The sequence below is a fragment of the Nycticebus coucang genome, chromosome 11 (genome assembly GCF_027406575.1).
Source record: "Nycticebus coucang isolate mNycCou1 chromosome 11, mNycCou1.pri, whole genome shotgun sequence".
NCBI classification, from domain to species: Eukaryota; Metazoa; Chordata; class Mammalia; order Primates; family Lorisidae; genus Nycticebus; species Nycticebus coucang.
In genome coordinates, this window is record NC_069790.1 from 105692747 (window position 1) to 105833385 (window position 140639).

At 45.1% G+C, this 140639-nt stretch overlaps 1 protein-coding gene across 1 annotated transcript; it reads left to right on the forward strand.

Moving 5' to 3' along the window:
• The first annotated feature begins 21053 nt into the window (after positions 1-21053).
• LOC128598383 (plexin-A4-like) lies at positions 21054-100351 on the forward strand. Its single transcript, XM_053608726.1, has 18 exons — positions 21054-21225; positions 21976-22032; positions 22186-22331; positions 34563-34684; positions 37073-37190; positions 44112-44248; positions 45452-45616; positions 48623-48716; positions 49205-49444; positions 50078-50227; positions 51052-51286; positions 54564-54706; positions 66773-67038; positions 78738-78804; positions 79601-79747; positions 94259-94418; positions 99874-100115; positions 100259-100351. Exons 1-18 carry the CDS (start codon positions 21054-21056, stop codon positions 100349-100351), a joined length of 2754 nt encoding a protein of 917 aa, XP_053464701.1.
• The last annotated feature ends 40288 nt before the right edge of the window (positions 100352-140639 follow it).

Below are 140639 nucleotides of genomic sequence, written 5' to 3' on the forward strand. Positions count from 1 at the left end.
CATAGGATAGGGGCAGAAAAATGTTTAAAGAAATGATAGGCAAATATTTTCCAAATATGATAAAAATGGCCAACCCATAGAATCCAGGAGCTCAATGAATCCAAACCACAAGAAACATGAAGACAAGGACACCAAGATACATCTTAGTGATAAATTTTTTTTAAAACATACGGATGCAGAAGAAGATACCTTACACACATAAGAAGCAAAGATAAAGATGACAACAAATTTCTCATTGGAAACAATGCAAGCAAGAAGACCATGGAAAACATCTTAAAGCACTGAAAGAAAAGAAACTATCAACCTAGCTCCTATTTGGAGAAAAAAAGCTTTTAAAAATGAAGGCAAAATAAATATTTTTTTTGAGATGTGAAAACTGAAGAAAACTAATAACCAGTACACGTGGCAATAAAAGAAATGTTAAGGAATATCTTTCAGGCAGAAGGAAAATAACACCAGTTGATAATATAAATAAACACAAAGGAATATAGTATACCAAAAATGATAACTATATATGTAAATAGTTACAATTTTTATCTCATTATTTAGTTACCTTAAAAGATAGCAGTTTACATATAAATAATAAAGTATAAAAATAAACCTATGACATAAACTTCACAAAAGACAAGAATAGACAAATATAGGTATGCTATTATAAATGTAAAGCAATAAATATATTCCTTGAAGATAGACTGTGACTGGTTAACAATGATACTATGTGTCCTAAATCAACCACCATAAAACAAAACAGTGATTAATAATCTAATGAAGCAGATAGAACGAAACCATGAAAGACACTTAGTTAATCTAAAATACACAGAAAAAGAGAACAAATAACAGATAGGACAAATAGAAAACAAATGGCAGGTCTGGTCGTGACAAATTCCCTGGATGTTTGCTTGCATGAGAAAGTCTATTTCTCCCTCATATAAGAAACTTAGCTTTTCAGGATACAAAATTCTAGGCTGGCCCTCATTCTGTTTGAGAAGACTGAGAATGGGGCCTCAGTCTCTTCTGGCTGGTATATATAAGGTTTCAGTTGGTAAGTCTGCAGTTAGTCTGATGGGTTTTCCTTTGTACATTACCTGATGGTTTCACCTTATTGTTTGTAGGAGTTCCTTTTTGTGTTAACTTTAGCCCATTTGATGACTATATGTCAGGGTGATTGCCTCTTGGAGATGAATATCCCCGGTCTGTTGTGCTTCTAATCCCTGCATGTCTATATTTCTAGCAACACCTTGGAAATTTTCCCCAAGTAGTTCCTCAAATAGGTTTCCAGCTCTTGTGTACTTTCTTTTTCACCCTCAGGGATGCCTGCGATTCTCATGTTTGGCCTTTATATATAGCCTAATATTTCTCATAAGCTTTTCTTGTTCCTCTTATTTCTCTGTTCTTTCTCTTTGACTAAGGTGTTTAATTAAAAGGTGTTGTTTTCTAGCCCTAAGATTCTTCTGGCTGCTCTTGTCTGCTCTGTTTTCTATATCCTTGAATAAAATTTTCATTTATTGAAGTTCGGTCTGATTTTTCTTTAGTAATTCAATTTCTTTATTCCTTTCCTGAATTTTTTTGTAGTTTCTATGCTTTGGCTTTTTGTTTTCTCTTGTATTTCATTGAGATTTCTTACAACCCATATTAGAAATTCCTTGTCAGTCATTTCAATATTCTCATTTTGGTCGGTTTTCATTGTTATGGAGTTTTTTTCTTTTGGGGTGTTTCTTCATTCTGATTTTTCATGTATCTGGAAATCTTTTGTTGATTTCTTCTCATCTGGGGAAGCCTTTGCATCTTACTTTCAGATTTTCTTTTGATTAGATTTGATGTGTGTGTGTGTGTGTGTGTGTGTGTGTGTGTGTGTGTCTAGAGATTGGGTGTTGCCCTTGCTCAAGCTGGTCTTGAATTCCTGACCTCAAGCCATCTTCTTGACTTGGCCTCCCAGAGTGTCAAGGGTGTGTCACCATGCTTCAGTTGGTGGGGTCTCTATCTTTAGTATATAGTGTTATCTTTCTGTGAAATGTGTTTCCTTATTGGAACTCACAAACTTCATTAATGAGATTCCTATGTACTTGTATTAAACGCTCTAGTTCTCATCATTATGTTTACTCCATGCAATGATGGTTGGGTACCTGAGGTTAGGTAGGGTGGACAATTCATCCCAAATTTATCAGATCTGCACTGATGTAAAATGAAAGGTCCTATGATCCTGAAACCTCTTCAACCTCAAGCAAACAGGGATGGCAGATCACCCTAATAAAAGTTAGTCCAGGCAAGTGATCCTATCCTGTTTACTCAAGAATATTAAGCTCACCTCTCCTTGGATACTTCCTGTCATTTGTTTTCTTCATTGTATCCAATTTTACTGGTATCTCCATAAACTTTCCTCTTCGTTTAAAATCCATTATGGTTGGAAGGAAATTTAGATAATATCTGGAGAAACTCCCTGATCTGTAGTTGATCAAACTGAGGCCTAGAAAGAAGTAATCAGCCAAATTTACTCTTCAATCCAGAAGTGGTTATACCGTACACTAATCATATCTGTAACAGTAACAGTTGACTAATATGTCCATGTCCCCAAGTCTTCCTGCTTGCTAGAGACAACTTGTCCTTTAATGTTAGGTAAACGTTTCCTCATATTCAGGTCCCACCTATGACAAGTAACTGGCTTTTTGTCCCAACATCTCTAGAGTTCTCACAGTTCTCATAATTCTACTTGATACCTCTGGCTCCAGTACCCAGGCTCTGCTGATTTTCTGTAGCCTTTTGCAGGTGCTCCTGTCCAAGAACATTTTTGGAGGTCCACTGATTGGGACCTTGGCAGGTACAGGGCTCATTTTCCTTTCGATACCTCTCTTTCCAAAGTTGTCATCACGATGGTTAAGTAGGTCACTGGACTCAACAATGCCCTCTTCCTACAATTGCTAACAATTTTTAAAATTAATTTATTTTAATTTGGTTTTTATTCAAATTAACATGAGGGTAAAAATTTTTAAGTTACATTGTTCTCACTTCCAGGGTAAAGTTCCATTTGTAAAACGAACTGCTCAGCCAGGGAGCACGTTATACACCCTCATATTGTGCACATTAGGTGAAATCCCACCTCATGCCCTCCCTACTTCTGCCAATCATCCTCCCCCCCACCTCCTTCTACCCCCATACTAGACTATATTTCTGTTTTATTATTCATATGAGCAGATAATTGTTTATGTATTGGTTTCATATTAGCATGGAGTACATTGATATTTATTTTTTCCATTCTTGTGATACTTTACTAAGAAGAATGTATTTCAACTCCATCTAGGTAAATGTAAAAGATGTAAAATCTTCATCTTTTTTAATGGCTGAATAGTATTCCATAGTATACATATACCACAGTTTGTTAATCCATTCATGGGTTGATAGTCACTTAGGTTGCTTTCATGACTTGGCAATTATGAATTGAGCTGCAATAAAAATTCTGGTGCAAATGTCTTTGTTGTAAAATGATTTTGGTTCTTATGGGTAGATACCTAGTAATGGAATTGCAGGATCAAATGGAAAGTCTACTTTTAGATCTTTGAGGATTCTCCATACTTCTCTCCAAACAGGCTGCATTAGTTTGCAATCCTACCACATTACTAACAATCTTTTTATTGGATCATAAGCTGTGTGGACTTACACTCAATTGTTTCTTAAAACTATTTTCCTTTAGCTCATCCTTCAATGTCATACAGGTACTTCTCTTCTAAAACTTGGAATTAGTGGAGGATCACTTGACAAGCCCTATAGAGGATCTCCTCCTGAATCAGGGTCATAGGACCTTTCATTTTACATCAAGCAAACAGGGATGGCAGATCAGCCTAACAAAAGTTAGTCTACATCAGTGCAGATCTGATAAATTTGGTATGAATTGGCCACCCTACCTAACCTACCTTGTCCTGGCAAGTGATCCTATCCTGTTTACTCAAGAATATTAAGCTCACCTCTCCTTGGATACTTCCTGTCATCTGTTTTCTTCATTGTATCCAATTTTACTGGTATCTCCATAAACTTTCCTCTTCGTTTAAAATCCATTATGTTTGCATTCCTGAGCTCTAACACAAGTTGCTTCTACTGCAAGAAAATTCCCTGTCCACTCCACATTTTGCACAAGAAAAGAGCAGTCCATCCCAGCCTTCTTTTCCTTTTTATAGCTGGGTCAGAAGACTTTGTTTGGAAATGGCTTGTCCAGGACATGGGTAGTCCGCCATGCAAAGAGGTCACTGAGACTCCCCAGAATTTACCTGGGTCCCCAAATGTGTATATTATACCTTCTCAGGATCCTCAGTATTTTTAATTATCAGTGATACATATAAATATGTATAATAATTTGCAAGAGCCTATGTTAGTTACACTGATACAATTTTCACACTATTAGTAAGAAGATAGAGTGATTTCTACCGCAAGCTGTGTTCATATGCTTTTTGTGATATGAATATAAAGACATGCTATAATTATAAAAATATGTGCTGCAAAGATGATTTGCTTATTCTTTAAAGGAGAAAGAATGAGTTACTCTTTATTTTGCAATAAAAACATGATTGTTTTGATTTTGGTCTCCTATTTTTCTATTAACTTCTGTCAATTTTCAGAGAATAAGAAATTCTATGTTCAACCTTCTTATACTGGACCTACTCTGACCAATTAGCAGCCTCCTGGGAAGCTACAATGACCACCTTGTTGGAGAATATTTCATGCGCTGATGAAAAGAACGTGTACTCTGTAGATGTAAGATGAAATGTTTTGTAAATGTCTCTTAGGTCCATTTGGTCTATAGTTCAGTTTAAATCTGATGTTCTTTGCTGACTTTTTGTCTCAGGGGAGTACAATTTGTGGCCCACTGGCTGCATGCAGCTATTTTTTTAGGCCTGTTTTAGTTATTTGTGGTGTCAGATACTGTGAAAATTATGAACGGACTTTTTTTTTTTTTTTTTGCTCATCAGTTTTCGTTGGTGTTTGTGTTTTCAATGTGTGGCCTAAGACAACTCTTTCTTCCAATGTGAGACAGGAAAATAATGGTTGGGCACTGCACGTAGATAATTTGGTCAAGCTGAGAGTAACGTGAAGCCTCTATTATTGTTTTGTGGTATATCTCCACATTTATGTCTAACAATATTTGTTTTATATATCTGTGTGTTCCAGTGTTAGGCGCATATATATTTACAACTGTTATACATGTATTCTCTTGCTGAATTTACCCCATTATTATTATATAATATTATTCTTTGTTTCTTCCGACTCTTTTCCCTGGAAGTATGTTTTGTCTAACATAACAGTGACACCAGCTCACTTTAATTTTAACTGTGTGGAATATCTTTCTCCAATACTTTATTTTCCATTTGTGTATCTTTATAGGTGAAGTGAGTTTGTTGTAGGCAGCATATACTTGGGCCTTGTTCTTTTATGTGTCAGCCAGTCTATGTCTTTAAAATGGAGAATTTAATCTGCTTACATTCAGGGTTATTATTGATTGGTACAGACTTATTTCTGTTATTTTACTGATTGTTTTCTGGTTGTTTTGTATAGTCTTAAGTTTCTTATTTCCTGTCTCATTTCTTATAGTTAAATGGTTTCATGTTGTGATAAAGTTTGACTTCTTTTTCTTTCTCCTTGGTATATGAATGCAACCAGTGAATTTTATAATTTTACGTATTTTTGTGATTGTGTTTATCTTCCTTTTCACTTCCAGATATAAGACTTCTTTGTGCTTTTTGTGTGTGTGTGATGCCAGTCTAGTATGATGATTTTTCTTAGTTTTACTTATCTGTGAAAAAGCTTATTTCTCCTTCACTTCTTTTTTAATTGTTTTTATTAAATCATAGCTTTGTACATTAATGCAATTATGGGATACAGTGTGCTGGTTTTATATATAATTTGAAATACTTTAATCAAACTGGTTAACATAGCCTTCACCGCATTTTCTTAGTTATTGTGTTAAGATATTTACATCCTACCCTTAGTAGATTTAACATGTACCCTTGTCTCCTTCATTTCTGAAGTATAATATTCTTAACCAGAAGTTCTTTTCCTTTCAGTTATTGAAATATATCATATCATTTTCTCCTGGCCTGTATGGTTTCTGCTGAGAAATATGCTGTTAATCTAATGGAAATTCTTTAATGATTTGAAACCTTTCTCTTGCTCTTATTAGAATTTTTTCTTTGTCTTTGCCTTTTGACAACTTGACTATAATGTTCCTTGGATAGATCTCTTTAGTTTCAATCCATTTAGAGTTCTTTGCGTTTTCTGGGTCTCAATGTTTATTTGTCTTCCCTCATTTTCAGGTATAATTTCATTAAGTATTTTTGTACACATTTCCCTTTCCCTTCTCCTTCAAGATCATGCAAATATATGTTCACTTCATTGCATAACATACACAGTTCTTCATTATTTGGTCTTTTTTCTTCTTTCTTTTGGTCTGCTCTGTGTGCTTAACTTTGGAAATTCTTCTTCTTGGTCTAGTCTGTCATTGAAGGTCTCAGTTGTATTTTTATTTCCTTCAATTAATTGCACAGCTCTAGTATTTGTGTTTGGTTCCTTTTAATGTTATCTGTCTCCTTGCTGAATTTCTCATTTATGCCATTAGTTATTTTTCTGGTTAAACTGTCTATCTGTATTCTTTGGTGTCTTGCTGAATTTCATTAAGATTACTATTTGGAAGTCATTTTCCAGCATTTGATGTATTTCCTCATGACTGAATTATCGTGTTTATTTGGAGGTCACCTTATCCTGCCATCCTGTCTCTTGGAGGTGTCATGTTTACTTGCTTTTTCATGTTTGATGTGTCTCTATGTTGATTTCTATGGCTTTGATGGAACAGTTATCTCTTCCAATTTTATGGAGTAGTTTTCATAGGGAAAGACTTACTCATGTAAATGGATCTTTGAGTATTGATTCAGTGGGTGCCTTGGCTTCATTTTTCTGGTGCATGGAGTATATAGTTTCTGTGCTTTCTTCAACTGGAATCCATGCTGATAGCATTTTTTGAGTGTCTTGGTGGTCTCGGCTGAGAAAGTTTGTAGCCATGGTGGTATGGCCAGCAGCATGTCTATAGGGGAAGTGGTAAGTGCCACTGGACTGTTTTTTGGGTCCTGAGGATAGGGATATAGTTGCACTGCCAACCTGGGGCATATTAGCTGCTCAGTTTCTCAAGGAACTATCCCACTCCAAGGATAGTGCATAGTGGTTTCACCAGCTTACGGGTATGTTTGCTCTGAGCAAGATTGCCAAACTATTCCTCCAGCTGGCTGTATGTGGCATGAGAGGTGGTTTTTCTATTGTCAGCATCAGAGTAATAGCCAGTCCTGGGCCCTGGTTCTGTGCAGCTGGCACTGCAGCATTTAGCTATCCATACGGGCCTGTTTGCCTGAAGCTGGATCCCTTGTGCTAGAAAAGTGCTGTGGTTCCTGGACCTCACAGCAAGACACATTCCAGAGATGGCTCTGGTTTCAAGATGGTGCTATATTGCAACTTGACTCATTGTGGTGTATAGTGGATGGGGAGTGTACACCTTGTGCTCCTAGTCTGCAGCAATGAAACTGTGTGACTTCTCAGAAGCTCTCCGTGAGGTTTGTGGAGCCTCCATTAGTAAGGACTGTAGGCATTTGTTGTGGCTGTGGGGGCTTATAGTGTTCTTCTGCTTCCCTGTTTCCTGCATGGTGGTGTTCCTCTTGCCTTTGGGTCTTATTCATCTGGTAGGTAACATTGGATTACAGAGGCCAGGTGCCTCCACACTGTTCTCCTAGGCTTCTAATCACCACATGTGCCTCCTTACTTCCCTACTCACTCCTGCCAAAATGTAGATGATTATTCATTGCCTTGGTCTGTTTGTGTATGTATGTGCGTCAGGAGCCACAAGTACCAAGCATCTCTAGACATCCATCTTGCTGATATCACTCTCCTATTTCATCAAGGTTGAGTGTGGCCCAAGTGCCTTCAAAAACAAAAACCCAAAGACCTAAGGGAAACTTTCTATTTTTATGCTGAGATTGATAAAGAATGAATAGCTGTGTAGAAATGTCTTTAGATAATGTTAATAGACTGAAGCAGGGAGGGAGGGCCATGCCCAGTACAATCTGTCTGTTTAGAATCTTCTTGGCCTCTCCGTGTAGCATTCCTTCCTCCTAAAGTATACAGCATGAGCCTTGGAATGAAGGCATTTTGACCTCCTATCAGACAAAGCAGGTCAAAGAATTTCTTTATGGCCTGCTCCTACACAGAAAGGTGAGAAAATCTTAGAGCCATATTTCTAGTTTTAAGGTTGGCTTTAGGGGAAAATAATTATAATTTCTATGTCCTGCCTTGGGGAGAGGTGTTCTGTTTTCTTTGACTCACTTTAGGAGAGAAAGAGGGGCAAGAGACAGGATGCCAGGAGGTGACAGACAACTGGTTTCTGAGGCTTCTTCTGAGGCCTCCCAATCTCCTGTAGTTCAATGTAGCATCTTTTAGGGTTGCGTTTTCTAAGCCCTTAGCAATCTCCTTGGAGCATGTCTTGCCCCAGTGATCCCTTGCTGTTACCGAAAGACAGCTACACCGGGTGGTTGAAAAATATTATGAAGTCACTGAGTCACCTACAGAGAATATCTAAGATCTGCCCAACTGAGGCCACCCTAGATGCTCTCCTTTTGCAAAGGTTGAAACCTGTGGTTTTGTAGGGTGCATTGGTGGGGGGTGAGGTTGGCACAGGGAGCAGGGTAGGTTTCTGTGTGGGATGTTTACATATGGAATGGGAGGCTACATTATGGCACAAATTTCAGTGTGAATAGGAATCACCTGGGAATCTTGTGAAGCTTCAAAGTTTGAATCAGTGGGTCAAGGGAGGGTCTGAAATTCTGCATTTCTGACAAACTCCTAGATGATGCCAATGCTACCAGTCCCCTATCCATACTTTGGGAAGAGAAGGAAGGACAGGAAATGGTGAGAATTCAAAGACAAAATTCTGTGGTGCCTGAAAATTGCCTCAGTCTACTTTTGGACCTGTGCTTGAGTTCTAGATTTTGTTCCAAATGCCTTTTAATTTTATATGCCCAAGTAGATTTTGTTAAACTTTGTTCCCTTTTCTCAGAATGCATTACCTCAGGGGAAAGTTTTAATTGCTGCTCTAGAAAGCCTGGTATGTAGGCATGTGCTGCCCTCTGCTGGTTGGAGTACAACATACACACAATCCGCCCCAACCTGGACTTGGTCTTCCTGCATGAGGTTTTCATAGCACCCCTGAAATTGCTGGGGGCGTTCTAGGCCAGGAAAGGGCCTAGATGAGATTCACTCCTCCAACCTTGTAAGTTTGTTTTATACTAAATCTTTAGATACCCACATATTTTCCGAGCTTTCCCACAGCTTCCTATTACTGCAGAGCCAGTTCTTCAAATCATGGGTTAGATCTTTCACAATCACTTATCATTGGGTCGTGAGTGCTTCAGAAATACTTCAAAGCTTTTTTCAAAAGAGAAAAGAATGTCTGCTGAAAAAGCATCCCAAGCCACTCTGGTATGCAGTCCCTTCTCTACTGGGGTACATCACAGCAGCATGATTTTACCCTTGAAAATAACCGAGGCTTCTCCCATTCTGAGGGCTGTTTGCTTGCTTTACTTACTGTGTTCTTGGCTGTGCAGAAGCTTTTTAGTTTGATCAAGTCCCAATAGTGTATTTTTGAAGCAGCTTCAGGAGAAGATATTTGCAGGTTATGTCTCCGACAAAGATTTAATAACCAGAATCCACAGAGAACTCAAACGCATCAGCAAGAAAAGAACAAGGGATCCCATCGCAGGCTGGGCAAGGGATTTGAAGAGAAACTTCTCTGAAGAAGACAGGCGCATGGCCTTCAGACATTGAAAAAATGCTCATCATCTTTAATCATCAGAGAAATGCAAATCAAAACTACTTTGAGATATCATCTAACTCCAGTGAGACTAGCCTATATCACAAAATCCCAAGACCAGAGATGTTGGCGTGGATGTGGAGAAAAGGGAACACTTTTGCACTGCTGGTGGGAATGCAAATTAATACATTCCTTTTGGAAAGAGATATGGAGAACACTTAGAGATCTAAAAATAGATCTGCCATTCAATCCTGTAATCCCCCTACTGGGCATATACCCAGAAGACCAAAAATCACACCATAACAAAGATATTTGTATCAGAATATTTATTGCAGCCCTATTCATAATTGCTAAGTCATGGAAAAAGCCCAAGTGCCCATCGATCCACGAATGGATCAATAAATTGTGGTATATGTACACCATGGAATATTATGCAGCCTTAAGGAAAGATGGAGACTTTAACTCTTTCATGTTTACATGGATGGAGCTGGAACATATTTTTCTTAGTAAAGTGTCTCAAGAATGGAAGAAAAAGTGCCCAATGTACTCACCCTTATTATGAAACTAATGTAGGACCTTCACATGAAAGCTATATCCCAGTTATAACCTAAGAATAGGGAGAAAGGGGAAAGGGAGGGGAAGGAGGGGGGAGGGAGGGGGAAGGAGGGGGATTAATGGGATTATACCTGTGGTGCATCTTACAAGGGTATATGTGAATCCTAGTAAATGTGGAATGTAAAGGTCTTAGCAAAATAACTAAGAAAATGCTACAAAAGCTATGTTAACTAATGTGATGAAAATGTGTCAAACGATCTATGAACCAAGTGTATGGTGCCCCACGATCATACTAATGTACACAGCTATGGTTTAATAAAAATAAATAAATAAAAAAAAAAAGAAAATAACCGAGGCTCAGAGAGCATCCAAGATAGGTCCCAATGATAGTGGATAAGCTGTCAGTGGGACCTAAGTCATGGCACACACTACCAAGGGGACTCCTGGGTCATGACCAATGCTGCCTCACTTTGTGTGAGAATGTGGATTTTCTTCAAGATTAGAGTTTTACTACCTTCCTCTCTTGCCCCATAAGTCAGTTTGGCAAAGGTAGCTTCCTTGGTTGGACAAAGAAGAGAGGGGGTAGCAGGGCAGCCTCCAGATTTTTTTGTTTTTGAGATGGAGTCTACTTTGTCACTCTCAGTGGAGTCCTGTGGCATCATAGCTCACAGAAACCTCAAACTCTTGGATTCAAGTGATTGATTCTCTTGCCTCAGCCTCCTGAGTAACTTGGACTACAGGCGCCTGCCAAAAAACCTGGCTGTTTTTAGAGATAGGGTCTCACTCTGGCTCATGATTGTCTGGAATCTCTGAGCTCAAGAAATCTACTGGTCTCGGTCTCCCAGAGTGCTAGGAGTACAGGCGTGAGCCCCTGTGCCCGGCCCTCCACTGATAATTTTTAATGTGGCCCTCTCCAGCCTTAGTTTGCCAAGGATGATGGTGCTAGTGACCCCAAAGAAACCCTAGAGTAGAAATTTAGGCCCCAAGACTCTTGTTTAAAAATGAGTATTGCAGACAGATGGAAGGGATACTGGATAGTGCCATGCCTGTCCCCGTGGGAAATAGTAAAAGCAATATCCTTCCTGCTTCTTTCTTACAATGCAGGGTGACTCCAGGTGTGATTTCTTGTTTTTGTTTTTGTTTTGTTTTGTTTTGAGACAGGGTCTTGGTCAGCTGCACAGGCTGAAGTGCAGTTGCATCATCATAGCGCCCTGCAACCTCCAACTCCTGGGCTTAAGCCATCCTCCCTGCCTCAACCTCCCTCGTTAGCCTGTAGCTGAGACTACAGGCTAATTTCCTTATTTCTCATTTCTTGTGGATATCAGGTCTTGCTATATTGTTAGGGAGGTCTCAAATTCCTGGCGTCAAGCAATCCTCCTGCCTCAACCTTCCAAAGCACTGTTATTTCAGGAATGAGCCATTGTACTTGGCCTATAATTATCTATGTCTCCCATGTTAAGCAAACAGTGGTACTCTGTACTCAGAACATGATTACAGTATTCATCAGATATAATTACAGTATAATCATTTTGTCATGTATCAGTATCCTACTCCTGTAAATTTAGTAGCTAACAACACTGTAAATGTGTTATCTTACAGTTCTACAGATCACACGTCTAATATGGTTCTCCTCAGCTAAAAGGGCTGCATTCTTTACTGAAGGCTCCTCTAGGAGAGATTCTGGGCCTTTGCCTTTCCCAGTTTCTGGAGGCCACCCACCTACATTCCCAAGCTCCTGGCCCCCTTCCTCCATCTTCAAAGGCAACAGTGTTGGCATGAGTCCTAGTCATGCACCATCTTCTGACTCTGTTCTATCTCCCTTTTCCACTTGTAAGGATCCATATGATTACACTGAGCCCTCCTGAATGATCCAAGATAATCTTCTCATCTCAAGGCCAGAAGATTAACAGCCTCAAGTCTATCTGCAGCCTTAATTCTCCTTCACCATGTAACCCAACATATTCACAGGTGCCAGGGATTAGGCCTTGAATATCCGTGGGAGACATTATTTTGCCTACCTCCCCCTATAATTATTTCTCACGAGATGTGAGGCCATATCTCCGTTATCTGTTATTAAAAGTGTCTTCAGTATACAGCCAAGTTCCTTTACACTGAGTATATGAGTTAAAGCAGGGGACCTCAAATTGTGGCCGGCGGGCCACATGAGGTGGTGTGATTGTATTTGTTCCCGTTTTGTTTTTTTACTTCAAAACAAGTTATGTACGGTGTGCATAGGAATTTGTTCATAGTTTTTTTTTTCAAAACTATAGTCCGGCCCTCCAACGGTCTGAGGGACAGTGAACTGGCCCCCTGTTTAAAAAGTTTGAGGACCCCTGACTTAAAGCAAACCTACAATGTTCATTCAAGAGATTATTGATCAGCATTGTCTAGATCTGACTGAGGAAATATTCCCTCAGAAAGATGAATCAGCCGGATGAATTACAGAGTACCAGTCACCTCTAGCTTGTTGTATCAATTGAGGAGTCTGAGCCACATTGGGCACAGGCGAGGCTGTTTTATTGTTTTTCTCTCTGTCCAACAGTTAGTTGCTATGAGCTATCAGCCTTCCTGACTAACCACCTGAGCATAGTACAGTACGTTTATGAATACACATGCATCCAATATCTTCATGATTAGAACTATAGTGTCTTATTAGTCTTCCCTATTCCTAGTCTTTTCAAATTTACTATTTAAGTTTTGTTAGGCAACTCTGAAGGCTTACATTTTACATGTCAATACTGAGGGAACACCCCCAAATCTGCAAGTTAATTTTTTTCATTTTACCCACTAGAGGGAGGAATTGCCATTCAGAGATTATATCTATGCTGATTATATAGTCAGATGACAGATATTATACCAACATACGATTTTTTTTTCTTAGAGAACTGGTTTCACTCTTTCTCTTGGGCTGGAATGCAGTGGTTCAATCATAGCTCACTGCAGCCTCCACGTCCTGAGTTCCCATGGCAGTCTCCCAATTACCTACAGGTGTGTGCCCCTACACCTAGCTAATTTTGTAATTTTTTATAGAGATAGAGTCTTTCTGTGTTGTCCAGGCTTGTCTCAAACTTCTGGCCCCAAGCAATCCTCCCACTTCAGCCTCCTACTCTGCTGGGATTACAAACATGAGCCACTACACCTGGCTTCACTGTATGCATTTTTTTATTATACACTCCAATTTTAACCAGAGTTTAATTTTTATTTCTTCTACAGTACCATATCCATGTCCCCCTAAGTTTATCTGACCACCTCATCAGCTAGTTCCTAGTCCTAGATAATACACGTGTACTGTGTGCTCTTTCATCTGGTATAAGTAAAAGAGTTTTTCCTCCACTCACTAGCTACCTTTACATTCATAAAAAGTCTTGGGTACCGATAGCTAGATGAGACTCAAATACTAAATAAGACTCACAGGATCCAAGATGGCAATGCTTACAAATCTACAGGTTATTATAAGAACAGGATACAATATGAAAAGGGAATTAACATAAGAATATACATCACAGTCAAAGGCTATCTCCAACAAAAGGTCTGCAGTGGCTGGCCTGAGCTCCAATTTCTCTCCCTTTGTAAGTGTTGTGCCACTCTTGGCTATTTTTAGAAACCACTAATGTATGTATAAAATCCCTCGGAACTAAAGGTCCGAAATGGAATTTCAGACACCGTTTCTTATGCCTTCCAGGCTACATCTATGTTTTCTTGCTACATAATCTGCAATGACGCAATCACGGCAGAGACCTGGGAGAGTGCAAATCATGAATTTTATTATTACCACCCAAAAAAGCTAGTACAAGCTGTTCCTTGGCTCCTCATAACCAAAGTCACAAAACAACATTATTAACCATTACGTTTCATGCCTGTGTCAAACGAATGTATTTATTATCATTATTTTTACTTTTTTTTTTTTGTAGAGACAGAGTCTCACTGTACCGCCCTCGGTAGAGTGCCGGGGCGTCACACAGCTCACAGCAACCTCTAACTCTTGGGCTTACGTGATTCTCTTGCCTCAGCCTCCCGAGCAGCTGGGACTACAGGCGCCCGCCACAACGCCCAGATATTTTTTTGTTGCGGTTTGGCCGGGGCTGGGTTTGAACCCGCCACCCTCGGCATATGGGGCCGGCACCCTACTCACTGAGCCACAGGCACCGCCATATTATTTTTACTTTTTAAAAAACTTTTTGTAGAGTGGGATCTAACTATTATAATATTTGGCCAGGCTGCTCTTGAACTTCTATGCCAAGTGATCCTCACACCTGGGCCTCCCAGAATGCTGGGATTATAAGTGAGAGAAAATAAATCATACTAGTTCCAGGACTACTGGACTTAACTCTCACAGCACACATGAATATATAAACCATTTTTATTTCTTTTTCTTCTTTTTTTTTTTTTTTTTGAGACAGAGTCTCACTTTGTCACCCTCAGTAGAGTGCTGTGACGTCACAGCTCAGCAACCTCCAACTCCTGGGCTTAGGTGATTCTCTTGCCTCAGCCTCCAAAGTTGCTGGGACTACAGGCATCTACCACAGTGCCCGGCTATTTTCTTTTTTGTTGTTGCAGTTTGGCCGGGGCTGGGTTTGAACCCACCACCCTCCGTATATGGGGCTGGCGCCCTACCCATTGAGCCACAGGTACTGCCCTAAACCAATTTTTAAATACTCTCTATTTATCTAACATAAAGATGCATTTCCAGTGAAATTTTACAGATGTTTAATGGTTTATCAAAAATGTAATATTTCTGGGGTGGCACCTGTGGCTCAAGGAGTAGGGCACTGGCCCCAGAGGTGGCAGGTTCAAACCCCACCCTGGCCAAAAACTGCAACAACAACAACAACAAAAACTAGTATTTCTGTTTAAAAATCACTTTAGTATTAATATTAATTTTGATGAGGACTTGATTCAGGACTTCTGATTCTTAGAACTTTATGATCATAGGAAATAAAAAGTAAAATTTTCAATGTATATACATTTTTGGTGCAGGAAAACATGATAGCATAAACAACTTCAAGCATCAGAATATAATACATAGGGCAAAATTCCCTGAGGTTAATAAGATGAAATTAAAAGATGAAGAAAAAGGAAATAAGGTGAAGCATCTAAATGCTTAAGAAAAATCCTCAACTTGGAAGTGATCTTTTTATCTTCATATATCAATATTTATAATATGCTGGACTTACATCCTTTGCAATTATTAAAAAATTATATAATTTGCAATCTTTACTCTGATTAAAATATTAGATAACAACATAAGGGTGTGGGAAGATATATAGCTTTTCCAAATTATTTGGGGCAACTGAATAAAAATTTTAAAGACATGGCCTAAATAAATTTAATTACATTTTAATTAGGAGACACGTCACAGTAGCATTTTCAAAATACCAAAAAAAAAAAAAATTAAAAAGCGTAAACAACCTAAATGTCTATTGACAGGTATAACCCTTGGCATGAGCAAATCTTGTATAAAAGAGAAGGTTGAACATAGGAGCTGCACGTTGGCAAACTACAGCTCAGGTCTAAATCTGATCGCCACCTGTTCTACAAACAGAATTGTGCTGAAACTCCATAATGAATTCACATATTGTTTATGACTGCTTTCACGCTCTCCGGTTATTTGTTTGTCAAGGAAATTGCAGTACCGGGCCTAGGGGCTGAGCAGGGGACCCAGGGGGAAACATACAAGCTGGGTGCTGCAGATGCCCTTGGTGCTAGGAAGAGGACGGGTGGTCCTTCAAGGACAAGACATCAAAGAGTTGTGAGCTTGGGAGGGAGTCTCTGAGGACACTGGGACCCTTCTGATCCTTCTTCATGGTTACTGGGTCTCATGTGTCCATCCGTTAACTCACTAAACAGCTATTAAGCAATGGGTGTTCATGGAGCTGTTTGGGGGGATATGGGAGGGCAGCTGTGCCCTGCTACGTTATCCTCATCCTCACAGATTTCATCATCTTCGGACTAACTGTGGATACCTCCCTATTCAGCAGCTACAAGTCACAGGCACGTGCATTTAGTGCTAGGGTCTGCCAGGGCTGGACCAGAAGTCTGATGATAGCCTCACAGCTCCTCTGAGCTTGGTGTCTTTAAGCCAAGGATGCTAGCAAATCTGACAAGTCCTGCCTGAGGTTGCAGGCATCAGTAACAGGAGAACTCAGGAGTTGAGCTTGGCTCTCTGCCTCAGAGTGAAGCTCTCTGCCTCAGACCTGGCCTCAAGATGTTGACAGCAATGGTTCGTAGCTAAAGCAAAACTCAATGGAAGCATGAGGAGAAAGAATGACGGGCTTCCAGCAGAGCCCAAGCGGGCGACGGCTCTGAGGGCTGACCGTGTGGCTCTTGCTCTCTACCTGTGGCTTGATCAAGCCATGGGCATGAATCTGCTCTCATCTTCCTCCTCAAAGTTGCCATCTTTCTGAGTCACTTCCTACCAGACTCAGAGTTTCCTGGATAATTCCTGCAGCTTCAGGACCATTGTGGGAAGGTTCTGGGTCCATGCGCGTAGAATGCCAATCCACACAACCCGTCCACGGCACTGACTCTGTTGTGCCTGTGTCTCTGCCCTCTGTCCACTTCAGATAGCCCAGAAATGAATGATCGGTCCTCTTCTCTCCTTCTGGCCCTACGGTGACCTTGTCTGCGGGCCACATCGTCTAACCTCTCTTTCTACAGCACACAGAGTTGTACTCCCAGCTGGCACGGTTGAAAACTGTAGAAATCCATCCATATGAATAGTCATAATTGCTAGTATTTATTGAAACTTAACTGTTACTAAGTATTTTATACACTTGGGACATTCTCATACTCACACAATAACAACAAAGCACTTATTATTATTATTATTTCTGGTTTTTGTATGAGAAAAGTGACACTTAGACAAGTTTAGTGGACTCCCACTGTTTGCCCCAGGTTAATCACTTGCCTGCTGCTATGCACCCCAGCTCAGGACTTTGGTCTTCCGTAACACAGGTCAGCATGGTCCATCTGCCAGGCATCAGGAGGAGCCGATGCATGTAAAGTTCATGGCATGGTTTCTGGTACATGGCAGGTGGCAAATTAACCATCTATTCAGATGACTTTTTTTGTTTGTTTGTTTGTTTTGAGGTAGTCTCGTTATATCACCCTCGGTAGAGTGTCGGGGCATCACAGATCACAGCAACCTCAAACTCTTGGGCTTAAGCAATTCTCTTGCCTCAGCCTCCCAAGTAGCTTTTTTTTCTAGAATTGAGAGCAGTCTGCCCTTTCTGGCCAGTGGGACACAGGAAAAGGCCAACTGAGGTTGGAAGTGGCTCAGGAACACGAGAGGCTGAACCTGCCAAGATCTCAAACCCTGAATTTCGACACACAGTGCTTGTGGATGAATGTCTTGGAAATCTGCAACAGAAGCTGTTTGAGAACATTCTGCATTAGGAATATGCTGCTTTGAGCCTCTTTCTGGCTCTTCCTTTGTATCAGCAGCCTTGACCTTCCTTGGTATTTCTTCAGCATCTTTTTCTTCTGGAGTTGTAGCTTATTTTCCGTGTCACCACACAAGCAGGAGAGGGTGGCTCTGGGGCCTTGTCCTGGACACCTTAGATTGGGACTTTGCAGGGCAAGAATCCTCACAGAAGCCTAGAAATCATTATTTGGCTTTGTGAAAGAGTGTAATGGGAGACCCAAAAGAGGCCGACTGTCTGGTGGTGTTTGGTAACACGGCGCAGGCTCCTGCACACACAGGGTGTCTAATTATTACTGTTTACACTCCCGCAGTTCCCTTCCCATCCTCTTTCTCCTGCCTGGAATCAGGAAATCAGAACAAAGTGCCTTCCTTGTGCTATTCTGGGGCAATATAAGCAGCGTGGATAAGAAGGGGTGGCCACACCTGCCTTCCAAGCCCTGCAGCCCCAGGCAGGTAGGCGTGGATGTGAGGTGGCCTGAAGTAGAGTCCACTCTACTGGCGAGACAGGGCACCCCGGGCCTCTTGGGTCCCGCAGGGTAGTTCTGGCTCTGCCCCAGCCACCGGATCTCCCAGTGAGAACCTCCCAGCTGTTTGACCCCTGGCTGTAAAGTAGGGGAGGTCTACATACTCAGCACAAGTGAAGGTGCGGTGAGAACTTTGGGTGTTCTCGTATACTTTTGTCCATTCTCTTATCAAGAGAGACTTATTAAGCACCTATTTTATGGCATGGTTCAAGGGTTTGAGATACGGCTCTTGGTAAAGATTTATGCTCTTATGGAATTTACATATTTTTTACATTTCAAACTATCAAAGAGGTACAAATGTTTTTGTTATACGAATCACTTTCGTAATGCTTGAATCATGGCTGTTAAGTGTGTCCATCACCCGAATAGTGTTCATTGTACCTGTTAGGTAGGTTTCTGTTCTAGCAAGAGGGGCAGACAATGGCCATAATAAATGGACACATGACATAGTGTGTTGGAAGGTGACAGGTGCTACAGAAATGAGCAAAGGCAGAACAAAGAAAGGGGATTAGAAATCCAGGGAGAAGGAATGGAATGAATTTAAAACACAAGCCCTGGGGATGACGCAAGGTGTCACGATGAGTCTGTTTTGTTCTCAGGTGTCCTTGGTGGGGGCTGTAGGGATTGCTGGCAGGAAGTGACAGCATGGGGCAAGAGGCCGCTACCCCCTCCGCCTTGGCAGGGGGATGGACTCGCAGCCCCTCGGAGACTGATGGGGACTTAGAGGTCTTCAGGGCACTACCTACAGCTGAGGCAGTTTTCTCACAGGGATATGGAGAGGAAGGGCCCCCTGTCCCAAGACGCTAACCCCATAACCAGACAGTTGCCAAGACGCTCAGGCCTTGGGCCCATATTTCTGTCTGTCTCCATGCCAACCTGCCCCACTCTCCCAGCTCCTCTTTGTCCCAATAGGAGTTAAATCACCTCTCCTCCATCACTTTTCATAGAATTAGAAAAGGAAAGTTATAGATGCTGTATTTGAGCCCATCTTTGGGGCCAGACAGAGAGCAGATGGATACATGGGGGTGTGCAAGTTCATCCTAGTGGACATGTGTGTGTGTGTTAGGGTGTGTGTGTGTCTCATGGCTCCAACTAGGGTCACTCAGACCCAGAATTGAGTGCTCAGATCATTCATTCATTCAACAAATGAGTCCCTTCTATGCACCTGATTCTGGCACTCTGTGAGTAATTCTTCCTTAAACCTGCTCTTCAGCCTGAAAAATCCTTGAGTGACAGTGACCAGAGATATTTATTTACAGCCTTTGGGGGCCAATTGAATAGACTTCACACCTTAGATTCCAAGGCCAGGACGGAGAACAGGACAGCTAGGAGAGCTGAAATCAAGTGCTCAAAGCTTCCGAGAGGAGCCAAACCTGGATCTCTTCCCTCCCTAGTGGTGGCATCCCATCTGTCCCTGTCTGCCCCTACGAGGTTTCTATTTCACAGGTTCTGGGCACCTCAAGGCCTGTCTCCAGCTCTGGTACAGATCAAATACAGGGTGGTCTATCCACAAATGCCATCATCCCTGGCCCTGTGAGGGAGGCCTGACCAGATACAGTAGAACCTTCATAGATGACCACCTCCCTACACTGACCACCTCCTAAAGTTGACCTAAGGTTCACAGACCAGACATGCACCACGTGTTGGCTGCTTCCCTATGCTGACCCATCTGTTACAGTCCCTTGGATGGTCAGCTCACAGAGGTTCTACTATATTCCCATACCAGCTACCAGCTGGTTTGCCCCGTGTCAATGTGTTTGAGGTCCAAGGGCCTAGGTGGAGAATTCAGAGTGGCTCTGAGACGTCTGCCTCCAGTTGTGATGTGCTCCCCCAGTCTCTAGGTCCAGCTCCATTTCCCTGCCTGCCAAACTAGACCCCCACCCCACCTTCTTATATGTGGGCCCAGCCCAGAAATCTCCCAAGTGTGGGCCTTGGCCCGGAAGTTTGAGGAGGATGTGAGGGGAGAGAGGGAAGGGGGAATGTGGAGTAGCCGCGTCTTCAGAGATGAATAGCACTGTTTGCTCAGTAGGGAGATTGCTCCAAGCAAGACGGCAGCCAGAACGCTGTAGTGTAAGGATCTGTCTGCTACTGGGAGACGATATTTATTGTTCAATCCTTCAACGGATGTAAACAAACAGCCCGGCCCAGATAACGTTCCAGTAAACAAACAAGCAGCTGCCAGGAGCTCCCTGGACGGCTGACCTTTGTGGAGGCCACGCTGCTGATGTTTTAATAGCAGTCTGCCTGGCAGTGTGGAGACTCACCGTGCCAGGGATGGGGACAGGAGGCAACACTCACTGGTGGATGGGGTGGGATCAGGGGCTGGAGGAGAGAGGCCAGCTACCTCAGGAGATCCCAGGCTACAGGCTGAGCTCTGGGGATGGCGGGCAGGTAGGGATATCTGGACCCCCCAGGGCAGTGGTAAGCCACATGTGGGCAGGAACACAGTGCACACCGAATGCCTCAAGGGAGGTTCCTGTGTGGCACAGGCAGGGATGGTGCTAGGTGGTTAAGGCCTCGCCAGCTGTTAATACTGAAATGCCTCCGTGTGATTGGTGGCTAGCTGCTATCCCACCACTGCTTTCCCCCCATCAGTATGACCTGGCACAGGTGATAGCCTCCCAGAACCTGCTTCTACAGCAACCACTCTGACTGGTTGGTCCTCCCCGTGAGCAGTCATTGAGTATTTTGACCATTGCCCAGGTGCCAGGGTCCTGCCGTGATGGTGGTGAGCCCAGAGCGTGGAAGGAGAAGGCACAAGTATGTCAAACGAGCCTGCCGAGCGAGCGCTAGCTTGGCTCAGAACCAGGCCCTCACAGCTGAGAACCCGCATTCAGTTGGGCTGAGCGGGACCATGCAACAGCCGGAGCTTATAGCCTGCGAACTCCAAAGAAGTGAGGCCAGTGGGCACACTGCACCATGCTGTAGGTTGAATGTCCCTGGAAGATGCAAATGTGCTGTGGCAAGAGAGGGACACGGGCAAAACCTCAACTGAGGGCCCCCAAGGAGGAGAGTCACCAAGCATTGTGCGGTAATGCAGCACTGAACAGTCTAGAACTGGGCTGTCCAACATGGTCGCCACGGGCCACCTGCTGAGCACCGGAGATGCAGATGGTCCAAATGGAGATGTGCTGCAAGTGTGAAATACACCTCGGGGTTCAAAGATTTAGTATGAGAAAAAGAATTTAAAATAGCTCATCAATAATTTTTATACTTACATACATGTTAGCATGATTATACTTGCAGCATGTTGGGTAGATAAAATACATTATGAAAATTAATTTTACCTGTTTTTTTTTTTAATGTGCCCACTGCTAGGAAATTTTAAATGACATGTGTGGCCCACATTTGAGCTTGTATTGTATTTTTGTTGTTCAGTGGTGTTCTAGAACATTCCACTGGGACGGAAGGAAGACCTATGGGGCACCAGTCCCTGTCACGGAGAGGGTATTGGTGGCTAGCAACTGGTTTGCTCCATTCTCTATGTCTCCTCGGGACCAAATGCTTCTCCTCTGACTCCCTTTCTCCTGTTTTTACCTTACCTTCCTGTCAGCATGTTACGTCTTTACAAACTCTGTTAGTACTGCTGATTTTGCTGCTTCAGATCAGTCTTTCTACTGACCTAGGGGATTTTGTCTCCTCAGGTGGCTTTTGGGTGAACCTGATGTTACCTGCTGGGTTTTACCAGTCCGCCTCTCGTGGTCCGTGGTGTTGTGTCGGTAGCCCTTTGGTGCAAGGCTAATCAGCCTTTCTGGGGGCCGGGCTGATCATCCCCGGCTAAACTCCCGTGAACCGGATCTCTCTGGAGATCTCACTGGAAGAACAGATAGAGGCCTCTGAATGCCCTCTGCCAGTGGGCCTTATTTGTGTGAAATCTGGGCCCTTCCGGAGACAGGCCTCCTGGAAGCCAGGGCTGCGACTGACCACCTTTCTCTCCAGAAGGCAGCTTCGAGCCTGGGAACGAGAAAGGTCAATGAATGCACAGTGCGTGGTGGGCGAGGTGTGTCACTCCCTCAAGGGACACACAGGCTTGGGACGTGGCTTCTTCCTCAGAGATTGGCATCTTCCAAAAAGTCAAATTGACATTCATGGGGCAGTGCCTGTGGCTTAAAGGAGTAGGCCGCTGGCCCCATGTACAGGAGGTGGTGGGTTCAAACCAAGCCCTGGCCAAAAACTGCAACAATAAAAAATTACATTCATGACCCACAATTGTTCTCTTTACATTTTCTATCTTTAAAACTTTTTTTTCTGTTTTCATTCTTTCTTACTGCTTAGGTGATTTACAAGTATTGTCTCCACTGTGTGGAATGAAAATCCTACCTGTTTAGGTTGTCACCTCACAAGCTGTGGGGAGACTCTGCACTGCTAACTGAATCGTAGCCACTGCTCAGTGTATCTCCTTGTGCTCCCCTTTTCTGGCAGCCTGGCTTGTCTTTTCTAGAACATTCCTGAATTGTAGGCATCTGGACTCTATTTCTCCCTTATAAGAGGTGGACTGAATGTGACATTCTATGTTCAAAGGAACGTGGGCAGGATGATGGCTTCTATTTATCTGTTTTTCCTCCCGGAGTGGATCCTGAAGGTTCCAGCATGTCATCACTGAGAACTTCTTCCCAGTCAAGGCAGAACATCTCCATCTTACCACGCAGAGCCAGAGGGACCCAGAAAGGAGCGATGACTTCCCTCCCTGGTTTCCTGCAGTCAGTAGGGGCTGGCAGCCTGGACTTTCTGTTGGATCCTAAAACCTTGGGCCTGGAAAGCCCTCCGGGAGTATCTGGCGCGATAGTCTCCTGACAGTCTCCTGCTGCCCTTTCCCTCCTACGACTGGTGTGTAAGCTGAAGCCCAGAGAAGTGCTCAGTGTGCCCAGAGTCACACAGCAAGCTGGGAGAGGGCTCAGCCCCTCCAGCAACCCCTCCCCAGCCCTCACCTGCAGTAAGGAATATGGGGTTGTCTGTGGGAACAAGATACACTAGCCATTTTTTGTGCTCACAGCAGGAAATTTACACACCCCACTTGCAATGCTAGACCAGCCCTAGAAGGCAGAGGAGAGGAATGGAGCAGTGCAGGTGTGGCCAGAACTCAGAATGCCCCTCGGCCCCGTGAAGGAGGTCCTTGGATTTAGCCTTCCTCAGTTCCAGCCTGATGCAAGTTAGGACAAGAGCCCTTTTACGGTACCTAGGGCATCTTAGGTATGCAGAGCTCCAGGCAGCACCAGTCTCGCCTCACAGAGGAAGTAGGCAAAGAAGAAGCCACCAACCCTCTGTCCTTTCCCAGCAGATGTGCTTTTGTGTGGCTACTCCTGTAGGCAGAAAAGCCTCTGACCTCTGATCGTTATCACAATAGCAGCCTGCCCGTGCTCAGACAGACCATCAGGGTGACTAGAGGCAGGGGGTACGCAGGATGGAGACCATGGGGTGGGCATAACTAGACTGTGAACTTGGCTTTTCATCCTGACCTTCAGTACTCACCAGCTCTGCCACCCAACCAACTCACTCAAGTAGTTTGTGCTTTGGATTCTTCATGTATAAAATGCAAATGGTAATAACTACCTTTCAGAGCTTTCAAAATTAAAGTTAATGTATGTAAAGTGCCTGGCGCATGGTTGGTGCTTAGAGAGCTCTGATGGTGTCGCTGTCATCATTATCATTACTCTTATTACTGCGAGGCGAGGTATTGTGTTCAGGGTAGGGGTGCCTGGACAATCGACTGCTTGGTGGCTAAAGGCCAGTTCAGCCCCAGGCACCAGCCACGAGGGACTCCCTGCCTCCCCCACCTGTTCTGAAGCCCCTGGGTAAACACTAAGGTAGAGACTCCCTTCATACTGACGAGCCCTGCCTTCTAGGGCTTGGAGGGGCCAGGAGGTGCTCTCCCATCTGCTCAGGGACAGCTGTCACCTTGACAGGGCTCTGTGGGGTTTCGTTTGTAATTCCACTTCCACGGTGGGGAAGGAACTTGAACCACTGGAGTCTAGCCCCATGGAATACTTGAAGTTAGCCGAGACTGGACAGCTGAAAAGGCTTCTGGCACCACACCTTCAGGGGAAAATGGCAATGGTGTGTTCCCTTCTCTCTGTCCCAGCCAGAGAAGAAGAGCCAGTATGTGCCGGCAGAGCAGGGGTGGGCGAGGGAGGGGCTGGAGTGGGAGCAAAGATGGGAAATCCAAGGGCCGCTGTTTAGGGACAGCTGTGGCCTTGCTCTAATCCTCAACTCGATTAAGCATCTGTCTCCAGGAATTGCCCCGACAGTCACCGTGTCTTCTCTGAGCTTAGCACCAATGTCCTGGTACTTTTGTAGCTCTAAGGGCCATTTTTAAAGACACCATGTGTAATATTCTACTTAGCAGCAAGGAGGAGATGCCATAGGGTGGACAGACAAGAACAGAGGCTGCCCCTCTGCCCCATGTCAGCTCCCTCTCCTACTATGCTGTGTCTACGTATTAAGAGCCCCCTGTATGCCCAGCGCAGGGCTAGGTATTGTGCAGAATAAGAAGGGCAGAGGGAAGGCCCTGCTCTGGAAGCTAAGGGGAAAGAAAACTCTAGCTTGATGGGCATGGAAATGAGTGTGGTCCTTCCTTCCTCATGGATGCCTTTCTTGTGGAAAGGGGAAAAAAAGATGTCAGCTCGAAAGGCACATTCTCCCCATGCCTTTGGGTGGGTTATTACAATACAAGGACTCTGGTCTAGAGGCCAGAGCTTTTAGGATGCTTCCCAAGACTACCCCTAATCCTCAGGTTCCTCAGTGGTGGGGAGCTCTTGTCTGCCTCACCCTTCTCACAGAGGCTGGGCGTTGGTGGAGGCTCTCAACCCCAGCCCCACTCCCCTGTCCGCTAGTAAGGTATCTGAAAGGAAGTGATTAAATTCCACGAGGACTGCTTCACTTGCACTTGAGTTCTGTACAAAAGAGACTGGAAATATTGATACTTAAGTAAACTGTGTACTCAGTTTGAATATTAATGGGACATTTTCCGAAGTAAATAGATGCACACTAATGTACACCATTGTTCAAGATGACTCGTCGGCATGAGTGGTATCCCATGACTTTACCAAATGCAGTATAAGTATAAAAGGAGAAATTACAGATGGCATTTATTCACGTGATTCTTAGAAGGCCACTGCATTTCAAACGTCACAAGAAGACAATGGAGACATGAATTTGAAACTGACTCAGAGATGTGTGCCAGGGGTTCAAGGGGATGCATAAGGGTTGAGGGAGACTCTCTAGATACTTATTTAGAGAAGGTTCAGTGAAACAATGAAGAGTGAGGAAACAGGTTCCAAGGACGTCCTCCTCCAGAAGAACTTGGGCTGGTGCTGAAGGCTTCCCAGTTAGATGCTGATGACCTGAAGGGCAGAGTCCGAGCTGGAGCCAGTGGCCCTGCGCCCTGGTTCTGGCTCTGCCACTTGCCCTTGGGCAGGTTATTTAACCTCTGGGTAATTCAGTTTCCTCATGAGAGAGTGGGAGTGTGCTGGTGCATGTTGACTGAGTAGGACGATGAGTAAATTAGAAAAGTGCGTGGAATTCTGAGCGCAGTGCCTGGCATGTAATGAGAGCTCAGAAAGCCTTAGCTTTCATCTCCAGGGTTTTCAGAATGCTCACAACTATTGTAAGAGTGTCTATATTTTATTGAAAAATTATCCACCTATAATATTTTTCTTCCATCATTCATAAACTCTCTTATAGCTTCTGGGGCATATTAGGCCCCCAGTGTTTTGGTTCCAAGAGTGAGAGAGAGCAGACCATGAGGCCTTCATCAGCCGCACAGGTACTGAGGTCCCTCAGAGGTCCCCGTGGACTGACAATGTCCCATTCATTTCCTGGAGACTGTACTGTGGGTGGAGTGCCTCATGCCTGAGGTTACCTTCAGAGAAAGAGAAAGGCCCTTCTAGAGAAAAGTCAACACCCCCAAGCTCCTTTTAATCCACAAGACTAAAGAATAAACAGCCACTCTCAGTAAGGTGGGAGAATCTCCCTCCCACCCTAGTGCAGGCTTAACCATTGCTTAGTCCAGCATTGCCCAAATTTTATTTCTCAGAGCCAAAGTTCTGAGAGTTTAGTTAATGGTATTTTACCAATGCTGATTTCCTGGTTTTAATCATAGAACATGGTTAACTGTGCTCTTAACATCAGTGAAATCTAGGTGAAGGTAATATGTATACTATTTTTGCAACTTTTTTGTTAGTCTAAAAAAGTTCAAAATAAATTTGCCTTAAAGTTGAAAAAATATGCAATACTGCAATTATTATAAAAATCTTTCTGTCACTGAAAAAGCTCTTTTGTGCTTTCTTGCAATTGGTCTTCTGTCCTTATCTCCAGCCCCTGGAAATCACTGACCTGTAGTCTGTCACCATAGTTTTGCCTTTTCTAGGATTTCATGAAAATGGAATTATATGCTGCACAGCCTTTTGTGTCTTACTTCTATTATTCAACACAGTGCTTTTAAGAGCCATGAATGTTGATGCTCCTTTTCGTTGTTGAGTAGAAGTCTATGATATGGGCACCCATTTGCCCATTCACCAACTAAATGATATTTGGGGTATTTCTACTTTTGGATGAGTGTAAATACAGCTCCTCTAAATATACTTGTATGAGTTTTTCCATGACCATAAGTCTCCATTTCCTCAGGTGGGACTTCTAGACTCTAATGCTGCTTTAAGTCTCCTCCGTCCTGTAAGGTCGGGAGCCTGCGTCTTCCCATGTTGGGCCTTTGTAGGCAGGTGAGAGCTGCAGTTACAGAGTTCTCCCATTTTATACATGTGGGAAGGCCAGCCAATGTCTCATAGCAAGTCTCAGAGAGCACCGTGGCCATCAGCTTCCCTAATCACACATTCTCTCTGCTGTTTGCCTCTAAGCCTGAATTTCTATGCAGCATGACACTCCACCAACAGCTAACTCAGTTTTATTCATCAACATAGCTCTCTTTGTATCCCAGAGCCAAAGTAAGAAGAAAAATTGAGAAGTACATATTTGAGTTCAGTTAGCAAAGCTGGGTGCAATTGTCAAGGCTGAAATAGCACATGATGTGATCATACTGGCAACAAGGTGACAAGAGTTGTATTTCTGTGTGTGAATGTATGTGCTCAAAATCAATGAGGGATAAATTTTCATTTGTGAGCTTACTGTATTATATTTTCCTCCAATTTTAGGTTCTAATACTTCTCTGTTGAATAATTCCAAAAACACAGACATCACAGTTCATGAAGATGAGAACTATGTTGATCTTACTCCCTTTTGCCCTTTACACAGCCTGAATATCACTCGATGCAGACAAATACATTCATTAAGTCATTCATTTGATGAGCACCTACCAGGTACTAGATACCAATATAGGCAAGAGAGTTACAGAGTTAAATAACACTTAGCTCTTCCTTCAGTGCATTCAGGATTGGTGAAAGTTGGCATGCAAAGACATGGTGACAATTTCATGACTTGAGTGGGACAATGTAAGTGAATACAGGGTAGAGATATGGATGAGTGATGAAGAAAATTCTGAAAGAAGCCACATATGAGTTGGGTTTGAAGGATAAATAGGAGTTTGCTGAGAGAACCAGAAAAAAAAAAAAGACATTTCAGGCAGAAGGAACAGCAGGCAAAGTCACAGAAGACTGAAACGTTATTATGTCTTAAGGGAAGCCATAAGGAGTTCAATGTTGTTGCCATATAAATTAAGACAGAAAATTGGTGAAGACCGAAGGGTTGGGCAAAGATCATATCATGCTGTGTCCTGATCACTGTTCTAACACAAACAGACCTTGGATTTTACTCCATAAACAACAGAGAGATGTGAACTTTATTTTTTATCTTTCATTATTTTTATTTTTTTACAGTTTCTAGCCAGGGCTGGGTTTGAACCTTCCACCTCCAGCACATGGGGCCAGCGCCCTACTTCTTTGAGCCACAGGCACCGCCCAAGATGTGGACTTCTTAAAGTAGGCGTGAAGCAGTGAAAGATTTGATATCCAACAGATCTAATGGCAAAAGAGTAAAAAGATGAAAAATGGGAAACCCAGAGCTAGGGAGACTAAGTAAGAAGTTTTTGTGGTCATTGTTCCAGGACTTATTTATTCTTCACAGCAGTGCTAAAAAGTAGTTAATCATAATTCACTTGAGGTCACCGTGATTTTGATAGCTCCATCAGGTGAGGCTGGAGGAAATAAAGAGGTTGAGATGATTCCTGGAATTCTTGGCCATTAGAAATTAGTTGTATGGTGATGACACTGACTCAAATATGAAATGTAGAAGGAAGGTCTTTCTAAATCCTCATGTGTTTCCCCCTCTTTGTAACAAATATTTCTACCTGCACTATGATTCTACCACTTCCAAGATACAAGGGAGTTTCTGTCCATATTTTTTAATCTTCTATTTCTCTCTGTCATCTGGTTTTTTTACCTCCATCTTCAATCAAATTCAAGGTTTTTTTTTTTTTCTTTTAAACTACAGCCCTGTTTCTTCCTTTTACCATCAAATACTTCGAGTCTGTGGTTTAGATGTTCTACTTTCAATTTTTGACCTCTAACTTTTCCCTAAACCCTCTGCAATCTGGTTTCTCCAATGAAACTAAGCTGTTAAAAAGGTAACCTGTGACCTCCTTTAACCAAATTCCATGGTCTCTGTTTACTTCTCATCCTCTTTGACCTCTGTCTGATGGTTACATCCACCACATCATGGCAGTGATATTGACCATTTTTAAAGCGAGTACAGCAATAGATATCTGTACCAAAAATTCACCTTAGCCTCTGGATACATTGCTTTCCTAGATTTCCCAATTAACTGATATACAAGCCATCACTGCAGGGAACATTATCTAGTATGTTTCTTTTTTTTTTTCTTCCAACTAAATAAAATTTTCTTGTTTCTCTGTATGTTTATTTGGTATCATCTTTGACAGCAGCACAAGATTTTAGTGTGATGGTCTCATTTTTTAGATACCAAAGTGAGTGAACTGGTGTTATCAAGTAAGATGGGCCATTATAGAATAGGATAAGTTTCAAACTTTCAGGAATACATAATATTTTATTCTCATTCACTTCAATTTTACTATAGGTTTATCTGATATTCATGGAGGATCCTTTCCAAATGAGAACCTGTGGATTTATTCTGATTCCCTTTTGCTGCATGGGAAAGAGAGAGCTGAATCACACAAAGGACTGACTCTTAAGTCCTTTGGTGCAGCAGCTAAATATATCACTTCTTCTCACATACCATTGGCCAGAACTAGTAATATGGCTTCACATAACTGCAAGGGGGTGGGCATTTCAGTTTCTATGTGCTTAGGAAGAATACAAGAGCTAGATATGAGCAAGTGCGACTCATCTCCATTGTACTGGAAATGTTCAGAAAACATTTTCCTTTAATTCCCTAGTGATGGGGGAAGAGCTCTTTTATCTGTACATTGGTCATAGATGGTTGAGCAGCAATTCTACCTACAACCAGGAGAAAACATTGATTCATATTGTGGAGGCACTTTATATGGTAAAATTCTTTGGTTCTGTATTTCAGCACCAGAAGTTGAGGACAGCTCCCCCGCATTATAAATATTGTACCTCTGCCTGGAGGTCAGGTTTACCGACTTCCTGAATTTTCGTACAGGTATAGATATGTATACAGTATCAAATATTGCAGTTAAAATTATTTTCACTCCCATTTATCCATCCCACAGATTTGAGCAATGTCTTTAACGAGCAGATATGAAACGTCAAAATGCCACCCTTTCTAAGTGTTTGGTTGATGTGTCCACCTAAATTCTAAGGAACAACCTTTACTCTCCCCACTCACAAGACTGAACTTCCTTTCACTGTAATGAAACTACCATGTAATTTTGGAATATGGGGGAAAGTCTGTCTCTCGCCCCCAGAGGATATATTGAGTAATTTGTTTCTTGCTAACCTCCGTTGGTCTATAATTTTTAGATTTTCTCATCTATCATCTGTGAATGTGTCCCTCTCTCCTGGTTCTTATTTGGAAACCTTTCCCATGGTACATGTAACTTAAGGAGTCACAGGCACAAAAAATTACTGATAACAGAAATTCACATGTGGCAGCTCATTCCATGTGCGGTATAGAAATTAATAGGCATTTATTTTGTGTCAAGATAAAAAATAAAGCTGCAAGTAGGGATATGTTTTGGTTTCTCTGTATACAGATATCTCTTTACATACAGTGTTTTCTCTCCAAATAAGTGTTTAGAAAGATGAGTTCACCTCTTAGAAACCTGAGGGTGAACAGAATGGATTCTGAGCTTGCTGGTGTTCTCGATTATTCTCATCAACCCCTCAAGCACATTTCTTTGTGATTTCCCATGAACAGCGAGGGGCCTCAGCACTGACTCTCCCTAGTGTGTTAAAGCAGCTCCTTCTACCGTCAGCAGGACTCCCATTGGCCTCATTCCTTTCTCTTCCCTCCAGCCACAGAAATATCAGACATCCCAGCAGTGTCTCCCTGTCCACACAAACCTGGCAGCCTCTCAGGGAAAAGAACAACAAAATACAGCCACTCTCTCAGAGTAAAAAAACCACCGGAGGGACACGCTTTTGGACAGGCAACAGTTGGCAAGAAAAATGTCATTTTCCGGCAGAAAGAAAAATAAATGTATCGGAGCCACATCACTGGGTCAGCTTTTTGTTATTTCTACAGTAGAACTGAATCTGCACCTTCAGATCTTTCTGGCTTTTTCAGACACGCCTAGCCTGTCATCAGGACACTACCCAGTTCTGAAACAGAGCTGACGGAGTGTTCCATTGTGCTCCACATGACGAGCAGAATTCTTCAACTCTCTTCCCTTCTTACTGTTCGCTCCCCAGTACTGGGCAGCACATCTGGACACATTCCCAAAATTAAGACTATAAGCCAGGGGTCCTCAAACTATGGCCCAGGGGCCACATGCGGTAGTGTGATTATATTTGTTCCCATTTTGTTTTTTTACTTCAAAATAAGATATGTGCAGTGTGCATAGGAATTTGTTCATAGTTGTTTTTTTTGTTTGTTTGTTTTTAACTATAGTCCGGCCCTCCAACAGTCTGAGGGACAGTGAACTGGCTCCCTGTTTAAAAAGTTTGCGGCCCCCGCTATAAGCTAATAGAATAATAATACCTTGTATTTATAGCCCTGTCCTTAAAGGTACTCCAAGTGCTTTGCCAACTGAGACTCCCACCAGCCCTAAATGAAGGCTGCCCCCTCCCACTATAAGCAGGACAGTTGAGACATCAATAAAGTGCCTCAGTGGTAACATAATGTTCATTTCCCACCATCACATATTCACTGGGAAGCCCAGAAGCTAACATGCCAGAAACATACTTCAGTTGACTGAGGAAGCAACAGATGACATTCAAGAGAAGAGGGCTGAGATCTGTCCTCCCTGGAGTCCTGCAACCTGCCTCCATCTGGAGGCACCAGCTGTCCGAGATCTCGAGTGGGAGGAGATTACTCCATAGACACCTGTGCTGTTCATTTGAGGCCAAAGCATGAGACAGTTAGCTCTTTCTTTTAGCAGCCATGGGGTGATTCCCTCAGCTCCTAGGTAAATGAGTCCCATGTCCCTCCTGCAAGCTACACTTCAACTAGCCTTGCTTCAAGTCATTTTTCATAAGAATTTTGTGATCAGATAAGTGAACCAAACATAGTTGCCAACTCATGATGAAGCTGGATGAGGAGGAAAAAACCTACAGAGAGTGGGCTGGGAGCTTGTATCCCATTTGAGACTGAAGGAAGTGAGGCAGAGAGGGAGACTCACGGTGGGTTCTTGGGGCTGTACGTTTCCCTCTCTGGTACTTTGCGTAGGAGCTAGGGGCAAGCAGGAAGTAGTTTTACCCATAAAGATAGACCATCCAATGTATTTTCCTGCATAATAAATTTCTTTCCCAAGAGACCAAAGCAATCAGACAGGCTAAGGAGCTCCATGCCAGCCTTGGTGTATCTCAAGGCCCTGCAAACCATGGAGTGGCACTAGAGGCTGGCAAGTTCATAAATTACCCTCCCAGTCGATTGCATTTTTAATCAGGGTGTGCACCATAATCACTAATGGCACTTGCTTACAGGATGAAGCCCCAGTATTTATCTTGTTTTAATTATATTAGAAAGCAGTGATATTCAATTAACCAACTAATCAAGCAAGCCAATCAATACGGGTCCTGGCGGGATTCTCCATTGCCCGGCTCCTTGTTCTGGGTGGCAGTCCAAGCATTAGAGTGAGACAGAGGTAACTCTCGGTCGCCGGGCCCTGCTGTGGAGAAGTCAGCAGGAGCAAGGAAGCCAGAATTCAGTTTTCCGACGTGGGCAGAAACCCCATGTGTTCTTTCCTTTGCCGTATTAAGGTGGTGATTTGCAGCAGCCTCCTTGTGGGTTAAGGTGTTATTTGTTCGACGATGTATATTTGTTTTCCAAGTGCATATAAAGAGCCATTTTCCCCATTCCGAGGACTGGAGGGCTGAGAACCCTAACCATATAACAAGCCAGTGGCAGAGCTCTAAATATTGAGCAGACCTGACCATGAGATATTGGCATGATGGTCCCAAGGACTGTCAGGCGGTTCCTTCCTCCATCAAGTAGCTTAGCAGCAGAGGGATCACCCTGCAAAGCCTCCTCCACCAGGGACATCTTGGACATATGGTGTATGTCTAGTATTATAAACAGCTGGGACACATCTGGGTCAAGGCCAGAGCTGCTCTTGGGGTGAGGGCTCTGTGAGACAGGCACACCTCTTGCCGCATTCACATGTGTCAAGGGACACCTGCCTTTGAAACTGTGTCATTGATTGTCTGAGGCTGAGGAGCAGTTGGTGGCCAGGGAGGAGCATGTCCCCCTGGGGCTGTGCTCACTATCCCCTCATCTTCATCAGACTCTTCCCATAAACTCACCTGGACATAAACACTCACGTAGCAACCCCATTTCCCAAGGTGAACTGATAATGAAAGTTGCTCAGGGTTGCCAGCTTATCTGGTTATTTTCCTCACTTATGAGGCAAGAGCCAGTGTGGAACTGGCTCCAGTGTGCTCCTTGCCTGGATAGTTACCTTGTTCATCAGACCCCCAAGTGGTGTGATGGTTTCAGGAATTCTCATCCTTCACAAGGCTGCAGATCTCAACTGGAACCTTTGCAGATAGTCTTCTAGATGCAGATGGCCTTGAAAAAGGAGAAAATATCCAGAGAAGATGGGATTCCAGGATGCCAAGCTCATTAGCTCACAATTGCCTAGTGGGCAGCATGGCCCATACATGAACATAATTCCTTGGAAGCGAAGTTGGGTTGTTGCAAAGGGGAAGTAAGTCTATTTGATGATTACAGATTGCACCCTATTAATGTCTTTTCAAATGCATCAAAGTCTTCAAGGCATCCTTGGAAGGAAAGCAGAGATCACTTGATGGAGCCTAAAGGTTGATGCTTATGCAGGAGGTCAGCAAGCATGTTACTGATAGGAGGAACCACCTAAGTCCTCAAGTCCCTGCCCTCCTGTCAGCAGCTGACTCCCTGTGACTTCAGATGAGCAAAGAATCAAAACCTGTTTGCTGGGATGTCGCCAACAAAAAAGTGAGACACTTCTCACAGAGATATATAAAAAAGAGAGGAATCGTTAAGACTGCTATCATTTCCAGACATTTGATGAGTTTCAATTCATTAAGAGCTTTTTAGGCTTGTTAATTTAATTAGAGCAAATGGGCCCCTGATGTCAGACAACAATCAGTCATTTGAAGGGGACAAAAAAGATTTAGAAGTGAAACAATCATTACCTGGCACAATGTTTAATCAAGAGACCCTAGGAACTTTCAACTTCACAGTAACGTTTTAAAAGGTTAGAGATTTCATTTGTGTGCAGTCTTTGACTCTACCAGGCAGACTGGAAAAATGGACGTAGTTGTGATCATTGATTGTAATGGATTTTAAAAGTTTAACTCCCCACTCCAGTGCATACACACAGACATAACGCATACACACTCACCCCAAACTTTCTCTCTTTCCCTCGAGCTAGACTCAGTTTGGGTCCAGTCCAGTGGATACAGGAAAACAAGGCTTTATCATGCATGTGATGTCTGCTGAGTCCCACCTTGACACTGAGTCCAGTTAATCTTGGCTTGGAGCCATGTGAGACCTCCTCTTTTCTAATGGTTCCTCCCTATTCTCACCTCATCCCTTCCCATGCTAAGGTCGGGGACTTTGTGTGGCCCATGTACCCCACTCTTTAGTGTAGTCCAGGTTTCCAAGCCCTGGGGGTCCCCTGTCCTGCTCTGGCTCTGGCTTCTAGATGACTGCCCAGTGTGTGAGTGCCCAGGAGTGGGCTGGCAGCGTCAGGGTGCACAGCACCTACAGCTGTGCCCTGCCCTCACTCTGTGGGGACCTCTCAGGCTCGCGTTCCTCACTGCCAGGGTCTGTGTGCACTTGCCTCCACCACGCAGGGTGTTCACGTTGGGAGCCGAGGATCCACAAATGCCTGGGAAGGATCCCACGATCTCAGCTGCCATATTCCAGGCTCAGATCTTTGCCCAGGACTGGACATTACCCCAATCCTGGCTTTTTCCTCTTTTCCCGTCATCTGATCCTTTCTACATAACACCCTGCATGCTGCTACCCAATTTTTAATTGTTCGATTCATAAGGCAAATTGGCCATTGAAGAATGGATGAAGGTTCTAAAGGCCTCTGTTTGACTTTTAAACTGGCTGTTGCCTGACCTGACTGATATAGCTTAGTCCTTGGCCTAGCATAGACAGCCAACAAATGCTTGATGACTGAGAAGCAAAACATTACATTTTAAAGCCTGGAACCAGCCTGTCAGTTCTGATCCAGATGCTTTAGAATGGTTTGATCTCTGGATGGTCAGGTCAGGATGAATCAGGTGGTAGGTACCCACCTGACCCAAGGCACGATTCAGAATTAACATTAACAGAATCTAGTATATGGTGTGGCTGGGACTCAAACTTTCAGTTTCACAGGAAGTCTCTCCAGACCTCCTCCACTCTACCAAACTGCCTCTCACTGCCCGCCATTGCTTGTTGCATTTGTTGGGGTTTAAAATCTTGTGATTTAATGATAAAAAAAAAAAAACATAAACTATAAAAAATTAATTAAATAAATAAATAATCTTGCTGTTTTGTTTACTTCTAATTGTTTCTTGGGCATCAGAAAAAGACAGCTGGGTATTTATTACACCCAAGAGCAGGTGGGATAGCCCAGGGGCGTGAGGACCCTCACCTGGCTGAAGGTTTATAAACCCAGACCCTTTTGTGCATAGCAGAAGTAGTATCCTACAAATCAGGATAATTACTGTTTATCCGTAGAAGGATGGTTATTCATAAATGACGGGTCAGTCATATTGTGAAATACCAGGAGCTGCTAAAGACAGTAAACTAAAGCTGGGTCTCCGTGACATGAGGAAAGTCCGTGCTATAGTGTGAGTAAAAACGGGCATTTACAACAGTAGGTTTATTAGGTTTTGCTTTATCTTAAAAAGGATCTATATCTTTCTCTCCTTACATGCGTGTTTGTACGTAATTGTATGTATGTGTGTAACATTTATGTTTAAGTGTGTGTGTGCATATAAAACATAACCATACAGGTACATGTGTATGCACGCAAATACATGTACTTGGGCAAGTTGCTTAACTTTCTGTGCCTCAGTTTCTTTATTTGTAAAATGGGGAAACACAAGGTCTAACAATTAAGTTTGAGACCTCATCCTGAATATCATTATGATCACCTTTGAAGTCCTCCCCTTGGGAAGCCACCCACCAACACGGGTGCCTAGTCCACCTTTGGAAGCTATTTTGGAACTCATTTTCCAGCATAACCATCAGAGCTGTCATCGTATGGCACACAAAAACATGCAATGACAATAATGAACGTCACTCAGCAAGACACCACCAGACACTGACACAAACGCAGCTGTGAGACTCTGATATACCAAAGTGATGAAACTTAGTTGTCACACCTTGGAGGATGGCAGCTCCGATGGGCATTCCAGAAAAAGAGTTCCAAAATTGCTTTGCAGGGGGGACGAGGTGCTGGTGATGGTGTGCAGCTTCCCACACACCTTCCCAAGGGGAGGACTTCCAAGGTGACAGTGGTGGTGTTCAGCAATGCGGTCTGTAGCCCTTTTTCTAGGATGAGCTCACGGACTTGTCAGACCTCGCATATGTGTCTATGTCTGCAAGACTATAAATACCAAATTTTCGAGTAGCTGGGGGGGAAGAAAAAGGCACCCCCTCCTTACTGCCACGCTTCTGTATTGTTTGTTTTTAAAGGGTATGAACATTTTTGAAATTAAAGCAATCAAAGTTTTTAAAAGGGGAAAGTTTTAAACACACACATGTATTTCCTCAGCCAGCCTGGAAGCTGGAGCTGGCTGGGCGCAGAGGAGCACTTCACTGAGGCACCCCAAGCCTTGAGAGGTCTAGGTGAGGACCCCAAAGAGCTTAGGTCAGCTCCAAGTTTTATGCTTGACTTGCTTGGAGCCTTGGGTAGGTCACTTTACCTCTCCGGGCTCTGCCAGCTCTATTCCCTGAGCTGTGGCCAAATCCTCCCATCTAGTTAACAATTGAGAGGATAATCATGAATTAGGGACCAAGCGACTGAGGTCAAAACATAGGACCCCCACTTCTAGGGTCCCTCAACATTTCCTCCTGCAGGGAACAATCAGGTTATAACTTTACCACCTTCTCCCTGCAATTCCTGAGATGTTACGGCAGGGTCGGTGCTATGAGGCACAGGGTCGTACCTGGGAGTCCTGTGACCCACAGGGTCCCCTCTCCTCCCTGCAGGATCGTGTGTGAGATGGGGGAAGCCAAGCCCAGCCAGCATGCAGGCTTTGTGGAGATCTGCGTGGCCGTGTGTCGGCCCGAGTTCATGGCCCGGTCCTCACAGCTCTACTACTTCATGGTGAGTCCTGGCCACCCACAGCCTGCCAGGGTGCTGCTCACAAACCTCATGACCATGATTGCCAGGTCCCTGCAGACCACTGTGGGCCAATCCAGGGCAAGAAACCCCAGGAAAGGCCCCTTAAATTCATGGGAGTCCTGGAATCAAATCCAGCCCTCTCTGTGCCTCACTGTGTGGCTACAGGTAAGTTGCTGAGGCTCTCGGGCCCAGGGTCCCCATGTGGCTGGGTGGCACAGCAGGCAGGGAGAACATGGAGTGGAGCCTGGGCTCTGCCACTTCCTCCCTGGGTGGACTCGGGCAACTTACTCGATATTTCATGCCTCAGCATCTTCATTTTGTAAAATGGGGATAATACAAACATCTACCCCACGATCTTGTGAAAATTACATAGAATGTGTTTTTCACACACACTTCTAGTATCGTTTCCTTTTATTATTTCTATGATTGCCAACATCACTTCTGCTCCCTGGCCTATCCCTGGTGCTCATGGCCCATCATCCCATCACCCTCACTCCCCCATTCACCCCAACGTCTCAGTCCATTTTCTGCTTCTGTAGCAGATTACCTGGGACTGAGTGATTTATAAAGAAAAGACGTTTATTTGGCTCATGGTCCCAGAGGCCGGGAAGTCCAGGAATGAGGATGTGCATCTGGGGAGGGCCCTCTGGCTGAGCCATCTCATTCACAGTAGAAGGGGGAAGGGCAAGAGAGTCGTCAGAAAGACAGGGCCAGACTCACTTTTAGAACAAGCCCACTCTCATGGTAATGGACCGACTCCTGTGGTGGGGACGTCAATCGCCTCTCAAAGGTCGTGCACCACAGCACTGTTGCATTGGGGATTAAGCTTCCAACACATGGGTGGGGGGCACATTCAAAGCACCTATTCACTCACCATCATCCCATCCCATGGCCTCCTTACCCCTCCCCACATCTCATTCCCCCAGCCGGCCACCTGCCACCTCCTTCCACCCACCTCTCAGTCACCAGCCCTTCCCCATCCCAGCGCCCACCCCCGGGATCTCACCCCAATCCTCACATTCACTCCGGCTGGGCCCCTCCCATCCCTGGAAGCCCTGCCTGGCAGATGGTTCTGGGAGACAGGGCTTTGGGACCTTCTCAGCCTGTGATTACGGGATGGTGGAGACTTGAACACCTTCTCTGCCACTCATGGCCCTGAGCTGCTTTCAGAAGCTGGACGCCTGAAGTAATGGGTTTTCTGCCTGGGCAGGAAGCACCCTGGAACATGTCAGGGAAGTCCAGCTGCACCCTCTCTCTCCCTCCCTTCTTCACCAGTCTTCCCTTCCTCCTTCCTTCTCTCAGCTGCCCTCCTTCCATTTATCACCTTGCACGACACCTCTCACCAGGTCACTTGATACACTCTTGTTTGAGGTGAATCTTCTTTGAGTTGATGGCTCTGGCTCAGCCTACAGTCTAGGAGGGGAGACAAGGCCCACCAGGCGTGAGAGCTTGAACACAGACTTGATGGGGTCAGGGTCGGGGCCACACCTCAGAGAGCTGGGAGTCTGCAGCTCATCTCCCCACCTCTGGACAGGGCTGGCTGTCACTGAGCACACACAGGAAGTCGTATAAGGAAAACAACATTTGTATATGGTGGGTTCACAGAGGTGTCTTTTAAACAAACGTATTTGTTTAGGATTCAGACCCCCACTTTCTTCTGAAAGCACAGAAGTTATTTCTAGGCTAGACCCAATATACATTAAGATAACTTGTGATGAACATATGTATGTTTATACATAAGGCATGTATATATTTTGTATATTACATATACATAGAAAGAAAGAGAGATTGAGACCAGAGGTGACACTTGCCAGGTATTTGCTGGCTGGTATCAGCCATGAAATCTGGCTCTGAAATGACCTGGCAGCTGAGGCAAAATGGGGGGAAATGGCCACATGCCCACAGCAGGCCCTGAGCTTCCTCGGCCGGTCGACTGCCCAGAAGAGTTTTCTACCCTCTGGTCTTTGGCAGTGGCCCTGGATGAAGCCACTAGGGCGCTCTGACCTCATTAAGCTTTGAGCCTCAGCTGCCTCCATCTTGGGCTTCCAGACAGGTCTCTGCCTCTGCGGCCACATCAGGCCACAGCTGCCCGGGTGTCCCACCACCATCTCCATGGGGCCCACCTGGGCTGTCAGCTCTTTTAGACAATGCATCCTCCTCTCGTGGCCACCCCCTCAGTGGCCTGTCCCCTAGGCCTGCAGTGCTGGTGGGCTGTGGCTCAGCTTCCTTTAATTCCTGACATCAACCCAGCAGCATGTTCTGGAATCTTCCTTTTCCCATTCTCTTTGCCACCACAAGGGCCTCCTTACATTTTTTCCTTGCCTTTCTCTCTGAACCCCTTGTAGTCCGTCTCCCACTGCAGAAATGCCATTAGGAAGAGCTGAGGCTCTCATAGCCTATGAGATGTTGTCCAGGCTCCTGGCCTGGCCGCCCGCCATCCGGTCCCACTTCTCCAGCCTCTGCCTCCCCTGCTGGCCTCCCTTCCCCATCTTCTTCCCCTGGCTGACCAACCAGGGCCTCATTTCTCAGAGCCCTGAACATGCAGACCTGAGGTGCAGGTGCCCACGGCCCCTGAGACTCAGCCCTCACAGGGCCTCCATGGGTCCTCGCTGTGCCCTACTCCTCTTGCCAGAGTGGACCCCTCCCCCACTCCTGCAGAGACTAATTAAATCAACCTCCTCAGCATCTCCCCAGGCAATTCTGAAGTGCATCCTGGACTGATGACCCCGGCCTGCCGGGAAATGACAGTCCTGTGCCCTGTGCCCTCCGTTCTCTGTTTAATGCTTATAGCGCACCTGTGTGGCAGACATTGGACAGTCCCTCTGCTCTCAGGAAAGGTCTCCTCTTGCCCATGTGCTCATTTCTACCCCAGAGAGGGCTGTGGTTTAATTTAGGACATTAAGGGAGGCTTCACTGAAGAAGCTGGATGGAGAGAGAGGATTGGTACCAGGCAGAACAGGCTCTTCCACTTGTGGGAGGCTGTTCTAGGCAAGTGCAGCAAAGGACAGGAGCAGAGGAAGGACAGGGAAGGGGAGGAGGACATGTTGGGGCAGGTAAGTCAGGGAAGGTGACACTGGGTGCCACAGGCAGTTAGGCTTTGGTCCCAGAGGCTCAGACTTGAATCCTTTTCTGTGTGAGGGGCCACATGCCTGTGCGGGAAGTCTTCCAGGGAGGAGGAATACTGGGAGGCTCCCCCCACAGAGCTCCCAGGAGTTCAGGGTGGGAGTAAGGGGCAGATATCCCCAGGGGTCTCCTCAGGAGTCCGGCAGGGACAAATCCCCCTCTGCCATGCTCCCCAGCATCTCACAGCCCTCGCGGCCCACCTCCCCACCTTCCCACTCAGCAGAGCCACTCAGGGGCAGCACTCTTGGGGCCTCACACATGGAAACTCCCAGCCCCCAGAGTCCTGGCACAGCTGAGGAGCCCCTCCCCAGTGCCAAGGTTAGGGGTTTCCATCCACAATCAGGCCAGACTCTATGGGTTTATTCACCCCGAACCCAAATGCCAAGGCTCAGTTGTCACCGCTGTCTCCAGAGGTCTCCATGCAGGAATCATCCCCCCCACTTCCCTCTACCTCCATCATGGAGCCAAGTGAAGAGGTGGCGAGTAATGCAGAATTTGATTTCCCATGCAAACCCACCGTGAAATATTTATGAAGCATGACTTGAATAATTAATAGTTTCTCACAACTCTAAAACATGTCTCCATAACATCCTCTCCCCACCCCGGAATCATTCCCCACCAGCCGGCCCCTGGATAGCACCACTGCAGGGCCCGCCGGGATTACTCACTTCTCTGCCTTCGAAGGCCCCTCAAGGCAGGCTGCCAGGAGCACCACCCCCATCTATTGTAACTTCCTTGGCTTTTCCTCCTTTTTAAAAATTTCACAATATTAAGGTATTACAAATGTTTTTGTTCCATGGATATTGTCGAAGGAAAAGAAGCCATGCTCTGTGAAATACTTTGAAGACATTTATCCGGAGCCAAATATGAGGACCATGGCCCGGAGCCACGCCCAAGAAGCCTTGAGCAGGTGGACTCACGGTGGTGCAGTTACAGTTTGGTTTTACACATTTCAGCAAGACAAGAATTACGAGTAAAGTCATAAATGAAAGGTGGGGCACTCCACCGGCAAAGATCTCACAGACCACCAAGGCTTGTACAAGAGGTTTTTATTGGCAAGGGAGGGATGCTGCAGAGCAGCACCAAGGAGGAGAGAAAAGAAGAGAGAGAGGAGAGAAAAGAGAGAGGAAAGTGGCAGGGGGTGGGTGGGGGAGATGGAGACCGAGAGAGACAGAGAGAGAGGAGAGAGCATGCGTGGGAGAGTGAGCTAATAGGTTCGGTTAAGGGAAGTCTTAGAATGGTGATGGGAGGGTAGAATAGCCAATAAGGAGTTACTGCCCTGGCCAGAAGAGGCGTTAGGGGCAGGCCATAGTTAATCTTGGTCTGTAGAAAGTAGGAGAGGCTTTTCTGGGGGAGGGGCTTTCTCTGGAGCGATTATCTAACAATAAATCAGTACATAAAAGACATACATTGGATTGGGCTATCTCAAAGCTGGGTGGAGTGGGGGTGTGTGTATAGGTTATAGGTAGATTTAAAGATTTTTTAGCTGACAATTGGCTGAAAAGTTAGGCTCTGTCTATTAGGCCATGAGTCACGGAAAGGAATGCTGAGTTAAGATAAAGGTCTTAATCAGAGACAAACCACAGGACAAGTGCCCAGACTCAAGTTGTTCATTGTGAATATTGCAAACCTGCAGACAAGTTTTGCATGGCCTTAATCTATGTTAATGAGTCACAAAAGGCAGGGGACATGATGAAAATGTATGGTCATCTTTCTCAGCTAGCGACTCAGTTTTAGGAAATCCTGTCAGCCAAGAGGGGGTCCAGTCAGTCACCCGCTGCAGGGGGCACCTTAGGATTTATTTCAGTTCACAATATCTTGTATAAATCTTGATTTTCACTGTATCTCTCTAGTGCAATCCCTGACTTGAAGCCCATGTGCAAGGACTCTCTCTTTCTCTCTCACACTTTCTCTGCCCTCTCTGGGGAAGTCAGGGGTGCCCATTTAGAGACATACAAGCTACAGAACAAGAAAACTCTCAATGACCTTAGAGATAACCACTTTTTGGCCTACACCCTTGATCTTGTGACCAGGGAGGTTAAATGTCTTAACTGGAGTCACACAGCATGATCCAGGCAGATCTGAGAAGGAAGACCTTTTCCCCCAGCCTCATCCTACCATCTTCCTGGTCTTCATCTGAGCCAGGCACAAGTCCTTGGCTTAGCCCATGCTATAGGGAAGTGAGATCTGGGCTTCAGAGACAGGGCCCTGGCTGGGAGCTAGTTAAGGCAGGCCTGGGGCCGCAGTCAGCGTGTGTCCCCAGACCAGGGCGATCATGTGCCAGGAGGCAGGTGGGCGGGCTCCACTGGGGCCTCTCTTCTTCTCTGGAGGTGTCACTGATGGGGGCAACTCTGAGAGGAGGTGGCCAGCCTGCCGGCTTCAGCAGGTTGACTTTCTGGGCTGAATTCTTTAAGGGGGAGGTGGTTGGGGAAGGGAGAGAGAATCTTCATTTAAATGCAGATACGGGCTTCTCACCTGGGACTGAGGAAAGTTTTTCCATTAAAATGCTAATGAAAGAACAAACTGTAACTCCAAATTCCCAGCTCCCCCTCCCGGCCTCCACCATGAACCCTGACTCCTCATTCGTCCCATTCTGGCCGAGGGCTACAGTCAGCCCTTGACAGCTACCAATCCTTTTTTCTTCTTTCCCTGAGTTTCCCTGGGGCCCTCCCATCCCATTTCTCTGCCCCTGGGTGCTGTGACCAGCTTTCTGAAGAGTTCTGTGAAAGGGACAAGTCACCTTTCCAAAAACAGAGTCTGTAGACTGGAGAGTAGTTGAGAACCAGAGCTCTGGAGTCAGATCTCACTTGTGCCACTTTTTATGTGTGTGATCTTGGAAAACTTACTAGTATCTCTGAATCTCATCTGTAAAATAGGTAATAATACCTACTTGGTAGAACTGATTGGTGACTGAATTGTATACGCATGTATCTATTGCTACAGATGAAAAACAGCCTAACACTTAAAAAATCAGTACATGGAAGCTATTATTATTAATATACGAACTCTCAAGGTCCAGAACATTGCCTCGCTACACTGCTAAACAGAAAAAGAGAGAGAGAGAGAGAGAGAGATTTAAAGAGATTTAATCTGAGCTGAGTATGTGTGATCATGGCCCAGGGCCCATCAGATCTTGAGCAAGTGGTCCCAAGGTGGTGAGATGACGGTTTGTTTTAAACATACCAGGGACACGGGGATTGCAGGCAAAATCACAAATCAATACATGGAAGGTGTACATTGGCCCAAAGAAGGATGGAGGCTTATAGTTTGTAGGTGGGTTCAAAGATCCTTCGATTTATAATGGTTAAAGAAATAAAGCTTTGTTTAAAGGATTGGAGTGTTTTAAATTAGGATAAGAAGTTAATCAGAGAAAGGCCTCAATAGCTAAGTAATCTGTTAAGCAAATTGATGCCTGGAGGTGATTTAACCTTTGCCCTCCATGGCCTTAGGTCTTGTTAGTAATTTATCCTCTTATTTGTCCCAGAGTCTGTTTTGTCACTCTTAGTGCTTCTGTTTGACATTAATGCTGGTCAGTTGTTCTATCTGAACTCTAAAAGGGAGGTGGCATAGGAGACATGGAACTCAGGTTTGGGGCTTTTCTAGGGTCCCTGGCCAAGAGGGGGATAGCAGGGTTCTTAGGATTTTATTTCAGTTCACAACACAATCCTAGCAAAACTGCCCTGACTAAATATTCCAGCAGGTGGCTGGGGCAGTCGGGGAGGGGCTCAGGCCTGCCCCGAGCCTCCTCCACCCCTTCCTGGTGGTGTCCTTTCTACACAGACGCTGACTCTCTCAGACCTGAAGCCCAGCCGGGGGCCCATGTCTGGGGGCACCCAAGTGACCATCACCGGCACCAACCTAAATGCTGGCAGCAATGTGGTGGTGATGTTCGGGAAGCAGCCCTGCCTCTTCCGCAGGTAACCCCCTCCCTGCAGCTCTGGGTGGGGCAGGGTTAGACAGGAGAATCACCTCCGGTCAACTTGGGTGCCCTGTAGAGTGGGGCCAGGCTGCCAAAGGCAGGGACTTCCTATGCTAACTCCTTGGAAGCACCTCCTTTTCCCCACGGAAGTGGCTATTTTCTTTGGGAGAGGACTTGGCTCAGTCTGGAGGCCTGTCTGGCTGCCCCATCTGGAAGGCCCATCATGCTCAGCCTCTTCATTTAGTGCCCATGGCACCCGCTCTGCAGGACCCTGGGGTGGCTGGAAGTTTGGACTCTACGACTAAAGCCTGTTTACCAGAATCAGGTCCTCTCCAGGAGCTGCAGAGCCAGCAGGGCCTGCTGAGAGCTGATGGGAGCAGCAACCCATCAGGGTTGATCCCCCTGAGGGCAGTTGACTGTGCTTCCCCTGGTCCCACTGTGCAAAGATAGCCAGGCCACCTGCCATGAGCCAGCAGCCTGGAGGGGAGGAGTGAAGTCAGAGATATTTCCAGTGAGGACTCAGGGAGATGTGGCCCGGGTGTACCCTCTGCTGACCTGGGGTTCTCTAGAGAGAAGATTTCTGCAGGAGCTATTTTGAGGGCTGGGACAGACTCCAAGTCAGACCAGGCCAGGTCATGCAGTGTTCAAGAAGCAATTATTCTGACACTCCTTAGAATGGTAAGGAAGACTTTATTCAGAACTGTTGCAATCGATGTCAAGACTGCCTCGATAGGAGAGAGAGATCAGGCCCATTGGATTTACAGCCAATGAGCAGAGTGGGGGTCAAGGGTGGAAATCACTAAGAGGAGGGCAGGCAGGGGTTAGGGGCCCCTTGCTAAACTGATGATGACTCTGGCCAGATGCAGGCCAGGGTGAGCAGACATCAAGACATGAGGCATTTGATCAGTTATCAGAAGTGATCACATATCAAATGCAGAAGAGGGGGGTTCTTGCCAAACAGACCTTGATAGGATTCTTCCCAAGAACAGGGCTAGGCAGGCCAAAGACCCAAGTACAAGGCCAGGTTGAAAAGTGAGCTCAGAGGAGCCCATCCAAAGTTTGGTCAGGGAGAGCATCTTTGTCACTGGCCCTCAAGCTCTGTATCTAGGGCAGCGTTCACCCATGGCCTCTGAGGACCCCCGACCCAGGGCCACTGTCCTCTTCAACACTGAGGCACCCAGCTCTGTCTCCTTCTCTCCAGGCGATCTCCATCCTACATTATCTGCAACACCACGTCCTCAGATGAGGTGCTGGAGATGAAGGTGACAGTGCAGGTGGACAGGGCCAAGATCCACCAGGACCTGGTCTTCCAGTACGTGGAGGACCCGACCATCGTGCGCATTGAGCCAGAGTGGAGCATCGTCAGGTAGGAGCTGCCTGAGTGGATCTCAGTGTCTCCACACCTCAGTTTCCCCTCCTAACTCTCAAAGCTGAGGAGAGTTCTGGGGCCCTGGCTTGGGGGACTGATGAACTGGGTTTGGTTCCAAGCACCCCCAAATCAGGCCTTTGTACTGTGACTCCCTTCCCTCCACTGGAAGCATTCATGCAGGACCTGGCCTAGATGCCAAGCTCTGACCAATAAGATCCTACCTCCCTAGTTCAGGGACTGGCGCTGTGCTGGGGTCCCTGTCTCCTCCCCATAGTGATGACTGGGGGACCCGTGCACTCTGCTCACTTCTGGCAAAAGTGGGCAATAACTCTTCAGGCTGGGGGTGAGGAGAGGGAGTCAGATCAGACTCAACTTCTTATCCTGCCCTAGCAGGAAGCCATGTCTCGGCCCCGCAAACCCCGACAGAACACCCCCGTCCCCTGTTCCGTGTTCTTGGAACCTCCTGATAGCCAGTTCTTGCCTCGGCAGGACCTCTAAATGTCTGTTTACATTATCTTTCCCTCCGCAGCAAACCCTCAAGGGCTGAGTTGGTGTCCTGTCCCCTGCTCTTTCTGGGTGCCCAGCACAGAGCCACTGAATCCTTTCCAGAGGGAGGGGACCAGGCATTGGATGCGGTTAGGGCCTGGGGCAGGGCCTGGGGACCCTGGGTGCTGATCCTTCCTAGTCATTCACCTCCAACAGGTTGCACACTCTTCCTGGGCCTCCACCACTCTGGGGACTCCAGAGTCTCTAGTGTCTCTGGGTGGTGAGTCTCACTTCAGGAGAGGAGCTGCAGGTACATGGCAGAACACAGGGGCTGAGAAGGTGCTGCAGAGCCCCCTCTCTGCAAGGCTTGTGAGATCACTGGTAAAGCAACCTCAGGGGCTGCATGGGGATAGAACAAGGTCTTCTGCTCAGAGGAGGTATCTCAGCCCTACTCCACTGCTTACCAGCCTGGTGACCTCAGCTAACCTCCCAGAGCCCCTCACTTGCCACCCCTCACAGGCACTGAGGGAGTTAGAGAGACAGAAAGGCACAGTGCACTGTCCATCCCTGCTGGGTGCACACCCACCCCCACCCCCCACGTCTGCTTCTGGGGGAGTAAGTGAGCAGTGCACACGGAAGTGGCCTCTATGCCATGAGGTGGGGCAGGGATGCGCCCAGTCCAGGGAACAGCCTTTTAAACCAGAAGTCAGCAAACTGCAATCTGTGGGCCTAGTCTGGCTGGGCACTGCTCCTATAAAGTTTCATTGGCACACCGCCATGCTCATTCACACGCCTATTGTCCATAGCTGAGGAATTGCTACAGGGACCAAATGGACCATAAAGCCTAAAATGTTTACTACCTGGCTCTTTACAGAAAGAGTTTGCAACCCCCTGCTTTGAACCCAAAGAAGGGGCAACCACTGCCTGCTGAGCTGAGACTTACTTGTCCTCAGCAGTTGCTCGCAGGCCCAAACCTTCTGAGCTTTAGCCTTGATTTAAAGCAGATGCAGAACATGGGGCACATGGGGGAGGCCTCGGGGGAGTGGGGGGCTCTTCCTGGCTGACCCCAGGTTGCTGGCATAACCCTGTGCCTCGGTCAGTGTACTCTGCAGCTCTCTGAGGAACTCTAAGCCTGGTCCAATTCAGTTCTTCCTTGTGCCATTGCTGCAGAAATGGAGCTGCTGTCCCCGCATCATCTTGCTCACATCACCATTACCATTTTGACACATTCTGGGGCTGCCAGTTTACCCCTGGGATTGGCTTCAGTTAACGAGCCGATGCTAACGTGGGACTCTGCCCAAGCCATGATTTTGCCTCCTTTCCCAGCGGCCTGGGTTGCTAGCGAGCAGTGAGGGCGGACGTTTGGTAAATGCATGTCACGTTGGTGACTGAGAAGGTTGGAAAGATGGCTGCATGGCTGGACAAGCTCGTCTCCAGCACTGCCCTGGGCGGAGACACCTCTCTGGGCTTCAGTGGAATTTTCCTGTATGTGTGTGCACATGCACACGTATGCACATGTGTGCGTGTGTGTGTGTGTGTGTGTGTGTACAGAGGGAGGCGGTATAAAGATGAGCAGGCAGATAGATGGGTAGAGACAAATGTGCGTGTGGGTGTCACGGAATAATAACTTGCTAGCGCAAGATTCTGGTCGAAGATGCTCCTTGCCTGGGGGTTAGGTTGTTCCTTTTTTTTTTTTTTTTTTTTTTTGAGACAGGGTCCCACCCTATGTCCCTGAGCAGCGCTCACGCAGCCCCCGGCTGGGTTTTTCCATTTTTTTCATGAGTCAGGGTCTCACTGTCCTCACTTTTTTTTGAGTAGCTGCCAAGAATTCGATCCAGCAGAATGTTGCCCACCCCTCCCTGCCTGCTTCTTGACCAACCTAAGGATGGAAGGAGGGCACTGCCTCCCAGATGAACCTCCTAAGCCCTCCCCATCAGTGGTCCCGTGCCAGCCAAGGTACAGGAGACAGGAGCCTCAGAGCTTCTGTGTTCCTGAAGGTTCCTGAGTTCCTGGGGCCTCTGCCTTTCCCAGCTCTCAGCCTGACTGAAGACTGCAGGGTGGAAATGTATAGTACAATCGCCCTGGGGGGCAGGCTGTGCCAAGCCCCTGCAGGGTCCAGGAGGGAGATCTAGAGCAAGGCTTCCATTAGGTCACGGCCAGTGGGGGAAAAGTGCCAAGACTGGTGAGGACCCTGGCACAGGTTTGTGGAGAGGAAGCTGGCTCGGGTCAGAAGGACCTGGGGGTTTCTGTGGCCAGGGCCTCTATGAGGGGTCCACACCACAAATGTGCTCGGTGAAGGATGGCCACGGACAGCTGGCCATCACCGTCCTCCCCTCGGCTGCTGAGACGCTCACCCTTATAATTACTCAGTCAGCTTGTCATGCTTGTCCCCGTGAACATTACCATGCTGCCTGGTTATCACTGTCCTCACTGTCAAGGCTCAGCTCAATCAGCGTCATCATCAAGTACTTTTCCTATGCTTGTGATTTACACGCCTGCTCCTCTCTCCTGGGTTAGTGGGAACACACCCATCACCGTGTGGGGCACTCAGCTGGACCTCATACAGAACCCCCAGATCCGGGCCAAGCATGGAGGGAAGGAGCACATCAATGTGAGTCTGGGGCCCGGGCCCTGCTGCCCCTCTACAAGCTGCTTCCCCCTACAAGCTGCTTCCCCCCAGGGTGGGGGCCTCAAGGACTCAGGCAGCTCTGTCTGTACTGGGTGGCCACAGCCTATCGTACCTGCATGCTGAGATGGTGGGATAGACATGAGGGTGATCTCACCTCTTGGGTGCAGGCATGGAGGAATGATACTGTAGGAGTTTCCAAGCTTTCATTCCCTGATTTCTCCATCCTTCTGGTCCCATCCAACTGGTCCCTGCCACACTGACTGTGGGCAAAACTGGAGCTGGATGCCTCCCACAGAGCTTATTCCTGAGTGCCCCAGTGTGGGGTCTGGCTCCAGAGGCGCTGTGACCATCCACAGTCCTCTGACACCGATCATGGTATACCAAGGACCCCAGGAAGTCAGCATGTACACTGGGGTGGTGGGCATAGGGAGGACACCCTGCAAGGACCCCACCTCTGGCTTTCTCTGTAGATCTGTGAGCTTCTGAATGCTACTGAGATGACCTGCCAGGCTCCGGCCCTCGCTCTGAGTCCCGACCACCAGTCTGACCTGACCGAGAGGCCTGAGGAGTTTGGCTTCATCCTGGACAATGTCCAGTCCCTGCTGATCCTCAATAAGACTAACTTCACCTACTATCCAAACCCGGTGTTTGAGGCCTTTGGACCCTCGGGAATCCTGGAGCTCAAGCCTGGCACGTCCATCATCCTAAAGGTGAGGGAGGGTGGGGTTGGCAGGTGGGGAGAAAGGAGGGCGCTGCTGCTAGTCACAGACGGAGGCCAGAAGTCACAGGCGCCTGCCACATTTCACAACCGGCATCTCTTGCAGAAGTTACAGCAAAGCCCAGAGTCTGATAAATATTCTTTCTGCACCTGTGCTGGGAAGAAAATGTGCTTTACAGACCAGGTCCATGCAGGGCAGGCAGGTCCACCCTGGCTATTTGATTCCCAAGCTTTATTTGTCTCGAGAGACCAAAAACTGAGGTCAGAGGCGCATACTGCTTCCTCCCAGGCAGGCTTTTGCTAAGCACAGCATAGGGTTTCCTTGGAGCATGGATCACAAATTAATTTTAACTCATCTGACAACTTGAATCAACTAATAATGACAGACTCCGACTCTGTGTTGAGAAAGCTTCTGAAGCTGCATTTGGGATAAACTGAAAATAGTACTTCAATTATTGATTTTCTGCAGGCAGGAAGGAGGGATGGTGATATATACACCAAGGATATTTTGGACTTGTCACTAGCTCACAAGCAGGACAGGGCCTCTGGGTGAGAGCACCTGGCAGTCAGCCAGTAGCTGTGGTCCTGACTCTGGGTGGGGAAATGGGGTTTCCTGTCCATCTAGGGCAAGAACTTGATCCCGCCTGTGGCCGGGGGCAACGTGAAGCTGAACTACACTGTGCTAGTTGGGGAGAAGCCGTGCACCTTGACCGTGTCAGATGTGCAGCTGCTCTGCGAGTCCCCCAACCTCATTGGCAGGCACAAGACGGAGTGGGTACCATGGGTGCATTTGTGAGTGGGCCGTCTCCACCCCAGGCCACCCGAGCGTTCCAGCCCACCGTGAACTTCCCTTGTGGCACCCTCACCCTTCAAGTTCCTTCCTCCTGTCCCACTTCCAAACTTCTCTCTTCTGTATTTGTCATTCTTTCCATACTGGCTGGTGCAACAATAGAGCAATGCAAAGCAGCACAAAACGATGGGCCAGACCTGCTAGATCGAGGTGTCCAACCTTTTTTTTCCCCTCTGTGACACACTGGAAGAGTGAGAGTTGTCTGGGGCCATGCATTAAATACACCAACAATAAAGACAGCTGACTAGCAAAACGAAGGTCCGTGCATGCTTTTCATGATATCTGATACCACAAATAAGCAGAAAAAAGTCCTCACAAAATCAGCTGCAGCCCACAGGCCACAGGCTGGACACTCCTGTGCTAGACCCTCTACTATAGGCAAAAGAGCTTTCGGGAAGAAGGCCGTTGCTAGCCCAGGAGGTCCGCAATATCGTGTTCTGCGCTCACTTGCCCACTCCTCCAGTGGGGGTGAGTCTTAGGGAGTCAGTCACCAGTGTCCCGGCACATTGTGTTGAGGTCCCAGTGTGCACTGCTTCCTTATGATGACAACAGTGCTGAGTAGGGGACGTGCAGTTTTTCAGTTGGGGGTGGCCTCACGTGCCCCACCGCCCTTCGCCCTGCGGTCTGTTCTGCTGGCAGGGATGAGACTCCTCCCTGGCAGGGCTTTCCCCCATCCCGCCTGGGGGACCTGGACTACTCCCCGGGCTGACCCGCCCCCACACTGGCCCCTCTGCGTGGTCTGCCCCCAGGCCCGTGTCGGCGGCGTGGAGTACTCCCCGGGGATGGTGTACATCGCCCCAGACAGCCCGCTCGGCCTGCCCGCCATCATCAGCATCGCTGTGGCCGGCGGCCTCCTCCTCATCTTCATCGTGGCCGTGCTCATCGCCTACAAACGCAAGTCCCGAGAAAGCGACCTGACGCTGAAGCGGCTGCAGATGCAGATGGACAACCTGGAGTCCCGCGTAGCCCTGGAGTGCAAGGAAGGTACTGAGTGACCAGGTGGCCGCGGCCCCCGCTGAAGGCTGTGTGTGTCCCTGTGTGTGTGTGTCTCATATGCGAACAGGCCGGGCAGCAGTCAGCAGGGCTGATGGCCGGGGTCCTCCCTGCAGTGCCCGGAGCCCATGTTCCAGACCCTGTCCCTAGCAGCTCCACCCTGGCAACACCAGGTGCAGCTGAGGCCACTCTGCCCTCTCCCTGGAAGTGTGATTGGGATTATTTAAAACCCCGCTGGAGCAGCCACTAGACCCAGAGTCCCAGCTGGCCCAGTGGGCTTTGCACTCTACCCCAGGGAAGGCCTAGGGGTGTTTTTTTTTTTGTTGTTTGTTTTTTGCAGTTTGCGCCGGGGCTGGGTTTGAACCCACCACCTCTAGCATATGGGGCTGGCGCCCTACTCCGTTAAGCCACAGGTGCCGCCCCTGGGGGCATTTTCACATGACACATCCCAGCAATCTCCAGCTCCCTTCCTGTAAGGCTGCTCTGTGACGTAGAAGAAAGGGCATTTCACAGCTTGTATTTACAAAAAAAAAAAAAAAAAAATTAGAACCACCACCATAAAGTAAAATCAGCTGCACTAAATCCAAGAAGGAAATTTAGGTGTCAGATTCTTATAACCACCAGGACCTCATTTTGTGAGCTGGCTCTTTGCTGTGGATTTATACGTGGAGTAGACCAGCCCTGTACCTGGGGCTCTGGCATCACTCCACAGCCCACCAGGACAGCCACGGCTCTGTTGATGGGGAAGTGGATCCATTCCTTCCCCTCTCCACTTCCTTCAGCTGTCAACACAGCATCCGCCTGTGGGACTGTTAATTACTGCCTTTTATTATATTTACGCTGCTTATTTTTTTCTCTGCAATGTACTCTTTCCTCTAATTAGGTGTAGTGATTAGAATCTCTTTTATGTGTGGCAGGCGCAAGGCTTTGAATGTTGGAGGAGCTTGGTGACTTCAAGGAAAGCTACAGAGCGATAAAAACCAACCTCCTCCCTCTCCTCCCTGTAGGCCAAGCACCCTACCTGGGAGGGGGCAGCCATGAGGAGTGTGAACATCCCTAGAAAGGGAGGACTCCGCAGTTAGACAAGTATCTAGCCCCCAAGTGTCAGGGGAAGCCCCAAGAGGGAGCCTGGGCTCTGGCCTCTGGGGAGAGCTGTCTGCAGGGTGGGGAGCAGGCATTCTACAGCAAAGGACAGTGGAGTCAGCCCTGTAGTACTTTCCAGGGCTGCCCAGAGCTAGCAGCTGGACTTCTGCAGGGCAGCCCAGGTGCAGCAAAGGTGTCTTCTTGGAGACTTTGCAGTCAGCCAGGATGTCACCTACTCTCAAAGTCACAAGGTGCCCAGCCTCACCTTTCATGGGCCTCAGCTTCTGATACATACACATTCCCATGCCACGCATGCCTACACACTCACAGACACGCTCACACACACTACTCTCATCCACACTGACGTGCACGTGCATCACACCCGTGCACTTATGTCCTAACACTCATACATGCTGACACACACACTCACGCACACTGACAGTCATCATGCGCGTCCTACACTTATGCACTCACACTCATTCATGCTGACACGCACACTCGTCATGCACTTATGCTCTCACACTCCTGCACACTGACACACCCATGCATTTATGCACTCACACTCCTGCACACTGACACACATACTCATGCACTGACACACACTTCCATTCATACCCACACTCACTGGCAGACGCACACTCAGAAACAGTCATGCACACACACACACGCATGCTTGTGCACACGTTTCCACACACTCCTACAAGCACACATGGACATGTCCCTCACTCGGGACATACATGGTGTTTGCTGAGGTTTTGGGCGGCAGCACCTGCCGCAGAAGCCTGTCAGCCCCTCTGCACACACGCGCTCCTGTGGAAGTACGGGTTCCACTTAGATGCCTTTGGGTCATCTGCCATCAGGGCCATTCTGTGTGAGATGAGGCCCTGTGTCCGGGTGACCAGAGCAGAGGGGTGGGGTGCAAGAGACAAGAGTGACAGGAGACAGTCCAGCAGCCTCTGCAGGTGTCCAAGTGGGGTCCACTTTGTAGCCTTAGTATCCTCTGACACAGAAAGCCAAAATCCTTGGGTGGGAAAAGGGCTCTGCAGGGCGGAGCCCCACCAAATGCAGCAGGAAGGGCGAGCAGGGCTGCTGTCCCCAGTCCCGGGTGCTGTGCTGGGTTATGTCATCACCCAGCACACTCTGCCTGCTTTTAGGGGGGCTCTGTACCCATGTTGGCCTTGTGAATCACACCTGAGCTCACCCACAGAGTATTTTCCCCTGTTCTGAGTTCATATAAATAGACATGTTGGTTAGTCAGTCTCCACTGGCTGTTCCTGTTTGCTGAAGTGTTAATCTACCCCAGTTGTGTGTGTGCACATGTGCGTGTGCTCACATCTGTGCATGTGCATCTGTGTAGCATGCCCTGAAGAAAAGGGCAAAGCAAGCAAGGCCTGGGTGCCTTGCCTCTGAGGACTTCTTGTGATGGAGGGTGGCTGTAGAGTAGGACGTGCCCTGGCTGGGCTGTGATGACCACTCCAGGGCTTCCCTGGGTGCTGGACTGTCCCCTCTGGGGTTTTGTAACCCTGTGTGTCTGTCCGGAGGCCTGAGGGAACTCCACATACAGTACTGCCCACATGCTGGTCATGATTCACCAGCAAATAGCATCACTCTGAGGGAGGAAGGGCCAAGCTATCTCCTGTGTGTTTATACAGAAGGAACATATTAGTGTGGTGGAGTCTCTGTTTGAGCCCCATTTGGAGTTCAATAACTCCAGTGAGCTGTATGGTCCAGTACTGGGCCTTCAAATGTTTTTCCTGCATCAGAAGAAATTTTTCTGAAATCCTATTAGGAAATCTATAAAACAGCTTCAGGAACGGATCCTTCATCACTGGAACCTCTCCCTTCTCTCATCCGTCCCCCTACATCGCTCTTCCTGACCCACCAGCACATTTTGCAAACCAAAGCCCTTCGCCTTTAGGTGGGAGGCCCCCTGGTCCAGCAGTAGCATAGATCTGTGGACTGCCTCGCCCACCCCTTCCACATAATTTGGAAGGGATTCAGCCCCAAACAAGCACCCTTGCCTTGCGTCTTTCTCTCATGCTAATGCCGTCTGTCCCAGCTACTTAAACACCCCCGCCCAGCTAGTCACACACATCAGTGGTCCATACAGCATATCCCTCGGGGCTGGGCTGAGGGTTCAGCTGAGACCCTCCAGCTGTCTCACAGGCTTTTCCCTTCCCGCCAGCTTTTGCTGAGCTGCAGACAGACATCCATGAGTTGACCAGTGACCTGGATGGAGCTGGGATTCCCTTCCTGGATTATAGAACTTATACCATGCGGGTGCTGTTCCCAGGAATTGAAGACCACCCTGTCCTCCGGGACCTCGAGGTAAGAAGCAGTGCCCCATCCTGGCATTAGAGTCGGGAGTGTGTCGGCAATCTTCAGATCCATCCCCTATTTGGAGGTGAGAAAGCTGAGGCCAGGCAGGTGACACAGTTTGCCCAAAGTCTCCCATCTTGTCAGCACCAGCCTGTCCCTCTGGAGGAGATGCAGCCAGGCCAGGAACCACACAACAGAGATACAAGTAGGGCTTCAGGTCTTGGGGGGACATACAGCCCTTTGAAAACTGAACGGAAATTGAAGACCCTTTCTCCAGAAATCTACATACACATATGCAGAACAAGAACTATGGCAGATAAATTTAGAAAGCTCATTGTTCAAAAAACCAGGCTGTAGGGGATAGTACCCACTTAGTTGGTGCTCAGCATATAAGGGATTTTACCACTTGGAAAAGATAAATGTTGTATTTGGAAAGGAGGCAGAAAGATGAATGATCAAGACTCACCATCTCTTCTACCAGCAAGGACCTCATCGTCTAACATTTTATCCCAGTTCCTATCTAGTATGCTGTCTGGCTTATGTATAAACTCATATTCCACTTTGCCCTGATAGTGCTTTGGAATAGCCCACAGAGATAAATACCAGAGAAAAAAGGAAGCCATTATATCATGCCATAATAATCGTCAGGAGTAATCACTGTTGGTTAACTGTTACTAATATCCTGACAAGGTATATCCAGTCACCTCCCTTCATTCATTTAACCTCCCAAGAGCCCTAAACAAGTGAACCCATTTTATAGGTGACAAAACTAAGGGCATGACTGATTTTGACAACTGCCTAGGGCCACACAGCTGGTAGAGGTGGAGTGAGGATTTGAACCCAGGCAGTTAGATTGGAGAGCCTTCCCTCCCAGGAACAAGGCTGTGCCCCACACTTCTTGGGGCCATATCCACAGCCTGCCTTGTGGCTCTGGATATTTACCAGGATAGATCCCAAACCTATAGTCAGGGCAACAACTGACAATTAGATTGATGCCAAGATTTACATTGTCCATAAAATAAAAACAGATCCATCTCTCGGGAGTCGTGTGTTTTTCAGGCACTGACACCTCTGGGCTACCTGTGTGGGCTCTCCCAAGGGGATGTACAGATTGTCACCTCTGCGGCACACCCAGCAAGGTTCACAACACTCACGTTTCTCCAGACTTGCTTGTGGAATGACGCGTGTTTGTGTGTGTGTGTCTCTGGAGCGGGCAGGGGCACTCCTGTTTGTGGGGATCCCCTCAGCTGACACACACCAGGAGACACTTTCTGAGGCTGCAGGCAGTGGGCTCTGTGCCCTCACTGACAGTGCGTCTTTTCTCTCTGCCTCCACCTGAGCGTGTGCGCGTGTGTGGAGACGTGTATCCACACACAGAGAAGAGCGCTAGGTGCATCACGATACTTTTCTCTGCCTGTGTCCTTGGTCCTGCCCTTGCCTTTAGCCCTCCCCCAAGCCCACTCAGTCTTCTCTTCTTTTCCTCTCTCCTCCGGCCTCACCTTTTGTTTCCTTCAAAGTACCCGGTTTCTGAGGCCACTGGGGAGCATGCAAGTCCCTGGTTAAAGGGCAACGTAGGAGTGATGAAAAGACGTGTTTGTGAGTGTGTGAGTGTGCGAGTGAGGATGTGTGGACTGTGAGAGTTGATACCACACCTTATTTATCTTTGTCACAGAGTTGGCAAGTAGAGAATGGTGAAGGATTGGATAAATGAATGTCTGTTGAATTAGGGTGGGAAGGGCCATGCTGGAGGGGGGTGGGGAATTCACGTCTGAACATCCCCGTATCTCCTGTGGACAGGGTAGAGAGACATCTAGATAAGCATTCCACTGAGTGTATAAAGTTTTTCTCCTTTGAACTAGCTCAAAGTTCTAAGTAAGTCTCTTTTATGGATATAACTTTAAAATTGATTTTCTAACAACTTTTACTGAGTCACATTGACATGGGGCTGCGAGATCCAGCCTCTTCTGTGAAATCCAGGGATCGAGGAGCACGTGCAGATGCCTGTTTTCATATTTGTTTGTGTCCAATGCCTCTGGCCCTAGAATGATTTCTCTTCCTTTGTGCTCAGTGTTCTGAGCATGGACACAAGCCGTTGATTAATCTCAAGCACTGTTCCCCAGCCCTTTCAGCCACTGGATACCTACCCACTGTTTGGAAGTGTGAAGAAGGAGATGTCCTCTTGCGCAGGCTGTCCTGGAGGGCAGGCCACCAGGGCCCCTCACTTGGGGCATTCAGGAAGGAGCTTCCCAAGCACAAGGCATGCCCCAGTCCTTTAAAGCCACAGAGCTGTCAATCACCCACTCCCAATTTCAACCTATCATTGGCTCCTAAACTCTAACCTATTGGGTTACAATTAAAATTTACTCCTGAACTCTAACCTATTGGGTTACAATTAAAATTTCCAGTTTTATACTCACAGACTTCAACTGAAGTAGAGAACCATCTGCTGAATAAGGAAAGTCTTGTTTCAGAGTGGCATTTGCTTTGGGGGAGGGTGGCAGGCTACCAAGGGGAATTGTTCTGCATACTCCCTACCAAGACGCTTCACTTCCATCCCCTCCCTTCATAAAACAGGGAGAAAAGTCCTGCCGTCTGCACCCCAAATCACTGTGCCGAGGCATTAGCTATCTGGGAAAGTGTTGGGCTAAAGGGATCTGTGAAATGCAGTCTGTGGAGCTAGAAAGGCAAGTAGTAAACTGCGCCGTTTAAGTGAGCACGGTGCGTGCCAAGCACTTTACATACATTATCTTATTTAATGCTCATAAAACATTATGACGCAGGCACGCACAGCCTCGCTTTACAGATGAGGCAGTCTAGAGGTGGCATTTTCCTCCATGGGTCAATACAGTCTCTCTAGTTCTAGAACCCAGGCTGCCGAACGTCTTCAGGTGGCTTGGCTAGAATGCCCCTTCCCAGAGGCCCAGACTTGATGCCCAGGAGGCATGTACACAGAGAAAGAGCAGCTGCTGCGGGAAGTCCCAAGGGCATCCTCTCACCAGGTGTACCGTCTGGCTGGTCCGTGTCCTCTTCCAGCTCTCCAGATGCCATAGTCCCAAACCTGCATGCAGCTCTCTCCTTTCAACAGCCAGCCTGAGCAGGTGGAGGCCCAACACAGGAAGGTGGTCGCAGGGAGACATCAGGGCTAGGGCTGGACCTGGTGACAGGTGGAGAGGACTGAGTTTGGAGACCCAATACTGCCCATCACCACCTGCTTGGCCTTGGGGCAACTTCTCTGAGAAACTGTTAAAAGGAGATCATAACTTGCTCTTGAAAAAGTCATTACAGGAGTTAACAGCTTCCCTGCAACTGGGAACAGCGAGTCTGGGAAGACAAGACTCCAGGCATCTCTGGCCGGTGGGATCTGCCTATAATCATCCCTTTGAGGATACAGGGAGCCAGCAAGGGACTTCTGGACCCCAAGAGGAGGACAAAAACAGTGGAAAACTGGCAAGTGGTTGCGTGTGTTCGATCGACCTAATCATGCCGGCAACCGTAAGTACAAGCAGCAGTGAGACTGCAAACCGGAAAGGCCTTACCTGTGAACTGGTTCGGTGTTCTTGGACTTGGCACTCAGTTGAACTGCCTTGGGGAGAGCTTGAGCAGGAGTGTGGAGAACTTTGGGCATTGTCTGGGGCCCCAGACTGAGACACTGAGCTGGGCACAGGAAGCCATTGTGAAAGAACTGCCCCAGCAAGCTCTGCCCTCAGGGTCTCAGAGCAAGGATTGGGTGGGTCAAAGTAACCTACTGACTGAGCAGCCTACATGCGGGGACTGAGCTGCCTTACAGTCTTAATCCGTAGGGGCAGAGTGAGATGATTTTGGCACACTGGAGCCTTGGGCTGTTGCCCTGGGTAGAGTGCTGTGACATCACAGCTCATAGCAACCTCAAACTCCTGGGCTTGGCGCCGCCCAGACCTCCACAAGGGCTGTGCAGCAACCCCCGATCAGTGACCCACACCCACCGGGCCTCCGCATTTCCTGACCAGGAACTGCGGGAGCCACGCAACCCTGCGTCCTCCCTCCTGTGTCCTCCCAGCTTCCACACTAGCCCGTTCATCTGGACAGGGACTCTGGTAGCTGCGTGCCCTTTGGAGCCCTCCCTGCCTCTGCGCAGAGCTCTTCTCCTGGCCAGAGACTGCTGGAGCCTTGGGCTCTCTGTGCCAAAGTCACTGGGCGCCTGGCACTCCCAGAACCGTGCGCACCACCCCCAGCCCTGTTGCTGGATCCGGGTGTGTCACAAACCGGAGCTGCTTCCACAACCAGAACTCCCTAGCTAGAGCAGCCCCAGAAGAACTACACAGGGTCACTCCCTACAAAGATCCAGCAACAATAGAGTGATCCCGCCAGGGTCTAATCTTGGAGAGACACCTCCCCAACTCTGAGGACAGCCAGAGGCAATGGTGAAAAACAATCATGAGGCGAAATCAACAGAAAAACTCTGGCAATATGAATAATCAGAGTAGATCAACTCCCCCAAGGATCAATGGGGCAGAAACAGCACAAGACCTCATGCACAAACAAATAGCTGAGATGTCAGAAATTGAATTCAGGATCTGGATAGCAAATAAGATCGAATTAGAATTCCAAAAGTTATCTCAAGAATTCAATGGATTCCCTGTAGTCCCAGCTACTCGGGAGGCTGAGGCAAGAGAATCACTTAAGCCCAGGAGTTGGAGGTTGCTGTGAGCTGTGTGAGGCCACGGCACTCTACCGAGGGCCATAAAGTGAGACTCTGTCTCTACAAAAAAAAAAAAAAAAAGAATTCAATGGATTCAAAGACCAAATGAACAAAGATTTCGACACATTGAGACAAGAAGTTGCATCCCTCAAAGATCTGAGAAACACAGTAGAATCCCTCAGTAACAGAATGGAACAAGCAGAGGAAAGGATTTCTGACATTGAAGACAAAGCTTTCGAATGCTCCCAAACCCTCAAAGAAGAAGAGAAATGGAGAGCAAAAACAGACCACTCTCTCAGAGAGCTCTTGGATAATTTGAAGAAAACCAATATTCGTCTTATAGGGATCCCCGAAAGTGACGAAGTGGCTTCACAAGGCACAGAGTCTCTTCTCCATGAGATTATGAAGGAGAACTTTCCAGACATTCCAAGAGATTCCGAAATTCAGGTAGCAGACAGTTTTCAGAACTCCAGCATGACTCAACACAAATAAGACATCCCCCAGACACATCATAATCAATTTCACTAAAGTTAATATGAAGGAGAAAATTCTGAAAGCTGCCAGACGAAAGAAAACCATTACCTACAAGGGGAAGAATATCAGAATAACTGCAGATCTCTCTGCTGAAACCTTTCAAGCTAGAAGAGGATGGTCATCGACTTTTAATCTCCTAAACAAAGTAACTTTCAACCCAGGATCCTGTACCCAGCTAAACTGAGCTTCGTTTATGACAGAGAAATTAAATACTTCAATGACATTCACATGTTGAAGAAATTTGCCACAACTAAACCAGCTCTCCAGGACATTCTTAGACCTATCCTCCATAAAGACCAGTGTAATTCTCCACCACAAGAGTAAACCCACCCAAAAAAATTTTGATCAAATTCCAACTTCCACAGTCACAAAAGGATTAAAAATGTCCACTGGTCTCTTGAAAGGCTTATCAATACTCTCAATTAATGTGAATGGTTTAAATTGTCCTCTAAAGAGGCATAGGTTGGAGGACTGGATACAAAAACTCAAGCCAGATATCTGCTGCATCCAAGAATCGCATCTTACATTAAAAGACAGATATAGACTCAAGGTGAAGGGATGGTTATCTATATTCCAGGCAAATGGAAAGCAGAAAAAAGCACGTTGCAATCCTGTTCACAGATGCAATAGGCTTTAAACCAACCAAAATAATTAAGGATAAGGATGGACACTTCATATTTGTTAAAGGTAATACTCAATATGATAAGATCTCAACCATTAAAATTTATGCACCCAACCACAATGCACCTCAATTTATAAGAGAAACTCTAACAGACATGAGCAACTCTATTTCCTCCACTTCCATTGTAGTTGGAGATTTTAACACCCTTTTAGCAGTCCTGGATAGATCCTCCAAAAAGAAGCTAAGCAAAGAAATTTTAGATTTAAACTCAACCATTCAACATATGGACTTAACAGACATGTACAGAACATTTCATCCCAACAAAACTGAATACACATTCTTCTCATCAGCCCACAGAACATACTCCAAAATCGACCACATCCTAGGCCACAAATCTAACCTCAGCAAATTAAAAAAAATAGAAATTATTCCTTGCATCTTCTCAGACCATCATGGAATAAAAGTTGAACTCAATAACAACAGGAACCTGCGTACCCATACAAAAACATGGAAGCTAAACAACCTTATGCTGAAGGATACATTGGTTATAGACAAGATTAAGAAGGAAATCACCATATTTTTGGAACAAAACAACAATCAAGACAGAAATTACCAGAACCTATGGGATACTGCAAAGGCAGTCCTAAGAGGGAAATTTATAGCACTGCAAGCCTCCTCAAGAAAACGGAAAGATAGGAAGTCAATAACTTAATGGAATATCTCAAGCAACTGTAGGAAGAAGAACACTTCAACCCCAAACGCAGCAGAATAAAAGAAATAACCAAAATCAGAGCAGAATTAAATGAAATTGAAAACAAAAGAATTATACAACAGATCAATAAATCCAAAAGCTGGTTTTTTGAAAAGATCAATAAAATAGATAAACCTTTGGCCAACCTAACCAGGAAAAAAAGAGTAAAATCTCTAATTTCATCCATCAGAAATGGTAACGATGAAATAACAACAGACCCCTCAGAAATTCAAAAAATCCTTAACGAATACTACAAGAAACTCTACTCTCACAAATATGAAAATCTGAAAGAAATGGACCAATACCTGGAAGCACGCCACCTACCAAGACTTAGCCAGAACGAAGTGGAAATGTTGAACAGGCCTATATCAAGTTCTGAAATAGCATCAACTATACAGAATCTCCCTAAAAAGAAATGCCCAGGACCAGATGGCTTTACGTCAGAATTCTACCAAACATTTAAAGAAGAACTAGTACCTATACTACTAAATCTCTTCCAAAACATAGAAAAAGAAGGAATATTACCCAGCACATTCTACGAAGCAAACATCACCTTGATACCCAAACCAGGGAAAGACCCAACAAGAAAAGAAAATTATAGACCAATATCACTAATGAATATAGATGCTAAAATACTCAATAAGATCCTAACAAACAGAATCCAACAACACATCAAAAAAATTATACACCATGACCAAGTCGGATTTATCCCAGGGTCTCAAGGCTGGTTCAATATACGTAAATCTATAAATGTAATTCAACACATAAACAAACTTAAAAATAAAGACCATATGATTCTTTCAATTGATGCAGAAAAAGCTTTTGATAATATCCAGCATCCCTTCATGATCAGAGCACTTAAGAAAATTGGTATAGAAGGGACATTTCTTAAACTAATAGAGGCCATCTACAGCAAACCCACAGCCAATATCGTATTGAATGGAGTTAAATTGAAATCATTTCCACTTAGATCAGGAACCAGGCAAGGTTGCCCATTGTCTCCATTGCTCTTTAACATTGTAATGGAAGTTTTAGCCATTGCAATTAGGGAAGAAAAGGCGATCAAGGGTATCCACATAGGGTCAGAAGAGATCAAACTTTCACTCTTCACAGATGATATGATTGTATATCTGGAAAACACTAGGGATTCTACTACAAAACTTTTAGAAGTGATCAAGGAATACAGCAATGTCTCAGGCTACAAAATCAACACCCATAAATCTGTAGCCTTTATATATACCAACAATAACCAAGCCGAACAAACAGTCAAGGACTCTATTCCTTTCACAGTAGTGCCAAAGAAGATGACATATTTGGGAGTATACCTAACAAAGGACGTGAAAGATCTCTACAAAGAGAACTATGAAACTCTAAGAAAAGAAATAGCCAAAGATGTTAACAGATGGAAAAACATACCATGCTCATGGCTGGGAAGAATCAACATCGTTAAAATGTCCATACTGCCCAAAGCAATATATAATTTTAATGCAATTCCTATTAAAGCTCCATTGTCATACTTTAAAGATCTTGAAAAAATAATACTTCGTTTTATATGGAATCAGAAAAACCTCGAATAGCCAAAACATTACTGAGCAATAAAAACAAAGCAGGAGGAATCGTGCTACCAGACCTGAGACTGTACTATAAATCCATAGTGATCAAAACAGCATGGTATGGGCACAAAAGCAGAGAAGTAGATGTCTGGAACAGAATAGAGAACCAAGAGATGAATCCAGCTACTTACCGTTATTTGATCTTTGACAAGCCAATTAAAAACATTCAGTGGGAAAAAGATTCCCTATTTAACAAATGGTGCTGGGTAAACTGGCTGGCAACCTGTAGAAGATTGAAACTGGACCCACACCTTTCACCATTAACTAAGATAGACTCTCACTGGATCAAAGATTTCAACTTAAGACATGAAACTATAAAAATACTTGAAGAAAGTGCAGGGAAAACTCTTGAAGGAATTGGCCTGGGTGAATATTTTATGAGGAGGACTCCGCAGGCAATTGAAGCAGTATCAAAAATACACTACTGGGACCTGATCAAACTAAAAAGCTTCTGCACAGCCAAGAACATAGTAAGTAAAGCAAGCAGACAGCCCTCAGAATGGGAGAAAATATTTGCAGGTTATACCTCCGATAAAGGTCTAATAATCAGAATCCACAGAGAACTCAAACATATTAACAAGAAAAGAACACATGACCCCATCTCAGGGTGGGCAAGGGACTTGAAGAGAAACTTCTCTAAAGAAGACCGACACACAATCTACAAACACATGAAAAAAAGCTCATCATCCTTAATCATCAGAGAAATGTAAATCAAAACTACTCTGAGATATCACCTAACCCCAGTAAGAGTAGCCCACAGAACAAAATCCCAAAACCAGAAATGTTGGCGTGGATGTGGAGGAAAGGGCACACTTCTACACTGCTGGTGGGAATGCACACTAATACGTTCCTTCTGGAAGGATGTTTGGAGAATACTTAGAGACCTAAAAATAGACCTGGCATTCGATCCTATAATTCCTTTACTAGGTTTATACCCAGAAGATCAAAAATCACAATATAAGAAAGACATCTGTACCAGAATGTTTATTGCAGCCCAATTCACAATTGCTAAGTCATGGAAGTAGCCCATGTGCCCATCGACCCACGAATGGACTAGCAAATTGTGGTACATGTATACCATGGAATACTGTGCAGCCTTAAATGTTTACATTGCAGCTCTTTCATGTTTACATGGATGGAGCTGGAACATACTCTTCTTAGCGAAGTATCTCAGGAATGGAAGAAAAAGTATCCAAAGTACTCAGCCCTACTATGAAGCTAAATTATAGCTTTCACATGAAGACTATAACCCAACTATAGCACAAGACTATGGGGAAAGGTCCAAGGAAGGGGAAGGGAGGGGGGAGGTTTTGGTGGAGGGAGGCCACATCTATGGTGCATCTTAGAATGGGTACAGATGATTGCACTAATGTACACAGCTATGCTTTAACAATTAAAAAAAAAAGAAAAAGTCATGACAAGACTTAATTGAACTAATGTGTGTAATGTGCCCAGTCCTGTGTGTGGCATGTGGTGGGTGTCCAGGGAATGGCATCATCTGTGATTATTAGGATGAGTCGTAGAGATGCTGTTCCGAGGGGTTTGAAGGGCAGAGTATGGCATGTGTGTGAGGGTGATGGGCACAGAGCTGAGAGATGGACTGCGGCCTGGGCTAATCTCAGGAAGAGTCTGCCCTTCCCTCATCAGGCCCTGGTGCAGTGGGAACTAGGGGAGCCAGGCATGAAGCCGGCAGAGGCTGGGTCCCCTGTGGGAAGAGAGGGCTTCACCAGGGTGACCGTGCCAAGAGCTCCCTGAGCCTGCTTGCCTCTGGCGAGGTCCTGTCTCTCTCCTAAGAACTGTCCTTCTGAGTACCAGCACCATAGCAAGGGAGATGGAAGTGGACCTGGTCTGGAAGCACACGTGTTTCCTCCATTTCCTGACCCGTGGGCACTGCAGATGCCAGGCAGCCAGGAGAGAGCTCACCTCTGCAGAACAAAGGACCAGCACACAAGGTCCCCAGTATGGAGGGGTCTTGGGACTCAGGAGCTGGCCTCTTGGTTGACCTTCTGAGGGCAGGCCTGTATCTACCTGATTCCTGACTGCTGCCAGCATCTTCCCCCCCGAGCCTGGAACACAGGTGACTCAGTAATGAGTGACATGAATGTTCTGCCACCTTCTGAGACTTTGAGCAAACAAGCCACCTCCATCTTTCCAGTTTAAAACCTTAAGAGTAGAGTAGGATAAAATGTCGGGGTTAGGAAGCTAGCTCTCTGCCGCCGGTTTCATACTTTGGTCTGCTTGTCGCCCCAGAAGAGGGTAGGACAAGGTGCTGACTGCCCAAGTTCATGCCCTGGCTTGGCCCTTCTCTGTCTTGGGACTTTGGATAAGCTCCTTAACCTCAGTGGACCTACCTTCCCAGTGCTGTGTGCATTAAATGTGTTGGTGTTCCTAAAGCACACAGAATAGTCCCTACATTGAGTAAGGTCTGCATACACCACAGCTGTTGTTACCTTTGTAATCTGAGTCCACGGTGAGCTCTGCTGCTAATAAATGACTGCGACAGAATTAACCGTCGCTGAAATCACATCCATCACCTGCTACACATCGGGCACGCCTTCCCTAAGACGTGAAGTGTCTCCCTTCCAGGAAGACAGGACACCTCAGTGGCAGTCATGGTGGCCCCTCCTCCTCCCTGCCTCCCCCGCACTCTGCCCCAGGAGGCACGCCTGCCCTGTCTTCTCAGAGGGCTCTTCCTTGAGAGCAGAGCTTACAATACATGCTTTAAGTAAACTGCTTAACAAGTATTTACACAGTAAGTTGTGCAAATGGCCAGTGCCCAGCTCAGCAAATTTTCCCCATGGGAACACACCCAGCAAGCTGGTCTCCAGACAGGAAGCAGAATATTCCCAGCCTTCCAAACTATTTTAATGGTGCTCTGTAAACAGTATGCCCTCTTTAGGGTCTGATTCTTTTCATTCGCTATGTTTGCGAGATTCACCCTGTTACTGCAAGTAGTGAGGGGCCGACCACTCTCACTGCTGTGCCGCGTTCCATCAGGTGGGATATTTGCAGCTCCTCAGCCCATTCTGTGCTTGCTGACATCTGGCATTTGCAGTTTGAGGCTGTGACCGACCCTGTCACTAGGCACGTCCTTACAGGTCTCAGAGATGCCTCCACCATGTTTGCTGAGTGGTCAGTGCGCATTTGGAGGGATGTCCCAGTAAACAGACGATGTAGGCAGGAAGATAAAAACCATCTTCCTTCCCGCCCCTGGATTCAGCAGGGTCTCAGCAAGTCACTAAAAAAACATCAGTGCTAGAGTTAGGGAGTTCTTTAGAGACTGTTGAGCTTAATTTCTCCTTTCTTAGGTGGATAAATTTCCTTCCCAGAGAAGGAAAGGGACTCACCCCACATTGCACATTATGGTGGTGTCAGAATCCACATGGAATACAGAAGTCTGGACTCTGAGGCCACCAGCCTGCCAACAAGATGCATGGGGAATGAGTGGGCTGGCCTTCAGTCAGTTGGAGGCCCAGGCCTGGTGATCCTGCAGACAGGGTGTAAGCCACAGCAGCCCCACCTGCCAGGAGTTCCCACAGGGGCTGGGAAGGTGCACTGCCATGTACCAGGGCCCCTCATCTGCTTTATGTCACTGTCAAGAAGAGCTCCGGCCCTGCAGTCTGGCAGAAGGGGGTCCAATCCTAGTATCGTCATCCACTAACCGGGTGAGGCTCTCTCTCTGCCTCTCTTGGCTCATCTGGAAACTGGAGAAGGCTGTGATGAGTTTCAATGGCTACTGAGCACTGGTGCTGTGGACTCAGTAGGCACTGGCTTGAGGAGCAGGTGCTAGGTGACATGGGAGAGTCAGGGTGCAGGTGCAGCACATTGGCTAGAGCCCCTGGCAGATGGCGTCAGGACCCCCTGGGTCTGCCCTTAGGTCCCAGGCTACTGGCAGGAGCGTGTGGAGATGGGCCTGAAGCTCTTCGCCGAGTTCATCAACAAGGTTTTCCTGCTGTTCTTCACCCGCACGCTCGAGTCCCAGCGCAGCTTCTCCATGCGCGACCGTGGCAATGTGGCCTCGCTCATCATGACGGTGCTGCAGAGCAAGCTGGAGTACGCCACCGACGTGCTGAAGCAGCTGCTGGCTGACCTCATCGACAAGAACCTGGAGAGCAAGAACCACCCCAAACTGCTGCTCAGGAGGTGAGGGGGTGACCGGGGCTGCCGGTGGGGCTCAGGGTGCTCCCCGCCCAGGCCCAGCCTGTGCCCGGCTCATCAGCCTTCCTGGGAGACCAGGGCTGAGCTCCTGGCTGGCTCCCTAAGGTCACGGCTACAGCCCACGCCCTCTTGGAGGAGTCTGCCCATCGTCCCCAGGAGGTGTGGTGCCAATACCACCCTGGCTCATCCTGCTGTTTGCCCCATATCTGCTCTTCATTCTCCCCTCTCTGCCCTTCCACTCCCATTGTACTACAGTTCTTTACTCATGGAATCTTCAGAGGTCGTGGGACCACCCCCCAACCTTATCTAAGTCAGAACTACAATTAAGATACAGACCAGTGGCCTCATGCCACAAGGGAGCTTGTTAGAAATGCAGAATCTCAGGTCCCCCCCCAGACCCACTGACTCAGAGTCTGCACAACAAGGAACCTAGGTGACAGAATTAAAGTCTGAGACCAAAACAACCCAAAAAACAAAACAAAACAAAAAAAGTCTGAGACCCATGGAATGAAAGCCCTTCAGTAATAACTTACCTAATATAGCCAGCCTGACACTGCAGGAAGCCTTGAACTTGACACTGTTGAAACCTAAAAGGTCAAGTGTAAAGACATAACCATATCCTAGGGCTTTGGCCTTAAAGGAAATAGAGACTCTCACTCCATCCATGCTCCCATTTGAGCTCTCTTTGTACTCAAAGGCCATTTCTCCCCTGGACTAAGTTACCCCAATGTCTTTAACTTTGGCATGTTTGAAGTCAGCAAACTCCTGCAATCACTCAATACGTCTAGCCCTCCACCCAGACCACCTGTGCGCTGTCTGCCTCTGTCTGCCTGTTCCCCTGGGCTTTCACCCTTGGTCTCTGCATCTCAGGCAGGGCCTCAGTGCCTCCCACATGGCCCAGGGGCTAGATGTGGCTTTTGGCTTTTTCTTGGTGCAGTGGGCATTCGCCTGCACAGCTGAAAATGCTGCTGCACATAGGAGCCTCCAGACAGCTTTGGAAATAGCAAGGTAGATCATTTTGGTTTTTGTTTTACTTGCACCATGCAGCCACCTGCCAGCATAATTCTAGGGTTGCCACTGGCTGCCAGGGCTCCCCCCGACACCTTCCCGGCGTGGTCTCGCTCCGCCCTGGTATCTCCTCCTCTTGCTGCCTGTCCCCGCCCTCCCAGACGCTCTACTCCCTTTGCTTTCTATTTCCCCTGGCTGCCCCTCCTCCTTTCAACATGCCTCCTCCTTTCTCTCCCCGGCTTCACTTAGTACTGGCAGCTGCCCAACTGCCTTGGGGTTTTAGTTATTAGTATTTTCTGGCAGCTGCAACCTTAAACTCTATCCAAACATACCTGGATGGGCTCGTTTCTCTCTGGAGCTGACCACATGCTCAGTGCAAGTTTGAATATGATTTGTTTGCTCTAAGTGGACACGTTAGAAGTATCCCTGGGCTACTGACACTGCTGCTGTATCTTCACTTCCAAAGGGAAGGACTAGATGGGCTTGGGTTATAGCATGAAAAATACAAGTTAGATTCAAGAAGGAACTTCCTGTCATTGCAAATGAAACACTACAAGGGTTCCCAGGGGAAGTTTCAAAGCATCTGAAATCCTTTGCCGTAGGACAATGTTAGCATCTCCATGCTGCTGCCGGTGTTGGGAGTCTGTAGGCTCAGAACCTTCTGGCCCTTTGATCATGACCCCCTTCTCCTGCCAACTTTCTTCCTAGCCCCTGCCAAGTTAGTATCTCCCCAGGAATTTTTATGTTTCTTTTCTCACCCAAAGGAACAGATCTAGCCTAGAAAGTTCTCTAAGGCTATATACTACCCAAGGATTGCTAAAAGCTACTTGTGACTATTTACGTCTCAATTAATTAAAAACAAGTGAAATGAAAAACTTTAACTGCTCAGACATACTAGTCACGTCTTGGGTGCTCAGTAGCCACATGTGGCTGGTGACCCCCATGCTGGAAAACACAGAGAAAAAAAATGTTTGTTTGTTTTTTCTGAGACAGAGTCTCATTATGTTGCCCTCTAACTCTTGGGCTTAAGCAATACTCTTGCCTCAGCCTCCCAAGTAGCTGGGACTGCAGGCGACCACCACAATGCCTAGCTATTTTTTGGGGTGGAGTGTGCCGCACCCCCGGCATCAAGCCGTGGCGGGATGGCTCTGTCCGCGTTGTAAAAACTGTGGTAAGGCGGTGGGTGCTCCTCGGAGCGTTGCCCCCAGTCCCCCTGGTTTGCGACAGCAGCGCATAAGTTGCCTAGCATGCCTTTTAGTGAACGTAGGAAGTCATGAGGTGCGGCATAAAGGCCTGAGTAACCTTTACCCTGAAACCTGTTTGAAACTTGTTTGTTGAGTTGAATGGTTAATTGTTGCTTGAATGTCCTCAGAAACTAAGAATAAACATAATGACTTACTAATCCATGACTTCATCTATACAATGGAGACTAAAAAGTCTCCAAGGGAACACGTTCCCACCATAAAGGTCAGTTAATTGAAACAATGTATCAAGAGAATGCAGGGATGATAAGTTAAGATGTTCCTACCAGATACCCGCTCCCTCCGGTCTCTTATCTCTACCTTATGTCCCTTTGAAACTGTTTCTTTGAAATAAGTTTTCTATGAAATTGCTTTCTCTATAATTTTGTCACTATACACTTAAAACATATACATAATTCACTATCAATTCACTAACAACATAAAAATCATAATCAAATATAAAAATATAAAAATACAAAATGTGAACAAAGCAGTTTTACAAAGAAAGAAGGTTTAAACATAGATAAAGAAAAGTAGAAGAGTAACTGCTGATAAGCAGCAGTCCTTTGTTCCCCCTTACGGGCAGAAACATTGTCTAAGAAAAGACGGTTGACTACTCCCATCTACAAAACTCGATAAGAACTTTGTAAGCATCAGCAAGTCATAAAAATATCTTTTGTAGTCTGTAACTCATTGTCAAAAATGTATAAATACCATGCCTAAAATTCAGTAAAAGTACAGCTGCTTTCTTCATCATCCTTGGTGTGTAGCAGTTTGTCATTTTCCTGCGTCGCCCTTTCAATCAACCTGAGCCGTTCTTGCCCTAAAAGCCCTCGGACTGAGACTCATTCGACTGGCGGTCCGCGGCAGCTGGCGCCTCGAACAGGGACCTGAAGGACAGGTGATCTTTCTTTTTCTTTCTTTCCTCTCTTTTTCAGATTGAAGGCGACTCTCACCAGGGAGCTGCAGTCCCGCCGGTAAAGGCTGACCGGTTAAGTGTGAGTAATCCGCAGGACAACATGGGGCATACATTGGGTAAGGAAGAACACATGCTCAGTGTCATGATACAGCGTTTATTAGAAAAAAATGGTTTTCATGTGTCTCTCAAACGGTTGGAGGAGCTTATACATTTCATAAAGTTGGTAAGTCCTTGGTTTCTGGAGGAAGGCTCTCTATCTCTCTCCGATTGGAAGAGAGTGGGACGCGAGATGCGGAAATACATGCAAGAACATGGGGAGAAGGTCTTGCCCCCTCAGGCTTTTCCTTTATGGTTACAAGTTAGAGAACTTTTGGCTGACAATACCTTTTTAGAAGCATTTATAAGAGAAACTGACTCGGAGGCTGGTGATCCTGAAACTAAGGTGGCACCTATTTGTGATGAGGTTCCCCCCGAGGTTCTTAAAGATCCTGAACCGGTACCAAACACTGAGAGCGTTGTCCCCTCAGCTCCAACGCTCAAAGACATTTTACCGCCACTCCCACCGGTTGATAATTCCTCAGACAGTGACGAGTGGGATGTGATCGATGAACTTACTAAATCAGATGAGAGGGACGGAATGAATGATTCTATTCACCCCCGCCGAGCTTATCCGGCAGTTCGCGTCCCAAAGGTCGCATCTAAGACATCCTCACGAGCCCCGCTTCCCCGTGTGCCTCCTTGTCTCCCTCCACCGCCCGCGGGGTTTCAGGCGGCGGTGCGAGAAGCCCGTCAGCAGGGAGATTTTACATTTGCTTTCCCGGTGCGCTTTCCCACTGAGGAAAGGGCACCACCCACCTGGGAACCTCTGTCGTTAAAGACGCTTAAAGAACTGCAACAGGCTGTCCGTACATCGGGAGCTTCTGCACCTTATACTTTACAAATTGTGGAATCAATTAGCAGTCAATGGCTTACCCCGTATGATTGGCAACAAACGGCCAAAGCCACGCTTTCCCCAGGTGATTATATCTTATGGAGAACAGAATATGAAGATAGATCTAGAGAAAGTATTAATCAGCATGTGGGAAGAAAAGCACAGCCCACACTATCCATGCTTCTAGGAACAGAAGAATTTGCCTCTTTTGAAAATCAAATTAAACTACCCCGACAAATTTTGGAAATAGTTAGCCATAATGCAGTCTCCGCTTGGCGAAAAATACCTCCTCCGGGAACCAAGGGCACAACTTTAGCAGGCATAAAACAGGGTATGGAAGAGTCCTATCCTGACTTTATTTCTCGCCTGGAAGAAGCTATTAATAGAATGCTTCCACCATCAGAGGGCACAGAATTATTACTCAAGCAATTGGCTTGGGAGAATGCAAATACGCTGTGTCAGGACTTAATACGTCCACTCAGGAAAACAGGTACATTACAAGATTATATTAAAGCATGCATGGATGCCTCACCAGCAATTGTCCAGGGAATGGCGTTTGCTGCAGCTATGCGGGGTCAAAAATTTAGTTCATATGTCAAAGGTGCTTTTGATAGAGACCCCAGTAATACATGTTTTGGGTGTAACCCCCCACATGACTTACCCACTTGTTATAACTGTGGGAAGCCAGGTCATATACAGAAGGATTGTAAGAAATCCACTGGTGCTAGTAATAATAATAAGTCCCGTGGACTGCCCCCGGGACCATGCCCTCGTTGCAAGAAGGGCAGGCACTGGAGAAATGAATGCAAATCTAAATTTCATAAAGATGGAACCCCCTTGTCAGACAAGGGTGCTAACTTTATTGATACCAATCAGACAAAAAACTAGATAAGGGGCGTTCTCCTAGCCCCGACTCCAAGGGAGAGACTCCTGCCTCTACCGCAGTACGGCCTAAGTTAGAACCCACATCTACTATTAATTGTATACCACCTGAATGGACAATTCATGATCTCCCACGTGGGACTCCTGGCAGCGCAGGCTTAGACCTTGCCAGTTCTAAAGATGTAATCATATCCAAACATGATGGTGTTGTATTAGTTCCCACAGGAATAAAAGGAAAGTTATTACCAGGTACTGTTGGTGTTATATTGGGACGCAGTTCCAATTACACTAAACATTTTGAAGTTGTTCCAGGAGTAATTGATTCTGACACTGAAAATACAATTAAAGTCATGGTAAAGTCTTTAGTAGAAACTACACAAATTCATAAGGGACAAAGAATTGCTCAGTTATTGTTGTTGCCATATATACCGCTCCCCACCTGGCACTTACATGATGCCAGGGGAGAGGGTCAATTTGGATTTACTGATCAGGATTGTGTGGCTCTTATACATGATTTATATGATAGACCAATGTTAAAAATGAAAATAGAAGGCAGGCCCATTAAGGGCCTAATGGACACAGGCGCTGACGTAACCTGTATTGCTGCCTCCGACTGGCCGAGATCCTGGCCGGTTCATCGAACTGGGTCTTCTTTAGTTGGTCTCGGTTCTGTTTCTGGTGTCATGCGTAGTACATCTCATTTGTTATGTGAATATAAGGACAAGAAAATTTACTTCCAACCTTATGTACTACCCTCTCTACCCTATACTTTATGGGGACGAGATCTTTTACATGTTCTAGACATGAAACTAGTTACAGGTGATCAACTTAACGATCAGTGTTTTTCATAGGGGCCACTGCAGAAAACTATGCCTGTAAAATTAAATGGTTAACAGATGTTCCTGTGTGGGTTAGTCAGTGGCCCCTAACAACAGAAAAGTTACAGGCATTACAAATTTTAGTACAAGAGCAATTAGATAAGGGTCATTTAGAGGAATCCACTAGCCCGTGGAACACTCCTGTGTTTGTCATTAAGAAAAAATCTGGCAAATGGAGACTTTTACAAGATTTAAGAGCAGTAAATACCATTATGGAAGACATGGGCTCCCTTCAACCTGGGCTGCCGTCTCCTGTAGCAGTACCAGAACAATGGTCACTTATAATTATAGATCTACAAGACTGCTTTTTTACTATTAATTTACATCCTGAGGACTGTCCTCGTTTTGCTTTCAGTGTTCCTTCTTTAAACTTACAGGAACCATTTAGAAGATATCAATGGAAAACTTTGCCACAGGGCATGAAAAACAGCCCTACCTTATGTCAAAAATTTGTGGCAGCTGCATTGGCAGCACTGAGAAAACAATTCCCTAGCGCCTACATAATTCATTATATGGATGATATTTTACTAGCTCATCCGGAGCTGCCAAAAGTACAACTAATGTTAGAAAAGGCTATAGAACAATTAACTAAATTTGGTCTAGTAATTGCCCCTGAAAAAATTCAAAGGGATAAACCATTAAGTTACCTGGGACAATGGATTCACTCTGATTATATCACACCTCAAAAGGTTCAAATACGAAGAGATAAATTACAAACTCTTAATGATTATCAAAAATTACTGGGAGAAATAAATTGGATTCGACCTTTTCTAAAAATTACTACAGGAACTCTTAGTCCTTTGTTTGCTATCTTACAGGGGAGCTCCAATCCACGTTCCCCTAGACATTTAACTCCAGAAGCCTTGCAGGCTTTAGAAGTTGTTGAACAAGCTTTAACCCAGGCCAGGGTTAAACAACTTAATTATCAAAATCCATGGTCTCTACTCATTTTTTCTACTGAGTATACTCCTACAGCTTGCCTATGGCAAGAAGGTATTTTAGAATGGCTTCACTTACCACATGTTCAGACAAAAATTGTTGCTGACTACCCTTACCTGGTATCTTTATTAATTGATAAGGGAAGAAAAAGATCACGTGAATTATTTGGTAAAGATCCTCATGTAATTGTAACTGCTTATAATAAGACTCAAGTAGAACAATTATTTCAAAATAATGATGATTGGGTATTGGCCTTACAAGGCTATGCAGGTCAAATTTTATACCATTATCCTAAACATCCTTTAATTGAATTTACAAAAACAGTTTCACTTATATTTCCTCTTATGTGTTCCAAACAGCCTCTGTCTGATGCAATAACCTTGTTCACAGATGGCTCCTCTACAGGACGGGCTGTAGTTTTTAGTCCAGGTCTGTCTCCTCTTATTAAGGAGGTTACACAAGCCTCCGCCCAACAAACAGAATTATGGGCTCTAATCTCGGCCTTTAATAATTTCAAACAAAGGTTTAACTTGTACACAGATTCAAAATATATTGCTTCTCTTTTTCCAGCTCTTGAAACTGCTCTTTTAACAGGAACCTCAACTATTCTACCTCTATTAAAGAAACTACAAACTTTAATTCAGCAAAGGAATAATCAATTTTATATTGGTCACATAAGAGGACATACTAATTTACCTGGCCCTTTGGCCCAAGGAAATGCCACTGCAGATTTGTTAACACGTACTATAGTGGCATCAGTGACTGAAGCTGAAGAAAGCCATGCCTTACACCATCAAAATGCTAACGCATTAAGAAAAATGTTTCAAATTACTAGAGAACAGGCAAGACAAATAGTCTTAAAATGTAAATCCTGTCCTATTACCCATCATCCTTTAAAATTTGGTGTTAACCCTCGGGGCTTACGCCCCAATGTGTTATGGCAAATGGATGTAACACATGTGTCTAGTTTTGGAAAATTACAATATGTACATGTTACTGTTGATACCTTTTCTCATTATATATGTGCCTCTGCACGATCTGGAGAGGCTTACAAAGATGTTGTACAGCACCTATTTTACTGCTTTCAGCAGCTAGGTGTTCCTCATCAATTAAAGACAGACAATGCTCCAGCTTATACCTCTCGAGCATTTGAACAATTTTGTATACAGTGGAAAATTTCTCATTCTACGGGGATCCCGTATAATCCTCAGGGTCAAGCAATTGTTGAAAAAACTAATCAAATATTAAAATTACAAATTGAACGTCTACAGAAGGCTCATAAATATTTTTCTCCTCATCATATTTTAACTCATGCTTTATTCGTTTTAAATCATCTCAATGTAAACTCTAACAACTTAACCCCTGCTCTTTCCCATTGGCAGCCACAATCGGCTGCCACCCTTCCTAAAGTTCTTTGGAAAGATTTATTATCGGGCCAATGGAAGGGCCCTGATGTATTGTTAACCTCCGGACGAGGCTATGCTTGCATATTTCCACAGGATGCCGACTCTCCCATCTGGATTCCAGACCGGCTCATCAAACCGGCTCCTCCGGAGACCCCGGCGCAGAAGACAACGCCTGCGGCGGATGAAGATCCTATCTGCACAGATGAAGACGACTGTGACAGTTTCACCGAGACCCTCCAAGATCACGTGGACACAGATCCGCACCTTGGTGAAACAAGCTAAACAACTTCTCATATCTCAAAACAACCCTCTAACTCCAACAATGTACTTTGTTGCCTTTTTATCATTAATTTCTACTCCTACGGTAGAAACTGCAGCTTATTGGTCTTATGTTCCTAATCCTCCACTGCTACACCCTGTGGGCTGGCTAGATCCAGACCCCATAAAAATTCTTTCTAATGATTCTATCCGCTTAGGAGGTTTAACTGACTCAGAATCCAGACATCATGCTGCGGCTTTGATTAATTTCACTGGCAAAGCCGACTCCTTGCCTATTTGCTTTACTTTAAGAGGCAACACACCTCCTTTTTGTTTACCTACAAGTTACAGAGTCTTTTTATCTGATGCTCCTGATCCCCATGATGCCAATAGACGTTATATGTGGGAATATGAGATACAAACTATTGGAAGTCCTAATTATAATGAAACTTGCTTATCTGTTAACCAGTTACCTCTCCCTAATTGTAAAGAAAAATATAGAGATAAAAATCAATTCTGGGAATCCTCTTTAACAAAAACCCCTACTTGGCTTTCTTGCGGATTCCCAGACGCTGCTAACAAACATTCTCCCATTAATTCTAATACAATTATCTGGGACTATTCTCCTACCTCCTGCTATGATCATAACAAATATTTATCTAATCAATTAGAAAAATTTCATAAGTATCAATGGTCTGGTAGCCCTCAACCAGTACGGAGGTGGTTCACACCTGGTTTAGTTGAGCCCATATGGGTGGCTCAACATAATAATAAAACTCAAATACATTATGATTTATTCAGACTTGTTGCTGCATCCAACTTGATTTTAGAGAAGAAACCTAATATGCCAAAACCTAATCCAATATCTATTAGAACTTGTGTTGGATATCCATATGCTCTACTTTTAGCTCCAAATAAGTATCTAACTATCACTCAATCTAAGAATTCTTATCATATTTCTTGTACTGCTTGTAAAGTTACAAATTGTCTTACTTCTACTGACTTGTTTAATGAACGTTTATTTAATTCTGTTTTAATTGTTAAAAGACCCTCTTATGTATTATTACCTGTTGATTTACAAGATGATCCTTGGTATGATAATTCTGCTTTACAAGTTCTACATACTGTTAATCAGTTAATCCGCCCTAAAAGGTTCGTGGCTGCTTTAATTCTTGGTATTTTAGCTTTAATTTCTATAGTTACAACTTTTGCTGTAGCCACCACTGCTTTAGTTCAAGAAGTTCACACAGCTCACTTTGTGAATTCTCTCAGCAGCAACATCACTTTAGCTTTAATGACTCAAGCCAGTATAGATAATAAACTTGAAGCAAAACTCAACATCCTAGAAGAAGTAGTTTTAGCCTTAGGACAAGATATCAAGTTTATACAACATAAACTTCAAACCAGATGTCATTCTGCCTTTCCTGCTATTTGTGTAACTCCTTTACCTTATAATATGTCCACTTCCTGGGACAAAACTAAAGCTCATCTACAGGGTGTCTGGAAGGACAATGATATTACACATGATTTACATACTCTCCAAAAAGATATCACTGCCATCAGTGAAGCTCATTTACCTAGCACTTCTCTTGATTCACTGGCTCAATCCCTCTCTGACAATCTTAAATCTTTAAATCCTGTGTCTTGGATTCAGTACATTGTGTTTATTGTCATTATTGGTTGCCTGATATTCTTTGTTGTTTTACTGTTACCCTGTCTCCTTCGTTGTGTCTTTTCCTCCTTAAAGGCTGTTCGCCAAGACCTCTTTGAACTACGTTTCATTAACAAAAAAGGGGGAAATGCCGCACCCCCGGCATCAAGCCGTGGCGGGATGGCTCTGTCCGCGTTGTAAAAACTGTGGTAAGGCGGTGGGTGCTCCTCGGAGCGTTGCCCCCAGTCCCCCTGGTTTGCGACAGCAGCGCATAAGTTGCCTAGCATGCCTTTTAGTGAACGTAGGAAGTCATGAGGTGCGGCATAAAGGCCTGAGTAACCTTTACCCTGAAACCTGTTTGAAACTTGTTTGTTGAGTTGAATGGTTAATTGTTGCTTGAATGTCCTCAGAAACTAAGAATAAACATAATGACTTACTAATCCATGACTTCATCTATACAATGGAGACTAAAAAGTCTCCAAGGGAACACGTTCCCACCATAAAGGTCAGTTAATTGAAACAATGTATCAAGAGAATGCAGGGATGATAAGTTAAGATGTTCCTACCAGATACCCGCTCCCTCCGGTCTCTTATCTCTACCTTATGTCCCTTTGAAACTGTTTCTTTGAAATAAGTTTTCTATGAAATTGCTTTCTCTATAATTTTGTCACTATACACTTAAAACATATACATAATTCACTATCAATTCACTAACAACATAAAAATCATAATCAAATATAAAAATATAAAAATACAAAATGTGAACAAAGCAGTTTTACAAAGAAAGAAGGTTTAAACATAGATAAAGAAAAGTAGAAGAGTAACTGCTGATAAGCAGCAGTCCTTTGTTCCCCCTTACGGGCAGAAACATTGTCTAAGAAAAGACGGTTGACTACTCCCATCTACAAAACTCGATAAGAACTTTGTAAGCATCAGCAAGTCATAAAAATATCTTTTGTAGTCTGTAACTCATTGTCAAAAATGTATAAATACCATGCCTAAAATTCAGTAAAAGTACAGCTGCTTTCTTCATCATCCTTGGTGTGTAGCAGTTTGTCATTTTCCTGCGTCGCCCTTTCAATCAACCTGAGCCGTTCTTGCCCTAAAAGCCCTCGGACTGAGACTCATTCGACTGGCGGTCCGCGGCAGGAGTGGGGGTTGTAGTTGTCATGGTTGTTCGGCAGGCCCGGATTGGGTTCAAACCCGCCAACTCCGGTATATGTGGCTGGCACCCTAGCCGCTGAGCTACAGGCGCCGAGCCCACAGAGAAAATTTTCATCATCACAGAACATGCTGTTGGACGGTGGGGCTCTGCATTCCCACAAAAACCCACTCACAGGCTTGATGCCCAAAAATGTCATCCTCCGGCTTTGTGGGGAAAGTTTGCCTTTTTGTTACAGGGGTGTCTAGGAATCCTTGAGACTCTCGTGTTCACTAAGATCTCCAGATTTGGCCTAAAAGCCATAAGCAGCCAGACTGATGTGCACACTCCCCGCCCCTCCCAGCCCTTGGCTCTGACCTGCTGCTCTTTCTCTGTCTTGTCCTGCTGGTTCCCTCGGTGACTGGTGCAGGACTGAGTCGGTGGCTGAGAAGATGCTGACCAATTGGTTCACTTTCCTCCTCTACAAGTTCCTCAAGGTAGGATTGGATGTGGGTATGTGTCACCTTCCTGGGCATGAAACTTCTTTGTTCTCACCTGCTGGGGGTAACTCCCCCTCCCCGAGTCCACCTCACCTGACTCTTCTAACCCCGCAAGCCCTCATTATGGCCTGTCTCAGGAGATAGAGCAATGCGGTCAGTCCCAGCCTCAGAGATGCAAAACCCTTGAGGCTGGTTTTCCCCCTGCAAGGGACAGAGGAACCTCTGGGCAGCCATGTGATCCCTAAAGCAAAGTTCCCAGATGAGGCTGAACATAATCCGCTTATTATTTTGTTGCTTCCTGTCCTGGCTCCAGACCTACTGAGGCTGATAAGGGTCTCAGGCAGGTACACAGCCCCATGTTGCAGCAGATAAGCCAGCCAGGTGCCTGGGAGGTGGAAGAGTGGTGCAGCTTCAGTTACTAACCTGGTTTCTAAGGAGTTCACACTACAGAGGACCCACCTCTGCTTTGGATGGAGCCTCTGGTTGTTGCTGGGATGGGGAGAGGGAACAGAGAAGGGGACAGGAGACGGAGGGGAGGGAAGAGAAAGCTCTTAAAGGGTGGTAGAAAAGGGCAGAATGGGGGGAGGTCCTGTGGTCCAAAGACCCAGGAGAAATGAACTCCTGAAGGGCAAAGAGCTGGAGCAGAGGGGATTAAAGAGCCGAGTGCGAGAGCAGGAGGAACGATCTGGCAGGAGGGGTGGAAACAGCCATTTGGAGAGACCGGGACTGGGTGGTGGGCTCTGCACACTGGTGGTCCCAGAGCTCTGCCCAGCATGGGTCTTCTCATATCCAGGAGTGTGCTGGGGAGCTTCTCTTCTCCCTGTTCTGTGCCATCAAGCAACAGATGGAGAAAGGCCCCATCGATGCCATCACAGGTGAGGCCCTTTACTCCCTGAGTGAGGACAAACTCATCTGTCAGCGGATCGACTACAAAACCCTGGTAAGGCACCTTCTCTGCTGCCCCCATGGGTGACAAGTGGGCTTGGTCCTGGGCACCCCTGCCCAGCAGAGGGGACAGTGGAAATGCTGAAGAGCCACCTTTCCAGGTGTATCTGCTGCTCAGGCCCACCCAGGTGCTTCCCTGTGCCTGTCACCCCAGACTTCCTCTGTTCCCCTGAACCAGGGCATCTGGGCTTGCAGACCAGTGGCTCAGATGCCCCTGAACAGCACTATGTCAGCAGTTGTGGAGTTGTGGCCCTTACCCACAGTCGCTAGCTGATCCAAGTGACTTCCTGTGTTCTTTAAGCCTGGAGGATTAATGCTCTGCAGAACAGTTCCACATGCCAGGGATAGGGGTCGGGAGGAGAGGAAAGCAGAATGTGTTCCTCGTGGTTCTAAAGCCACATTTTCCCTCCAGTCTAAGTTCAAATACAACCATGCCCCACTCTGTATAATGTGAGGCCAAGCGTTTGCCCAAGGAACTTGTGGATTTCCTCTGTCAAGATCCTAGTAGAAACAGCTGCCCCAGGAGGCAGCAAAGCGTGGAAATTCAGAGCGTGGAGTCTAGAATCAGACAAACCCAGATCTGAGCCCTGACTGTGCCTCTGACCCGAAGCCAAGGCCCCACAGCCAGCTGGGCAGCAGCCCTGCCTCTAACCAAAGCCCTGCTGGCCGGGAAGGCCGTGCGCATGACCCACCTACCCCACTCATTTCCAAGAACCCCAGGAATCCCAGGAGACATCTAAGCAGATTTGCTGGGATTGGCTGAGGGTCCGAGGGAGCACTGAGAGCAAGGCCCTGCTTCCTGGCAGTTACCATCTGCTCTGGAGGAGAGAGTCGGAGGCTCCAATTAAAATGGAGAAAGGGGCAGAAACTTCTTCCAAAAATGGAGTCTGAATGGATTTCTTAATGAGACAGAACCGCCATTTTAATGTCTCCTGCCCACCTCTCCCCCTCTGCTCCCTTCCTTTCCTGGCTCCCAGCAGTTCCCCAATATTGAATCTAGCACAAGTTGTGATCTGCAAATTGCAGCATCCTTTGTTGCAGAGGCCAAAGTGCTGTTAGTGCACTGAGCTGGTTTAGGTGAGGTGGCTGGAATGGGTCAAGGCCGAGCACCCACTGAGGCAGGGACACCTGGTATGCAGGATCTGTGGGGAAAGGGCCACAAATTGCTCTGCCACTGCTTTGCCTGAAGCAGGAACAGCTGTAGCGGACTTAACCATCTGTGGGCATAGAGAAGGGCACTCCCACAGAGGGAGGGCAGCAGCCCCCTGGGAGGGAGGAGGAGGGTGGCAAAGCATGTTAGGCAGCAGCAGACAGGCTGACACAGACGCCAGGTGAGCAGCCACATACAGAGACACAGACTAGTGGCTGGAAGAGCATAGGCACTTTGGTCAACTGCAAGTGATCTTATCCTGGGCAGGAAGGATAACCACAGAGGCTCTGAGAGGCTCAGAGAGAAGCGAGGGCCCCCAATTGACAGTTAGGTGCACCCCTAAGCACTGAGTGCTGCACTGGAATGATGCCAGAGCTTGACTGGCATGGCCTAGGGCCCTGCTGTTGGGCTGTCCCTGGACCATCATCACTGTACCTAGGAGCCTGTTAGAGCACTGGATGCTTGCCTGGGAGACCCCCAGAGGATAGGATGCTTAACCAAGAGCCGGCTAGTGCAGTAGATACTTATCAGAGAGCCTGCTAGAACACTAGATACTTACCTAGGAGCTCACTAGAAAACTGAGTGCTTACCTGGGAGCCCATGGAGCACTGGATGCTTACGTGAGAGCCTGTTAGAGCAACAGATACTTACCTGGGAGCCTGCTAGAGCACTAGATGCCCACCTAGGAGCCCACCACAGCACTAGATACTTACCTGGGAGCCTGCTAGAGCACTAGATGCCCACCTAGGAGCCCACCACAGCACTAGATACTTACCTGGGAGCCTGCTAGAACACTAGATGCTCACCTGAGAGCCCACTAGAGTGCTAGATACTTACCTGGGAGTGCACTAGAACACTGGATGCTCACCTGGGAGCCTGCTAGAGTGTGAGATACTTATCTGGGAGTGCACTAGAACACTGGATGCTCACCTGGGAGCCTGCTAGAGTGCGAGATACTTATCTGGGAGCCCACTAGAGTGCTAGATACTTACCTGGGAGCCCACTAGAGTTCCTGATACTTACCTGGGAGCCCAGTAGAGCACTAGATGCTCACCTGGGAGCCCACTTGAGTGCTAGATACTTAACTGGGAGCCCACTAGAGTGCTAGATATTTACCTGGGAGTCTGCTAGAGAGTTAGAGCTAGAGCTCATGATACTTACCTGGGAGCCCGCTAGAGCTCCTGATATTTACCTGAGAGCCCACTAGAGCACTAGATGCTTACCTGAGAGTCTGCTAGAGTTCTGGATCCCCACCTGCAAGCCCACCAGAGCACTAGATACTTACCTGGGAGCCCACTAGAGCACTACATGCTCACCTGGGAGCCCACTAGAGTGCTAGATGCTCACCTGGGAACCTGCAAGAGTGGTAGATGCGTACCTGGGGAGCCGCTAGAGTGCTAGATACCTACCAGGGAGCCCACTAGAGCGCCAGATATTTACCTGGGAGCCTGTTAGAGTGGCAGATACTTAACTGGGAGACCACTAGAGCTCTAGGTACTTACCTGGGAACCCCCCTAGAGTGCTAGATACTTACCTGGGAGCCTGCCAGGGTACTAGATGTTTACCTGAGAGTCTGCTAGAGTGCCAGATGCCCATGTGGGATCCCAGCAGAGCACTATATACTTACCTGGGAGCTTGCTAGAGCACTAGATGCTCCACTGGGAGCTCACTACAGTGCTAGATACTTAACTAAGAGCCCACTACAGCGCCAGATACATATCTGGGAGCCAACTAGAGCACTGGATGCTTTCCAGGGAGCCCACTAGAGTGCTAGATACTTACCTGGGAGTTCACTAGAGCACTAGATGCTCACCTGGGAGCCTGCTAGAGTGCGAGATACTTACCCTAGGGACCAAATAGAGTGCTACATGCTTACCCTGGAGCCCACTAGAGTGCTAGATACTTACCTGGGAGGCCACTAGGGTGCTAGATACTTATCTGGGACCCCACTAGAGCACTGGATGCTCATCTGAGACCTGACTAGAGTGCTAGATACTTGCCTGGGAGCCCGTTAGAACTCCTGATACTTAACTGAGAGCCCACTAGAGCACTAGATGCTTACCTGAATCTGCTAGAGTGCTAGGTGCCCAGCTGTGAGCCTACCAGAGCACTAGATACTTACTTGGGAGCCCATTTGAGCACTAGAAGTTCACTTGGGAGCCCACTAGAGTGCTAGATACTTGCCTGTGAGCTGACTACAGTGCTAGATACTTAACTGGAAGCCCACTAGAGCACTATATACTTACCTGGGAACCCAGTAGAACACTGGATGCTCATCTGGGAGCCCAATAGAGTGCTAGATACTTACCTGGGAGCCAGCTAGAGTACCAGATAGTGAACTGGGAGCCTGCTAAAGTGCCAGAGATTTACGGGGAGCCTGCTGGAGCACTAGATACTTACCTGTGAGCCTGCTACAGTGTTATATACTTAACCTGGGAGCCTACTAGAGTGCCAGATAATTACCTGGGATCCCAGTAGAGCACGGGGTGTTCATCCGGGAGCCCACAAGAGTGCCAGAAAATTACCTGGGAGCCCACCAGAGGACTAGATGCTTACCTGAGAGTTGCTAGAATGCTGGATGGCCACCTGGAAGCCCATCAGAGCACTAGATATTTACCCAGGAGCCTGCTAGAGCCCTACATGCTCACCTGGGAGCCCACTAGAGTGCTAGATACTTACCCGGGAGCCTGCTAGAGCACTGGATGCTTACCAGCGAGCCCACTAGCATGCTAGATACTTACCTGGGAGCTCACTAGAGCACTAGATGCTCACCTGGGAGCCTGCTAGAGTGCGAGATACTTACCTGGGAGCCCACTAGAGCCCCAGATACTTGCCTGTAGCCTGACTACAGTGCTAGATACTTACCTGGGAGTCCACTAGAGCACTACATACTTACCTGGGAGCCCACTAGAGCACTAGATACTCACCTGGAAGCCCACTAGAGTGTTATATGCTCACCTAGGAGACTGCAAGAGTGGTAGATACGTACCTGAGAGCCCACTAAAGCGCTAAATACTTAGCTGGGAGCCCACTAAAGTGCTAGATACTTATCTAGGAGCCTGCTAGAGTGCCAGATACTTACCTGGGAGCATGTTAGAGTAGTAGATACTTAACTGGGAGCCTGCGAGAGCTCCAGGTACTTACCTGGGAGCCCATTAAAGTGCTAGATACTTATCTGGGAGCCTGCTAGAGCACTAGATATTTACCTGGGAGCCCACCAGAGCACCAGATACTTACCTGGGAGCCTGCTAGAGTGCTAGATGCTTAACTGAAAGCCCGCAAGAGCTCCAGATACTTACCTGGGAGCCTGTTAGAGTGCTAGATACTTAACCAGGAGCCTACTAGAGCACCAGACTCTTACCTGGGAACCCCCCCTTAAAGTACTAGATACTGACCTGGGAGCCTACTAGAGCACTAGATACTTAACTGGGAGCCTGCTAGAGTGCCAGATACTTACCTGGGAGCCCACCAGAGCACTAGATGCTTACCTGAGAGTCTGCTAGAGTGCTACCCCGTTCCCCCGAAAATAAGACATCCTCCGAAAATAAGACCTACTTACAGGAAACATAACACGTCCCCTGAAAATAAGACCTAGGACATCTTTGGGAGCACACCTTAAAAAAGGACACTGTCTTATTTTCGGGGAAACAGGGTAGATACCCACGTGGGAGCCCACCAGAGCACTAGATACGTACCTGGGAGCCTGCTAGAGCACTAGATGCTCCACTGGGAGCCCACTACAGTGCTAGATACTTACCTGGGAGCCCCATAGAGCTGCTGCTACTTACTTGGGAGCCCAATATAGCACTAGATGCTTACCTAAGAGTCTGCTAGAATGCTAGATGCCCAGCTGAGAGCCCACCAGAGCGCGAGATACTTACCTGGGAGCCCACTAGTGCACCAGATGTTCACCTGGGAGCCCATTAGAGTGCTAGATACTTACCGGGGAGCCCACTAGAACACTAGATACTTACCTGGGAGCCCACTAGAGTCCTATAATTCACCTAGGAGCCTGCAAGAGTGGTAGATACATACCTGGGAAGCCGCTATAGCGCCAGATACTTACCTGGGAGCCTGCTAGAGTGCTAGATACTTACCTGGGAGCCTGCTAGAGTGGTAGATACTTAACTGGGAGCCCGCTAGAGCTCCAGATGCTTACCTGGGAGCCCCCTAGAATGCTAGATACTTACCTGGGAGCCCACTAGAGTGCTAAATACTTACCTGGGAGCCCACTAGGGTGCTACATACTTACCTGGGACCCCACTAGAGCACTGGATGCTCATCTGGGAGCCCATTAGAGTGCTAGATACTTATCTGGGAGGCTGCTAGAGTGATAGATACTTACCTGGGAGCCTGCTAGAGTGCCAGATACTTACTTGGGAGCCCACTAGAGTGCTATATGTTCACCTGGGAGCCTGCAAGAGTGGTAGATACATAGCTGGGAAGCCACTAGAGTGCTAGATACTTACCTTGGACCCCCCCCCCCGAGTACTAGATACTACCTTGGAGCCTACTAGAGCGCCAGATACTTACCTGGGAGCCTGCTGGAGTGCCAGACACTTACCTGGGAGCCCACCAGAGCAGTAGATGCTTACCTGAGGGTCTACTAAATTGCTAGATGCCCACGTGGGAGCCCACCAGAGCACTAGATACGTACCTGGGAGCCTGCTAGAGCACTAGATGCTCCACTGGGAGCCCACTGCAGTGCTACATACTTACCTGGGGGCATGCCACAGTACCAGATACATATCTGGGAGCCCACTAGAGCACTGGATGCTTACTGGGGAGCCTGCTAGAGTGCAAGATACTTACCTGGGAGCCCACTAGAGTGCTACATGCTTACTGGGAGCCCACTAGAGTGCAAGATACTTACCTGGGAACCCACTAGAGTGCTAGATACTTACCTGGGAGCCCACTAGGGTGCTACATACTTACCTGGGAGCCCCATACAGCTAAGCACTGTATGCTCATCTGGGAGCCCACTAGAGCGCTAGATACTTGCCTGTGAGCTGACTACAGTGCTAGATACTTACCTGGGAGCCAACTAGGGTGCTACATACTTACCTGGGAGCCCACTAGAGCACTAGATACTTACCTGGGAGCCTCTTAGAGTGCTAGATACTTAACTGGGAGCCCCAATAGAGCTCCTGCTACTTACCTGGGAGCCCAATAGAGCACTAGATGCTTACCTGAGAGTCTGCTAGAATGCTAGATGCTCAGCTGGGAGCCCACCAGAGCACTAGATACTTACCTGGGAGCCCTCTAGTGCACCAGATGCTCACCTGGGAGCCCACTAGAGCGCTAGATACTTGCCTGTGAACTGACTAGAGTGCTAGATACTTACCTGGGAGCCAACTAGAGTGCTACATACTTACCTGGGAGCCCACTAGAGCACTAGATACTTACCTGGGAGCCCACTAGAGTCCTATAATTCACCTAGGAGCCTGCAAGAGTGGTAGATACATACCTGGGAAGCCATAGAGTGCTAGATACTTACCTGGGAGCCCACTAGAGCACTAGATACTCACTTGGGAGCCAACTAGAGCACTAGATACTTACCAAGGAGCCTGCTAGAAAGCCAGGTACTTACCTGGGACCGTGTTAGAGTGCTAGCTACTTAACTGGGAGGCTGCTAGAGCTCCAGACACTTACCTGTGAGCCCCCTAGAGTTTAGATCCCACCTGGGAGCCTGCTAGAGCGCCAGATACTGACCTGGGAGCCAGGTAGAGTGCCAGACACTTACTTTGGCGCCTGCTAAAGCACTAGATACTTACCTGAGAGCCCGCTATAGTGCTAGACACTTACCTGGGAGCTTGCCAGATGCCAGATACTTACCTGGGAGCATGCTAGTGTGCTAGATACTTACCTGGGAGCCCACCAGAGCACTAGATGCTTACCTGAGAGTTGACTAGCATGCTAGATGCCCACCTGGGAGCCTACCAGAGCACTAGATACTTACCTAGGAGCCTGGTGGAGCACTACATGCTCCACTGGGAGACTGCTAGAGCCCCAGATACTTACCTGGGAGCCCACTAGAGCACAGGATGCTTACCAGGGAGACCACAAGAGTGCTAGATACTTACCTGGTAGCTCACTAGAGCACTAGATGCTCACCTGAGAGCCTGCTAGAGTGTGAGATACTTACCTGGGAGCCCACTGAAGTGCTAGATACTTACCTGGGAGCCCACTAGATTGTTACATACTTACCTGGAAGACTGTTAGAGTGCCAGCTACTTACCTGGGAGCCTGCTTGAGTGCTAGATACTTACCTGGGAGCCTGCTAGAGCTCCTGATACTAACCTTGGAGCCCACTAGAGCACGAGATGCTTTCCTGAGAGTCTGTTAGAGTGCTAGATGCCAAGCTGGGAGCCAACCAGAGCACTAGATACTAACCTGGGAGCCCACTAGAGCACTAGATGCTCACCTGGGATCCCACTAGAATGCTAGATACTTGCCTGTGAGCTGACTAGAGTGCTAGATAAATACCTGGGAGCCCACTAGAGCACTACATACTTACCTGGGATCCCACTAGAGCATTAGATACTTACCTGGGAACCCACTAGAGTGTTAGATACTTGCCTGAGAGCCACTAAGCACTGGATAGTCATCTGGAGCCCACTAGAGTGCTAGATACATACCTGGGCGCCCACTAGAGACAATATACTTACCGGGAGCCCACTAGAATGCTAGATACTTACCTGAGAGCCACTAGAGTGCTAGATACTTACCTGGGAGCATGTTAGTTTGCCAGCTACTTACCTGGGAGCCTGCTACAGTATAAGATACTTACCTGGGAGCCCGCTAGAGCACTAGATGCTTACCTGAGAGTTGTTGAAGTGCAAGAGCCCAGCTGCGAGCCCACTAGAGCGCTACATACTTACCTGGCAGCTCACTAGAGCACTACATACTTACCTGGGAGCCCACTAGAATGGTAGATACTTACCTGGGGGCCCACTAAGCACTGGATGCTCATTTGGAAGCCTACCTGAGTGCTAGATACTTACCTGGGAGCCTGCTAGAGCACCAGATACTTACCTGGGAGCCCACTAGAGTACTAGATACTTACCTGGGAGCCCATTAGAGTGCTAGATACTTACCTGGGAGCCCACTAAAATGCTAGATACTTACCTGGGAGCCTGCTAGAGCGCCAGATACTTGCCTGGGAGCCCACTAGAGTGTTAGATACTTACCTGGGAGCCTACTTGAGTGCTAGATACTTACCTGGGAGCCCACTAAAATGCTAGAGACTTACCTGGGAGCCCGCTAGAGCTCCTGATACTAACCTGGGAGCCTGCTAGAGTGCCAGATACTTAGTAGGGAGCCTGTTAGAGCACTAGATGGTTACCTAAGAGTCTGCTAGAGTGCTAGATACCCACCGGGGACTCCACCAGAGCACCAGATGCTCATGTGGGAGCACACTAGAGTGCTGGATACTTACCTGGGAGCCTGCTAGAGCAGCAGATACATACCTGGGAGCCTGCTAGAGCACCTATCTGGGAGCCTACTAGAGTGCCAGATACTTACCTGGGAGCCCACTAGAGCTCTATATATTTACCTGGGAGCCCACTAGAGAAGTAGATGCTCACCTGGGAGCAAGCTAGAGTGTGAGATACTTACCTGGGAGCCCATTAGAGCACTGGATTCTCATCTGGGAGCCCACTAGAGTATAGATACTTACCTGGGAGCCTGATAGAGTGCCAGATACTTACCAGGAGCCTGCTAGAGCACCAGATACATACCTGGGAGTCCGCTACAGTGTTAGGTACTTACCTGGGAGCCTGCTAGAGTGCCAGATACTTACCTGGGAGCCTGCTAGAGCACTAGATGTTTATCTGAGAATCTCCTAGAGCACTAGATGTTTACCTGAGAGTCTCCTAGAGCACTAGATGCCTAACTGGGAGCCCACCAGAGCACTAGATACTTACCTGGGAGCCCACTAGAGCACAAGATGCTCACCTGGGAGCCCACTAGAGCACTAGATACTTAACTGGGAGTCTGCTAGTGTAGCAGATACTTACCTGGGAGACTGTTAGAGTGCTAGGTACTTAACTGAGAGCCCACTAGAGCTCCAGATACTTACCTGTGAGCCCACTAGAGCACTGGATACTTACCAGGGAGCCCACTAGATTGCTGGATATTTACCTGGGAGCTCACTAGAGCACTAGATGCTCACCTTGGAGCTGCTAGAGTACGAGATACTTACCTGGGAGCCCACTAGAGCACTAGACTTTCTTGGGAGCCTGCTAGAGCACTAGATGCTTACCTGGCAGCCCCTAGAGCACCAGATACTTACTTGGGAGCCCACTAGAGCACTGGATGCTTACCAGGGAGCCCACTAGAGTGCTAGATACTTACCTGGGAGCCCACTAGAGTGGTAGATACTTAACTGGGAGCCCACTAGAGCACTACATACTTAGCTGGGAGCCCACTAGAGCACTAGATACTTACGTGGGAGCCCTCTAGAGTGCTAGACACTTACCTGGGATCCCACTAGAGCACTGGATGCTCATCTGGGAGACCACTAGAGTGCTAGATAGTTACCTGAGAGCCTGCTAGAATGCTAGATACTTACCTGGGACCCTGCTAGAGTGCCAGTTACCCTGTAGCCTGCTACAGGGCCAGATAAATACCTAGGATCCTGCTAGAGCTCCAGATACTTACCTGAGAGCCTGCTAGACCCCCGGACACTTAACTGGGAGCCCACTAGAGCACTATATACACTCCTGGGAGCCTACTAGAGCACCAGATACTTACCTGGGATCCCACTACAGTGCTAGATACTTACCTGGAACCCTGTTAGAGAGCCAGATACTTACCTCGGAGCCTGGTAGAGTGCTAGATACTCACCTGGGACATGCTAGAGTGCCAGATACTTACTAGGGAGCCTGTTAGAGCACTAGATGCTTACCTGAGAGTCTGCTAGAGTGCTAGGTACTTACCTGGGAGCCCACTAGAGTGCTAGATACTTACCTGGGAGCCTGCTAGAGCGCCAGTTACTTGGGAGCCTGCTACAGCACCAGATAAATACCTGGGATCCTGCTAGAGCACAAGATACTTACCTGGGAGCCCACTATAGGGCCAGATACTTAACTGGGAGCCTGATAGAGCATCAGATACTTACCTGAGAGCCCACTTGAGCGCTGGACACTTACCTGGGAGCCCACTAGGGCACCATATACATTCCTGGGTGCTTGCTAGAGCACCAGATACTTACCTGGGAGCCCAGTACAGTGCTAGATACTTACCTGGAACCCTGTTAGCGTGCCAGATACTTACTCGAATCTTCGTAGGATGTTAGATACTCACCTGGGAGCCCGCTAGAGCACCAGATATTTACCTAGGAGCCTGCTAGAGTGTGAGATACTTACCTGGGAGCCTGCTAGAGTGCTAGATACTTACCTGGGAACCTGCTAGAGCACTTTTATCCTTACCTTTGAGTTTCTAGAGTGCTATATGCCCACCTGGGAGTCCAACAGAGCACTACTTACTTGGGAGCTTGCTAGAGCACTCAATGCTCACCTGGGAGTCCACTACGGTGCTAGATACTTACCTGGGAGCCTGCTACAGCACCAGATACTTACCTGGGAGTCCACTGGAGCACTGGATGCATACCTGGGAAGCCCTAGAGTGCTAGATACTTACCTGGAAGCCCACTAGAGATCCTGATACTCACCTGGGAGCCCACTAGAGCACCAGATGCTTACCTGATAGTCTGCTAGGTAGATGCCCACCTGGGAGTCCATCAGAGATACAGATACCTACCTGGGAGCCCACTAGAGTGCTTGATACTTACCTGAGAGCCTGCTAAAGTACCATATACATACCTAGGAGCCTGCTAGAGCACAAGATACTTACCTGGGAGGCCACTAGAATGCTAGATACTTACCTGGGAGCCCACTAGAGTGCTAGATACTTACCTGGGAGCCCGCTAGAGTTCCTGATACTTACCTGGGAGCCCACTAGAGCACTAGATGCTTACTTGAGAGTCTGCTAGAGTGCTAGATACTTACCTGGGAGCCCGCTAGAGTTCCTGATACTTACCTGGGAGCCCACTAGAGCACTAGATGCTTACTTGAGAGTCTGCTAAAGTGCTAGATACTTACCTGGGAGCCCGCTAGAGTTCCTGATACTTACCTGGGAGCCCACTAGAGCACTTGATGCTTACTTGAGAGTATGCTAGAGTGTTAGATGCCCACCTGGGTGTCCGCCAGAGCACTAGATGCTCACATGGGAGCCCACTAGAGTACTAGATATTTACCTAGGAGCCCACTAGAGCACTGAATGCTCATCTTGGAGCCCACTAGAGCACCCTGTACTTACCTGGGAGCCCACTAGAGTACTAGATGCTTACCTTGGAGCCTGCCAGAGTACCACATACTTACCAGGGATCCCACCAGAGCTCTAGATGCTTACCTGAGAGTTGCTAGAGTGCTAGATACCCACCTGGGAGCCCATCAGAGCACTAGATCCTCACCTAGGAGCCTGCTAGAGCACCGGATGCTCACCTGGGAGCACCACTGGAGCACCGGATGCATACCTGGGAGCCCACTAAAGTGCTAGATACTTACCTGGGAGCCCACTAGAGTGCTAGATACTTACCTGGGAGGCCACTAGAGTTCTAGATATTACCTGGGAGCCTGTTAGAGTGCTACATATGTAAATGGGAGCCTGCTAGAGCACTAGATGCTTACCTGAGAGTCTGATACAGTGCTAGATGCCCAGCTGGGAGCCCACCAGAGCACTAGATACTTACCTGGGAGCCTGCTAGAGCACTAGATGCCCACCTGGGAGCCCACCAGAGCACTAGATACTTACCTGGGAGCCTGCTAGAGCACTAGATGCCCAACTGGGAGCCCACCAGAGCACTAGATACTTACCTGGGAGCCTGCTAGAGCACCAGATACTTACCTGGGAGCCTGTTAGAGTGCTAGATACTTAACTGGGAGCCCACTAGAGCACTAGATGCTCTCCTGGGAGCCCACTAGAGCACCAGATCTTACCTGGGAGCCCACTAGAGTGCTAGATACTTACCTGGGAGCCCGCTAGAGTGCCAAATATTTACCTGGGAGCGTGATAGAGCACCAGATACTTACGTGGGAGCCCACTACAGTGCTAGATACTTACCTGCGAGCCTGCTAGAGCACCAGATACTTACCTGGGAGCCCACTAGATACTTACCTGGGAGCCTGCTAGAGCACTAGATGCTCACCTGGGAGCTAGAATGCTACTTACCTAGGATCCCACTAGAGTGCTAGATACTTACCCAGCAGCCCAGTAGAGCACTGGATGCCTACCTTAGAGCCCACTAGAGCACTGGATGCTTACCTGAGAGCCCACTAGTGTGCTACTTAGCTGGGAGCCTGGTAGACAGCCAGACCTGGGAGCCCAGTAGAGCACTAGATGCTTACCTGAGAGCCTGCTAGAGTGCTAGATGCTCACCTGGGAGCCCAGTAGCGTGCTTGATGCTCTCCTGGGCCCCACAGATGTCTACCTGTGAAGCTGCTAAAGGGCCAGAAGCAACCTGGGATCCTGCTGGAGTATTAGACGCCCAGTTGGGAGCCTGTTAAAGGAGTAGATGTCTACCTGGGAACCTGCTAGAATGCAGAATCTGGGGCACCACCCAGACCTGAATCAGAATCTGTGTCTCAACAAAACAGGGATTCCAATCACACTGGATCTAGAGTGGCACTTCCCTAGCAGAGGACACACCTGGCACTTTGTTCAGAAACTGCCAAGGAGAATGGGGGAAGGAAGCTTTTGTGTGGAGCTGTGCTTTTCCAGTGGCCAGGGAGCCCTGTCCTTCCTCTCTAGAAGGCCTAAAACGTGCCATGGAGGTGTTCTTGTGAGGCCACGCTGAGCCAGGGGGAGAATAGAAATGCCAGGAGATTGCACTCAAATCACAGCCTCTGCCCCATGGTATCCTGGAGGAAGAGGAGGAAGCCTAGCAGAAGCTACGTTCCTGTTGTTCCTGTCGCAGACAACAGGACAGCAGGATGGCCAGAGCAATGGGAAAGATAGACTGAGCTGCTGGTGGGGCCTGAGGAGGGAGCACTGGGAGAAGGCACATGGAACACATGATCCAGAGGGCCTTCCACCACCGTTTGCAGTTTAGGGTATTTTGAGGGTGAGACTTTGGTTTTATAGATCCAGGGGATTTTTTTTCTTCTTGTCCTTAATGAAATAAGCATGTTCCCGTTTGCACTCATAGCAGTCTAGTTGCTAATGAAAAGCAGGCGCCCAGGGGCCAGGGCTCTGATTGGCACCACATGGAGCCAGAGGGGGGCAGCTGGGAGGGAGGCTGGTGTCTGGCTCTGCAGACCAGCTGGGGCATCGGGAAGTGGTTATGAGGGTACAGAAGGAGTGAAAGTTACAAGAAGGAGAGAGACACACAGAGGGTTGAGGGGAAGCCCAGGACCAGAGGGATAGGCCTTTTGGCAAGGTGCTCCAGGGTGCCCAGGCCCCTCTGCCAGCTCTCGGGTCCTCACTCCCCACAACACCCACCCTGCGCCACTAGCATAGAAGGAGCTCTCTGTGAGGACAGCAAGGGAAATAAAAGCTTGAACTGTTTAAAGGCAAAGCTCAGAACTTTTTATAGGAAAAAAATATTATTTGGTGAAGCTAAGTTTTAACTTTCCCCTAGTCCCATAAAGAGAAATAGAGGCCCTGAGCCAGACAGTAACCTCTTCCCCTAACAAGAGGCTTCAAGTTCAAAGCCAGCTTCAAGTTCAGGAATCTCAGATGGCTTGAACCTGCAATTTTTAAAGGGTGCCTTTTTTGTTTTTGAAGAACACATAAAGCTTCTTGTAGATTCTCCAACCTCTAAAATCAATCCCCCCCCCAAAAAAAAAAATACTGAAATGAAATCTTTGGACAAAGGAACCAGATTCCCTTTAGTTCTGAATGTGAGTGTATGAGGAGTAACAAGAAAAAGACTGGTATTCATAGGAGGGTCAAAGGGCTCAGAGGTGGGCAAAGGACAATGCCTCCTATGTAACAGTGACAGTGTATGTGCCTGCATGCATCCATGTCATTTGTTTCAGATGGCCCCTCATTACTGCCACACACTTGGACACAGTCCTCATTGAAAAATCAGGATTTTAGGGAAGTTTTTTCTGACAGGGAGGGAAGCACACAGCTCATACTCCTGCATGGACCTTGATGCCACAGTGTCACTCTGCGTGCCAAGACAGGAAAGGCAATGGGCTCAATGTGAGCAGGGACTACAGTCACCCTCACCCTCCCCAGCCCAGCCCGGACAGGAGGAGCCATTCCTGCCCTGATCCCAAGATGCTTCTAGGAATAGGAGAGCTCTCCCTGCTCCCTATTCCATTGCCTCCTCTCCCCACCTGTCCCCAGGTCCTGAGCTGTGTCAGCCCAGATAATGCCAACAGCCCCGAGATCCCAGCAAAGATCCTCAACTGCGACACCATCACTCAGGTGAAGGAAAAGATTCTGGATGCCATCTTCAAGAACGTGCCTTGCTCGCACCGGCCCAAGGCTGCAGACATGGACCTGGGTGAGTCGGCTGCCCATCCAGGGGTGACCCCATGGCCGGTCCCAAACATCTCCTGCCTTCTCCCGTCGGCAGCAGGCAGAGCTGGGGTGCAGGGAGCAGGGGGAGAAACACTGGCTGGAGAGAGCCAAGAGTGCCAGGCCCCCCAGGACCCCATGGGTTTGCCTTCATGGACTGTGCAGAAGTGGCCAGTGCTGGTCAATGAGCAAAGCGCAGCAGGGGAGGGGGCACAAGTCACCTGGCAGTCTGCCAGCGATCTGGCCCAACACCTGATGCCTCTGAGGTTCTCTGAATGGCTGAGGAGATTTAAAGGTAAAGTCCCTGTGGTCCAGGTCTTGCCACCTCTGTTGTCCCCCCAGGCTGTCCCCTTCCTCTCTGTTCTGTGCTTATGATTTTTGCTGAATACCTACATCTGAGGGATCTGGGTCAGCAACAGAGAATGGAGAGAAAGAATAGAGAGAAATGAACTCTGACAGCCTGCGAGGGAGCGAGATGACATTTCATCTGCGCACTCCACGAACAGACTGCACAGTCTGCACAAGCAAGGGCACGCCACTTAGAGGCAGTGGGGCAGAGGCCTGGACATGGTTGCCTCACTGTTTTGAAAGATGCCATCCTGGGGAAAGCCTCATGGGGAGCCCAGGGTAGAAGAGAGGCCATTCCAGCATCGTGGGTCAGCATTAACACCCCTGGATTGGAGTCCTGGTGCCACCAAGTCCTAGCTGTGTGACCTTGGTCAATTATTTAACCTTTCTGTGCCTTGTCTATAAAGTGGAGATACTAACAGTGTCCACCTTACAGTAAGAATTTGATGAGATGATGTATCTTAACACCTCTTGAACTCAGTGCCTGGCCCGCAGCACACACTCAGTGAGTGCAGGCTACCTCTATTACTGTCTGTGAGGGTGACACTAGTGAGGACGCTGAGTGTGCCTGTTTGTTGATGTTGGGCATGGAGAGAAAGGCGTTTCTGTGTGTGTGCTTGTGTCTGGGGATTCCTGGCAACAGAGGGGTAGGAGGACCTTCCAGAGGCCCCTAATCCATCCATCTGGACTCTAAGCTGCCTTCAGCTAAGCCATCCAAGACAGATGGGCATCTATGCTATTTTCTAAAATCCAGAGGGAATTTTCATCCCACTGCTTTGCCCATCTCCCCCAAGACTTGATGCCTATAGACATTCAGCATCCGGAAGTTCTGCTGACTCCCCTAAATTCTCACTCCTTCGTTTAACCCTGTCTCTTCTTGCTTGGTTCTGGGCTGGATGTGTTTGGCCCTGTGCTCGGAGCTCGGACACTGAGGGAGCATGGGGGATTGAGGGAGCCCACGTTCTTCTCCACTGTGGGGGTGTCTCTGAGTATCTTGTTTCTGGGACACGAAGGAAGCCAGTGTGAGATGGGAGGATATCCACGTGTGTGTCTGCAGCGTGGTCCCTAGAGCCAGAGTGGGCATGCGTATCTGCGTGCATTTCATTTGCTTCTGCTGCCAGGAAGACCCCACAGACGCGTGAGGTGAAGGAGCCTGTTATGAACCAGAGGAGAGAGGGTGGTTCCTGGAGGGAAGACCCTGTGTGGAAGACCCACCTCCAAACAAGTGACCAGGGTGCTTCCTAGTGGATTTTCCAGAGACAGCTAAATTTAGTAGGGGAACCAGCCAGTACCCACTGTTGCTTTCTTTTCTTTTTTTTTCTCCTGTGGGACCCAATAGCAGGGCCATACCCTCAGCTTCTCAGGGTCCTTACCTGCAAAATGGGTGGGAGGAGAGCCCTGTCAGAGTTGGGCCAACGGGAGAGCTGGGAGGGGGGACATGCTCACCCTGGAAGGTGACTTTACACAGGTTGTGTGAGAGCACGGAAGTGGCTCCTGAGTGTGGGTGTACGGAGAACTGGGTGACATCCCCAGGGGGTAAGGAGCATATGGCTCCATGAGTCTCCACCTGAACAATCAAGGCTCAACTTTTGCCCTGGAACATCTTCTCTGCCTTATTAGAGAAGGGCAGATGGGTGGTAAACACCAGCAGGTCCTGAGGTGGCTAACATATTTAATGAAGCTCAGAAAGGGGGGAGCTGGCGTTCAGCATCAGCTCAAATCCAAACCAAGGAGGGGCATCCTCTTGGAAGCTCCACCAGGGCCGGCCCTTCCACACCTGCTGGGTATCCTGGAGAGAGGCCATCTTACCTCTGGGAGCTGCTGCTCATGATCAGTTGTCCCCACCTGGAAACGTCATACCCTGAGCTGGAGACGGAAAGAGGATGCTTGTTGGCTTTAGAAATTGCTCCTTTCAAAGGCCTGGGGATGCAAGCCCAGCAAAACAAGTCTTTTTCTTTTCTTTTAAGAGACAGGATCTTTTTCTGTCACCCAAGCCAGGCAGGAGTGCAGTGGTACAATCATACCTAACTGCAACCTTGAATTCCTAGGCTGAAGCCATCCTCCCACCTCAGCTTTCCAAGTAGCTGAGACTATAGGCATGTGCCACCACACCCAGCTAGTTTTTAATTTCTTTTGTAGAGATGAGGGTCTCGTTGTGTTGCCCAGGCTGATCTTAAATGCCTGGCCTCATATGATCCCCCTGCTTCAGCTTCCCTAAGCACTGAGATTACAGGCCTGAGCCCAGCAAAGCAAGTCTTCAATAAGAAGACTCAAAACCACCTGCTGCCATAGCCATAAACCAACCGGAGTGGAGGCATCCACTGCCAAGGCAGCCACAGTTGCTTCCTGCTGTCCACCATGAGTGAAGGAAGCCCAAGAGCTGCTCAGCAACCAGAGCTGCCCAAGGCTGGCCATTCTCCCAAGCTAGACGTGCACCAGCAGGGAAAAGCCACCTGCTTCCCTGACCGCTCATGCTTCAGGTGCTGTCACATGTGCTGCTAGGGCCACCCCTAGTAGAATAAGGCCACACAGCAGGGGAGAAGCAGAGAAGGGACACCTCAGTAATCTAAGCCTCAGGTCCCATCCAACTGGGGAAAGTCTTCGTGCTGTGAAAGGTCTGCTCAGAAACGTCTCCCTGTTGCACTGTGATGGAGAAATTTCCTTTTTTTCTCACTAAAGCCAGAGTTTGGAGCTGCCCCCAAAGCTGGGCTTCTTTTTACCAAAGTCAGATTGCATAATAAGGAAAATGAGGCCTCCTCAGAGGCACAAATGCTTTTTTCACACTACTTGACTCTCGGCCCCCAAGGGGAGAGAGAAGGGAGGGAAGTTGTTCCTATCATGTAGGTGGAAGTGCTTTGAAAGCCTGAGAGCAATTTACAGATGTATGGTGTGATCATTATAAAAAATTAATCTTTGCTGAAGGGGAGCACAGCACATGGGCACAGAGAGGACTCACTCAGCCACACGTGCTGGACAGAGACAGACAGTCGAGCACTCACTCTGTCCTCCCACCCGTCTTCCCTGCTGAGGGCACTGGACAAAAATTGTGTGCCCCTTGCTGAAGCCTAGACCTTCACAAGGCAGGACAACCTGTCCCAGACCAGCTCAGAAGGAAGCAAAGACATGTTGAACTAGCCCTGTCCACTGTCCCTGCCCCTTCCCTCACCAGGGTCTGGACCTGGTGCTGGCCCAGCTAAGCCCTGCCAACACTTCTGTGCCTTGTTCCTCGGAGCTCTTTGGAGTTCTCCCCATCCTCTCTCTCCACCTCCTCACCAGACTTGTCCAGCCATTAAAGAAGCTGGATGGAAACTGTATTAGCAAATGTTTTCCAGAGAAATAGAACTAATGGGATATTACACACATGCACGCACACACGTATATATAGAGAGATTTGGTTTAAGGAACTGACCATGATTATGGAAGCTGGAAGTCCAAAACCTGCAGAGTAGGCTGACAGGCTGGAGATCAGGGAGGAGCTGAGGTTGCAGCCCTGGTCCAGAGGCCATTTGCTAGCAGAATCCCCACTTTCCTGGGGGAAATCTGTCCTTGGTTTTATACAGGCCTTCAGTTGATGGGATGGGGCCCACCCACATTATGGAGAGATTCTGCTTTCCTCAAAATCCACCCTGATTTAAATGTGAATCTCATGTAAAGACGCCCTCACAGAACCATCCGGAATAATGTGGCCCAGGCAAACTGACACATGGAATTAACCATCACAAGAATAAAGTGAAGGACACACGGTCACCTCCACTGCCGTCTCTTGGAATCTGGGGAACGAAAGTTGTGGCGGGAGAGGTGTCAGGACTATGCCGCGTTCTCAGCATGGCACCTGCTCAGTTGTGCACGAGGCCATGTTCACCAGCACCCACAGGCATGCGGCAGGGTAGGTTCCTGCCTGCATCGCTAAACTCTTTAACAAGCTCTATCACACGAGCCTACTTCATGTAAAGCCCTGCACCAGGCATGGGGACACTGACATGACTGGGAGAAGGGCCTCATTTCTTAGATCGTGGAGGAGGCAGGGCATTTTTCTCTCTGAGACTAGGGACTCTTTTTGTCTCCTCCCTTTGACCCCTAGAGGAAATAACTGGTGCAATTCTGCCCCCTGCACAGATGGAGGATCTCCAGCTCAGAGAGGCCCAGTGCCCAGGCCTGGGCCACACAGCAGGGAGGTGGAGAGAACACACACTTTAGGCACAGCGTCTCCTCTGCTCCCTGTTTCTCCTCCCCTCTACTCCTGCCTGTGACCTCCAGAGATTCCTCGGGTTTAATGCAAATGCTTTATCAGTAGCCCTCAGGACTCCACCGCACTCTCCCTGTCTTGTGGCTCAAGTCCAGCTGAAAGGATATATTTTTTCAAATAAGTAATTCCTGTAGGCAATAAAAAAATACACTATCTTCTGAGTGAAATATAAAGAGTTCACAGCAGCTGTCTCCCCAGTTTGCATTTTCCACTGCGCCCGATGGGAAGGACAGATAAAGATAATGGATTTCTCTTTCTTTTTTACTTCCCCTCCCTCTCTCCCTGGAAGGTGGAAATGTAACAAATTGGATTGTGAGTGTGTCTGTCCTTTGTGCTTGGTGCCTGGAGCAGGGCATGGGGCTGCTGGGCACAGCTACTGTGACAGAGGTCAGAGCTAGCGATTTTCTCTTGTCCATGCATATGAATGCCAGGGTCACCTTCCCTTCTCCCCACGGAGACCACCTGCCTTTTAAACTCTTCTGTGACCCACCACGCTGCCCTGGAGTGATGCCAGAGCCCTATGTTCCATATTCAAGACAGGCCATTAAGCACCAAATCGTGTCTCCTAAATCAGAAACCAGGGCATAGTCTTCTTTGTGCTTTTGACTCTCCAGACACCCCCAAATCGCACCAGCTGATTGGTGCAGAGGGCCTGTTTGCAGAACCCTGGTGCCTTACATGCGAACGACGCACTTCTACTTAGGAATTTCTTCTAAGCATCAGGTGTCACAGGGCAATCATATTACATTTGAGAATGTGCTGTCACAAGAAAATTACTTTTTTTTCAAGAAAACACTTTGAGATGGCCACCTGTCCCACTCCCAGGCCAGTTTTCTCACCTTTTCAGCAGTCACAGCCCGGTCTGCTCATGGCCTCGCCCAGCCTTCTCCGACACCTGCCTGCAGCCCTGCCGAGCAGCCGGGTGTTGAGCTCGCAGGGCGCTCAGCCGCGTGTGCCCTTAGGGTTCCCCTGCTGACCACGCGCGGAGCAGCAGAATCAGGTCTCCTACAGCCTCCTGCTTGGCCCCTGGTTTGGGGGTGGAGGGGGCCCTGTGTAGGGTTCGCGCGTGTCACTGGTGAGGGCCCCCAGGTGAGGAAAGGTGGCCCCGGGAAAGAACAGGCGTCTGGCTGTGCAGTTGGCCGGAGAGGACCCTGTACATTGATTCTGCTGGCTCTGCCTGGCCTGCTGGATGTCCCCTTCCTCCCTCACCCCTGCATCGGCCCTTCCTCTAGCTTCCTGTGATGGGCCTGAGGCGACACGGCCATAGGAAGACTGGACGGGCTTTGTTGCCAAGCCCGCAGGGTCCCCTGTGTGGGGTTAAATGAGGTGCGTGCGCGGGCGTGTGCATGCGCATGCGCCAGTGAGCTCACGTGCACGTCTACGTCATAAGGGCTACAACGTCATGAGGTGCTGAGGCCGTGGGAAGGGTTTACCTCCCAGACTTGCACCTGCTGGTGGGCCATGGAATCTCCAAGAGCCAGCCCAGCTCCTCAGTGCCAGGCTCTCCTTCCAGGTTGACCTGTAGAGGGTCCCTTCCCTCTCATAGACCCAGCTTCCCACTGACATCCATGTGCCTCCTCTCATGCGTGGCGACACTCCCCAGAGGCTGTACAAGTAAGAGCCAGCCTGTCTCCCGAACGTCCCCAGGATCCACAGCCCGTACTCTGCCTTAGCTGAGGCCCTGCCACCGTTCTGCTTAAGGCGAAATCTCTGGCAGGTCTCCCTGCCTCCAAGCTCTGCTGATGCCGCCCCCTCCTTCTCCACCCTCAGCTCAGCCACTGGACCTCCATGTGTTTCTTCAGCCTTTCCTGTCAACCCTTTCCCACGAGGACTCAAGCTTGCAGATCCATAGACGTGTTGCATACATGCCACCTTTGAGTCTGGACACTCATCCCCACCCCAATGACCCCAGGCCCGCCAGCAAATGCCCACTTGTCCTTCACTGCCCAGCCCTCCGTAGCCTTTCCTCCCGCTCATGCCCACCTGGCCCTAACCTCAGGGCTCTTGCAAGGGCTCATGCTTTGTTACACTGCCTTGCTCAGCTCCATACTGTGTGCGGCTGGCCTATCTAGAAGGTGTCTGGGAGGAGTCCACTGTCCCAGGATTCATTTCAGCCATCCTTGAGCTGAGTGGCTCACATCATTTGATGCCTTGATGCCTTGAAGTTATTTTCCAGCCTCTCATTGTGCCCCAAGGCCAGTCAAAAAGTGTCCAGGAGGTTCAGCATTCACCTAGGGGATGCTCCCTCCCATGGCTGAGCCATGACATTGTCCAGGGGCTGTTCTAATGTGGCCACCTTGCCAGAGCAATACATGCACTCAGGAAAAATATTTTCAGGGCTGTTTTTATAGGCAAGACAGAAGGAGCCCATCTGGTGAAAAGAATGCCACATCAGGGGTTAGGAGACCTGGGTTCTATTTATTTTCATTGCTGTTATTAAAACAAAGCATACACTGGATGTGCAACAGAGCACAGAATTAGACATAGCCCTCATGCAGGGGCCTCATGGGCTGACCTAACCAGATTCACCACTAAAGAGGGGACTGGGGATGGTCGGTCATGTCTAAAGGTGGCAGGCCCACCACATCCCCAGCTGGCACAGCCTGCCCTTGGCTTTACCCCCTCCTATGGTGGAGGTGAGATTCTGTGAACCCAGATATACAGCCTAGACAGTGCATTGCTCCGGGAATGGGGTGAGGCTACCTACTTTGGCCCTTGACCTTGACCTTTCCTGGTCCATGTTTTACTCAGCAGAGCTCGGTGGCTCAGAATTCTGTTGAGTAAAGGTCATGAAATATCCAAGAGCATTTTAGAAAACTGAGACCATGTCCCTGTTTGATCATCTTGAGACTTCTCATGATGAGTCTGGGGAAAGCAGAGGCCATAACGGGCTTGAATGAGGGTTTCAAGAAAGGAAGAAAAGTAGATAAAAGTGGATGTGAAAGTGTGTTCTGGGCAACAGAGTAAGGCCCACAGGCAGGAAGCAACAGGTGTTAGAGAGTGGCTGTCCTTGTTAGCCTGCGTCAGTTATTCTGTGAGGGGAGTGTGGGGCTCCTACAGGGTGAATGCCACCCTCTCCCCTCCATTCAGGATTCAGCTACGGGGTGGCTACTAGTGACCCTTGCTTCTCTGCTGCAGGCCCTCGGCTGCCAACACCAGCTGCCCTGCCCTCTAGGTTTCTGTCATCAGGACTGGGTTGGGGATGACACAGAACTTAATGGTTTTATTTTGTTTTCACCTTTCTTGATACTTCAGAAAAATGCACATAGCAATTTTTCTATATGAGGTAACAAAAATAGCAGGCTCAAGAGATCTAAAGGCAAGGCTAAGTGTTCTTCATGATTCCAGCTCACCATCCATATGCCTATATGATATTGGTATTGGGGGGAACATTCCTAATTTTTTGAGATAATTGCCAAAAAGGCAACAGTTGCTACCTTTGTGACTTCCCCTCTTCCCAGTCAGAGGTGGGAGCCTGGACCAGAGGGACCGTAGGACTGGCACACCCAGGAGGCCTCCGAGCCCTTGAACCTATGGCCAAGCATTGGTGTCAGAGATGAGTGTGTTTCCTGCCTCCTGTGCCCTCCCCTTGTCGGTCAAGTGCACAGCATCCCTGAGGTAGTCTCATAGGGGTGGGGGACATGACCACTCCACCTGGCCCAAATTGGATTTGGTGGAAAGGGAGTGCACAGCTCCAGGAAACTGCCCCTGACTTCTTGTGCTCTTAGAGCCCCACTGAGTGGCAACAGCTACCTGCCACCACCCAGTCTGTCTGCAGATCAGGGTTTGAGTCCAGTCATCACTGTCCCTCCCCTATACTCTCTGATACATGGTTGTCCCTTAAGGGGTAGGTACCATACTGCAGTGCCCGAGGTGTGTCCACATTTGCCTTCTCCACTACGAAGTCCCAGACCACAGTACTTTTCTCATCTGCCTTTGTGATCTGATGGTCTAGTCCAGTGAAAAAGTGATGGTCTAGACCCTGAAAAAGCCCAGTAAGTGCCTAGGGAAGGGAATTGCTCTTGTCGTGGTCCAGACAGTGCCTGGAGATGGCAACATCTAGTTCCATCTCCTTAATCTTTGTCTTTCACTTTCCTGGTCATAAAATTAGAGGAATGAGTGACACTGATCTAAGAAAGCACTCATTTCTGGCAATGGGAGTGCCTGGCTGTGGTTCTCAGTTCAGATCACCTTTTGTCATGGTTGCTAACAGAGTATCTCACAGTTCACCTCTACCTATAGCCGTGACCCACATGGTGAGGCACAAACACAGGCAGAAGATCCCCCTTTCCCTGCTTGGAAAATAAGCCGCCATTCTCACTCACCATTCCCCTTCACTCATTCATTTGTTCGTTCTACTAATTCATTCATTTAACAAAGACTTATTAGGTGCTCCCTCCATCCCAGCCCTGCTAGTAGGCATCTAGCAGCATTGTTTTCAAGGACAATCTGTCATACCTTGGCTACCCTGGGGAGACATGACCATACTCGGCCCTACTTTTTCAGATGGGGGCATGAGACAGACTGACTCTCAGCTGCTTACATAATCACTGGATGTGGCTCAGTGCCAGGGTAGTTGAGTGTGGCTGCACAGACTACACACTGTACAACTTTGAGGGAAATTGCACAACATTGAAGTCCAGAATCAATCACCACGGTCATTGCCTAGTCAGCCAGGCCGTGGGGCTTGTTCAGATCCCACTAAGACATGCTACAGCTCTGTCAGCAAGGAATGCTGTGCAGCTGCTAAGTCAGAGGGATGGTTCTGGGCTGGGACCGTCTCCTTGTGCTAGCAAGCCCCACAGCCACGTCAATGGAGGAGATTCCCTCAAGGCCCGACTGGGAGGCTTGGTTTCTAGATCTGTGTCCATCTCATCCTTCTCCTATGCCCAGGATGGGGAAGGCAGGGTGCTGACTGCCTCATGTGGCATGCCCTGAAGCTGGCCCTGTGCTGCTTCCCACACCCAGCCCCGTAAATCCTCTGACCTGACTGGGTGTCGGGCACCAGGCAAGCAGGAGGAACCACTGCCTCAGACCTCGCTCCCAGCCAGTCTTCCTCTGGGTCTGACCAGTTGTACAGTTTATCAACTGTCTGGGCAGCTTGAAAATATCCCTCTTCCTTTGTTCTAGTCATTCCAAAATGCATGCATGCATACCTACCTAAAATAAAACACAAAGCACAAGAAACAAAGCAGCACAATAGCAAACACACATGCTGGCGACCAGGTGCCTCAGTGGGGCATTTGCCCTTTGCCCGTGACCTTCACTGCCCCAGGTCCTAATCTCCATGAGTAATTTCAGCAGCCTCAGTAGCACTAAGTGTTGTCCCCAGAAACTTCTCCACTCCAGTGGGAACACACATGAGCCTTAGTTCTCAGTCCTTCGCCTGCCTGATGCTACACTCAGCTCTACACCAGGCAGCTGGGAAGCCGCACAACTGGAGGCAAAGAACTTGGACTTGGGGAGCTTCTCTGCTACTCCTAAAGGCAAGCTTTTCTCTCTCTGGTCATCTTGCCACCTGTGAAATGGGGACAGAAGCACAGGCCACATCAAAAGCACAGTGCAGTGTGGACTCAGTGCTCTCTGTGTTACAAAACCACCCTGTGATACCATCTACCTTTACTTGTTAGGTAAAGTCCCTCTTGCAATCTTGTCTTGCTCCCAAAAGTTGTGGTACACACCAAGGCCCCACCCTGCTCCTCCTTCCCTCTCTCTGCTCTTCCTTTTTCCACCCCACCCTCCTTCTTTCTCTCTCTGCTCTCCCCTTCCCCCTCCCACCAGCAAGAACGGCCCACATCACAAAATCTCAAAACTGCAGATGCTGGCGTGGATGTGGAGAGAAGGGAACACTTTTACACTGCTGGTGGGACTGCAAACTAGTACAACCTTTCTGGAAGGAAGTATGGAGAAACCCCAAAGCACTCAAGCTAGACCTTCCGTTTGATCCTACAATCCCATTACTGGGCATCTACCCAGAAGGAAAACAATCCTTTTATCATAAGGACACTTGTACTAGACTGTTTATTGCAGCGCAATTTACAATCGCCAAAATGTGGAAACAGCCTAAATGCCCACCAACCCAGGATGGATTAACAAGCTGTGGTATATGTATACCATGGAATACTATTCAGCCATTAAAAAAAATGGAGACTTTACATCCTTCGTATTAACCTGGATGGAAGTGGAAGACATTATTCTTAGTAAAGCATCACAAGAATGGAGAAACATGAATCCTATGTACTCAATTTTGACATAAGGACTATTAATGACAATTAAGGTCACAGTGGGAGGGGGAAGGGGAGAGCAGAGAGAGAAAGAAGGAGGGAGGGGTGGAAAAAGGAAGAGCAGAGAGAGGGAAGGAGGAGCGGGGTGGGGCCTTGGTGTGTACCACACCTTTTGGGAGCAAGACAAGATTGCAAGAGGGACTTTACCTAACAAATGCAATCAGTGTAACCTGGCTTATTGAACCCTCAATGAATCCCCAACAATAAAAAGAAAAATTAATAGTACTCCAATTAATAGTACAGTTTAAATTTAATTAAATTCATTTTAAATTTCATTTATTAATAAATTAATTTATTAGTTAATTTAGTAATATTGTATTGATATATTAAATTAGGTAAATTTAATTGATGTAGTTTAAAATAGATGTATCTTTAAGTTAATACTGGTAGTTTAAGAGAGAAATAGAAGGCTCAAGTTGGATGTTACAGCATGTCAGCTCATTGGTAAGAGTTATTTTGAGACCAAGATCCAGGGTACAGTGTTCCTAATTCAGTTTTGGGAGTCCACTCAGAAATGATTTTGAGGATGATCCATAATAATCTAGCTCATAAGAACTGACATACATAGTAGAATTCTTACTCCCATTACTGTTCTGAGAGATATGTCCTTTAAGCAGACTGGAACATTATCTTTTCAGCAGTAGAAACTCTTTGAAAACTACTTGAGTATTAGATGAGTGATTATTATAAATAAATAATAAAGCCTGAAGCCCTTGCCTTCTTGATTAATCATAGCTGGCATATGCCAGCTGGGTCTAGCTGGTGGATTCTCTTTTGATAGTGTTGGAAAAAGATCCTGACAGATTCTGGATGAATAACTTTCTTCTTTTTCAATACTCATCATCTGCCATAAAATTCTCCTATCGTTACAGTTCTCTGTGTGGCATAATGTGTAGTGGCTCTGAGCATCAGCTCTGAAGTACTTATTAAATAAATGACTGAATAAACAAACTTGTGAGTCATTGGGATAGGATAAAGTCAATTGACATTTAAAGGACAAGAGTATATTTTTTATTAGTTTGTTAGTTACTTAGTGAATAGTTTTAAGGCATTTTCTCCTCAGATAAGATTTGTAAAAGGTCCCAGGCTTTTTCTGAAGATTTAGGAAACATTCCAGTATTAACATTTGTAATTTATCTTTCAGAGGAGTACGGAGAGATTTAGAGAAGATATATAAGGTATCCACTTTTATTAACTTTCCATTGAAGAAGGTCAGATGTCTGATGTCTTCTCTATCCAAACCTATTAGTGTACTATGTAGAACTCAGTAACTCCTGTGCTCACTCTACAGGAGAAAGGTCTTCGGAATAGGCCAGGATGGGTAATCCAAAACCTCCAGATAAAGGAGGATGTGAGGTCAACTGCTGTGGTTGGGAGACCTGGAATGTAGTAAGGCACAGGGAGTGCAGAAAGCAGAGAATTGCTTCTATGAGAAATGCCCTAAGGTGTTACCTAAGAACGAAATGAAAAAAAGTTGAACAGTCTTGAAGTCACCACTGAAGTTACATATTATGAATTTGAAGTTGAATCGAGGTGCAGAGCTTTGTGACTTTCTGTAGGAGCACCTGGATCCCCAGAAGAAGACAGACAAGGTTGACTTTTCCTAGCTACTGGGAATTGGCAAAGCAGTTAAGAGAAAAGGATTCTAGGAGGCTTGTTGGTATTAAATAACTGACTATTCAAACAGAAAATCCTTCAGGGTCATTGGGCAAGAAAAGTTTCAAAGCAGGGAGAAGATTAACCTAATGGATAGGTATGAAGTGTTTATAGACAATGAACCTGAGAGTACCCTGTCATCTGCCTTATTGCTTAGGTCTGGCCACTTCTCTGGTTTCTACTTGTATGAGGGCAAGATGTTCTTACCCCCAGCTGAGTGATTTCCCTAAATTCTGTATCCTTTGTTTAATTCCACTATTGTCTTGCTCCTTCAAACTTGAGGCTCCCCTTATAAATGACAATAACCGGACCTGATTTGGTGCTCAAGCTAGTGAGCAGTTTAGTTGAGACTATGCTGCCATCTACTGGCCCTTGGTCATTTCACATGTCCATGGTGTCCAGGACAGGAAGGAGGCAAGTGAAATCCAGACACAAATGGAAAGACTTGGATATAAGCATTAAAGGGGTCTGAAGTTCATGATGAGGGTAAAGAGAAAATTATTAGGGAGAAGAAAGACACAAGAATAAGAGTTTGTGGTCTAAAATTTTTTTCAGAATTTGAGATCTTGACCATAGAGATGTATATATAAGGGTAATACTAAAGGAGTGGCTATAGTTGTGTGTAGTTGGAAAAGACCAATGAAGAAGGATATTAAAGTTGAAGGTCAAAGAGTTCAGGGTCAGGCTTGTTGCAAGGGATGTTCTCATTTTCCACTTAAAGATGAGTATCCTTGTGTTAGGGTTCATGTTCCAGTAATTTTTTCCCCCACATTTCCTAATACATTGTCTGTAAAATGTTGATTGAATTGATTTGAACACTGAAAAATCACAAGTGGAGATTATAGGGAATAGAGTGGAAATTACAGCTGTGACTTACCTGATCTATAGTTTTATATGACATGCAGCTTCAAATATTGACTTTCTTAAGCCAAGCAGCTATTTTCAGCCTTTCCGTGACTGCCTCAGCACATCCCCACTAGGCAAATCTCTCCATTCCTGATACTTGATAGTTTCACAAAGATGTGCCAAGGTCAGGAAGACATCTAGCTTTTGCTGTGTTCTCTTTGCATGAAAGAAACACATCACACTTAACAATGCCCTTGTCACTTACCCTGCCATTTATGCTTCATGTGAACTTTCTGTAAGAAAAATATTCATCCAGCCATTCTTAATCTAAGTTCTCAGACCTCATGCTTTGGACATACCATGAAATAAAATGCAAAGTTTTGTGGGTTTTGAATACGTTTATTTTCTCTCTTTTAAAAAATTAAGTTTTTTTTTTCTTTTAAAAAATTAAATTCTTAAAGGATTGTTTGGCCCATGAAAGAGGAAGAGCCTTTGTAGGCTGTCCAACCTGCAGCCTGAAGGCTGCCTTCAGACTATTTGAGGACTGTTTTGCTTATCTGTGATTTGGGGAAAAGTGTTCACGGACTTTTTTTTTTTTTCTCATCAGCTTTTGTTACTGTTTGTGTATTTAATGTGTGGACAACCCCTATTCTTCCAAAATATAGCAAAAAAAGAAAAAAGGTTGGACACCCCTGCTAGGCAATTTGACTTCCTTTGATTTTAAGTAAATTTCTGTACCATCCAAAACCTACCTGATCTTCCCTCCTTTTTGAGTTCATAAAAATTTTGGAAAGTTACTCTACTTTTCCATACTATTCCAGGAAATATGGAATTCCTGTGTGAACTAAAAAATGAAACCCTAAGCTCTCTGCTACCTGAATAGACTACTGTTGGACAAGAGGGCCCTAGAAACACCTTAAAAGTGAGTTCCCTGCTATATCACAATGGTAATGTGAGAGGTAAAGCACAATTACATGTGTATGATTTCCCTCCATAAATATTCACGACTTCTCCTATAGCTTATCAAATACGTATATTTGACCATCGCACTGAGTATAAAATCCTGTTGCTTTTGTCTCTTCTTTGAAGCATGGGTACCTTTCAGAATGGTTGCCCAGCAGGTTGCTACCCTTTATGAGAAATAAAGCTCTCCTTTTTCTAAGATACAGACCTCACTAATTAATATTTTTAGTTAATACTTACATATCTTCTTTCTGGGTAGCTTGGCTCTTGTTCACACTGTTCTCAGTCTTTAGTCCACCCAGAGGGATTTCCTTCTTTACTCTTGAAAGGTTAGAGGATTTCCAGAAATGTTTTTCATTCTGTATGCAGTGGGCTCTTTATTTCTGTTCACCCCAAATCACTGGCTTGACTCTTTCTGACACAGTTATTTAACTGCCCTGCGGTACATTAACTGCCCTTGCCTAGCTCTATAGGCAAGTTTGTGGTGCTGCCCCAAGCTCTCAGCTACCTGAAGAATTGGTACCACTTTGATGACTATTTTGGTTATCTCTTGAGCCTTAGGATATTTTTTCAAGCCAATCTATCTATAAGCTGACTTCTTTCTTTGCCAGCTATAATAATGGATATTGATTTTTTTCCCTTTATTTATTTGTTTAGAGATATCACCAGGCTATCTGGGCTAGAGATCCATGGCATTATCATAGCTCACTGAAACCTCAAACTCCTGGGCTCAAGTGATCTTCCTGCTTTAACCTCCTGAGTAGCTGCAACAACAGGCATGCACCACCATGCCCAGCTAAGTTTTGTAGATGGGGGTCTCACTATGTTGCTCAGACTGGTTCCAAACTCCTGGCCTCAAGAAATCTTCCCATCTTGACCTTCCAAAGTTCTGGGATTACAGGTGTGAGCCAATGCACCTGGACCCAACCTTTTGTTATAGAAAATTTCAAATATATATGAAAGTAGAGAGGATGGATAGTAAATCGAATGTAATATACATATCACTCAGTTTTAGTATAATTATATGACCAATATTATTTCATTTGTACCCTTTAACTTTTCACTGTCCTCCCTATTTTAAAGTAAGTTCCAAACATGGTATCTTTTCATCTGAAAATATGTTAGTATATAGCTCTAAAAGATAAAAACTCTTCATACCCCATCACACCAAAACATTAGCAAAATTTAACAAAAAAAATTTTTCCTAAATCATTCATTGTTGAATAATAGTGGATGAAAGTAGTTCCTCTTGTTCAGAAAAAATTTCAATTTCACCCTGGAGCTAAAACCAAACAGTTGCAATTAAGCTTTACCAATAGCAAGCCATCAAACTGCTGTTTGATATATCAATTCATGATATTCAGCTTCTTTTTCTCAGATAAAATATCAGAAAACTGAAAGTAAAATATTTTAAAAAGAAAGAGAAGAAAACAAATAAACAAACCCCCCAAAATTAGAAAATCAAAGATAGTTAAGTCCACAAGAATGAATAAAGTTCGTTTTTGACATTACTGCTTTAATAATATATGACAGATTCAAATATTTGATGCAAAGCACCTGCTGATGAATAATAAAATGAATAATCACAGGTTTCTGACATCTTACTCTTTTACAACCTTTATAAATTTGTCGAACTAATCTTTTGTCTGCTCCACAAAAGTTTTACTACCATGCGTTGTAACACATCTTAGCAGATTCCACTTCAGATTTACCGAATGGGAGATTTTCTCAACAGCTTAGAAAATATTTTTCTCACTTGTAGTTATTCCACACAGAGTATTCATAAAACCTACTTCTTTGATTACTTCAAACTTAGCATTAACATTTCAAGTAAAAAAAAAACTGAGAAGTATGAGTAATATCTTTCAACTCATCAAGAGAAAAGGAAAGATAATCAGAACCATTAGCTTTATTTTTTTTAACTGTTAATGCTGCTTCCAATGTCCTCAGCTCTTCAACCAATTGTTATTATCAAAATGTTCATGGTCTTAAACAAGTTTATTTACTGTGTAAGCATTTCTTTAGCTGATATGTGTACAACCAAACGCAATTTAATTATCTTACCATTGGCAAATAGCTTTTCTTGCTTGCTAACACATGAGCTACTTAAAAAGTTAACTTTGGTTGCAGTCTCATTTACAATTGTAATTCTTGTGAAGAAATTTTGCTATAATGAGATATTCCATTTTTAATTTCCTAATTTTTCTGCCTGTTGCTTTCTTGTGAGTTGAGCATATTGTGATTCATGCTGAGTTTAGTAATGCTGACATGTACTGTGTTGTTTTAGCATAGTCATAGTGTCAGTGCATAAAAAACAAAGCAAGTAAACAAATACAAAATAAATAGAATGCCATAGTTACTTAAAAGTGCGACATTTAAAGTGTACTTCTCTTGTTTTGACATGAAAGATTTGCACTGGTAAAATAAAATAAATATACTTAGCACCTGAAACACTGGTGAGTTGACTTACTTAGTGATGAAAGTTCCACATATGGTCTCACTTGCCAGTTTTCAACTTTGCTGCTGAAACTCTAATACAGCCATAGACTATATGCAAATTAATGAGTGTGGACTAACTTTAATTTAAAATAATTTTCACACATCATAAAATATCATTATTATTTTTTTCAACCATTTAAAAATGTAAAAAACATTCTTAGCTTTCAGATTATACCAAAACAGGCAGTGGGCTGGATGTGACCTCTGGGGTATTGTTTGGAAGTCCCTGGTCTAGACCATTATACCTACTGATTCAAGTGCATTATATTCACCTCAAACTCCTACTGATGAATCAGGCTCCTGAATCTTTGTAGGGTTTATCTCCTATAGCCTTTGACTCATATGCCTTACTGGGGCATTTAGAGGTGTAACTACTTTCTGCTACCAGGTCCAGTTGGCATGGTATCATCAAAATAGTGGTCCAATGACCAGAATATCAGGTGATCAAGGTCTTTTATCATTGTTCATAAACTATCTAGTGTAAGCAAGAACCAAACTGGTGAATTGAATGGGTTTTCATAAAGATCATTTTTCCTGCATCCTTTTAAGTGTTTGAGGGAGACATGAATCACTGCAGGATGCTTTGTTGTTTTCAACTTACTATCTTTGCCCAGGGAAGGGGCTTAGGAAGTTTATTTTAGGGGTTTTAAGAGTTTCTATTTAGCCTTTTCCACCATAAGGACTTACTCTGCTGGTCATGATGGCTCATGTCTATAATCTCAGACTAGTTTGGTTCTTGCTTAAATTAGATAGAATTGCTAGAGGCCAGGAGTTTGAGCCCAACATAGGCAACACAGCAAGACCTCATCTCCTAAAAAAGTAGACTTACTCCTTAGGGAACCAATGTGAGGGTTCTTCCAGTTACTAAGTATTCCACAGCCTTCTGACTTGGGCTAGAATTGCATTTATCACTTGGTCCCTAAACATCTTCATTCTAATAAAGAAGCTGATGCTATTTGGGGTTATGTCATTGGTGTCCATATTAACTTATCCATAGTCTTAAAAATATTCTAAATATTCACTCTTCCTAGTGTACAGTGACTGTGGTGAATATAAGTAGGTTCTTTTGAGGAAGGATTGTGAATAGCTACTTTAACTACTTGCTATGGAGTTGTAGGAAATTTCCTTAAGGGGACATGATCCTTTAATCAGTGTGTTCTAAGTCTGAAAAACTGCCTCAGTTCTTGAAACTAGACAGAAGACCATGATTTCCAAATGTGATACTGACCAACCCAAGATCTTTTTTTGATATATAAGTCAGACAACTCCTTTATTGCCTGCTCCCATATCTCACTCCTAGAATATCATAGTTTATTAGTCTTTGCCACAGATTCCTGAAGGTCAAGAATCCCTGGGCATTACTCTGGATTTCTTACCCATTAGGATAATTGTGTATACTTGTCTTCCTATAGGGCAGAGGTACCCAACCTTTTTGGCACCAGGGACCAGTTTCATGGAAAACAGTTTTTCCATGGACCAGGCCAGGGTAGGGAGAGATGATTTGGGGATGATTCAAGTGCATTATATTCACCTCAAGTCATCAGGCATTAGATTCTTATAAGGAGTGTGTAACCCAGATCCCATATATGTGCAGTTTACACTGGTACGTGTGCTCCTATGAGAACCTAATGCTGCTGCTGATCTAACAGGAGGTGGAGTTCAGGTGATGATGTGAGCAACGAGGAGCGGCTGAAAATACAAATGAAGCTTCACTTGCTCATCCACTGCTCACCTTCTGCTGTGTGACCCAGTTCCTAACAGGCCACAGACTAGTACTGGTCCACAGCCCAGGGATTGGGACTTGCAGCTATAGGGTCATTGTGGTAACTAATGAAGCCAACTAATTCCGCCAATCCTGTCTTCTCTCTAACAGTTTTATTCTGTCAACTGGCTATTCTAGACTCCATCATCCCTACTGAGACTAGGAAGCCTAATTTCCCATGTTATCTCCTATTATCAATCCTGCCTTTATTCATCATTGCTTGATGTGAAGAAGAGGACACATAACAAACATAATCATCTAGTGGTTCTCTGGTGGTGCACAATAAGTCAATTCTGACATGCTCTCCCTGAGCCTTTTAACTCCTTCCTCTGCCATGGAATTTCCTCTATATCTATGTCATTTACTGAAGGCATCATTTTTTCTATGTTTCAAAGAAATTTTTTAGAAGCATATCCAGGTGTCCTTGCCAGGATAAGCTAGGAGAAGAGAAAACAAAGAGCAAGAAGAGTGAAAGAATAGGCTACACATCTTCTCCCCACTGTGAAGTCCTCCAACCAAAATCAGTTCAGAACTGAGGGAGGGGAAACACATGGAAATGTATTATAGTTTGAAGTTTTTAGCGAGATAATACCTTTTTAAAATTAATTAATTGATTACTTTTGATTTCAGATTAATATGAGGATACAAATGTTTAGGTTCATTGTTTTCATTTCCAGTTGTAGTTGAGCCTTTCACCCAGAGTATATGCTGAACACCCTCCTCTCTCCCCTCTTCCGCCTCTCCTTTCCCCCTTGCTAGACTATACTGATGTTTTTTCCCATGTGCATGTTTATATATTGGTTTCATATTAGTATTGAATACATTGGATACTTTTTTTCCCATTCTTGAGATAACTTCACTAAGAAGAATGTGTTTTAACTTCATCCAGGTAAACACGAAGTTGTAAAGTCTTCATCTTTTCTTATGGCTGAATAGTACTCCATGGTATACCTATACCATAGTTTGCTAATCCATTCATGGGTTGATGGGCATTTGGGTTGCTTCCAGGTCTTGGAAGTGGTGAATTGAGCTGCAATAAAAATTCTGATGCAAATGTCCTTGTGGTAAAATGATTCTTGTTCTTCTTGGTAGATACCTAGTAAGGGGATTGCAGTAGCAAATGGAAGGTTGACTTTTAGTTTTTTGAGAATTCTCCACACCTTTTTCCATAGAGGTTGTATTAGTTTGCGATCCCACCAATGATGTAGAAATGTTTCCTTTTCTCCACATCCATGCCAGCATTGGAGATTAGCCCATATCACAAAGTCTAGACAGTATCTTTTCATACATGAAAAATCAGACTTTTTTATACTCATAAGTGAATGAGAAGTGATTGGAAAGCTCACATATCTGCCTGTGATATCTCCAAGGAACAGGGAAGAGACCTAACCCTTCAATATTTTGAAGGCAGTGGTGGAAGAAAAATAGGCTGCTTCCTCATTGTTGACACCACCCCTTACAGACGGTTCAAATAACCTGTTGCAGAAGTGTTGCAGTGCAAATGGTGTTGCTGCCTCCTAGTTCTTTGGCTTGTTTTTTGTCATTTAGAAAATGGTTAAAACAAGCCATCATACAATATTAAACAACTGATAGTCTATTTTTTATAAGCAAAGAAAACAAAATACTTTAAATCTGCATATCATATTATGTGAACTGATTTTATGACTGGAAAGTAAGTGCCATACAAAAGTCTTAGCCATGTGCTATGGAGCTCAAGGTAAGAAATAAATAGCTCTTCCATGGGTGTGGGGTTGCTAGTCAAAGTTTTGTAAAGGGGATGATATATACTTATAGAAAAGAAATCTTTTCAGGTAGCAGTAATAACAGGAAACAGCATGGCAGTATGATACTAGGAATGAGAAATCTAATTGAGATGAAATAAAGAACACATGGAGGGATGTAATGGAAAACAGAGCCTGAGTCAAAAATTCTTTGCCTATGCCAATGTCCAAAAGGGATTTTCCTAGGTTTTCTTCTAGAATGTTTACAGTTTTAGGTCTTATCTTTAAGTCTTCAGTCCATCTTGTAAATTCAATAAACAAATTTTTCAAAAGAAGACACACAAATTGGCAAGAAACGTAGGGAAAAATAGTCAGCATGACTAATGATCAGAGAAATGCAAATTAAAACCACAATGAGATACTACTTACTCCAGTCAGAACGGCCATTATATAAAAGTCAAAAAAACAAGACATGTTGGTGAAAATGTAAATTAGTACAACCTGTTTGGAAAATCGTATGGAGATTTCTCAAAGAACTAAAAATAGATCTACTATTTGATCTAGAAATCCCACTAATGAGTGTCTACCCAAAGGAAAATAAATTATTATAAATTATTATATCAAAATAATACAGACCTTATTGTAGCACTAGTCACAAGAGCAAAGATACATAATCAACCTAATGTCCATCAGCCAATGACTGGATAAAGAAAATGTGGTAAGTATCTACCAGGAAATACTACTCAGCCATAAAAAGGAATAAAATAATGTCTTCTGCAGCAACTTGGATGGAGCTGGAGACCATTAGCCTAAGTAAAGTAACTCAGGAAGGGAAAATCACTTACAAGTGGAAACTAAACTGTGGTTGTGCGTGGTCATACAGATTGAAATAACCCTGGAGACCCCAAAAGGTGGGAGGACAGAAGGGGAGTGAGAGGTGAAAAATTACCTTTTGCATATAATATGTAACATATGGAATATGTTAAAAGCCCAGACTGCACCACTATGCAATGTATTCATGTAACAAAACTGCTCATATACTTTCCAAATCTATTTTTTAAAAATATTTATGAAAAGAAGGAACTGGGCAGCGCCTGTGGCTCAAAGGAGTAGGGTGCTGGCCCCATATGTCGGAGGTGGCGGGTTTAAACCCAGCCCAAGCCAAAAAAGTGCAAAAAAAAAAAAAAAAAAGAAGAAGGAACGAACCCTCCCTCCCACCCCTGCCAAAGTCTGAGAAATATATTTGGCCATTATCTGGATAATCTTGGACACAAGGAGGCAGGATTTATAGATCATTGGTAGGCATATGCTATGGTTTGAACGTATGTGTCCCTCCAATATTCATATGTTGGAACTTAACCCCCAAAATGATGGTATTAAGAGGTGGGGACTTTGTGAAGTGATTGGGTACTGAGAACTCCACATTTATGAGTGGAATTAGTACCTTTATAGAAGGGTTTGAAGGAAAATGTAAGCTCCTTCAACATTTTCTGCCATGTGAGGACTCCACATGAGAGTATCCTCATGAAAAAATGAATCTTCTAGCACTCTGACATTGAAGTTCTTAGCCTCCAGAACTGTGAGGAATAAATATGTATTGTTTATAAATTTCCTAGTCTAGGGTATTTTGTTATAGTGGCAGGAATGGACTAAGACAACATAAGAGATTGATTAAAATTTATTATATTAAAAATAATTTCTTCAAGTTCTTGTTTATAAACTGAGCCTCAAGATAGACTCAATGGGAGTAAGACTCCATTAAGGGACTGGTGGAGAAGCAGAGTAGTGACTGGGGTAGCTACGCAGTACTATTCTAATGTGAGGGACTGAGGGAACAGAGAAAGCCTAATGTTCTGTTTGGTCCACTAGTAAGCAATAGTTGAGGTGGAAGTAGGCAAGTGTCTTCTGAATCTGGCTGCCTCCAATAAGTCCATTTTTTCCTGTGGGGAGGGTGGGGTATAATTTTTTTAAAAGCCCATCTGTGTCCTAAAGTCCCCCTACTATCCCATCCCAGTCTGATCCTGGTCTGAGTACAGAAAGTGAAAGGTATACCTCTGTGTCGACTCTGGGTGCAAAGAGTCCTTTTCCCTCAAGTTGATCACTTAACCTCAAATTTGAATACAGGATCCAGTATCAAAATACTGTGTTTATGCTAGCAAGCATATGCTTTCCCCTCTTGATCATCAAAAGAGAGTAATTAAAGTGCTGCAAATGTATTAGAAGCAACTCAATAATTCTCTTAAGAGAGTTGCATAGGGGTGCCATATAGTAACACACATAAAATAGTTATCACTCTCTGGCACAGAGTAGACACTCAATATTAAGTCCCTTTCCTGTCCTTTTTCTACAGAAGAGAGTGGCACAGAATAAGTCATTTTTGTCCTATAAATTCTCTGTTTGACCACTCACCTTGCTGATAAATGAAGACATGCCCTCCAACTAATTTCTCTGCCATTCCTGCAGACATTCCTTATGTGAGATGGCTTCGTCCTTACCCCTTTCTGTCCCCTTCTTCTGGACACCTATAGTATGCTGCTGTCCCTCAATGATGCAATACCTCAAACAGCGCCCGGTTCCCTGGTATGGGCTGACTAATGCCAGAAAAACAGAAGGGTTTCTTTACCTCAGCTTAGATACAGTTATGTTTTTCTAGGCTAAGTGTTTCTTTAGGGTTTTGTTTTGTTTGGTTTGGTTTAACAGCCACAACTTGTTGTTGACTCACATTTAGTTTCTAGCCAAAGGAAATCCCTGAGCCATTTTTTCCCCCATGTGATGCTTGTTAAGCTGGCTCACCCCCTACCCAGACCTGAGACAGCTGTTTTCTTTTCTAGACCTGAGTAAAGGACTTCTCATGCCCATTAAATTCCATCTCATTGGTAGGATAATATTTAGAAATAAACATATCCTACATCAAGTACACAAAGTAAATTCAGTGTGAGTTTAAAATGACTTGCTTTTCTTCCAGAGGCCTAAGAAACTTGGACCCCCCTGATTACACACAGAGTTAGGCTTTTTTGGAGTTGTAAAATTCCTGAGGCCTTTTCTCTGAAGCTGTACAACCTGTGAAGCCTGAGATCAAAGGGCATGCCACCCTTCCTCAGAGATACGGGCCAAAGGGTTGACTTATGTTTACAACATATTGTCAGAGGTCTATAGGTGCTCTGCCCTGAGGAGAAGAAACAGTCATTACTTTATACTGAGTAAACTGAGTGAATGCTTAAAAATATTTTTCCATTAACTCTGTTCCCCTTGTTTACTTTCTTCTTTATGATTTTGTTTGCCCACCTGCTCAGAGATTAGTCAGTGTTTAGAAGAAGATGTTTACTGCAAAAGAGATTGTGTTGATGTGGTAACAGGATATTTCCTTTTTAGTTGATCTCAGCTAGGTAAATTCAGGTAATGGTGAAAATAACAGATAATAGATTAAGTGTTTACGTGACTAGAAGAGTATAAATTCAAAATCTGGAATAAAGTTTTTCGCTACATGCCATCTCATAGTGTGAAGCCTGTTTCTTGACTTAATAACAAGAGTGAGTTTACATCCACAGCAAAGCTGCTGTTCATTCGCATCTCCGGTCACGCAAAATATTGGTGTAGTTGGCAGGATCAGGGGATCGCAAAGGAGCAGAAAGACTTTCCGGACACTGGGCTGGAGGACGGCCGCCTCCACCAGGACGCCTCAGAGAGATCTTCCCTGAAGCCATTTGAGGTAAGCTTGAGAACCCTGTAACTGGGACGGTGCAATTGCCATGCAGAGTACGTGGGAGGTCTCCAGCATAACAAGAAACATGGGAGGAAATAATATGAGTCTTCAGCTCTCTTCCTCTTTGGAGGACCAGTATATTGCCATTTTAAAAACTCTGATTTCTACCACTAAAATTCCGGTAAAAACCAGTAACCTGAGGGAACTTTTTAACAAAAATCATGCAAGCAAACAATGAACCATATTCTGAATTTGTAGCTAGACTTCAGACAGCAATTAAAAGGTCTGTTCCTGGAGAACAGGACAGACAGATGCTTTTATTACAATTAGCATTTGAGAATGCCAATTCAGATCGTAAGTTAGCCCTGACCCCTGTCAAAAATCAAGACAATGTTTCCATTGAACAATATCTCCGCACTTGTAGGGATATTGGCTCTCGAGCATTTCAGGCAAAGCTTAATGCTGCTGCCTTGGCAGAGGCCCTTAATGGGACTAAAAAGAAGGCAAAATGTTTTAATTGTGGGAAAATAGGGCATCTGCTTCTGAATGTCGCAAAGCTAAAATTGAGAATACTTCAGCTGTGGTAGCTCAGGATATCAAGCTGCAAGCACCTGGCCTATGCCGCAGCTGTGGAAAGGGTAAACATTGGACTAATGAATGTAGATCTACTAGGGATAAAAACGGCAAACTTCTGCCACCCAGAGTAGAATTTGTTCCAGCTCAGGAATCAAAAAACGGAATATTGGGCCCAGCTCAGGGCCCGGAAATCAACAATATGAGCAATCAAAGTTCATTTCCAGTGAACAATGGGGTAACACATGCACAGGTGAATCAGAACAACTAATTGAAATAGAGCCTGTGAAATTACATGTTCAGGATCTCTTTCATGCAACTCAAGGAAGTGCAGCTTTAGACATACCAATACTATCTGAAGAAGAAATCTTAGCTGGACAAAAACCTAGAAAACTTCAGACTGGAATATATGGCCCTATTCCACCAGACTCAGTGGGACTGGAATATATGGCCCTATTCCACCAGACTCAGTGGGACTTATTTTAGGTAGAAGCAGTTTAACAATGGAAGGTTTAAACATACATCCTGGAGTTATTGATTCTGATTTTCAAGGGGAAATTATGCTTATGGCTTCTTCTACTCAGAATATAAAATTAAAAGCTGGTAAAAGAATTGCACAAATTTTAATACTGTCCTATCATAAAGGACAGGCCGCTCCCGTAAAGCGGGAAGGTGGCTTTGGCAGCACAGGAAAACAGGTTTTTTGGCATACTTTCCTTAATGACTCTAGACCTCAGTGTACAGTAACTTTTGCTGATAAAATAACAATTACTGGACTGGTAGATTCAGAAGCCGATGTTTCGATACTTGCTTCTTACATGTGGCCTAAGGGCTGGCCAAAAAAGAAAATCGAGGCTACATTTGTTGGTATGGGAACTTTAACTGATATTGAACAAAGTACAAATATTTTAGACTGCTTTGGCCCTGAGGGTCAGAAAGCTCAACTACGCCCTTATGTGGCTCCTATTGCATTATCTATTTGGGGCAGAGATCTTTTATAACAGTGGGGAGCTATGATTACTATTCCAACTCTTTCCAAACCAGCCAAGACTATAATGATGAATATGGGTTATAATCCCATCGACCCCACTCCTACTTTAAAACCTGAAATTGTAAGAATGGGAAATGACAAAACTGGACTAGGCCTGCCTGCTCTTCATGAGGGCTTTATATAGAGGCTCCTGTTCAGCGCTTCGCCCTGCCGTTAAAATGGTTAACAGATAAACCGATATGGTTGAACAGTGGCCACTCCCTTGTGAAAAATTAGAAGCGCTTCATAATATAGTTCAAGACCAGTTAAAAGCAGGCCATATAATGCCCAGTACCAGTCAATGGAATAGCCCAGTATTTCTAGTAAAAAAGAAATCTGGAAAATGGAGAATGGTGACTGATTTAAGAAGAATCAATGCAATTATTTCTCTGATGGGAAACTCACAATCTGGAATACCTAACCCATCTCTAATTCCTAAAACTTATTCTATTATCATAATTGATTTAAAAGACTGTTTCTTTACCATTCCCCTTCATCCTAAAGATGCTGAAAGATTTGCTTTCACTATTCCTGCCTTGAACTCAGAAAAACCTGCAAGACGCTTCCATAGGAAGGTCCTTCCTCAAGGCATGTTGAATAGCCCCACCTTATGTCAACTTTTTGTAAATCAGCCTTTAGAGAAAGTAAGGACACTTTTCCTGGAGGGTATGTGCTTACATTATATGGATGATATCTTAATAGCACACCCTGATCAGGAAAAGTTACAACAGATGTTTGAAGCTGTAAAGGAAAACTGTCAGCAGTTTGGACTTGTAATTTCTGAGGACAAAATACAGTATACAGATCCATGGGAGTATTTAGACTATAAAATAACTAGATAAAAAAAAAATTCCACAAAAAGTAGCTATTAAAAGAGATACTTTAAAAACTCTAAATGATTTTCAAAAACTATTAGGAGATATAAATTGGATTAGACCTAATTTAGAAATTCCCACGTATACTCTAAAAAATTTGTTTGCAACTTTAGAAGAACCAACATTTAAAAAACCCTAGAGTATTAACTACTGAGGCAGAAAAAGAATTACAATGGATAGAACAGCATATCTAGCAATCTCAAATAGACAGAATTGATGAAACCGATCATTTTTATTTATATGTGTTTCCTTCCAATCATTCTCCTACTAGATTGTTAACACAGGAAAATAATTTTATAGAATGGTGTTTTCTACCTAATAAGACAGTTAAGAAAATGGAAACATATATATATATAAAATAGCCACAATAATTTTAAAAGGACATCAAAGATTTAGACAATTAATTGGTAAAGACCCAGAAAAAATATTTGTGCCTCTTACTAATTTTCAAATTAATAATTTATTTATCTTCAACATTGAATGGCAAATCGCTCTTTCAGATTACCTAGGAATTATAGATAACCATTATACTAAGGATAAAAGAATTCAATTTCTTTAAAAAACCAATTGGATATTACTAAAAATTATTAAATAACATCCTTTAGATAATACTCTCACTTTTTATACTGATGCTAACAAGAAAGGAATGGGTGCATTGGACTCGATGTAAAGGAAATCAAACTTTTTTCTTAACTAATACTTCTAAAGGTACTATAATGGACTGGAGTCCAAAGGCAACTTTACTTGACACCAATAAGAGACCTATTAACATTGAGTTGCCAAGAAATGAGTCTACCTACCCTATAAATAAAAATAAAATTAATATTAATATGATAACACCTATGAGTTGGACAGATGTTGGGTTTTCACCCCCCGTACCTGGAATTTATGGCTTTCCTAAACAAAATCATTTGTGGAAAGTAGCAGCAGCTCTAAAACCTATGAAGGGTTGGACTGGTGGATTGTTTTATCATCAAACCACCACACCTCATACTTATGGTATGGAATTTACTGACCATGATGAAAGATACATTCAAGCTTGTGATCAATTACCCTTTGTGTGGCTTAAGGGCAACATAAAGTGGAATGAAAAAAACAGGAGAATTATTTTGTCCTGTGTGTCAGCTGTTTACTTGTATTAATAGTTCTTTAAGTTTTTTTTTTTTTTGTAGAGACAGAGTCTCACTGTACCGCCCTCGGGTAGAGTGCCGTGGCGTCACACGGCTCACAGCAACCTCTAACTCTTGGGCTTACACGATTCTCTTGCCTCAGCCTCCCGAGTAGCTGGGACTACAGGTGCCCGCCACAACGCCCGGCTATTTTTTGGTTGCAGTTTGGCCGGGGCTGGGTTTGAACCCGCCACCCTCGGCATATGGGGCTGGCGCCCTACTCACTGAGCCACAGGCGCCGCCCAATAGTTCTTTAAGTTTTAATCCTCAAAAGGAACAGCTGTATTTGTTGAGATCCAGGACAGGTGTGTGGATGCCAGTGAATTTGACCAGACCGTGGCAAGAATCTCCTGCCCTGACAGTCCTTCAACTTCTAGCTGATCGAGTTTTGAGAAGAACAAAGAGATTTATTGGACTTCAATTTGCTGTTATTTTAGGAATTATGACTGCGACAGCTTCTGCTGCTGTCTCTGGGGTGGCTTTAACCCAAGGAATTAAAACACATAATTTTGTGGCTGATTGGCATAAAGACTCTGAACAATAATGGACTGCTCAAAAACAAATTGACACTGAATTATATAATGAAATTGCTGACTTAGAACAAGCTGTTGTTATGTTGGGGGATGAGTTAGTTAGCTTAAAGAAACAAATGAAGTTGAAATGCGATTGGAATGTAACTACCTTCTGTATAACTCCTGTTAAATATAATGAGAGTAAGTTTCCTTGGGAGAATGTTAAAAAGCATTTGTTAAACCATGATAATTTGACTAAGGAGATTGTAAATTTACAACACGAGGTATATTCTACTTTTGAAAATAAGTTACAAAAAATAGATGGAGATCAGATTTTACAAGGCACAGCTGATGGAATTGAACAAATGAATCCTATTCCAAAAATACAAGGACTTTTAGGAAGTTCAGTAGGATCATTAGCATTATTTTTAATTATTGGATTCATTTTATATTTGATTTGTAAGAAAATGAAACATGCTCAAAGTGAAAATGAACATTATGTGCAGGTGTTTGCTTTAAATGATGACAGATATGAATGATATTCATCAAAAAACAAAAGGGGGAAATGTAGGATAATATTTAGAAATAAACATATCCTACATCAAGTACACAAAGTAAATTCAGTGTGAGTTTAAAATGACTTGCTTTTCTTCCAGAGGCCTAAGAAACTTGGACCCCTGGTTACACACAGAGTTAGGCTTTTTGGGAGTTGTAAAATTCCTGAGGCCTTTTCTCTGAAGCTGTACAACCTGTGAAGCCCGAGATCAAAGGGCATGCCACCCTTCCTCAGAGATACGGGCCAGAGGGTTGACTTATGTTTACAACATATTGTCAGAGGTCTATAGGTGCTCTGCCCTGAGGAGAAGAAACAGTCATTACTTTATACTGAGTAAACTGAGTGAATGCTTAAAAATATTTTTCCATTAACTGTTCCCCTTGTTTACTTTCTTCTTCATGATTTTGTTTACCCTCCTGCCCAGAGATTAGTCAGTGTTTAGAAGAAGATGTTTACTACAAAAAAGATTGTGTTGATGTGGTAACAGGATATTTCCTTTTTAGTTGATCTCAGCTAGGTAAATTCAGGTAATGGTGAAAATAACAGATAATAGATTAAGTGTTTATGTGACTAGAAGAGTATAAATTCAAAATCTGGAATAAAGTTTTTCGCTACATGCCATCTCATAGTGTGTAGTCTGTTTCTTGACTTAATAATTATAGGAGTGAGTTTACACCCACAGCAAAGCTGCTGTTCGATGGCGTCTCCAGTCACACAACACTCGTTAGAGTCACTTTATCCATTCTAGCCTTTAGCACATCAACTGTCCAGTTTCATTGCTACTCAACACATCCATATTTTTCAAATTAGATTGGTTGTCCAATGATATCCTTTATTGAAGACATTGCTAAAATGTTTAGGCAGGACAAGAGGCAACACAAAAGCCCTGTGACCTGTCAAAAGAAGCCTCTTAACAGGCTAAAAGGAAATTCATGAAGCACCACTCTCTGTGCATGTTTATTCAACTGGACATGTAGTCATCTAATTGATCTAGAACCACTCTACATTATGACACATTTTGTGAAACAAATCATGAGGAACTGTGTCAAGTACCTTATTCAAGCCCTTTATCCACAATTTATGCTGCATTCATTCCATCTTTTAGTCTAGAAAAGTAAAAATAAATTTACTGTGGAGTGGCTTACTCTTTGGGACTACTGTACCAACATCTGAGATATACTGCCCTTCTCCATCCCCCTCAGTCACACTCACACACAAAAACCCTGTTGTGGGGAAGATGAGTTAAATTAGGCTTTCTCTACCTGAAGGCCATGAGGTGCCAGGCCTGAGGGCCATGAGGTACTCAATTGTTTTGAATAACTCCGCTTAAGCTGGCAGGTGCTGTGTGTTCCTAAGTAATCATCATTATTAGTGTTTGACTTGGAGCCACTGTTCTTCTGGCTACTCTATAAGGTTCCAAGGGTTTCCACTGGGGGTTGAGGGAAAAGCTTCCTATGCTAGCTTGCCTTCCACCTTCTTCCCCCCAACACCCCTACCATGAGCTGAATGAAGAAAGATGCCTGTTCACTGGCAGCCTCAAGTTGAATAAAGGGGCATGTCACAGCTACCTTCAGCTCTTTGGTTCTTTTTCAGTTTGTCCCAATCTAATGTGAACCTTTTTGGCCTCAACCATTGGCACTACACCTATGGGCTTAGTTTTTTTTGTAGACAGAGTCTCACTTTACCGCCTTTGATAGAGTGCCATGATGTCACAGGATTCACAGCAACCTCTAGCTCTTGGGCTTCTGCGATTCTCCTGCCTCAGCCTCCCGAGCAGCTGGGACTACAGGCTCCCGCCACAACACCTGGCTATTTTTTGGTTACAGACGCAGTACAGCACTGCCATTCAGAGTTTGGAACTCAGCCTCAAATCCTCCAACATCCACTGAATCAATGTGGGCGATGCACCTCACCAATCTGTGTGTTGGGTTCTTCACTGGTAAAATGGTGATAAGAATAGAACCCACATCATAGGACTAAGGATTGACTAGCATAACATTTGTAAAGCAGAGGCATTTCTACCACCTTAGTAAGCAGTATATGATTCTGGAATTTGGGGGATGTTTGAGCTAGAGATATAAATATAAGAGTCATTGGCATATAAACGATATTTGTTTTAGCTTGGGTTCCCCTAGAGACAGACTCTGTCAATGATTTGAGTGAGAATACTTTATTTGGGTAGAAAGTCCCAGAAATACTGGTAGACAGTGGGGAACTAAGACAGGAAAATGAAGGAAGTCAATAAAGGTACATTATGAAGTAAGTTACCTCTGCAGGTGACAGAATTTTAGTCCTATTGTGGGACTCTAGGAGAAAGTGCAGAACAGGACTTAAAGTTACCTAAGTCAAGGACCAGAAGAATGGGATAACCATCCACCAGACTGCCTTTGGTTGATGGCTCTTCTGGGGGCACTAACCCTTCAGTGCTTCCAGCTTCTTCACAGGAGAGTCCAGTGCTCTCTGGGCCAATAAAAGCTCCCTAGGCATAGAATCAGAAGTGTTCCCAGTATGCAGCCCTCTGTATGTAGAAGTGAGTCTTGAGGAGACATGGGTAGGATGTGCAAGAATCAGATTCTCTGCAATCATGCTAACAATGAGTGAAATCAGAGAGAAGATATAATCACCAAAGCTCTATAGCATTCCACCCTTCAGAGGTCAAGAAGATGGAATCAACAAAGGAGACCAAGACAAGGCCAGGGAAAATGGGAGGGTGAAGTCCTGGAATCCAAGGGAAGAGTGCTCCAAGTAGGAAGCAGAGATCAACCATGTCAAGTGCTGCAGAAGGGTCAAGTAAGGTGAGGAATGAAGATTGACCATTGGATTTAGGGACTGGGAGGGCACTGGTAACCTTAACAGGAGCAGCCTTGGAGGTTTGGTTCAGGATAGGGGATGATTCAAAAGAGGAAAGAAAAAATGGAGACAGTCTGTATAGACTACACTTACTTTTGTTGCAGAGAAACAGAAGAGTATCTGGAGTGGGGGCTCAAAAGAGAGGCTGTGTATTCATGTCTGTGTTGGCATGTTTAAGATGAGAAATGCTGCCAGATTGTATGTTTATGGGATTAATCCAGTCAATAGGGAAGAATGAATGGAAAAAAGAAAGAAAAGTCCGGATCTCCTATGCCCTTAGAAAGTGTATGGTGGGTGGTGCCTATGGCTCAAAGGAGTAGGGCACCGGCCCCATATGCCGGAGGTGGAGGGTTCAAACCCAGCCCCAGCCAAAAACTGCACACAAAAAAAGAAAGTGCTATGGTATGGACATGATTTGTTTGGCTCCACAAAGTCTCATGTTGAAATAAAATTCTCAGTGACAGAGGTGAGGACTGATTGGGAGGTGTTTGGATCCTGGGAGCCAATCCCTCACGAATGGCTTGGTGCTTGGCGTCATTCTCCTGGGACTTGAGTTCTTACTCTTAGTTCCCTCAAGAGCTGCTTGTTAAAAAGATCCTGGCATCTACCCCTGTCTCTCACTTGCCTTCTCTCTTGCCTTATGATCTGCACACACCAACTCCCCTTTGCCTTCCACCATGAGTGGAAGCAGTTTGAGGCCCTTACCAGATTCAGGTGCTGGAGCCTTCTTCTTGCACAGCCTGAAGAACCATGAGCCAAATAAATCTATTTTCTTTATAAAGTATCCAACCTCAGGTATTCCTTTATGTCAATGCAAAACAAACTAAGACAATGAGAGAGAATGAGACCTTGTACACAATGGGGGGGAGGGAAGGCATCCTCAGGAGCACAGACTATCCGACAGTGAGAAGGCAATGGGTGTGGCCACAGATGCAGACAGGTGGTGAACTATGTAGAAATTCTCTTCTTACAGGCAATAATTTTGAGAAAAACCAGGAAGTCAACTTGGCCGGTAGCTGATGACTGGGGCAGAGGGGATAGTGGAGGAGAGAGGAAATGGGAAGGGTGGCCAAGCAGCACTAAGAGGCCCATTTGAGGTTAGTAGCCATAAAGTTAAAGCAAGAGCACAAGAGCAGTTAGCTGGATGGTGTCATCCTCCAGCCATGGTCAGCCGCTTGGGTGCAGGCATGATGTAGGGGAGAATCAGATTTAACCAAGGCTGGGTATGCTTTACTTACAACCTCCAACATTTAATTTTGCTCTAGGACAGCGGTTTTCAACCTGTGGGTCACGACCCCATTGTAACAATGAAAATACATCGAGGCATTAGGAAGGTTGAGAACCACTGCTCTAGGAAGAGAGTATATAGAAATTAGCTAAGAATAATCCTGAATTCCAAGATTCTTGAGAATATGTTATAAGCAAAGCCAGATAAAAGATTTAAGGGAAAGCAAAGCAGAAGATGCTTTACCCAATCTATTTTGAAAGTGTTACAATGCAAAAACCGAACTGGGATTTATCAGGAAATAACAGGTTAACCTCTTTATCCTCAATAAATGTTGTGAGTTGGCTTTCTTCTCTGAGTCTAATGCATCCTGTAGCCGATGATTAGCTAAGTAATCAGAAACCAACATATCATTTAACTATTAGAATTGTAAATAACCTGTTGCAGTTTACAAGAGGCTGGGTATATTATTACACAACCACAGGGATTTAAGAAGCAAGAAGAGTGTGTTTGAAGTAGCTCCACCTTTTACAGTAACAATGTCTTACTTTGGACATTTTTCGGGTAGAGTTCACATCTGATATGCCTCTGGTCAAAGATTGTAAGAAAACTCTTGCAGACCTGAAGCTGGACAATTGGAACCTCTATTTTATCCCAGCCAATGGCAGTTTAGGTACTGTGGCTATCTGGTTTCTAGACAAGGTCAAACAGCTGATTTATAGGTGCTCAGAAGACATCCATAGCACCAAGCCACAGGAGGTGTCCAACAAACAGGGGGAGATAGAGGGTTGAATAGTGTCCACCGAAGGATTTGTTCATGTCCCAATTCCCAGACCCTGTGGACCTAAGCTTATTTGTAGAGGTAATTAAGAATGTTTGGATGAGATTGTTGTAGATTTAGAGTAGTTGATTCTAAATCCAGTGACTGGTGTCCTTCTAAGACAGTGGTTCTCAACCTTCCTAATGCCACGACCCTTTAATACAGTTCCTCATGTTGTGGTGACCCCCAACCATAAAATTATTTTCATTGCTACTTCATAACTGTAATTTTACTATTGTTATGAATCATATTGTAAATATGTGATATTAGGTGACCCCTGTGAAAGGGTCATTCAACCCCCAAAGGGGTTGCGACCCACAGGTTGAAAACCACTGTTCTAAGAGAAAGGACAGGGAGATGTGACACACGCAGAAACTCAGAGATGAAGGTGTAATCAAGATGGAGACAGAGATGTCTACCAGTGCCAAGTGTTGCTGGCCACTACCAGAATCCAGAAGAGAGCATGGAACAGATTCTCCCTTAGACTCTTCAGAAGAAGCCAACCCTGCAGACACCTTGCATTCAGACTTCTGGCCTACTGAACTGTGAAGGAATAAATTTCTATTGTTTTTAAACCACCAAGTTTGTAGTAATTTCTTAAGGAGCCCTAGAAACTGATACAGGGAATGAACTCACATTTTAATAAAGTGAAATGGTCAGAAAAAAGATAATGAAGCATTCTTAGGGCTAGGGAAGGAGACTGAGATGACTGTAGCTTCCAAAACTTTAGAGTGATTCCTGTAGGTTCTCTGTAGAAGAATATGTCTCCTTCAGAAACTACACATCCCGATAGTCTGGAAAACCTTGTAGTTACTTGAATCTATTGTCCTATTTCCATGAAAGTGTTTGCAAACATTGTGTTTGCACAAAAGTCACACCCATATGATTTAGTCAGCCTGATCCTACAGTACTGAAGTCTCCACTAGAATCTAGTATGTGCTGAGAAGGCTGTGCTTGGGGAAGGCAGGTTCTCAACCTGTGAGTTGTACCCACAGGAACTGTATTAAAGGGCTGTGGCATTAGGAAGGTTGAGAACCACTGTCTAGACCCTTGTATGTCCCTGATTCCTGAATTGTCTGGAATGAAAAGAAATGGCAACCAATATTACACTTTGATGCTTTTATTCATCTGATGCTTTTATTCACTGTTCTAAGTGCCCTAAGTGCCCTAAGTGCCCTAAGTGCCCTCTTCTTCCTAGGCAATCCTGGCTAATCCTTCAAAACTTGCCAAAATGCCTTCTGCCCTGTGAAGTCCTCCTTGGAAGTGCAGAATCAATTCTGCTGCCTCCTACATTCCCACACACCTATGTAACTCTATTAAAGGACTTCTATCATAGCTTAGTTTTAGATATATCTTACCAAAAATACCCCAGAAGAAGCATCATGACTTATTCATGTCTGAATCACCAGCACTTAATCTAGAACCTAGCTCAATAAATACTTTTTGTGTGAAATAAGGAAAACAGTACCTTAGACCAGTGTTTTTCAACCTTTTCTATCTCACAGTATGCTTGAAACTATAGTTAAACTTCTGTGGCATATTTCAATTATGTTGATAAAAAAAAAAAAGAATACACTTACTGTGCTTCAAACTTCTTTCAAAAATAATTTACAGAATGATCTTTAAAAATTTTTGCATCACACCTAAAATCCTTTCACAGCACACCAGTGTGTCATGGCTGGGCCTGTTGAAAATCTCTGCCCTAGAAAATCTCTAGTAACCAAATTCAAAGTGTACAACTGCTATGATTTCACTTCATCAATTTTGGATTTTAAGCCAATAGAATTTGGAAAAGGAACAAAGTAGCATAAAAATTAGTGTGTCCTATGTGAGCAAAGAGTTTATTGCAGAATTATATTCAATGTGGTCAGGGATGAACTTCTTTCCAGCAGATGTGAAGGGCAGTGTTCTTGAACATGTGGATGTGAGTTCTTCCTCTTTTGGATTTAAGATTCAGCCAAGGATTTTCAGGATTAATCACTCCAGAGGCACATTGGGCCATACTTCCTACATCTGGTCACTGCAGAAAACTGGTGTTAATACCAGTTAGTGTTCAATGTGATGTTATCATTCCATGCCCACCCCCTTTTCTTCTTTCATTATCTTTTGCTCAGAGTTATACCTGGAGTTTTATGTAATTGAAAATACAGCATATTGCAAGGGTACAAGTCAAATCTATCAAATATAGAACATAAATGTCTTAACACAATAATCAAGTAAATGGGGTGAAAGCTATATTAATTAGTTTGATGTAAGCATTCCAAATTGTATAAGAAAATCAAAATTGGACCCCACATATGCATAAATGTATTCATGACCTATGTGTATATGACTTAATAAAAAAAAAAGAAAGAAAATACAGTATAACCTCCATAAGTGACCACTTCCTTATGTCGACCTAATTTTCATGGACTGGACGTGTACCATATGCACACATCAGTACCTCTGGCCTAGTTCTTTATGCTGACCACCTCCATATGTTGACTAGTTATAATCCCTTGCATGGTCAACTTACAGAAGTTTTATTGTATTCAGAATAAATTTTTTCTTCACCCTTAGTTGAAGAAAAAAGTAGACTGTACTCTAAGCTCCTATGTAAATACAATCCTCAGAAAAGATGTAACATTCCAGTGAACAAAAGCTGAGGGGAAGAGGGAGGTTTGGGTAGGTAAGTGGTATATGTTCCCATGGGAACATACAGTTCCTGCCAACAAAAGCATGAGAAAAGACTACAGAGTCTTTTCATGATTCAGGCAAACATCAAATCTATTTAGGAGTCAAAATACGTATGACTCATCCCTTCTCACCCACTGTGATCATTAACATGTCCAAGTCAAAAGTTAGCCAAGAGTCACAGTGAAAACCAGCCTGTTGTGATAACTGCAGATGTCTGCACTAAATAATCTCCACACTGAGGATTTCCAACAGCTACTACCATTCACACGTAATAATCTAAATTCCTTTGCCTATTAAGTCCCTTATAATCTGGCACCATGATCTGTGCTCCATTTTATTTCTAACCATTTCTCCTTTTGGGTCAAGGTGGTCTCACTATCCCTTAACATTCATGTTCATTCCTAACTCCTAAACTTCTCTCACACTCTTTGTCTCCCAGTGCCTTTTCCTTCATCATCTATTCAAACCAACTTATCCTGAAATTCCAGTCCTAGTTGATCCTCTCTGTGGGGTCTTTAATGTCTGTAAACTATTTGGGTATCTGCCTGTGCTGAATTTCTATACTGCTACTTGAGACACAGAAGTGCAAGCTAATGTTTCTATTGAAATCAACCATCATTTATGAACATGCTCTGGTCCACACACTGCTGGAAGCACACGGAGGTTTCTTGTTGATCTGTTCACTATTTTCTTTGATGTTCTTTTATTTAAAACCATTTTAAATAGTTTTTTCCCTCTCAAAGATGATCAAGACAACTAAGGACTTTTTGTTCCTCCTTAATCCTATGCATGGAAAACATTTTCCACCCTTTCTTAGGATAAGAAAGAGTTGGTGGATACTCAACTAATAAAATCTGTCATAATCTTCAACTTTAACCCCTTCCAAATTGAGGGGCTCTTGAATTAGCATCAGTTAAAGCGCAACTCATTTATTAATTAGAGAAACTCTGTACAGATAAGGGAGTATTAGTCTGGGACCCTTTGTATATCCAGATTGTAGAATCACCAATAGGCACATTCACTGGTAAGGTGCTGAGTCTCACTCCATGATTCAGAATGAGAGCAATTCTTTTATGATTTGAAACCTTGCAGGAAAATAAAAATGGACAAGACTAGATTCAGTTCTCAAAGTCTGACCTAATCCCAGTTTAATCAAGAATAGATAATGAAATCTTCGTGAAATAATATTTGCCTAATATCTGAAACCTAAAAATGCCTCTATTTCTAGGACAATACCAGCTCTGCATAAAAAACCTGTTTTGAATGCCAAGAAATTAGCCTTTTATTTTTCAAAGTCATTCGCATTCACTTGTGAAGAATGAAAGGAAAAATCCTGAAACAAAAATTCTCTTGCTTTTAGTTGTATAAACTGTAGCTACTCTGAATGACTTTTCTGTAGCTGGCCCACTGTAGCGGATGACTGTCAAAAATATTGACTCGTTCCCTCTTTTCACCTCTGCGAGGGGAATATCCTTTTTCCACCCTTAACTCTGAGTTTGGTCCTGTGACTTGGTTTGGCAGATGTGACACAAACAAGGGCTTGAAATATGCTTGTGTGATCAGGCTGTCCTCTTGTAACTCTGTTATAGGCATTGTTTGTTAATGTTTTTGAAGTTACTTGTCCAAGATGGGTAAGGATATATGACACATGGCCACCCAGCTGGCCCACAGCTCTTTGGGATTAAATGATTGTTATTTTAAGGTACTAAATTTTTAAGGCGGTTTGTGATGCAGAATTTTCATAGCAATAGCTGATACACATCCCAATAGTTCCATAAGTGGCCACATGTTCCCATGCCCACCCCCATTTTTTCTTTCATTATCTTTTGCTCAGAGTTATACCTGAAGTTTTATGTAATAGAAAATACTATTTGTGACCCTAAAAGATGCAAACATTATATTTCCCTATGGGAGTCCAGCTCAAATGGTATTGTGTACTTCAGACAAATGTTTCTGTTTAATTTTTTTCAATCTCTGATAACATGTTTCTCTCTGAGCATTGGGAATGAGTTCTCTGCTGAGAACTTGAAGGTAGGAGGCTACATCAGCTAGGCATTCTGCATAAAATGGAGAGCACCCCCAGCTTTGCTATATAGAAGCTTTTTCATAAGGGACTATTCAGAGGTGTGGGCAGGGTTAGGGGACCCAGCAAAGGATGTTGAGGCATATAGAGACCAGGCACAGCAGAGAACTCTGACAGTCTCTGGGTGTGAACTGCAGGGAAGGGGAGGAAATGCTGTTTTCAGAGGTTAGTTAAGAGCTGGAATCAGGAGGGGCACACAACAGTAGCTGCAGTTTGGTGACAAAGCTCCTGATGGAACCACAGTGAAGAAGAGAGCAAGTGAGAAGGAATAAACCTTACAACATCTCTCTCCTCCAATGGCAGAGGGCAAGGGGCCTGGCTGATACAGTCCCTAGAGGTCAGGCTCCCTGAACAAACAACAGAGAATCAACAGAGTCTAACCAGAACTGATGTTTATTAACATTTGCTACTTTCCTCAGAAAAGAAAGCATAGGAGGAGATAGGGTAAAGGTGTCACGTTTATAAGGAAATTGGTTAAAGAGAGTTTACAAAGTCTTTAATTTTGAATTGAGTAGCAAAAAGATGGAGAATTAGAGAATCTGTGACTAGATCAGGAGTTATCTTTCCATTGCACCATGTTGACCTCAAGCGTTTCTCTAAAAGTATCATGACAAGACTATAGCACTTAGAAGGCAGCAGTGAAATTTACATTAAAGTGCCTGGAAGATGATTGTTTGGGCTGTGGAAGTAGGCTTCTGGTCTCAATTTCTGGGTATGAAATAGAGGTTTAAGAAGAAATGTTTAAATGTATTGGGAAGCAAAGATATCTCAGTGCCAGCAGATTCCTGAGCTCGGAAAACCTGACAGCATTTCAAGTTTTTTATAATATTCTGATTCTCAACTTATAAAATATTATGTGATGCTGTTTACCAAACTTGTCAACCTATGACATATCCATCAACCCAAACTTACCAGAAAATTTTAGGTGTTGTTTTGTTAATGCTTTTGAAGGGGAGTATGGAATCTAAGGGACCCTGAAGACTCCTTAATCCACTCATACATAGATGCATGTACATATACCAGCATCAGCCATCTCTTTTTGCAGCAAAATTACTCTAGCTTCCCATTTTTTTTTTTTTTGGCCAAAAATGAGCACAGTGCATAAAACCAAAACATCCATATGTTGAGGATGTCTTTAATTATACACAGAAGCATCTTAAAAGGCTGGGAAACAGTATTATACATTATATTAATTTGCTCTGAGAAATCACGTAGGTGAATGAAAATATGTAAGACACTATCTTAATTTTGGGTTTACTCCTTAAACTAGATCTTTAAAAATAATTCTCTGATAATAATATGCAGGGAAAATACCAGGTAAACTCAAAGGACATGAATTCTAGGTCTTTAAGAATGCTGAATGTGCTGTAGGTATGGTCCCGCCAATTACCACACCTATGGTGCATCTTACAAGGGTACATGTGAAACTTACTAAATATAGAATATAAATGTCTTAACACAATAACTAAGAAAATGCCATTAAGGCTATGTTAACCAGTTTGATGAAAAATTTCAAATTGTATATAAAACCAGCACATTGTACCCCATGACTGCATTAATGTACACAGCTATGATTTAATTAAAAAAATGCTGAATGAGAATCAACACATTTAGAGTACCACAGGACTTACTATTACAGCAAAACCTTCATAGTTGACTATCTCCCTCCACTGACCATCTCCTTACCTTGACCTAATTTTCATAGACCAAATGTGCTCCAGGGGTACATATCAGTACAGTAAGCCTAGTTCCTTTTGTTAACCACCTTTGTATATTGACCAGTTTGTAACAGTCCCTTGTGTGGTCAACTTACAGAGGTTCTACTGTGTTAGTTTATTAGTGAGTTTGCTTGATATTAAGCTAGCCTCGGTTGGGTCTTTCTAGAACAGGCCCTGAGACTAGGATGGAATGCTAGTATTTTATTAGAAGGGCTCCCAGGAAGCATTGGGAGGGAAGAGGGACGATGAAGGCTGGGAAGAGAAGGAAGCCAGCAGAGGACGCATCAATGAGTAGCTGACAGCTATGGCACCTCGGGCTTGTTTCTACTAGGTAACTCTGGGAGGTGGTGAATACCATGTCTCAGAATTGTCCCACTCAAAGGACAAGAAAGCTGGAGAATTTGGCTATCTCTAATCTGTCATTAGTTTGAGGGCTATTCCCAGAGAAGTTAACTCGCTGGCACTTTCAGCCTATCTGGCACCCAGCATGCTCCAGTGGGCAGAGAACGCTCTCAGGCTGAGAAATGCAGGTATTTGCAGTAGAAAGCATCAGAGTGTGTGAGAATGAGTGCAAGGAGATGATGTACCAAACGCTGAAAGTGCCTACTTCAGAGGCATAACTGATTAGAAACACACTTTTAAAGCTTCCTCTTAATGAGAGAAACCAAAAGGCAGGCTACCAAGAGTGGCAAGACATGGAAAACATAAACTGTAATCCTACGTTCCTCCCACAAAGGGTCCAAGCATGCTTGCTTCTCTTCAACCCCAAAGCAATCACTGAGATCAGGTTAAGGGAGGCCTGAATAAAAAGTCCTGATCATCTTCTCAGAAGACACTGTAAAGACCTCAGAGGAGGAGCTTTACAGACCACAGCCAGCAAGAGATTGTGATGACTTTCTAATCCATGGTAATTTAGTGCCTATACTGAGAGTTCTTTCTCATGCTGTAAATTTTAGTCATCATACCTCTCTTTATGCTGACAGCCATAAGGAGTACCCATTCAAAGGGAAATGCTGAAGCCAAGGGATTTTCTGTCCTTCAGATAAATTTTTTCACATAGTATTTTCTCTTTAGGTTTTATGGGCGCCTTAGTCTCCCCTTGAATGCCACCAGCCTTGGAAGCTTTTTGTACCTTTGCATCAAACCGAATGAACAATTAAGACTTGGACTATTTTTATTTCCTAAACTGGGAAACAGGGAAGGATTCAGGAAGGGAGAGTGCCCCTCCTTTATAAGTTTCCATCCAGGAATGACAAAAAGACAACGGTCCATACTGATTCTAGAAAATTGATTCTCACGTAACCTTGAAGTTTATTTCCTTACCTCTTAACATTGCTGAAAGGATTCCTTTTGATAAAGTGATCACAGAAAGGCAACATTGAATGCCAATTACCAAAAAAAAAAAAAAATACAGGTAGTGTAATATTTTGCTTCAAATAAAATTTCTTTATCTGGTTGCTAAGTTTTTCTTAATGGTCAATAACTATAATTATTAATTATGAAAATAAAAAAGGTCACAGTCATTGCAAGTGGTAGGGGTGGGTGGCTGGAAGCCTTAGCAGCATGCTAGAACAGTAGCAGACCAAAAGCAGATTATGTCTGAAGATATGTTGGTTATTTGCACATTTCCTCAAAGAAATCATAAGCGATTTAAAAAGGCAAAAAGAAGTATATTCATATACTTATGAGAAATGTATCACTAGATACTTCATTGCTTAATACCTATTAAAGGATTAGAATGAGTGATTATAAGTCTTCATCATGGGGTTCCAGTTAATAAATTACCTGGATTTTGTCTTCTCATAATTAACGTTCAGGGAGGGAAAACAGAACAAGGAAGATATTAATAAGTAATGTGCATTTTATTTCCCAGTCTCATCTTTTCCACTCTATATTTACACCTAGAGCTCTGTGTGGTATATTGAGCATCTTGTACCTCGGCTTCTGTCATCTCGCATTGATCAAGGCTTCATATTTCACAAAGCCCTTTCAAGACCTTATCTCCTTTGACTTCTAAGTTTTATTGACCTATTTTGTTGATGGAAAATTGAGTCAAAGTAAGTCTAAATTGAGTGATTTCCCTAATGTTATACTACTTCATGCCCACCAGAATATCTAAAATTTAAGACTGACTACACCAAGTATTGGTAAGGATGTGGAACAGTTAGGAACTCATTTATGTGTATTGCTCATGGGAGTATAAGATGATAGAATTGCTTTGAAAAAGAGTTTGGATGTTTTCTTATAAAGTTGAACACTCACTTACCTTCTAACCCAGCGGTTGCTGTTGCTGGGAATTATCCGAGATAAGTGAAAATATAAGTTCACAGGAGGCCTTGTATAAGAATGTCCATAGCAATATAATTTACAGTAGTCAAAAATGAAAAACAACCCAATGTCCCTGAACAAGAGATTGGGTAAACAAGCTGTGGTATATTAGCACTCAGCAATAAAAAGGAATGAATTACTGTACTGATACATGCAACAACATGAAGGAAACAAAATAAGTCAGATACAAAAGACTATATACTGTATGTTTCCACTTATATGTAAGTTGTAGAACAAACACAACTAATCTAAGGTGAAAAAAATCAGTGGTTGCCTTTGAGAGGTTGGGCAATTGCTCCAGAGGAGGACTTCTCTTATGACATGGAGATAGGAAGGATTTAGGTACAGTGGTGTATCCAGTTCTCACACTGTTCAATCAAGACTTGTGCATTTCAATGTATGTCAACTTTACCTTAAAAACTGTAAAAATAATAATAATGAGATGGACAAGTTGAGGAATGGATAAAACAAGAAAGAGAGAATATTGGTAATAGTCGAAGTTGAGTAATGAGTAAGTGGTATTCATTATACTATTCTGTTTATTTGTGTTTGAAATTTTCCACAAAAGCTTTTTTAAAAAGGCAATAAACAAAAATGATCAAAAGGCTTTCAGAGAACTGAAAATAGTTCAGTATGGCTAGTGCAGAGAATGTATTTTCCATTCTTTCATCTTACAGGAATCTTCCCAGACAGTGGTGACCTGAAAACACCAAATCTCTTAGTCACATCCTATTCTAGAGCATAGATGGTTACAATGACTAACATAAATGAATAATTGTAGTGGAAAAAAACAGATGTTTCTATCTCAAGTATAAACAACTTACCAAATATTGTTATTTGAGGTACCTGGCAACAACTGGAACAAGGATTTAAACAAGAGCCATGCAGCTATCATGGAATATGGACATGTTTAATGGTACAGGCTCAGACCAGTATAATCCCATTTTTTAACTTGGTAAATCATCTGAAGTTGCAGTAACTTAACTATACCACACCCAATCAACTAATTAAAAAAACTATAAATGTCTTATAAACAGAAAATTACACCTGTAAATATATGAGAAATGTGCTCAGTAAATAATCCTACTCATTACATCTTATTTTAATACAAATTAATACCGCTAAGAATCCACATTAAATTTTCTTTGTCTTGAGAGAGGTGGGAAGTGGAGCACTCCATGGCTGACTTGGAGGCAGAGCCATGCATGGAAAATTAACTGTTAAAGAAGAACAGATTGGAGAACTGATTGAAAAAATTGGTGCCATTGAGGAGGAACTAAGTAGGGTTACAGAGTTGTTTACGGCTAATAAAAATGAACTTAACCAGTGTAAACATGACCTGAAAATAAGACACAGGAACTTAAAAGCACTTAAAAACATTTGCAAGAAACCAAATTACAACTTATTAAAGAAGAACACATCACATCAGTTTTGGAAGGTACTGAAGAGAAACTTCATGATGCTGCTAGCAAGAAATATTATATAGCTGCTTAGCACAGTTGAAGACACTACGAAATATGTGTCTGGTTTCCATTCCAAACTGGATCGGAAGAAGGCAGTTGATCAAGACAATGCAGAAGCTCAGGGTATTTTTGGCAAAAACTTAAATATTCTGTTTATTAATATGGAAGAATTAATTACGGATGGCATCTCAAAACAAAAGGCCATGCTTAGAAGTTCACCAACCCTTGTTTGGTAATCTACTGTCTTCCAGGGTCTCTGCATTAGACAGAATTACCACAGTAGCACCTGGATCTCTCAGATCTATTCCAGAAAAATGTGTCTACTCATGTTTCTCAGATTCTGAAGATAATATTAAAAGAACAATCATTAGCAGCAGAAAGTAAAACTGTGCAACAAGAATTGATTATTAGTATCTCTCTTAAAATATTTTTGGAGAATGACATTTGATAAATCGGAAATACAATGTTGACTGTTCTGTCATCTTAAGCTTTGCTAGATACTAACAGACATTTCACTATGAGACGTATCACTGTGTTAATATTTTTAAAGACAAATTTCTCTACTGTTTTTTTCCTTCCCAGATTGATCTTCAAATGTATATAACTAACATTTGAAATTTTTTTCACTCATGTCTTGTAACATTAGAAGTGGGCAGTATTGGTGAGCTTTCTAATGAATAAAGGGCAGGCTTAGTGCCACATGATTTTGGGGGACCCATGATTTGCTTGTTAGTTGGCCTAGAAATTGATAATTCATCCTTTTCCCAAGGTTCTTGGACCCTACCAAAAAGGGATATTGGGTACTTAATTTTAAAACTACAGTAATATGTGATAGTAATATATAATGGTGATCCAAGAAAAATAACATTTAGAATTCTAGGAATAATTCTTGGGGTTAGATCTGTGTGGCCATGCCCTTCTGGGGATTAACTGCAAAGCTTTTCCCCCACAGGTCTATGAAAGTCACTCATCTAATCATACTTAATATTATTCCATAATGGCATGGTTTGTCTAAGAAGTTCCTGTCTGTATCACCTATTTTTATATGCATAGACCCTCTGGCCTGCTTTTTTCAGTTTAATACTTATTAAACATTTCCAAGTAAGTACCACAAAAAAAAATTTTTCTTTGTCTTAATGCAATGAATTTGTGCGTGTGTGTGTTTGTGTGTGCACACGTGTGTGTGAAATTGGGGCTCTGTATGGACTTCTTAGAGTGAATTACAGATTCCTTTTTTAGGAGGGGAGCTAAAGGTTTCCTTTAATTTTAGAAACGAGAACGAACCAAAGAAAAACAAACCAAGAGCAATAAAGTGACTCATCTAAGATGACAAGGGTAAGACCACAACACCAACCTTCTGATTTCTTCAAATGAAGTGGACTATTTACAATCAATTTGCATGAATCTGAAATGCTTTCCATGAGCTGCACCCATATTGAATAACTCAAGAGAATTTTATCTTGGTAATTTACAGAATGCTGTAGAAATACAGAATTGTTCAAAGGTTTCTAGTGCACTAGAATTCCCCCCACACCCCCATGGAGTTTATAATACTGGAACAGAATGACATCTTCAAAAGATTTGGAAAACACAGCCAATTAACCATTTCCCTATGCTTGCTTACAGAGCATTAGACAACACACACACAGTTATAGCAAGTAACATTGCAAAATTTGTTTCAGTCACATACATATGTGTGTATGCTGGATAAAGATATAAAAAATGTCTTATTGCGGATCAAAGGCAAAAGCACTTAAGAGCCGATGGCTTTCATAAGTCCTTATAGAAATGCTTTAACTCTGACTACCCTTTTTGCAACTCACATATTTGCTTGTCCATGATTTTAATTCTCATTTTTAAAACCACACAAATTAGGCATTATCATCACCAACTATTATAATATACACTGTCCGAATTTACATACATATTTGCTATTTACACCTGCAAAGTTTTTTAAAATGCCACTTTCACATATAAAATTCACATTTAATTACTTAAAAGTGTACAATTCAGTGGCATTTAGTACAGTGACAGTGATGTGTGATCTCACCACTATCTAGTTCTACATTTTCATCACCCCAAAAGGAAACTTGATATCCATTAAGCAATCACTTACCATTCCTCCCTCAACCTCTCTGCCTCTGGAAACCAGAAATCTATTATTTCTATGAATTTGTCTATTCTCAATTTTTCACATAAATGGAATTATACTATATGAATGGTACAATGGCTGTACCATTTTAAATTCCCACTTGTAATCTATAAAGATTCAAATTTTCTTTTTTTTTTTTTAAGATTTAA

Bases quoted from the DNA above. Each gene is read 5' to 3' on its own strand.
- LOC128598383 (XM_053608726.1), top strand. From the start codon at position 21,054: ATGGTGGTGAGCCCAGAGCGTGGAAGGAGAAGGCACAAGTATGTCAAA. The intron at 37,191-44,111 runs GTGAGTCCTGGC...CTTTCTACACAG, and splicing joins CACAGCTCTACTACTTCATG to ACGCTGACTCTCTCAGACCT. The intron at 67,039-78,737 runs GTGAGGGGGTGA...TGACTGGTGCAG, and splicing joins CCCAAACTGCTGCTCAGGAG to GACTGAGTCGGTGGCTGAGA.